At 34.0% G+C, this 144,179-nt stretch overlaps 4 protein-coding genes across 12 annotated transcripts; 3 read left to right on the forward strand and 1 right to left on the reverse strand.

Moving 5' to 3' along the window:
* The first annotated feature begins 972 nt into the window (after positions 1–972).
* On the forward strand, positions 973–36,559 carry LOC129265078 (nephrocystin-1-like). Of its 7 annotated transcripts, none has more exons than XM_064101783.1 (29): positions 973–1,033; positions 4,859–4,947; positions 5,292–5,352; positions 5,937–6,011; positions 6,393–6,454; positions 7,547–8,521; positions 11,697–11,743; positions 12,379–12,496; positions 13,289–13,499; positions 14,044–14,138; positions 15,931–16,000; positions 16,363–16,414; positions 16,965–16,992; positions 20,560–20,602; positions 20,950–21,034; positions 21,481–21,648; positions 22,975–23,027; positions 23,406–23,480; positions 23,910–23,982; positions 24,299–24,336; positions 24,859–24,944; positions 25,268–25,344; positions 26,299–26,319; positions 29,694–29,793; positions 31,615–31,727; positions 32,238–32,311; positions 32,706–32,750; positions 33,074–33,190; positions 33,759–36,559. In XM_064101783.1, the coding sequence occupies exons 2-29, from the start codon at positions 4,871–4,873 to the stop codon at positions 33,906–33,908; spliced, it is 3,189 nt and encodes a 1,062-aa protein (XP_063957853.1). In that variant the 5' UTR covers positions 973–1,033; positions 4,859–4,870; the 3' UTR covers positions 33,909–36,559. The 7 variants fall into 7 exon arrangements, with proteins under 7 accessions (XP_063957853.1, XP_063957852.1, XP_063957855.1 ...); XM_064101782.1 differs by lacking the exon at positions 16,965–16,992 and adding an exon at positions 17,847–17,877; XM_064101785.1 differs by lacking the exon at positions 26,299–26,319.
* A 1,342-nt stretch (positions 36,560–37,901) lies between these two features.
* LOC129265077 (uncharacterized) lies at positions 37,902–54,431 on the forward strand. 2 transcript variants are annotated; one of them, XM_064101791.1, is made up of 6 exons: positions 37,902–38,544; positions 40,455–40,524; positions 41,371–41,436; positions 42,709–42,833; positions 46,547–50,469; positions 51,579–54,431. In XM_064101791.1, the coding sequence occupies exons 1-5, from the start codon at positions 38,433–38,435 to the stop codon at positions 46,657–46,659; spliced, it is 486 nt and encodes a 161-aa protein (XP_063957861.1). In that variant the 5' UTR covers positions 37,902–38,432; the 3' UTR covers positions 46,660–50,469; positions 51,579–54,431. The 2 variants fall into 2 exon arrangements, with proteins under 2 accessions (XP_063957861.1, XP_063957862.1); XM_064101792.1 differs by having other exon boundaries at positions 46,547–50,452; positions 51,571–54,431.
* Positions 54,432–54,583: 152 nt separating this feature from the next.
* Positions 54,584–62,625, reverse strand: LOC129265094 (dynein regulatory complex subunit 5-like). Its single transcript, XM_054903079.2, has 5 exons — positions 62,285–62,625; positions 59,750–60,078; positions 58,230–59,087; positions 57,510–57,673; positions 54,584–56,719 (listed from the first exon to the last, which is right to left on the reverse strand). The coding sequence occupies exons 2-5, from the start codon at positions 60,039–60,041 to the stop codon at positions 56,522–56,524; spliced, it is 1,512 nt and encodes a 503-aa protein (XP_054759054.2). The 5' UTR covers positions 60,042–60,078; positions 62,285–62,625; the 3' UTR covers positions 54,584–56,521.
* Positions 62,342–92,001, forward strand: LOC129265075 (RNA polymerase II-associated protein 1-like). 2 transcript variants are annotated; one of them, XM_054903058.2, is made up of 29 exons: positions 62,342–62,434; positions 68,638–68,867; positions 69,655–69,749; positions 70,097–70,178; positions 71,556–71,596; positions 71,984–72,076; positions 72,291–72,444; positions 73,622–73,852; positions 74,134–74,249; positions 75,331–75,466; positions 75,720–75,922; positions 76,408–76,509; positions 77,154–77,321; positions 78,167–78,352; positions 78,791–78,998; positions 79,492–79,589; positions 79,981–80,138; positions 81,825–82,025; positions 82,593–82,812; positions 83,449–83,558; positions 83,896–84,247; positions 84,578–84,720; positions 85,254–85,448; positions 85,565–85,690; positions 86,099–86,262; positions 86,602–86,734; positions 87,556–87,721; positions 88,125–88,367; positions 88,953–92,001. In XM_054903058.2, the coding sequence occupies exons 2-29, from the start codon at positions 68,669–68,671 to the stop codon at positions 89,124–89,126; spliced, it is 4,497 nt and encodes a 1,498-aa protein (XP_054759033.2). In that variant the 5' UTR covers positions 62,342–62,434; positions 68,638–68,668; the 3' UTR covers positions 89,127–92,001. The 2 variants fall into 2 exon arrangements, with proteins under 2 accessions (XP_054759033.2, XP_063957860.1); XM_064101790.1 differs by having other exon boundaries at positions 62,345–62,430.
* The last annotated feature ends 52,178 nt before the right edge of the window (positions 92,002–144,179 follow it).

Raw genomic sequence — 144,179 nt, forward strand, 5'->3', positions numbered from 1 at the left:
TAAGAGAAAGTATTTTTTTCTTGAATAAATTATAGCCTACGCAATAAAAGTTTTTTTTTTATTTGTTCTTTCGTTTTGTTCTATTTTCAATTTGTCTCATTGGTTTCACAACCGAAAACAAAGTAATAAATAAAAAAAAAACATTCCTAATAGTTAGAATTCATTTTTGTCTCTATCTAATAGTACAGAGGCTGCGGAGTTGGTAGGAAGTTTCAGTCCTCACCCCTTTCAGCAAACATGTACAAAAAAAATCCGAAGTCTCTATAAATTTGTGATTTTTTGGCAAGTCCACTCCCTCCCACATTCAGCTCAACCCATCCATTATCAAAGCGCTCAGCGGCCCCTGTTTTTTATTTTAAAAATCAGATATTTTGGTTTATATGCTAACCAGGGTAAGCGCCCCAAATGTTTGCAGTAAAGGAAACAATTTTTTTCTATATGAAATCTTTTCTACCACGCAATTCGCCGGTAAAAAAAAGAAATTCGCGAAAAAGTAGGAAAATCAATAAAATTTGGGTCGGTATCAACCTTTTTTTTTGGGGGGGGGGTGTAGGTCACACATGAATAAAAGTTTGTAGGATTGAGCGGGTTCTGTCTGGTGACACGCCAGACAAACGCGTTTTCTTTATAGTGGGTGCCTTAACGTAATTTCTCATCATATATCATTCTATTTCCTCCATTTCAGGCGAGGGAACTTAGTTCATTGTTGGTTTTATAATTTGAAGTGATAATGTTTCCGTCAACTTTTCAATGCAAAAAAAATCATCTGGGAGAAAAAAGGAGAATAAGATAAAGAGCTTTTAGAACCTAACCTATTATAAATTCATTCTGTATATTGACATGAATTAAATAATATATTTTTATTAGCCGTCTCTGTCTCTCATTCTCTCTCGTTCACCGTGACATATAAACATTTTTTTTCTATAATTTCCCTAAATGATTCTTCTTTCATCCTCATATGCATCATCACCCAGGGGAAGCGCTTTTATGCAAAATGGATCACTGACCGATGTCATAAGCACCTGTTTTGTTGGTAATTGAGACAATTTTGTTTTCTTTTTTTTAGATAAAGTATGTTGGTCGGAAAAGTATTTATAAAAACTTGTTGTATTGCTAAGTACGAAGGGCATTCAATAGGTAATCTTGCCGATAAACGCTAATCTTCCTTTTGTTCGGGGCGTTGACCATCTGTATCCTGCTCTTTTCGGAAGGAATTTGTTTGAGTTGCCGCCCAGACATTCTTTTGTTTCGGTAGTGCCGATATCATGAACTACATGGACGTTTCCCTTTTGAAAAGAGCATAAGATAAATGGTGTGCTAAACTGCTTTCTTTTCTCTTCTTTTTTTAGAAAAGTAGAGAAAAATAATGAGGGATGATGGGGAGGGAAAAAGTTCAAAAGTGCACCGCGATCAGCTCAAAGTACTAAAAAGACATTACAAGCTTTTTGTTTTTCTGAAAATACAATCGATCGATGAAACCAAGGAGATATCATTCTATCTAGAGTGATATCGTCTTGATGAAACAAATAAGACGAAAATCGTGAATAAACGCGTAGGTTATTACGTGACGATCTTCCAGAAATGATTTTAGCTTATCTTTCAAAACAACGATATGGATCAAATCACGTGATCAAAACAAATCACGTGATCAGGCCTAGTGTGCGCGCGCGTACGTGCACGTCACAAAATTTATCCTCCCCGTCTGACTCCAAAGAAAAATTCGGGTAAAGTTGAAACGATTTCCTATTTTAGGGATTTTTCTCCACGTAGCTGTGTATTTTTTTCATTTGATTGTCGAAATAGGTTTATAAAGGAAATAGTGGGAAAGGTTTTAGTACATAACAATTACGAAAAAGCTGAAAAACTTCATCGAATTAAACCAAACAAATATCGGCTTCTGTAGAAGCCCGTCGTAGCTAAGTGAACGACTCGCTGGGCTTCTGTGGAAGCCCGTCGCACGCAAAGGGTTAAGAACATCAATTTGGGTGAACTTTGAAGCTCTACAGCAAAAAATCAAGCACGTGGACCTATGTTAATTTTTGCGTATTTCGAATATTAAGGTTCTAAGGTATTTATGTGCAAAGTTTGGTGAAAATGACATGGATTTCACTTTAACTGTGGAACGTCCTTAAGACATTATTTAGAGATATTTCACGATTATGTATTGTAAATTTCCTAAAGGAGATCAATCTTTTTATTAGATTTTAGGTGGGAAACTGTTCGAATCCCAATCACAACAGGTATACCCTTGGGCGAGGTATTTTATTCCAATTGTCTAGTCTTTCGGAGGAGACTCTAAGCCGTCGGTCCCGTGTAAAGGAGAGTCACACCATTTGCACGTTAAAAAACCTACTCCTCTTTTCGTAAAGAGTAGGGAAGTTATCCCGGGGAAGTAGTTAACGTATTAATTTATTACTGATAATTACTAATTTATAATCCTGTTCCTTTGTAAAGTTGCATTAGGGTAATTTGTACTGTATTATAGTAACCTTTCCAGATTAACTGTCTGACACTTATATGATATGCATGTGTTGATAGTGTCGTTAATTTTTTATCAATCAATCAATCAATCAAGCTGATATATTGATGTTTCTCAAATAAAATCTATTTGGATTTTACAGCCATTTTTGTCAAAAATGTTCCAACTAACCCCGGTCTCCCCTAACTTGGGAGTAATTTTTGTAATCACCAGAGCGCTCAAAAACTTGAATTTTGGGCATATTTTTGTGTATCGTGTACGCCCTCTATTAGTGGATAGTAATATGGCAAGACAATTGTCATTTTTCAATCTATATTTTTAATTAAGAAAAAATAATTTAAAGAATCAAATTTACTTGTGAGCCAAGTTATATGATGAATAGCTGTAATGGAAACTGACAGTGGGGCAGTTCCACGGTTACGGAGTGACGCAAAAATGGACATGTATATTTGAGGAGAAAACATATTGCTCAAACTTCTAGAATTTTCAATTGCTGTCATAATTTTGATTTATTGATTGGATTCTATGTTCTAGCTTTAATATGCTGTGCACATTACATTAAAAAATTTGTGTATTATTTCATTAATTACGACTTAAAACGTAAACCCATACCCAGTTACGGAGTGACATCAGAAATATCCACTCACGGGCAACGCAAAATGAACTTATAATTTTAAATGTTTGTTTGATACGATGTAAGATGATGACCTTTAGATTATCCAAAAGAAAATTTTACAAAACAAGCATAATTTTTTTTTTAATTGAAATTAAGTAAAAAACAATATATGAAGTCCCATGTATAGAAGTTCTTGTATGGTTTGGATTCTCCTATAAGGAGATGCGTAAGAAAAAAATTGTAGCTATTTATGTTCCCCTTTTGTATATTTATGAAATTCCATATGAGTTTTGATAGAAAGATTTGATCCAGATTTGAAATAGGGCCAATATAAATTTTTGGAAAATGTCCACTTTTGCTTGAAACTGCCCAGTGTAAAAAAATCAAGCATTTGTCCCAAAGAAAAAGAGAAAATATGCCAAACATTGCCAACCTTATTTCACCACACAGGGAGTAGTAACAGAGAACAAGGTTGTATCATAACCTTGTTCATAGAATGAGTGTGGGATGCTATGATTCTATGAATGTAAAAAAAAAATGTTTTTTAAATGCCTAATGTGTTTTCTAGGATGCTTCCCATGGTTGAAATGTGATGAAGTCTATTTTAATTCACTGAATCTATTTTTAGCACTCCCACGCTATATCTTGGTAATTGCCATCTATGTCCCGCAGGGGGAAAAAAAAACTGTCCCTATAAACAAGGACAATCTCAATTTATCAAGACATGATTCGTCTTGGTTTATGAGGATATCCTTTTTTTTCTGGGACAATCCCAATTTTTGGACCTCTGCCTATACTGATAAAGCTGTTGGTAAGTTAAAGGACAAGTCCACCCAAACAAACACTTGACTTGAATAAAAAGAGAAAAATCCAACAAGCATAACGATAAAATTTCATCAAAATCGGATTTAAACTAAGAAAGTTATGACATTTTAAAGTTTCGCTTCATTTCACAAAACAGTTATATGCACATCTTAGTTGGTATGCAAATGAGGGAACTGATGACATCACTCACTCACTATTTCTTTTGTTTTTTATTATATGAAATACAAAATATTATAATTTTCTCCCCATTGTCCTGTGAAACAAAGTTTTATTTCTCCCTGAACATGTGGAATTACCATTGTTTAACATTTTATGGTTCAGTCAAGTTCAGTTCAGTTTGTCCTCATTGTCAAACCTGTAAAACTTGAAATATTGTATAATTCAAACAATAAAAAACAAAAGAAATAGTGAGTGAGCGACATCATCGTCTCTCTCATTTGCATGTAACTGACTCGTTCATATAACTATTTTGTGAAAAATAAGCGAAACTTTAAAATGTCATAACTTTCTTATTTTACATCCGATTTTGATGAAATTTTCAGCATTATGCTTGCCTGATTTTTCTCTATTGATTCAAATCAACATTTTTCTGAGGTGGACTTGACCTTTAAGAGTGACTTTAAGAACGACTGGTGATCCTTTCTTGTGGTGAATGATATTCAACATCAAATGTTCGTTGGTGATTATTTAGCGCATAGGAAAGGTTCACCAGTCAGTCATCTTAAGTCACCCTTAACTTACGAACAACTTTGTGAAACCCCCACTAGGTCCAGGAAGGTCAGCTTTTGCATGCATGTTATTACTCTATATATTTTGTTAAATAGGCTTCATTCCTATTTTAGGATTGCTGGGTATATATTCAATGATATAACCAATTCTTTTTCATGGTTAACATTTTTTTCTATGAATTCCTTTTATGTGTGTTTATATTTGTATAGATTGATGCGTACATGGAAGAATGTGCATTAGTTTTGGATGATTCAACTCTTAAGGACAGAACTTCCAGAATGAAGAAATTATTTGAACGGTAGGTCTACATGTGGATTGTCCAAAATAGTTAGGTCATTGTCAAAATAAATGAATAAAATTCAATAGTGTTTGGCCTAACATACAGTTGTGTGTTATGCCTGTATTTCATCATAGAGCTCTATCACTTGCACGTTTTGATTAAAATCATAGTATCATTCATATTTGTAAAACATTGGGCCCTTTAGTTTTAAAGGGGGGGGGGGGTTAATATGATTTTCTATTGGTCTTCATTGTCAGGCATACAGTCAGTAATTTTTTGTCAAAAAAGTGAGTGTAGCATATTCTGTTCAGGAATGACAATTGATGTTCTATAAATTCTCACCCTTGTTTTTTTTTACGCAGATGTGGAACCTTGAGGAAAAAATGCAAAGCACTTGAAAAAAAGCTTTCAAATTTATCCAAGGTAAGCTTGAAAGGAGATACAAGAATTTGTGTAAGAATGGGGTACCTTACGTAAAGATGGGCACATTCTATCTCATAACATCTATCTGTATACATGTACATACATCATCGAGAATGAAAAAAGAGTTTGTAAAAACTAAAAACCAATAAAATAATGTTTTCAACTCATAAGTTTTACATGTAGTTTGTTTATATTTTTGTACAAAACCCCAAAGCATTAATTTAAAAATCAATCATTCAGGGCTTCATCATAAGACTAGATTATAATCTTTTTGATGCAGAGTGTCCCACTGTGGCCCATGCCCCCCCCCTTTCCCCTAAAAATAGATCTACCTCTACTGACACTATATGACTATTACAAATACTTTAATTAATGAAGATGGTGATAATGAACAGAAAATGTCTGAAATGTAGGGTACATGACATGAAAGACATTATGATTGTTATTTAAAGGTCGCATTATGGTTAGACCTATTATTTTCTTCATTATCATTGTTTATTAATGATTATTTATCTTCATCACTATATTCACCATCATAATCATTATTATTACTATTTATTACTGTGTATTTTTTATTTCTGAAGGGTAAAGAGCCAACAGTTATACCCAATTTTGATGAGGTTAGATGTGATGAGTCGGACCGTATGCATGCACTTGAGGTGAGATATATTTAAATATTTATTCATCATGAAACAATTATCAAGTGACTTCTGCTCAGTGAGCTTGATTCTGAATGAAATCAATGTTATAAATTGATGCACTTGTTTTCTCATGTTCTCTATTAAACTTAAGATATGACTCTCATCTTCCATGAAGCAATACAATACAATTTATATTGTAGTCAAACTTAGATTTTAAAAATATTTTGAACGAATGAATAAATGTGTAGAGCTCTATTTTGTTTAATATTCAATTCTGCTACAGATAACTCTAAAGAAGAGTTACAGTATATCACTTAATTGTTGGCAGATTATTAAGAAGAACTGTAATCTTACCTGATCATCTGTTTGGATGATGTGTATGTTTGTATTTGATATTAGGTGAGGTTGGGGAAAATAGGTAATAAACTGGAGCCTGATGAAGTGGAGCAATCTTATTTCAAGTAAGTGATGTGTTTGTAGTTTTTAAAATGTAATCAATATTTGTTATGAATAATCAACAAACAAGTTCAAATCTAACATATTGAAATGAGGCCATGAAAGTTTTTTTTTTATACATGTATATTAAATGATAGATGTAATGAGAATATCAGATTAGTAATACAAAGCTGACCTAATAAAACTGGTTTAAATCCTTCAAATGTAGGATACATGCATTGGTGAAAAAATGAAAGAAAAAAAACTAGGTAAATTATTTCAGATTTGTAAAATGTGTATGGCATATTGTGAAATGTTATTGATTGTATTAATGTAACATATAATGCAGCTTGTTTCGATATGCTGTATCACTAGAAGCTGAAAAACTTGCAGCAGATTTATTTTGAATACTTTTTCATTTCCAACATGACCAAGGTTTGTCTTACTGCACATGAAAGCAACACAAGAATCATAAAAGTGATTTCTGGTGAATTTTTACTGGAGGTGTAAGGTTATCTTAAGGTTTATTTTTTAAGTTGGTGATAGGATGATTTTGGAAATATTTGTTAAATATACTTGAATATCTTTAAACATTGATAAATAAAGGGGCAAGGACTTTCACATTCTAAAATGAAAGTATAAATCAATCATTTTGATTGATTTAGAAAGGAAGCCTTCCCATAGATTATAAGAACATGTGTTTTATAATTTGAAAATAAATTATTTGAAATCAGTATAAAATAGTGACATTTGTTCATATGGTTTATGGTGGTTATTACTGTTGATGTTAGTTTTTCTTGTGGGCTCAAATAATTTTCCTTTAGACTTTTAGGCTTTTATGTTTTGCTTGCTACATGATGTTTGTTGGAAATTTTTGAGTTTAAGGGTGTACAAGTCAGCCTGTACATACAATGACAAAATATAGGAAGTCCTCTATTCCAGCAGATGTAAAGTAATAAATTTTTGTGACCCGGTATGCGTTACCCTGTTTATGAAAGTTCATTTGCATTTAGCATTTTAGCGTTAACCTTTTAATTCCCTTCTAATTTCTTCTAGTTCTTTTCTCCCATGAATAATACACAACAAATAAACGTCAAAATTGATGTTTTCTGATGTAGCAATATGAAAGGTAAAGACGAAGCTAGTGAAAGACAGGGAAACAAGCCATCAACTGGATGGGCTGACAATGATAGCGATGATGACGATGATGATGATGATGACAATGACGAAGAAGATGAGGAAAATGATGGTGAAGGAGAAGAAGAAAGCAAGATGGAAACTAGCAATCCAGAGGAGGAAAATGATGAAGATGACGAAAAAGAAGATGATGCAAAGAAGACAAAGTTAAAACGATTAAGTGTATTCCGACGTTCCAAGACTGATAAAGGTGATGATGATCCAGAGAAAGACAAAAAAGACAAGAAAGACAAAGACAAAAAAGATAAAGATAAAAAAGACAAGAAAGACAAAGAAAAAAAGGGAAAAGAAAAGTCAGAAAAGGAAAAAGAAAAGGAAAAGGAAAGAGAACGTAAAGAACAAGAAAAGAAGGAGAAAAAAGAAAAGGAGAAATTAGAAAAGGAAAGAAAAGAAAAGGAAAAGAAAGAGCAGAAGGAAAAAGAACAGGAAGAGAAAAGAAAGAAGAAAGAAAAGGAAATAGCTGCAAAATCAGCAAAGAGCAAAAAAGGGGAAGATGGTGATGCTAAAAAGGAAAAAGATGAGGATAAACGACCTGACTCACCTACTAAAAGAGGCTTTGGAGCTAAATTATTCAGTCGAGACTCAAAGAAACCAAAAACAGATACGTCTAAGCAAGAAATTGTCGAAGATGGAAGTGATGATGATGGCGATGGTGACGATGATGAAGATGTGGTGGATGGAATGGATAGTGAAGAAGGAGAAAGATCAGAAGAGGACATGGAGGAGGAGGAGGAAGAAGATGAAGAGGAGGAAGAAGAGGGACTTGAAGATCTTGAGGAGGAAGGAGAGGAAGAGGAAGAGGAGGAGGATGAACAAGTCAAACAAAAGAAAGTTGAGCCTACACAGGACAAGAAGAAAGGATGGAGCTTATTCCGCAAAGACAAGTCACCTCAAAGGTTATTCATGTTTTCAATGTAGTTGATGTGCTGTTTTACGGTGATGGTGAATCAAAATCTTGATGTTGCCTATTTCTTCTAACATATATTCAACTCTTCCATCACATTTAATACAAACCACTGTCCGGTTGTAACAAGATGATCAAACATTTGCATACATTTTCATTTTCTAAAATTGCACCAACCTGAAAGTATTGTTAGTAATTTTTTATTGCAATCATTTTTGCTGTGCAACATATGCATACAAGACATAGAAAGGTCTTCTGGATAATTAATACTAATGAGTGCAGAATCAATTCACACATTATTTATTGCCTCTATTATTTTTTAACTGAAATACATGAAGTTGACATGTATATTTTTGTTGACATGATGATTACATGAAATTATAATCATAACAATTGTTTTAACATTATTATTACAACAATTGATAGCTGTATAATTATAGCAGTCGATATTGTGCTTATAAATACACCTGTTTGAAAGCAATGCAAATGCTTGATTAAATACCTTTCAGAGGTTGTATTTCTTTTAAGCATAATTTTCTACATGTATGATGTTTCCATTAATCTACTTATTGCACCTATTTTGTTTCCTTGTCAATATATATCTAATTAAATTTTAGTGGAGGTATCTGTTTCAATTGTGTGTGCTGTGTTTTAACCCAACTAATTTATGTAAATGGTGTTGGATGCACTTTACTATTATTTCACAACTCCCTGATGTCAGAAGCATAAGGGTTTCCAAATAACAATGTGTTCATGTATTGCAAACATATTTTGTGATGATAACTTATCTTTTCACAGTATTTTCATCATAGACTCAAACATCTTCTTCCCCCAAGAAAATCTTTCGTAAATTGTAAATCCCACTGAAAAGAAAATGTGTCATTTCTTTATGGAAGGGGTTTCAAAACTGATGCACAATAAAATCATCCTTTACAGTTGTTTTTTTAAAGAAAATATTTTGGCATATGGAGATTCAATATTTCAGCTGTAGTATGGTTAGTTATTGAGCTTCTTTTGAAACCAAGTTGATGTGCTGGTGTCCTTTGGTAAGGAATTAATCCTTACTACCATGTCCCTTGGATATTGTGTTGATATAAAGCAGTTGGTCCTTTGCTTACATGTATTCATGTTCTTTTAGCAGGTGATACAACTGTATAACAAAATGGGGAAAGTATTTTTGTCATTATCATCTATTGATTTATTTTTAATCTTTATTTTGGGAGAGGGGATAGATTATTCAATTTCTATTCCAAATACTTGTATTAAGCTGAGCAATATAAGTTGCAACTTGTCAACATTAATTTATACATTTGTTTGTCACTTGTCTTTTAAGTTTCAGCAAAATGGAAGTTAGAGAAGTTGACATGAGGTTGGAATTTAAATTATTATTCATTTCATTTCATATTGCCTTGCATAGGATGATATGTTGAAAAATAAAAAACAAGCTTAAAAGTCATTATATACTGCGTAAATTAGAATAAGTGATTTCATTTTTTTTGCAATATGATTGTATTACTAAATCTTTTCCAATCACAACATTTTCTTGCTTTCAGTCAGTGTTTCAATTGCTGTTCATTTGAATTCCATTTTCCCTTTATAATGTTCTTTCAGGCATTTGAATAATTTATGTAATGATTTTCTTTTTTTTCTTGGCAGACATGTTGCTTTCTTGAATCTGTTTCAAATGTTTGTTACCTATAGAGGCATTGTTTGATGATTCACTAGTCCTTCATAGTCTGTGATATTAACTTCTGTCTTTCTCTCTTTTTATTTTTCACTATTATTGGTGTTGAATTTTCTTTTCTGTGTTTTTTGTTAATGTATTGATGATTTGGATTGATATTTAATTTGTATCTACTCTGATCGTTAACTTCAATTATTTAGCATTATACAGCTGGTATCTGTATTCTGATAATGTTTCCAGGGACCAGTATCAGTAGTTACCTGAGTAGAAAGATCTGTTTGGATGTTATACATTTCTATCACACTAATTTGTAGATTCTGATCAGAAGTTACAAGTCATTTCTTATAATAATAATAATAAATGCAATTCACAAGGTGCCATGATATTATTATTATTATTATTTTATTCGGCATTTTAACAAAAACAGTTTACAATCAATTTACAAGAGAAGAGAATATACAATTACAAAGTGAAAAGGGATGTTTACAGAACAAGTCCAGGTTGCCTGGAAAAGGAAAAAGTTAAATTAATCTTGTTAGAGATGCTGATGGCGCACAAGCGAAGGAGGAGCAAAAAAACAAATAAAATGGGACACAAAAATATTTTACTCAAAATCATTGATAACAATTTTCATAAAGCACACTTAATACTGTAGTTTTAATATATCATTTCTTGTCTGTGTGAGTCTGATGCTTTTGAAGGTTTTTCACATTCCTAATTGTTTTTTTTTTCATTTTAACCTGATTTTATTAAGTTTGATGAATTTTAACATATTTTAGAATATTCTGGATAATTTGTTAATTATTTGTCATTTAGCAACTTTTACATATACGGAAAGATTCTTTTGCTTGTTCAATAGTCTTATATCCTATTAATTTATTACTTATTTATTTTAATGCTTATTATTAGTCTGCTTTCTTGATATATATACAGCAGGCAAATAGATTTTCTGTTTAGATTAGTAATTATTTATTTTTATTCATTGGATATAAATTCATTAAAAAAGTGCTTATGCTAGGCAATGATTTCCACATTTACTCTGCTTACCGATCTAGGACATTTTCTTGTGATGGTATGTCTATAACATAAATCATTCATTACAAAGCACAAACAAATATTTATACCAATTCATTTTGTATCTGCATATACTTTTTATATCTTCAGTAATCAATATTATGATTTCATTGAAAAATGAAATCATGATTAATTAAAGCAAGTGAACTTTAAATCTTAAATTGCATTGAATCAGTATACTCTGGTAGAAAATTGTTTAAGTACCGGTATATAATATTTTAACTCTTACAACTATCACTTGGTATTTAAAATATTAATGTCAATTAAGTGTAAAGTTTTCAAAAAGGATGTGAAGTGTCATTCATCCTTGTCCAAAACCTAATTTTTAATGATAATGTTTTGATGAAATCCTTACACCTGAATAAGCAGTACATGATGTAATTATTTGATTCTTCTATCAATATTACAGGCAAATCAAGAAGGATAATGAAAAGGATAATAAGATAAAGAAGAAAGGTTTGTAGTACAATTCATTTAATTATTACATCTCATTTTGCAGGCTGGAATTGAACTTGACTTATATTTATCATTTCCAAAAGCAATTTGGAAATGTTTATAATGTGGTACCTAACAATTAATCACAAAGATGCAAGGAATCATCTAAATGATATGAAATAAACTTGATTTTACCTAATCATACTCATCCACATAGAAATAATTATTTGTGAATATGCACAAATATAAGTCAGAACAGCTCAGATTATTTTTTCTTCATATTTTTAACATAAAGTTATATAAGGAGCTTTCCTTGGCAGTAGATCTTCCACTATATTATTAAAGGAATGCAAAATTTGAAAATATTTGTTTTAAACTTGTAGTGCAGTGAAAAGTGTAGATTATTTATCTTTTTTACTTAAGTGCATAGTATGTAACTTTTAAATTTCAATATTTACTTTGTAAACCCAAGATACAATGAGTGCATTCCTTGACATTATATCAAATTATCATCTACAAAAATAGTATATCAGTACTGCAATCCACTAATTTGAATTAATTTGTCTAAGCAAAACTAGAAAATATTGAGCTTTTATTAACGGTTTGAATTTATACTTTGCATAAAATGTGTTATTTTATTATTTGTTTTTAAACAGAAGACAAAAAGCAAGTAAGAGTACAGGAAGAGGAAGAAGAAGAGGAATATGAAGAGGAGGGTGAAGAAGAAGATGAGTATGAAGATGAGGAAGAGGAGGAGGAGGAGGAGGAAGAAGAGTAAGTCTCCTTATAAAGTGTTTTTACTTAATGAGGATAAGATAATTCAGTCCAATGAATGGAAGTTTGAGACTATAAGTGTATTCTTATCAAAGTTGTGTTTATAAATAAGATTAAAAGTCACAAGATACGTTTTTGATGTTCGCCTTAGTCAAAAATTGTTATACGTCTTTTTAGTCAAGTTTTTAATAAGTCTTACAGATTTCTGGGGTCCTACGAGATAGAGGCAAATTTATCTGTACTTTGAAATAAATAGATACACTAAATATTCTATCAGTATCTGACATCGAGCATATGACCTATTAGATTATTGAAGACTCAGTTCAGAACTCCACTATGATCACAAAATTATTCACGTAATTCCCATTTCATGTACTTTAATTTTGAGGATGTTTAGACAGCTGAACTTGGTAAAATGTGTAAATGCAATGGAATTTGCACTTTTCTGTACTCCATTAGATACAGCTTTGAATTTATGCAAGCATTTGACCCATTGAGTTTAATAATGAACACCATACCGATTGTAAAGGAATCTTGGAAAGGAGAAACAGAAACCATCTCTTCTTTGTTTCTCATAAAATTTCTCTCTTGTACTTTGATAATGACTTACCTTTTGAAGTATGTGTTGACCTTATTAGATGACTATCACAATTGACTAAGTCCTTATCTATGAAGGTGTGTCTATATCATTCAAATATTTCCATAACCAAATATCTATCAACTGGCTGCAGGAATTAGGGATATTTTTAAGTTAATCAAATGTTATTTTAAGTTGATGCTTTCCCCCTACAGGGAAGAATCAGAAGAGGAAGAAGTGGTGGTGAAGGGCAAGAAACCTAAAAAAGTTGAAAGTGAAGAGGAAGAAGATAGTGAAGAAGTTGAAGAAGAAGAAGATGAGGAGGAGGAAGAGGAGGAAGAAGAACTAGATGATGATGAAGAAGAGGAAGAAGAATTATTTGATGAAGAATCTGAAGAGGAGAGTTTCAAACCTCCTGATGAAGGGGTGAGTCTGATGATAAAAATCCCATTCTTTCTTTTTTTAAATTCATTTCTGTATGATAAATTAAGTCAATATTTTGATGCTCAGCTGTACAAATTAAGTGGTGGCAAATCTAGCCTGAGTTAGATAGAAGACCATCTTGCAGGCCGTGTTGTTGTGTACTATTCTGGGCCTGTCCAAAATGTTGTGTGTAATCTGGCTGGATCCACCTCTGGAATCAAGTTCGTCAATACATGTATTCGGATATCCATTTCACTCACGATTACATTTCAAACATGAAATATCATTTATCTACTGTAAATGTGTATCCTATTGAAATAAATGTGATAAATCAATCAACCAATTCTAATTCTATAGGTTAATATATTATACTGAGCTTGTAGTGGATGGATCTACATGTAAGTGGTTCAAAGATGTCTTGAGGATTGCAGTCACATCTCTGGCAAATATTCTGAAAGATTATTCCCTGAGGTTGAGACAGTAATATAAACAAACACTGATGGTGTAAATGTAATGATCAATATTTATGTTGTTTTTTTAATTGCAGATGGATTTATTTGAAGCTGTTTGTGATTTTGATGGTGAAGAGGATGATGATCTTAACTTTAAGAGAGGTGCTATTCTTACTATCCTCAATGTTAGGTAAGGAAACTAGAAGTTTGTATTTTATAAAGGATATTTCCATCTAGTATTTTGCCTTGTAGTAATGTCAATCTAGGCACTACTTGATGAAAGTTGTCTCCATTAAGTTAACAGCACTGATAATATCGGCAATCTGAATCATCGGCAATCGCTTTATTTGTAGATACTGAACTCCATTTAGGGTAGCCTATGATACAGTCACATATAAGATGAGTAGATGACTATGGGGGGATTTATCCAAGAAAAAAAATAATAAGTTCGAAAATTCCAGAAATTTAAAGTCAGTGAGGTAACAGGGAAAAATACAGACTGTGTCTAATTATTTTGCAATGCACGCTGGATGAATAAACCGTGTGAACAATATAGGAGTCCTGGCTTTCAGTTCAAGCGCTAATCCTGCTTAAAAATAAATAGAGAGCTGCGACAAAAGGTTGGAAGTCTCTATTGTTGTTTGCTTCATCAGCGAAAGGTCGAGCTTTCCCTCTTCATTGAGACATGCATCAGTAGTTGAGCTGTCAATAAAAGGATTACGTCTTGACAGGGAGTGGCTCCAATATTCATTGGCGTACTTCGGGCCAATTGAAATGCTTTCCTCGAACACAAGAGGAGGGGCATGATTCCATAATAGAGCAGTTCTGTACGGCTCAGCTTAGGGTTAATACACAAAACTTGGTCTTTCTTATGAGATTAATTGAGAATAAGGAATTCAATGGACAAGATTGGGTCTTTCTTATAAGAAACATCAAATCAATGGTGAAGAATTCAAGGTTTTCTCAATTTCTGCAAGTCGCTTTCCTTTGTAATGGTGACTCGCTTTTTCGTGTGCTTGGATATGGCAAGTATGCGGCCATCTTGGGTCCATATCGCCTCCGTACAGTCCTTGTAATGGGTTTTCACCTTCCAGAACAGATCAGTTCGTTTCCTTGTGAGACTGTCATGAATATAGATTGCCTCATCCTGTAGATTACGCAATTTTCTCAAATTTTTGTAGATTTTGTCTCGTACATGATAGTTTGTGAACTTCACAATTATTCCCCTCTCTGTTTTCTTTACTCTGACCCAATCTATGGCTTCTATCTATTTCACTTGATTCTAGCACAACATTAAGCTTATCTGCACAGAGTTTGACGATGGTTTCATCAGTGTTTTCGTTCTCTTTCTCCTTTAATCCGTTGAAAATCAGACAATTTCTGCGCGAGTACTGTTCAGACTCATCATGTTGGTCTAACAACGATTGTATCTTTGATTCCAAGGCAATGATGCGAGTGTCTCTTGCCTCCGTTTCAAATTCAATGTACTCACATAGACTATCTGTAACTTTCTCAGTGATCAAGGGTGTAATCTCATTAATCAAAGTTGTTTTAAGTTCACTCACCAATTTTCTCATGAAAGTATCACTCCCCAGGGCTTTGTTCAGTTCCTCTTTGATACTATTCGAGAGTTCTTCGGCTTGTAGCTTCGAACTACGAGTCGTCATCGCGGGGTAGTGGTATTATATCCAATATAGTAACTCATATAAATAATTAACAAAAAAAGCAAGTCGACGAGCAACAGATTGGTCGATTGGTGGTGATAGTTCAAATAGGCAAAGGCATGGATTTGAAACAGTTTATACACCAAACATGCACGGTATTTCGAACAAAATTCACGATCTTGTCGGCCGTTAAGAGCTCCTCAGTGAACACGTCCGCTCATGACGAAATCGTCGCTTGTTTGAATTTTGTGAAACATCAGCTCTATGTTTTATGTTTAGCTGTCACTCTGAATGTTTGCTTTGTTTGTTTATGATCAGAGAGGATGGTTGGTGGATGGCTGAAGATGAAGAGGGTAATAAAGGTCTGGTACCAAGTACATACCTCAAGGTAAGATGGCAATGTCAAATAGACATCTCTCTTAGATTTGTTCTCACTGTTGTAATCTCTGTAAACTGCAACTCCTTCTTCCATCCTTCTAACTATTTTGTAAAACTGAAAATGGTTTTATTGATCTGCCTAAACATTAAAAAAAAGTTTTCCCTTTGAATTGTGATTGATTCTTATTCAGTGGGGTTTTATTCAAATCATAATGTTTTTAGTCAGAAGCATGAGTTCTTTTGTGAATTGCTCCAATTATATGAATACAATACATCCAATGAATGCCTTGAGATTACGTTCATTTGTGTACTGTGTAATCTCTTCTTCATAAGACCAATGCTCCCTATTTGTTTTATATGATTTGTTTTTAGCTGAAGAAAGAGCACAATGACTACAGAGACGTGCAATCACCTGAGGTTGATGGTATGTTATTCATTTCCCTATCCCAGTGCTATTTGATTTTTATACTATGACCATGTTATCTTCCAACCCTCATTCAGGGATGAACAATTGAACATTTCACAATCCTTGTGCATGTGTGCCCTTATTGTGAGATTCTATTTCCTATGTTTTAAACATCCAAGTTCACCCTGTAGGTTGATATAATTACAGTGCACTTGCTAAAGCTTTGCTTTCAAATTTGTCACCTCCATTGTATTATATCATTTATAAATGTCTTAATGTTGATAATGCTTAGCCTTCGGAGAGAAATGTTATTTTTGAATATTAAGTTGAATATGAATTGATTAGGATACAAATTGTATATGGTTGTATTAAGATGTGAATGAAACAACATTATAAGAAGTATGATAGATGTTTAATGGTTGTAGATTTTGATGAGAGGCAACATATATTTTGGTGTGTGTTTAATTAGTATTTCTTGCAAATGATTTTAATTGTACCATTAATAGTATCAGGAATATTTTCATTATATTTGTTATTTTATAACTTTGTACAATTTTTGGTTTTACAGAACCATCAGAGACTGTCTCACCAAGGAGGTATATGATAGATTTCAATCATGAAATACATAATGTTACAGTATTTCACTGATTGATTTTGATAAAAGACACATTACACTTGTTATACACAACTCTCATTATGCCAGAGCCCATTTGATCCACCCATTATTTTTCAACCGTTTATTCCCAAGGAATTTGTATATGTGTGGATTACATTTGCAATACACATTGATATTAATGTTTACTGATTCTTTTTGTCTAAAGACAAAAAAAAATGAATAAATAAAGATGCATTTTCTTAGAGCAAATTATTGCTAGAAATGAGCACACCATTGTGTAGATTTTATTGAGGAAATTAAAAGAATAATGGGTAAATGATATTCGAAAGTAGTCTTTTACCATGCTCATGGTATTGTGAGAGTTGTTAGATAAGAACACCTTGTTTGCATTTAAATGAATAGTGTTCTCAATGCTGCGATCATCACAAATTAATAGGAAAAGTATTTTCTACATAAGACCCATTTGCACAAAAGGATGCATTTGAATGCTACTCCAAAATCAAAGACAACTTGATTTTCAACCAATCAGGAGCATGCATTTTGGATCGTCTTTTGTTAATTTGAATCATATTTAAAAGCATCTCCCTTTTCTTGCAAAGTGCCCTTAGTCACAGAAATTGGATTTTACAATCCAGTAAACAATAAATTAATTAATACTACTGGTTTGATTCGCAATCATTTATGCCTTAGTTTGTTTTTAAGAGAAACTATGATGAACACTGATTCATACAAATGCTATACTAGGTGTAATCTCCTGTTATTATTAACCTTTATTGATATTTTCCCATATTGTTGCATTAATATTTTATAAAATATAATTAACATTTTCTTCAGAGAGTGGACAGCAGGATGAATTGAATGAGAGGTATAAAAGTTTGATCTTTCTTGGAATGATGCATCATGTCTGTTGGGTAGATTACAGCTTTTCATGCTGCTTGTACCCCCATTGCTATCCTGTCATCACTAACACATATTGCTATGTATGGGAATGTGTGTACAACATACACATCTCAATCCTTTCTCACTCTGTGAAAGATGGATAGAAATTTTTATAATTCTCCTTTATTCTCATAAGATTATACTTTGTGATGCTGCAAAACAACTAATATGATGACCAAGGTCTTTTGTAATTATTAATGACATATTCTGTAAATTCTGCTCTCAGTGATAATCTTGGTAACAATTTTCAACAGATATTCAAAATCAAGATTTTCATTAAGGTAATGGTATTGATTGTGAGAAATTCTACATGCTTATATGTTTTAAAATATAAGGTTTATCCCCCACACTTGAAAATAAAATTCATGCATCAAAGTAAAAATGAAATTTCCCCAAGAAAAATAATTCTTAATTTTAGAAGATCATGCATGCTTTTTTTGTCTACATGCATGAGGCATAGCTCATGTTACCAAAAAAGCTATTTAACTTTATTATAGCTAGAGGATAGAATTGTGGTAGGTCTAACATAAGGTGGTTGATTGACGTTGGTTTTTGTCTCACCTGCATAGCAGAGTGAGACTATAGGCGCCGCTTTTCCGACGGCGACGGCGGCGGCGACGGCGGCGGCGGCGTCAACACCAAATCTTAACCTGAGGTTAAGTTTTTGAAATGACAGCATAACTTAGAAAGTATATGGACCTAGTTCATGAAACTTGGCCATAAGGTTAATCAAGTATTACTGAACATCCTGCCTGAGTTTCATGTCACATGACCAAGGTCAAAGGTCATTTAGGGTCAATGAACTTAGACCATGTTGGGGGAATCAACATCAAAATCTTAACCTAAGGTTAAGTTTTTGAAATGTCATCATAACTTAGAAAATATATGGACCTAGTTCATGAAACTTATACATAAGGTTAATCAAGTGTCACTGAACATCCTGCTTTAGTTTCACATCACATGACCAAGGTCAAAGGTCATTTAGGGTCAATGAACTTTGGCCGAATTGGGGGTATCTGTTGAATTACCATCATAACTTTGAAAGTTTATGGATCTGATTCATGAAACTTGGACATAATAGTAATCAAGTATTACTGAACATCCTGTGCAAGTTTCAGGTCACATGATCAAGGTCAAAGGTCATTTAGGGTCAATGAACTTTGGCCAAATTGGGGTATTTGTTGAATTACAGCCATAAATTTGAAAGTGTGTTGGTCTAGTTCATAAAACTTGGACATACTGTAATAGTAATCAAGTATCACTGAACATCCTGTGCGAGTTTCAGGTCACATGATCAAGGTCAAAGGTCATGTAAGGTCAAAGATCTTTGGCCACGTTGGGGGTATTTGTTGAATTGCCATCATATCTCTATAAGTGTATTGGTCTAGTTCATAAAACGTGGAAATAAGAGTAACCAAGTATCACTGAACATCTTGTGCGAGTTATAGTAGTTTTCAAAATCAGCACTGCTGCTATATTGAATCGCGTGATGCAGGTGAGACGGCCAGAGGCATTCCACTTGTTTATTTAGGAGACGGAGGTCTAATTTTGTTTAGATAACTGGTGCATGTTTTGGATTAGCTTTGATTAATTTATTTGAAGAAAAAAAATATAATAGGCAAAGGAAGGTGAGAATCAAGTTTGGTCATTTTAAGAATCTACATATCATTCAGTCCCACCCCCACCTTCCCTCGTTTTTTTTTGTCCTACAAAATTTTTGTGTTTATTTCATACACATTGATTAGAAATACATAGCATGAAAATATACCCACACCCACAAGCAAACCCCCCCCCCCAATCCCCCATCCCTTTACCAAAGTCACTTGCTTTGCTATTATTGAAGGTCCACTGCATAAGTATCAATTTTCATTATTTGTCAGATCAGGCTACTCATTTGAGATCCTTTTTATATCAAATCATGGAGTATTTATCAGATTCAAGATTTTCAAAAATTTTGTCACCTTTTTCACCTCCTACTAGTTGGCATGTAAAGGGTATTCAATTTCTCTTATAATGCAATATGTTTTTCATCACAGTGTATGGCACCACTTAAAGTGTGCACTCCGGAGAAAGGAATGTGATTTTGTCTTTATTTTACCTCTTTATTTGGTTCAAAACGTGCACTTATATTGTGTGGCTTTGCACATGTTGCTTTGCTGCACACCATTCATGGAGCTTTTTGCCTTTGTTATATGTAGAATAATTACATGTACTTGTAGATTATGCATTGAGGGTCAAGAGCAAATCAAATCCTCTACCTATTATTGGTACTCAGATATTCTGCCTATCCATTGATAGGGGTTTAAAATTTACTCATATGGAGGCTTATTTTCAGATTTAAAAGATATTAACACTGAGTTACTTGTTAAGTTAATATCTAAAAAAATAAACACCATATCATTTTCATTTTATGTGTTTTTTTCATCATGAAAAGTGGTCTTTTAAGAGAAACTGGAAAAATGATTCAATATATTACGAGATCAGAGCGGTGCAGGAAACCCTGAATGAACATTTAATTCAATATTTAGCATTCTTGCTTCTAATAGTATTGGGTATATTATCATTATTATTGTGGGTAAATCATAGTATTTGCTTTTTTGTGATACAGTGGTAAAGAGCTATGGAGAGGTCTTAGAAAGTCAGTTACTGAGGTATGTGAACATTTATATATTATGTAAACTAAAAAACAGTGAGATAAATCTGTGAATATATGCGATTAGTTTTCAGCCTATAACAAATTTAGAGCTATTCTTTTCTGTAATAGGTGTTGCAGAATAGCTGGAATGAATTCATAAATAAGATTCAAGGAAATGATTACACTTCTGAAATTTATTCATTTAAATTATTTTGGGGGTTGTTGTTGCTTTCAATCAATTTGATAATGTCAATGATGAATTATGTACTGCAAATGGTTTCTTGTGAAAGTTTGCTGTCTTTAGAGTATCCTATGCATAATTTAGACCAATATGATAGTGTATTGAATTTTGTCATTCAACAGACTGGAGTTACTGATGTATTAGCAGCAATGGGTGCTATACCAGCTGGATTCAGACCTTCTACTACTGCTAGACATCTGAAGTCAGGTTTGTTTGTCTTGCATAAAAGGCCCTGGTTTCATCAAACCTATTTTCAATAACAAATACTCAAAATTGATAACAAATTATATTATTTAGTCCATCTGAGCACTTTAATCCTGTATATGGTTCCCAGAAATAATTGTTATGATGGTAAGTGTAAGGAGGTTGTTTTCTTGAAACTCAGAAAAGAATAACAGATGACAGTTTTTTTTTTAATCTTCAGATGTTTTTAAATGGCCATTATGTAATTCCTAAGTTTACTTTTTGGTAACTTCTGTGTAGCTTTGTCAGATGGCCATTTTTATCCAATGTACAATTTCTGATTTTAGATATGTTCTGTCAGGTTAGCCTTATCTTAGTTTATTAGTTTTGAGTATGACTGATTATTTCACTTTTTCTTTATTATGATCTGATTGATAAAAATCAATGGTGTGTTAATCTTTATCCTGCAGATGCCTACACTCTGTGCAACTTCCTAAAGCCTCGCTTCACAGAGTCTTGTCTAGGGTTCCAGGACCTGAACTGGTCTCCCCATGAGAACCAGATACGAGCTAAGACAGTCCGTCTTCAGAAGATCCTGACCATCCTCATGGTCCGTAATATGCCTGCTTGTGGTGTAGGTCAGTCAGTCATCTTTAATTCTGATATAATCTCATTAAAGGAGAATGAAACCCTTGAAACCAGCTGAATCCATATCAAAGAGAAAAATCAAAGAAACGTATTGTTGAAAGTTTGAGGAAGATTGAATGAATAATAAGAAAGTTATGAGCATTTGAATATTGAGATCACTAATGCCATGTAGATCCTCCAATTGGCAATGCGACCAAGATCTGTGATGTCACACACGTACAACTCCCTCATTACTTTAGTACTTATTTCACTTATATTCTCACTTTTATAGATTCTATCACAAGGTGAGGTGTTCTCTTTATGAGAGGACAAGTACAGAGGTTTCACAACATTATATCATTGATGATTCGTTTGTCATATGATTAGAATGAGCAAAAAGAGATGTTTTGGGGTATATTTTCAGTGTCCAAAAGGGGAGAGTTGTTCATCTGTGACATCATAGATCTTGGTCGCATTGCCAATGGGAGGATCTCCATAGCATTAGTGATCTCGACATTCAAATGCTCATAACTCTTCTATTGCTAGTCCTATTTTACTCAAACTGTTGTTGATCTTATTCTTTGATTTTTCTGCTTTCACAAAAGCTAACTTGCTCCAAGAGTTTCATTCTCCTTTAAGGGATTGATGTGGTGATGTTTTTAGTACGGTAAATTAAATTAGACCACACTTTTACAAGTATTTGTTGCCAACCCAGTCATCAGGGACAGATTCTGCAGTGAAGAGTTATCTAAAATAGCCATGAAAATGGGATGAAAAAGAAAATAACAAGAATTATTTAAAAAATAATAATACCAAGATGTGATAAGGCAGATGAAAGATAGCATTTCATAGGAGTACCGGTATGGGTTAAAACTTAAAAAAAAATTAGTTTGGACTTACCATGTAAGTCATGAGAGTATCACTCATTGTATATTACTTTTCCAGTATATCTCTCTTATAACAGAGACCATGAGTTTGGCTCATAAAGCATTGCGATGAAGTCAAATCATACTCAAACTGAGATTAATCCAAATTGTGTCGATAATAGATAGGAATTGATTGGCTTATGATCCATGTTGCCATGATAACTGTTATTTGGGGATCTTATTGATGATGACATCCTTTTTGAAAAATTCGTTTGAATTCGGGCAAAGTGCTGACCTTTTTTTGTCTGTAGATTAGTGGTTAAAGTCAGATGAATTTATATTGCTTTCATTTTTTTCATTCTGTAATACTAATTATCATTAAAATTTCATGGTACTGCTTCTCCTAAAAATATGAGATTCTTGATTGATGTGATAATGTGTCCTGGCATCATTTTTTTTTTCTTATTTCAGGAATTGAAATCCGAAGTCGGCATGTCAGAATCTGTTTCTTTAATGGGGACAAGGTAATGTAAATTAAAATATTATTTCTGTTGAGATGAAAAATAAATTGAATACATCAAATACAACACGATTCACTAACAAACTTTTTAAATTAATTGAGAAATGACATCAACAAAGCCATTAAAATGTATTAGGCTTTGTGCATGCATCATATCATAATATATATGAATCAGTACGCATTTCACTATTGTCACATATATTCTTGTTTTGTAATTTGGATATTTAAATTATTATGCATATTTTTTACATTCTGCTCTATATTAGTGTATTATTTGAGATTAAGAAGATTAAATGCATCAAGACACTGGCAGTGATTGCTTTAAATTTATATAAGTCTTGTGTTTATTCTGTTCTCGTTCAATGCTTGTATTTCTTTATAGATTCTCAGTAACATCCACACCATACAAGCCACATGGAACAAAAATGATCCTAAGACATGGAGGTTCTCACCAAAGGTAATTAATGAAATGAATCATCCTTATATTTGGAGTGGGAAGATTATATTTACAGATTTTGTACATGTTCTAATAGTATATTGACTGTATTTTTGTAAGTGTATCATTTGTAGAACTGATTGATTTGAGATTGAATTGGATGGTTAGTGTCCATATCTTCTACCAAGTTATGTTCAATATTCAGTGGAGTGCAATCATTTTGATTGAATGTATCAAAATGTGTGAAAATCCATTACATTCCCATCCATCTTCCATAAATTTAATAAAAAGTTTTAAGTGATCATTGAAGACATCACACATAAGCTACATTTTTTTCGTCAGTCCACTAGTAAAGTTGATCATCTAAGACAGTTTTATCTTAATATTCTTTCTTGTTTTGTTGATACATTAGTTCTATCTTTTTACCATCTTTTCATTACTTAACTGCAGGTTACATCCCTACTACCTAGTATATTAGATGGAGATTGTTTCATAAGGTCATCTCATACTGAAGAAAATATAGGTAAATAGAGTGATATTTTCTATTACGCTTAAATGTAAGATATTATACACATGTGTGAGTATGATTGAGATACTATCCAGTTCTCTTGAAGAAAAAAAATTAATGAAAGTGAAATATTCAATCATAGCTTGTATAACAAATCTTCATTTATATCATTCAACGATATTGTATTCCAATTGTAATAGACGGTGTAGAATCTACAGAGTCTAGTTGTCTGCCATTGTGTACTCTTCTAAAAATTTGTAAAACCATTGTTGCTTTACTCTGTAATGTTTAAACCTTATATATATTTTTTTTCTCCATTTTCAATTTGCAGGTCTTCTATTTGAACTGTGTCTTTCGTATGTCAGACCGGTAAGTCCGTAAAACACAGAGAGCCTTAATACATAATATTTAGATGTGAACTCGGTTCAATGTGTGATGCTTTCTAGAAAATGAATTGTGTAATAGTTAAGTTGCAATATAGTTCAGGAACTGTGAGCTATGTTTAATATGGTAGATAACTTAGATACTATGGTCCATATTGTGAAGTCAGGTTTAACTTAAACCATGGTCTAAGTCTGGTCTAAAATTATGGGGAGCCAAAAACTAAACAATTCTGCTTATATTGTATATTTCTTATATTTACTATTTTGATTCCCTTTGCTTTCATAATAAAGAAAATATTTCAGGTATCATTCTAGAAAAGTTGTAAATGATTTTAGTGTCAGAAGAGTTAATAAATTGAAAATAAACTAAGAGAGATTTGTGCCCTAATTGGATCTCCATAGTTAAACTACAACTTTAATCAGGGTTTAATTTAAACCTGAGTTCAGAATATGGGCCTATATGTGATGATTTGATATTCATTTTGCATTACATTGTCTCTCAATGTAGAAAACTGGAGAGAAAGGAGAATTGAGCTGTGGATGGGTCAATGTACCACTCTATGATACATCAACTGGAGCACCAATAGTTAATAAGTAAGTCAGATTATATCTTATCCTAGAGGTGTTTCATTAAGACTGGAGTGTGGAATGCCACAGTTTAATCATATTATATATAGTCTTTTTTTTGGTTTTAATAAAGCTAGACATTTATTTGAATACTTTTTAAATCCAGTCAACCCTGTTCTTGATGTCAAAACCAGATTAAATACTTTATTATTCATTTTGAGTTAAATCATTCTTATATTTGGCCCTTTCCTTGTCCATATAACACCTTGAAGAAATACTTTGAATAGATATTATCAAGAATATGTTTTATGTGACTGAGGATTGATGCATGCATATTTTTACAATTTCAGAATGTATGACCTTCAAGTGCAAGGTGGGACACCCTATGAACAGGAAGTAGAAGTTGACCCCTCCATCAGTAGGAGAAGTAAGTCACTATTCAGTGTCTTTAATTGAAAATACATTAAAATGGGAATAAAGTGTGTAACTTTTTCCTCATTTCTTTCTAATGATTTTTAAAATAAATTAGAAGGAATTTATCAAAATGTGTTAAGATGAAAATATTAACATCAGCAAGTTATTTCTCATTTGAAATATATTCTTGCGTCAAAATATGAAATTAGGTTAAAAAAGAAGAATCAGTTTAGATCCTGGGTACTAATCATAACAGAGCAGTAAAACACCCCTACATTCTCTTAATGGAACTAAAGATTACCGGTAAGTCAGCAGTTCATGAAAGTCTGAAGCTAAGATTAGATATTTATCAGCAAAGTGTCCAATAAAACTGTGGTATTAATAACTTCTATGTTTAATTAAAATACCAGTGCTATGTTACATGAGAGATACAATTAATCTTATGGTAGACATGATTAGGTCTGGCAAATCTCATTGATCAATTACAATTGATAATACGATTACTTGTCTCTCTTTGTTACATGACCCAGACTTGTTTCATTGATTTTTAAGGATCATGGTTTGTATTATTTTTACTAGAACCTTACAAGATTCACTGTTGATTAATTTGAGATTATACCATTTTAGTTTTTAGTTTAAGATGTGGAAAGCCTGTGAAAAGCAACATGTATATCTATGAACTAATTAGTGCTTTCCACAAATCAAGTAAATAAAATTATAAAATTTCACAGGTTAATTTTTGCCGGGTTAGTTATGACATTTATTATTTATTTTTTTAATGTGATGACTGATCAGTTTTGAAATTTCTATCTACGTTTTTCATTGTTTACATTTGTTTCTGTGAAGAGGCTGAAGGTAAGGATTGTTCAGAGAAAAAAGACAGATCATCCTTATTTTTTGATTCAATCTAACATTGCTTTCTTTAAAATTATTAATTAAACATATTATCTACATTCCAAACAATTAGAAGATTCAACAAGTTCAACAGGTATTTAGAGATTGTTTATCAATGTGATCAAAATACCCTGTGTTGGGCCTTGGTTTCTGATCTTCAATCCTTTTTAATGTTTTGGAATAAACAGGTATCTATTTGGTTGGTTTTTAATTTTCTGGGTTTGAAATTAAAGAAGAACACATTGTAATTGTTGTTTTGTTTGATGAAATTCAAGTGAGATTGAACAATAGCTTGGGAGACAAAACTAAAAGTACCTATAGAGAAAGAACGTAAAGTTGGAACATATAAGATTTCTTTTGGAGAAAGATCTTGAGCATTGTTAAATCACAAAGTTAATGTTTGAATTGAATCGAGTGAAATCTAAATGTCATGTTTTATGTCAGTTGGTTTTATATTTCATTGATTTTTTCAGGTCCAGTATCTTGCTATTTTCACACTTTCAAGTTTAGTTAACACCTGTTTTTGTCTTGCCTGCATAGCAGAGCGAGACTATAGGCGCCGCTTTTCTGATAGCGGCGGTGTCATCAACATTGAAATCTTAACCAAGGTTAAAGGTCAAGTCCACCCCAGCAAAATGTTGATTTAAATAAATAGAGAAAAATCAAATGAGCATAACACTGGAAATTTCATCAAAATCGGATGTAAAATAAGAAAGTTATGGCATTTTAAAGTTTTGCTTATTTTTCACAAAACAGTGATATGCACAACTCAGTGACATGCAAATGAGTCAGTCGATGATGTCCATCACTCAATATATATTTTTTTTTTTATTATTTGAATTATACAATATTTCATTTTTTACAGATTTGACCATAGGGACCGACTTGACTGAATTATATAGTATTAAACAATGCTAATTCCATATGTTGAGGGAGGAATTAATCACTGTTTCACTTGACAATGAGGAGAAACTAAGAATATTTAATATTTCATGTAATAAAATACAAAAGAAAAAATGAGTGGATGACGTCATCAGTCTCCTCATTTGCATATCAACTAGTATGTGCATATAACTGTTTTGTGAATTTAAGGGAAACTTTAAAATGTCATAACTTTCTTATTTTACATCCGATTTTGACGAAATTTTCAGTGTTATGCTTGTTCGATTTTTATTTTTTAATTCAAATCAATTTTTTGTTGGGGTGGACTTGTCCTTTAAGTTTTTGAAATTTCATCATAACTTAAAAGTATATGGACTTAGTTCATGAAACTTGGAGATAAGGGTAATATTGTATTACTGAAGATCTTGCCTGAGTTTCAGGTCATATGACCAAGGTCAAAGGTCACTTTAGGTCAACGAACTTTGACCATGTTGAGGGTATTTGTGTAATTGTAATTGTAACTTTGAAATTTTATGGATCTAGTTCTTGAAACTGAGACATAAGAGCAATTAAGTATTCCTGAACAACCTGTGCGAGTTTCAGGTCACATGACCAAGGTTAAAGGTCATTTAGGGTCAACAAACTTCGATAATGTTGGGGGTATTTGTGGAATTGTCATCATAACTTAAAAATTTTATGGATCTATTTCATGAAACTTGGACATAGGAGTAACCATGTATTAAGCCTGAGTCATATCGATTATTATGAAAACCGTTGTTCGACAGCTTTAATTCGATCGAACATCGATGCATCAAATTTTGAAGGCGCGGTGGGGAGAATCAAGTCAATTCTTTTTTGCTCCGGCAGTCGCGTCGATGCGCTATGCACGCATTGCATGCACTGGCCGGGTGAGTGTTGCACAAGCAGATGACAGAGCAAAGTTCGTTTGTATTTTCCATGATCACAAAACAAAAAAAGCCGGGGACCAATGCAGAATTCTTCCAAAAATATCATCAACAATATTTGCAGATGACAACATCTAAGTTTAAAATGAAACAATATCAAAGACATGAATCACGCAGAGTCGATCCGAACGATTTTCGGTCAACTAGCATTCGCGGTCCAGACTCGCACACACCAGCCCCGCCCACAGCCCCGTACACTCACTCTCCCGAAACGACAGGCGTGCTTGATGCCAGCGCCAGCAAACAAGTGCAACCAGCGGGAGCACTGTAACTTGCCTGAGATTGTGTAGTTGGATCCAAAATGAGCTCCAAATTGATGGGAATAAATACATGTACGTAATTTTCTCTGGATGGTCATTTGAATTGGTATTCAATGCTGATATAACAATTGTGAGGAAAGATTGTGGAATATGAGTTATGACGATGTTCGAGAATTAATCCTGGTATGATAATCCACTTTTTTATATTTTAAACACAAGACAAGAGCATGCGATCAAAATAAATATGAATGTAGTTCATGAAACATAAACATTAGTGTTTTGAAGTATGTTTTGCACATGTCTTAGGTCACATGATTGTCAAAGGTCATGTTGGGTCAATGGACATAGTATTTTATTATCATATGAGTGTTTTCTTTTGTGAATAATTATTCAATAGCTGTTTTCAAAGTCAGCACTGTTGCTATATTGAATCGCGCAATGCAGGCGAGACTGCCATAGGCATTCCACTTGTTTACATGTCACGTTCCATTTTGAAAAACAAACTTCCATTGCATTTTGCAGTCTTTCATTTTCATCATGCCATTTCTTTACAAGCCTAAAGAGTAATTAAGGCAGTTGAGTGACTTAATCCAAAGAAATCCAGTTATTGTTAATCTTTTTTTATTCCTTTTTTATAGACTTATTAATTTTTTAAAGGGAGACAAAAAATTAATGCTAAAAAAGTAATTCTTTTTTTTAATGTGTGTTCAGTTTCTGACACCTTTTGCACTAGATTGCACATATCACCTCTTCAAATTTTATGTTTCAGCTTTCATGGTTATTTGAATATTTCAAACTTGGAAGAAACGTAAATGTGACATATGGTATTTTTGTAACAGTTCTTGAATTTCCATGGGATATTCTGTTAAATTCACTTAGATACTTTTCACTAAAATTTAACTTAACTTCTTTGCTGTGTTCTGTTAATTTAATATTCCATTTGTGCAATCCCTTCAAATCTTAATTATCAAACTCTTAGTTTAAATTAAAAGTCTTTTAAGCGCCTGAATGTACTTAATAAGGCGGGGGGATGAGTTGAAATTAATTTGGCTGAAAAAGAAATTGAATATCATTAATTTTTAATATAACTCATTTTTGTATTTTTTAAATAAAATACAGTCCTTGACTATGATATAAGTAATTTGTATCTCTAAAAAGAAAGATAACATTTATTCAACAAAGATTAAAAAGCATTATAGCATTGAATTGATTTGTGAAAAATAAGCAATAAAAAGGTATATCATCAATCAGATTTAATCAGATTAAACAAGACCTAGTTAAGTTACAGTAACCAAGGTTGGGTTTCAAGTTAAGCAAGATTTTATTTACATCAAATTAAATCTCTTTCTTAAAATCTTTAGGCAGCTCAAGTAAATTCCGTTCAATGATGTCTGCAAACAAGCAACCAAGACTTCAGATTAAATTCATCACACCAACCAAAGAACAGAAGCCTCTATTAGAGTGAGTTCAGTAACATATTATTTTTATTCTTCTCTTTGTTCATTTGAAGGTATGCAGGAATATTTTTCTATTTTATTTTATTTTAATGGAAGATTGTAGCTGTGTTGTAATATTCAGTCAGCTTTGTGAAATTTGTGAAACATAAATTTTTAAGTAGCAGGATATGATCAAGGAACTCTTGTGAATCTATTGTAGTTGAAACTAAGTGATTTAAATCCTTTTGGGTGTCAACTCAAGAATGTGTAACCATTATCATTCTTATTTTTTTGCTATATTTTTTAAAGATGTTAACCCTGAAAGTGCCGGGTTATTAAAGGAGAATGAAACCCTTGAAACCAGCTGAATCCATATCAAAGAGAAAAATCAAAGAAACATATTGTTGAAAGTTTGAGGAAGATTGAATGAATAATAAGAAAGTTATGAGCATTCGAATATTGAGATCACTAGTGCCATGTAGATCCTCCCAACGGCAATGTGACCAAGATCTGTGATATCACACACGTACAACTCCCTCATTACTTTAGTACTTATTTCACTTATATTCTCACTTTTATAGAGTCTCTATCACAAGGTGAGGTGTTCTCTTTATGAGATGACAAGTACAGAGGTTTCACAACATTATATCATTGATGAATCGTTTGTCATATGATTAGAATGAGCAAAAAGAGATGTTTTGGGGTATATTTTCGGTGTCCAAATGGGATAGTTGTACGTGTGTGACATCACAGATCTTGGTCGCATTGCCAATGGGAGGATCTCCATAGCATTAGTGATCTCGACATTCAAATGCTCATAACTCTTTTATTGCTAGTCCTATTTTACTCAAAGTTTTGTTGATCTTATTCTTTGATTTTTCTGCTTTCACAAAAGCTAACTTGCTCCAAGAGTTTCATTCTCCTTTAAGACCCATCTCACAGCCGAGGAAGGCGGATTCCGCCCCCCCTGAGATCTTGGCCTTTGATCGCGCGAGTGCTGCAAAAATTTGCATGGTGGTAGTGTGCAATAAAATCTACAAGGCTATATGGTTAATTTTTTTGAAATAATAAGATTTTTAATTTCATGAATTAATTATGCTAATTTATGCATGAAATAAAACATTTGCTCTAATCAACTATCATACCGCCCCAAAACTGCTAATTTTTTATTCACAGACTTTGTAGGATCCCGGTCAAATGTAATTTTTAAAAAATTTGGTATCGCAAATTTTTTCTTATGTGTTTTATTGTGTTTTTTTATTTCTTATGTATTTCTTTGTTTTTTTACTGTTTATTGTTTTTTCGAAGGAAATTGTTGCAGACTTAACTCTGATCATAAACAAGACAAATTTAATTAAGTTTAATCAGTAAAAGTTGAAATAATGATACATTTATGAATTTTGGCTAAATACACAATTTGCATTGGATTTGTACACGAATTCACGTTTTTGAGCAGTTTTGGGGTCTGACATGCACTTAAATAATGTTGCGTAATTTGTAACCACGTACCCGGGCATCGCAAATTTGGTCTCAAAAGTTGTGCGAGATTTGAAAGCAAAGTCAGTGAGTGGCGCGGTTGAAAATTTTCGCGCGGCGGATTTATCGCGAAAAATGACGAGGGGGCGGATTCCCCCCCCCCCCCCCCCCCCCGGGCATTTTAGGGTTAAACTAAGGTGTTCTAAAAGATCATAATTAAAGATGAATAAATTTGATTTGTTTAAAACTCTTGTGATACTTCATTCAAATTTTTTTTACTTGCGTTATATTACATGCAATCTAATATTCAGCATGTTATGGTTGTAATCTACCGTGTAATATGATGATAAAATGGATCTTTCGTTTACAGCATGTTACCAGAAACGATTGTCAGCTCTCTCAGCTACCTTCCATTTCTCAGTATATTCCGTAATCTTCAAGCTGTAGAGGTCCTTCGGGATAGGATAGATCTCCAGAATGCAGGTACAGTTCTTCATCAGAACATTGATTTTTAGTTTGTTTACCTTAATCCATCTCCTTTGAACTATTTTGTGTTATTATGGAGTCATATAAGCTCACTGAATGCACATTACAAGCTGTATACAAAGTGATTTCAAACTGGCATATTGCATTTAATACAAATTCTCTTCTTCAGAATGAAGGTTCAGAATGAATATTAGAAGACTTACATTGAAATATTGCTTCACTGTGAACCTAAGTTTGGAGTGACTTCAATTCATAGCAGATTAGAAGACTGTTATCACTTTCACTTTTATACCATCAAGTGGGGTTTTCTATAACTTTTGATGTCATTTATCATATAGTATTTAGAAATTGGTTTGTTTGATTTGTCATGAAATTTTTTTTATATCACTTTCTGCATCTACTATATCCAAAGTCAGGTCACAGACTTATCGTGTAGTGTTGGATGAGCTTTAAGTATCAGACTCGGGATATTTTTTCTTTATATTCAACTTTTTTTTAAATATTCAGATCTGATTCATGACCCAGTGCTGGCGAATTTTCCTGAAGCCACAAAATATCCTGACATCATGGATGCATTAAGGGTAAGTCATCAATTTATTTATGCAAAATAATAAACAGTTCTTTTAATTACAAAATAACAAAAATAGGCATTCTTTACTCTTTCAGAAAGAATCCCTCCCTGCAAAATCCTCAGTAGCAGGACTCAATTTGAATACAGCTCCACAGATCACAAGTCTCCCCTATGACTCATTATCTGAATGAAATTTCTCCTGGAAAAATATAATGCAAAATGATGATGAAAAAAGGAGAAAAAGAAATTAAAGAAGTGTAACATTGATATATCTTATGTTTGTAGTACTGAAATAGATCTGTGACAATTTTTTTATATTATTGAGCAAGTTATGAATGGAGTGAAATGATGATGGCTACTTCACACATTATATATTTCACATATTCTGATATGTTTTCTGGCAGAGTTGCTGGGCAGACAAGAAACTAAAGAACAAGAAGATTGACAAGGTAAAACATTTCCTCTGATTACATCTATACCTATCACTATCTAGCTGTATTTCACTTTATTGTTTATGCATCCACAACAGAATATGCTGTGAGTGTCTACATGCATAGATGATTCTGAATGGAGTTTTCAAACAGCTGCATGGAATGGAGGCTATTGTAACAATATATATATATTACATTTTTAAACCACTATTTAGCATATCAACAGAATTAGTAAGCGATTGTGTGAGTAAACTTTAGAAATGACTTAGATATGGATGAAATAATGCCAAAAGTCTTCCTAACACAACTGAAACTAAATATGATTTTGTTTGTTGTTACAGAAGAATCCAGAGCAGATGAAGGAGCTATTCATGACAACCTTCATGGATTCAGTGTATCCTATTATGAGACTACCATCATTACCTCCTTATAAATGGGCTGATGAAGAAAGAGACATCGTAAGTAATTTGATTACTCTAAACAGAATATACAGTGTTTTTTTGGGGGGGGTGAAATAATATATTTTCTGAATAGGAGCTGCTTTGTATATTTCTATTTGTCCCAAATTAAACCTTGCCGTATTGAACCTAATATCAATTTGCTTTTTTTTGTTGCAATTTTCAAGGGCTATTTAGAACATTGTGAGAGTGTTCTACTCCTTATTACCCCCTGGACTCTCTTATCTGTTCTGTACATGATGTTTTAAGAAATTGATGTAGACTATATAATTTGAAAAGTTGGGATTTATGCTGTATATGCTTCTTTGTCATACATTAGATAGGAACCATCACCACTGCCCCCTATGCCACAATCTAAATGTGTGTTAACATCCTATGAAACGTAGGTTAATTCTATACAACATATTCCAGTTGCCAATGAGGTAGAACTGGTACTGTTTTGAATCATCGAGTAACTCTCCTGATGTTCGAGGTATGTATTCTGTATTTTTTGTAATATAATACATTTTTAAACTAAGTTCATCCCAATATATTTAATTAGTTGTTTTCACTCTTTTTAAACTTGCAGGAGAGATGGCAGGTGATCTCAGAGTTTCTTCAGTCAAACAAACAGAAAGGGATCCTTGCCTCCTTCTTGGCTCCTGGTGGAGAACATAGTCCTTTTGACATGACAGAGGTAGCCTTCAATCTATTTGACTCCTTTCAAGAACTCAAGTGATTGTTCTCATCCAAGAGATCAATCATTGCCTTGTTCCAAGCTCAAGATAGAGAACAGTCACCCAATGAAGGTCCATTCCATTCAATCTTATGCATGCTTTTTACAAACTGAAGTGGTTGTTCTCATCCAAGGGACCAAGCCTTGCCTCACGTTTAGCTCAAGATAGAGAACAGTCACCCAATGAAGGTCCATTCCATTCAATCTTATGCATGCTTTTTACAAACTGAAGTGGTTGTTCTCATCCAAGGGACCAAGCCTTGCCTCACGTTTAGCTCAAGATGGAGATTAGTCATATTGACATAACTATGGTTCATGGATGCCTTTAGATAACTGAAGTGATTGTTCTAATCCAAATCCTTTCATCTTTTATGGCATAGAGTGCAAATTTTTTGACCAAACAGATATTACCTCCAATCAATTGAAGTGATGGGCCTCATTACTATTGCCCATTGTCGTCAATCTCCTGGAGTAAACACAAGGACTATCTGTGCACTTCCATTGCCTTGGATCTTCTGGACACCTCATTCCAAGAACTGGATTGATTTGACCTCATTAGTTCCTGATAGAGGAATAGTCATGTTGATGGGATGAAAGACATAGTGGACATTTGTACAAGTTAATGACTTGAATCAAATTAGAATACCAAGAAAGAATGTTATGAACATGTAACTGAAAACCCTTATTTCTTTTATTTTGAGATCAGTACTTTGGATTTGTCTCATGGACCCTATAGTCTTTATGGACATTATTGTGGTTTAAGCTGAAGAAAAACGCATAAAGGGTGTAAAAAAGAAAGCAAAGGACCAAATAAATTCTTATCAGAGATGCGAACTTGTAAATTTATTTTATTGCCAACATTTTTCAATGTTTGTTTGTTGTTGTTGTTGTTTTTTTTTTTTTTGGGGGGGGGGGAATTGACAAAGTACAAGTATTTCCAAATTTTCATTGAGTTTCAGATATCCGTACACTCATATTTAAGGGATTCATATCAATTGAGAGTATTCTTTGATGCTCTTTGACAGAATAAAAAAATTGAGCAATAATATCTTAAATAAACATTAAAATGTCAAAATAATACATCAGGATTTTCTTCAATGAATACTCATCTGTTTAAGGATTATAGTGGTTTTTTTCTGCTGTGGGATAAGAAAAATGGGTGTCAGCTGTGTGTAATTTGCGTTTGTAAGGGATAATTAAAGATGGATCTGTAATCTGCCATGTACTTAAAATGAGAATATGTATATATATATATTTTCACCTTGCTCTCTGCATTCTGCACTGAATTTTGTATTGTAAACTATTACACTCTGGGAAAGATGCCCAAAAAAAATGTGCTTCTAAATATTAACATGTTTTGGACCTGCTATTTAATACTGATATATGTTGGTTTTAATTAAAACAAAAATTTCAGGAAACAAGATTATTTCAAAATCAAAGTACATGAGTATTAAAAAAAACACATTATTTACTTATTCTCTGTGACTGACTATGAGGTATTAAAATGTGTGATGAGTATGTTCTTGTCAGCAATTTGAAGAAAATATAAATGATCTACTTTGTATTTTAGATATTTCACATTTCCAATTTAGAAATAAGGCAAAGAGTACACTTTCATGTTTTCTAATTAATACACATACTTTTTCATTCGAATTGTATTAGATTTGTTAATATATATGCAATGTGAAGTATCCTTAGTTTGAATATTTCCCTAATGTTGATAACATTGCCCAAATTTTATTGAATATTACAGAGAATCTTAAATGGATTTAAACAACAGTGTGTTCACTGACTTCATTCCATTTTTAATTTGCTCTTTCTCAGAATTATGTATGTTATGTTTGTTATTTTTCTTTAAGTAAACAGAGAAACAATTTCAGACACAAACATCCAAGGTTTACTACTTGATTTATAGGATTTTAATGTTGGCCTGTGTATTTTGGTTTCTATAACACTGTGTAGTTGGTTTCACCCCACTGCATATGTCTATCATGAAGACTACATGTAGAGCCTCTCTGTGGTAGGTTTGTTGTCATTTTGATTCAGCAGTATATTGATTTTTATTACCCTGTTCTCATTAATTACAGGATGAATTCCTTTGAATACACTGAGAGCTGGAAGCATCAGCTCAATATTTAGCTGTGGTAATAATTTTATAGTGCTCCTCTGAATAGATTATATCTAAATAGATGGCGCAATATAAATATTATTTATTATCTCTCCCTCTCTCTCAATATTTTGATTTGAAATTTGATTTTGGTGATCATTTTGTTTGTGAATGAATTTAGAATGATTATGGGATGATGTGCAATATGTTCTCACAGTTGAATGAAATATAAGAGTTATTTCTACTGTACTGCCAATTACTATTTTTGTCTTTTTTACATACCACCAATTGTTGAAGTGATGAAATTTGTGACCAAATAAGAAATGGTCAGCAAAGAAACTTTAGAAAATTTCGTCAACAAATTTGATCAGAAGCACAACACCTTGAAAGTTTATTGACCAAAGTCATGAAAACATAACCTTGATTCTGAATTGTTGCAATCCAAAGATTGTAAACCTGTAATTTTTGTGATGCTATTTGATGACCTAATTGAAATAGGGATATCTAGTAAATTAACAATAAAATTTTTGCTGAAACTGTAATGGAATTTACTTGTGTAATGTTATTCATTATTATTTGTTTGTCAAATAGTATAGATATATTATAGGGTGCAAAGTCATTTACAAGAAGGGAGGGGGCCTTCTTGCTCCCTCCTTTTAGAAATTATAAAACCTACCTTATGGTGCAAAAATTCATATAAATATGCAACAGATTTCCAGTTTCAAAATGAAAAATAAATGCCCTCGGGGCCAGCTTGGTAACTTCTCTTAAGATATTTTACATACACTTGCCCCCCCCCTTTCCTCCCTCCCCCCAAAAAAAAATATCTTATAAATGGCTGCTAGAGGGCGGAATAAGATAAAAGGGAATGTCAGAAATTAAAACTTCTTGATAACAGTCATAACAATAAATGAAATGCTTTACATACATTAGGTGTTCTTTAAAGGTCAAGTCCACCCCAGAAAAATGTTGATTTGAATGAATAGAGAAAAATCGAACTAGCATGATGCTGAAACTTTCATCAAAATCAGTTGTAAAATAGAAAGTTATGACATTTTAAAGTTTTGCTTATTTTTCACAAAACAGTTAACTGCACAACTCAGTGACATGCAATGAGACAGTCGATGTTCTTCACTCTTTTTTTTTTTTTTTGGTTTTTATTGTTCAAATATAAATAATTCAAATTTGTACAGATTTGATAATAACTGCCAACTTGACTGAACCATATAGTATTAAAATAATACTAATTCCACATATTCAGGCAGGAATTAATCTTTGTTTCACGAGACAATGAGGAGAATGTTAAAATATTTCAGATGATAAAATACAAAAGAAAGAGTGGATGATGTCATCAGTCCTCATTTGCATACTGACCACTCGACCAGGATGTGCATAAAACATATCCTACTCCCTATATCCTATACTCACACACTCAGAATTAACATAATTTAAAAAATGTAAGACCTGAATTAATGTGGAAAGTGTTTCTTAACGTTGTATTCATTGTTCAAATAAATTAAATAAATGACAAGTACATTTGATACAATTGGTTATACAGTATTTCATTCAGGTAAAAAAATCCTTGATAATTAAAAAAAAAACATTGAGGAAAAGGGATGTTCTACACAGACTACTTAATTATTGAGGAAGCCTCACTGCAGCTGCATTTTCATATTGCTGTCACAAGCCAGAAGTAAACTAATTAGCCTACATTAGCAGAGTACACAGTTGGTATATAACAATATTTATTTGTTGTCCGTCATGATTTAATGAATGGACTGACTTTTGGAGAGTCAACAGAGATATTTCAGTACATATGCTCAGTCATGAAGTTTGAAAAAAAAAATCCTACGCCCCGATGTATATTTCAAAATGAAACAATTAGACTTACAACATTCAGATTTAGTCTTCATTGAGATTGTTGTGTAATATTGGTTCCGTTTGAAGGTCAATGATTTTGTTTTGCTATGTTTCATTTTGTTCCCGATCCTTTGTCATGTGATGTAAACAAATAAAAGGAGCAACACACCACTTCGACTGGCCACACCCTTGCCCCGCCCCCTTTAGGCTGTTATAATCCCCTTGGCACGCTTGGAAATGCCGTTGACCCTGCTTTTGTCATTAATGACTCACATACAACAAACAATACAAGGAACAGTTCCAAGGCCGGAAAATAAGGTTCGTTTTGGGTCGAGTTGTCGTTGCCTTCATGTAATAGCTGTACATGTCACATGATAGCCCCAAAGTTTATTATGATTGAAAGAGCACGCACACGTCATTGGGCTCATTAACAAACGAGACGGGATAGTTCAGCGAGGTGAACATCGTACGGTTCCGCTCGCTCAATTCAAGTTCCCTGCATTGCATGTGTTGAGATCAAGAGTGTAGTGAGCGACTTGTGGAAGAAACAAGAGCAAAAGATGGCGGATGATCACAGAATAACGGTTAGAACGAGTCGATCTGTAAGATCTCAACTGTTTGGTTGCCATCCAGCATGTGCTTCTAATGTTTGGGCATTAATGACTGCAATTGGTGAGTATTTAGATCTGTGATTTCTTTGTAACAAGACAAAGTCAAAACATGTTTATTTCTACCTCTATGATGAAGTCCATGGTCAATAAACGATGAATGCAAAATTGATTGTGTTGTTGAATGATCGATTCTGGTTCTGATGTTGTGTGTGGCTGTGTGATTCGAGTTAAAATTGCCAGCAGTGATATTGAAATTGTAAATGTAATTCAATTTGTATTATATCAGGAAATATTTTGAAATGGTTTCTCTTAAAGGTACTAATAGGCCTGCTGCTTATGAGTGAAGCCCTTGTCTCAGAGTCATAAAGGACAATGGCTTAAATTAAAATTTATGATGGGGGACCTAAAGCTACCCACTTTGTTTACAAACGATAAAAACTATGCCAATTTTAATATTAACCATGAAGAAATATCACAAAAGTCACTAATACGAAAATTTCCAAACACCTCTTGATTTCGCTTCGCCGCCCGATTAGCCAGGCGGCTTCTAGAGAGTAAAAATCATTTACTAACGTAAGGTTACTCTCATCATACGAAGCCAGGCCTTCTATCTCATAGACCCACATAGAGCCAGCCAAAACCTGAAACTTTCACCCCCGAGATTTCTAGTTCTACTTTCCTTCTAAAAGATCTAGCTCTAAATCATGTACATGGGATAAAACTTAATTTCCGACATTTCTACGCTCTCGTTGTTATTTTTAAAACAAGAATTCATCAAAAAAATGAAAAAATATTGTGAAAAGACGGAAGAGACTTGCTCGATGTTTACGCCGCCATCTTGTTTCTTATTGTACTTCCCCAATGTTACGGACGTGAGCGTCGCGTAACAACGAGAGCGTAGAAATGTCGGAAATCAAGTTTTATCCCATGTACATGATTTAGAGCTAGATCTTTTAGAAGGAAAGTAGAAATCTCGGGGGTGAAAGTTTCAGGTTTTGGCTGGCTCTGGGTGGGTCTATGAGATAGAAGGCCTGGCTTCGTATGAGAGTAACCTTACGTTAGTAAATGATTTTTACTCTCTAGAAGCCGCCTGGCTACGCCCGATATAGAAGGGGTCCTAAAAAGCTACACACTCAATTTATAATCATGCAAAGAATAAGTATTTCCTGAGCCTAAATTTTTTCTAAATAATGTTCATATATTCTTATAGGGGAATATGAAATCAAAGTGAATATAACTCCAAAATTCCAAATAGTTGCTGGTTTTCTCTGTACCGGTATTTAGTGATTTATTGCAGCCTCTGTAGAAAAAAAAAACAACTACATGTAGGAATCATTCATCACACTGCAGTCACAGGTGCACACAGGAGAGTGCACATTTTGCAATTGAAATTGCATGCGCATTGGAGTGGTGCGTAGCTTTAGGACCCGCGTAGCTTTAGGACCCCCTACCATATAATTTGGCCTTTTGCTTTGCAGTGAATAAAGCCAAGGTTAGAAATATTGTCTTTTCTTTCCATTGACATCCCTAAATCGCCCCAATTATTGTACTTATAATGGCAGTTGAAGATTGAAGTTCCTTCTGAGTATACTGCCAGGACTTTTCATGTCAAATCGTAATATATACATCCACTTGTCATATTACACAGCAGATGGATCTAAGATATACAATAGATCTATGTGCAAAGTAGTTGATTAAAGAAAAAGTAGACCCTAATTTTTTTATGCACTAGATCTTCATTCTACATGCAGTCATGTGCATTTGAATTAAGAAAAAAAAACCACCAAGATTATGTCAGTTTAACATTGAATTCACGAACACTGTACCAGGATTGTGCAATTATGGAATGAGTTTAATAGTAAAAGATTTTTATATTAATTTTTCACAGAGATATACAATTGCATGCATTCTGATGATTAAACTTGAATAGAAGATGAAACCCAAGAAATTTTGTTTCTTTTATAACTACAGCGCTCCTTGGAGTAGGAATTTATTTTGTGGTCAACTCTGCTGCCAAATTTTGGATTTGGGTCTATCTCCTGTAAGTATAAGCTCTATTAGAAATTGAAAATAAAAACAAACTATGTCAATTTATTTTCATTTTCAATTTCATTTTCAAATGTCAATTTGAGATGATTATTTGTAACTTTAGGTACCTAAAATTAAAGTGAACTTTAGGTAACTAAAAAGTGAACAATTGCATGGGACAAAAGCAAAAAGTCCCAGGTATGTAAAGAGCTAGGATGAGGCCGGGGTGCCGTTTCATAAAGCTGTTTAAGTTAAGAGTGACTTTAAGAACGACTGGTGATCCTTTCTTATGAGCTAAACCATCGCCAATGCAATATACCATTTACCACAAGAAAGGATCACCAGTCGTACTTAAAGTCGCTCTTAACTTACGAACAGCTTTATGAAACACCCACCTGTGCTGTCAACTTTTTTCTGTGAAGTGGGGTTATCTTAATTTTGCTAGTATGCTGGGTCATATTTCATTATACTTAAAATGTCTTTAGTTTATGATGAAAAGAAAATAAAGAAGACCCTTCAATTTACCTTAGTCTCTTGTCAATACCTTGCATAATCTTAAGTCCTTTATGAAAGTCCATTTATGGTAAATCCAACTGTAATTCAGTGAACCAGGGACATTACCAACCATATACTCTTAAAGAAAAATATTTGTTTAATGATTAATAATGCAATGATTTATTGATTTATGGACTACATGTATGGTTGAGTTGTTCCCCAAGAGTTAGAGGTTGACCAATTGAATGAATGCATCCAGCAAATCAATTTTGAAATAGGTTTTTGGAACTTGAAATGATAAACTCATAAAGGGAAGAATACCTGTGTCATGTTTATATTGTATTTTACCTTTTATTTTATCTAGGGTTGCAGGTGGCATTGTTCTGCTATTGGAAATAATGACTCTTTTCACTTACACTACTTGTTGCAGGTATGTAACCTTTTTACAAATCATTACTAACGTTTTTAAACAAGTTACAAAATCAAAGTAACTTTAAAGTTTTAAAGGAAAACTAAAGACAATATCTTATTTATTTTTTATTCAAATGAAGTTATTTATATTAATTTAATTAATGATGCATTGGTTTCAGTCAAAACATTTCACTGTAGGTATTAGCAGACTGGATAAATGGTACAAGAATAGTACACATTTTTTCCAATATTATGCAAGGAAAGAAGAAAGTTATACAATGCATCATTATTTCAAAACTAACAATGATATGTGTGTTCAAAATCTTACATTATCTTAGAGTCCTAAAATTTGTTTTGAATTAGTCAGGGGTGGTATTCTGAAAATGTCTTAAATTTTCTTGTAACATTTCTTATAACTCAGCAAGATAACAGCTTACTAAAACTGTCTTAAATTGGTGTTATGAAAATTGTCTTATCTCTGTTTGGACATCCCCTATTTTATCTCTGACATGCCCAATATGTTATCATCAACCAATAATTTAAGTTGTTATATGCTTCAGCCAACCGATAGAAGCATCTCCTAGAGCTGTAAACACATCTAGTGCATTATTGACATGAGGTGTAATTTGCCTTGCACCTCTTGACGCTTGTGCTAAAAATACATGTGGCTGTTCTCACAGGCATATTTTCTTTGAAATCATTTATCATTTCAAAATTATGAGATTATTAAATTGCTGAAAAGTCTGCAAATCCATCTCTGTAATATCTTTGGGATGTCTCCTTTTGTAAAACAAAATGTTCTTGCAGGATGTAGCAGGAAATTATTATTGTTGACCGAGAAATATCGCATGCATCATTAGGTTACAATAGCCTCCTGCCTCTTGTAAATTTTATTTTATATTCCAAGGAAGTTGACAATGAAAAGAAAAGATTTTCAGAATACCTTCTATCTTTATATGTTATCTTGAATACAAAGAGAGATTTATGTGCCATTTTTAGTTTTACACTTATTTTGCTCTGAAATCATGCATGCTCAGTGAAAGTCACAAGAAAAGTTACAAGAAAAGATACAAGAATTTTCGGAATACTGATTTTATTCTAACTCTGGAAGATACAAGAATATTTGTCTTCAGACAATTTCCAGATTACGACCCCAGAGGGCAGGCAAATTGCCTAAAAATTTAGAAGTAGGAAGGAATACCAATTAAATTCTGATCTGTACTAATCTCTTTAATTTTATTGTTCGTAGATTAATTGATTTTAATAATGTGTCTTATTATTGCCTTGACAGACAACGATGTGGTAAATGTATCAAAGCCATATGGTTTATTGACACCTGGAAAAGAGGATTGGTTTATGTCGTTGGAGGAATCTTCTGTTTCATACCTTTTGGTGTTGACCTTCGTTTGCTTTGTGGTAAGAATAACATTTTTTTTTCTACTTTAATCCCAAATGCTATTTTATGAACGATTGATTCAATCAATGTGTGTGATTGAATTTTTCAATCGAACATGTTTATTTACGTCAGGAATTGACCTTCAACGTGACCAAGGCTTGAACCTCAAATGTCTGAATAAATTTGTAACTTCCCCAATGTAGCTTGGATTATAGGTGCACGCCATAACGCCCAGTTCAAAATACAAAAAGATTTGTAATGTCGGTTATTTGCAGTGAATAAAGTACTGGTACATATGTATGTCATGAATATCAAGCTGAAACGCTTGCTTATTAATAGAGTAGAAACCCAAGTATGAGTTTATACAATGACATACCAGCACAAATTAAGAGCTACATGTATAGATAGTAATTGTTTTGATGTCTTTATAAATGTGGAATAGATGCATACAATGATACATTCTTAAGTATTAATATATTTATGTAATTAGTGTGCTAAATGTCTCTGCAAAATTAGATCATACCCCATTAATTATTTTTTTAATATGGAAGTATGTGCAGACTTTAAATAGGGTATCATGCGTAACATAATGATACAAATCATCCTGCTATAAAAAGAAGAAGAAGAAAAATGGCACAAAAATATAACATTTGGATTCTTAGACATTTTATGTTTGAAAACATACCTCTTGGATATCAGTTAGCATTGATCTGAAAGAGAGAAAAAAAAATAATAATAAGACAGAGAGAAAGAGAGATAGAGTGGGGGGGGGGGCAGTAGAGACACTACCACACAAAGGGATACCAGTACACACATGACCATTACCACAAAGTAAAATAACCCTCACTTGTGGTCATATTCAAGAAAATTAATAAAGAGGAAGAGGAGGATGGGAATGGGACAAAAAAAAGATCTTCTATTTCAATTTCCTCTGCTACTTCTTTATTTTAACTTTGTGATCTAGGGGACTAATGACCAAGACATACTAATTTCCTGACCCAGTTTCTAGTCATTATCACTGACCCATCTGAACTAAGGTTGGGTGTAAGAAAACACACTGCAGATGCACATATTATATACCAATCAACCTACCAACAATACAAACTGGCAACAAAAATGCATACAACTGCTATTCTATAAAAAGTGAATAAATTATCATTTTGTGAATGTGATGTGTAAATGTATTTTAGGTTCTAAGTCTCTGTAAAGCAATGAAGTCGTTTGTTTCAATTGAACTACTTTCTATATTATTGTTAAGGAATAAGGAATACTGTCCACCCCTTTTTATCAAGTTTTCTCGGTCACACCCACCATCTTGAAGTGCTAAATTTTTTAATGAATATCATTAGTGAGTATATTATGGTAATTGTATACATTTCATATAGATCTTTTGTCCGTTTATTAATTCTAATTTATTTCCTTATACATTAATTTCTATTTATGTTTGAATAATTCATAAAAATATAATTCCATATATTTGTTGTGTATTATATCAATGTTGGGTTTTTTCTTATTTCTTTTGGCAAATGCTTGGACCTTTGATATGTTAAGAAGCTACATGTAACATAAACACTGAAGCCAAGCATTATGTACTTGATATTCATGTACTGGTGTGATGGACTACGAGTCTTGTTGTAATATAATTTATTCAACCTTTACAAAGCAGCCACATGATGTGTATCATGTGTTTTGCACCACTATCATAACATTATTAAGAAAAATACCAGCAAATAATATGCAGATCTATAAATACAGCCAGCATGCTCTTTAGTCTTTTATAATTGCAATTCTGAGGATTATTAATCTATCGAAATAAAATAGACGTCTATCACAATAGTTGTAAAAATTTGTACATGTATATGTTATCATGAAAAGTGTTTTCAAGTTTTTTTCAATTTTAATTGAAGTATGTTTCAATTTTTTTCCAGTGGCATGTGTAGTTCATGATATAGTCAAAAGGATTATTGCTTGTCCAAATTTTGCAATTGTCATTATTTACTCATGTTACTCATATATTGGAATCATTTGATTGTTTTTATACTAATAAACCATATCTCGTTTGTTTTTTTCAGAGATGTGAAAATATATGAATTTGAATTCATATATAACTGGGGTGTATCTCCTCCATCCACCCCTTCAAATAAGAATGGAAATTCAATAATTTTTTTTAATAATAATTATATTACAACTGTATGAAGGAAAAATACATTGGCTACATGTAGGAGTAGAGTTGGTTGAAGAGAATATTTTTTTCTTTAACATCATGCAGCTGAAAGGACATCTGGGACAAGTTGATGTAGGTGTTTCACAATGATGTTTGTAATGTTACACATGAATCATTGATTTGGAATATTGCCAGCCAACAGTAAATTGAAATAGCACACAATTAAATCACACTACTTTATTCTACAATAAGAGAAAGAAAAAAAGATTTTCATTGTCATTTCATAAAATATTTTCTGGCAACAGTTAAATGTTATTTAATAATTAATAAAAAAACACTTTTGGCTTGGCAAATTGTTATTGTCACTTCCTGGAAAGATTCACTTGCAACAAGAAAAGGTTAAGATAATTGGTAAAAATAATATACAAAACAGAGTAAATTAGAAGTTAACACATATGACCAGGAAATCAGAAAACAAAATATTCATCATAATCTGGAAAAAATATATTGGAAACAAATGATACTCATAAAGAATCAGGAGGCAGCTAGAAAGGCAAAACAAGCCAGCCTGCCACCCTAACAAAACTAGAACCAGAAGTTGATGAATTGCAGCTTTGTTGATGTTGTTTGACTGTTTATTTTCAGTATATAACTTCATGATCTTGGAGGCTAAGGAGACTTGTGCTATTTTTTATAAAGTGGAAAAAGTACATACATGTACATGTATGCAATGTATTTGTATAATACTGTTTAAAGAAGTAAATTGCAGGATTTGCAGTATATCAGAGTAAAGTAGGTTTTCTGTATATCAAATTTGGGTTACTGCAAGTTCTTCAACAGGCTAAATATAAATTCCAGTTGCTGTAATGCTCATAGATATATGCAAAATGATTCTGACAGAAAATTTACGCATTTAGTCATTTTCAATAAACTTAGTTTTCAGTTTATTTTTCATTATTCCTAAGATTTGGTCAAATGTTCAATTATTAACATTAAATGCACAGTAAAGTGGAGGAGGGGGTGTTGACATGATAGATCATGTATCTACACCAGTATACCTTGATGTCGAATAAGTGTTTTTTTAGAAAGAAAAGATCCACTGCAAAGAATTATGCACTCACATGAAAACATTCATGCTATATATATGTAAAGCCATAACAGTTTAAATATTTTAATCATTTAAACTGTTTTAGGCCAAACATTTGTATGCAATTCCATTCTCGCATGTGCAATGTGCAGTGTGAGGCTTGGTAGAGCAGCCTTTTATTGTCTTTTTGGTGATTACATAATATGCACTAAAACATGAACATATTCACTAAAACATGTCCAAACTGTAGTTTACATTGAAAAGCCCAGTTATCTACTAGATCATATATGGAGTACACATACAATACATTGCAACCATCTGACTGATTACAACAATCTAGATAAAACTATGTATGGAACCTTAGAAATACTTCATGTAGTACACTTCAGACAGCTGTCGAAGCCCATTAAGTGCCTACATTAACTGAGCAATTCTTTATTTGATATGACCCTTTTTTTTGTTTTATGTCTTGAAATATGCAGGTATTATGCTATTCATCGCAGGATTCCTTTATATTGCCAAGACGTGTAAGTCAACACGGAACCCAGAAGATCGTAAAGAGCTGGTTGAGGAAGAGCAGCAGAATCAAGCTTAAATACCCTTCTTTTGATCCAACATCTTGATTTTAAAGGCCTCCTCCTGTTCCTTTGTAAGGTCTATGTCTAGTGAGAGGTCCCGAGATGAAGTGAAAGGGCCGTCTCACTCGTTGCCATGTCAGATATAGCTTAAAACTAATTGCCATGCAGTGTTACTATTGCCAGTACATCTTGTGTGAGAGTTGTGAACAGATCGTTTATTGTGCACTGCTTCATCATACATGTGTTCCAATGCACATCTCCCATCACCTAGCTAGTTTGTGCAGAGTTTATGAAGCTGCATGGTGGCTGAGTAATTTAACAGATTTTTGTTTAGCATACATAACAACTGATGTATACATGCTCTATTGTTTTATGGTTTGTATCAAATTGTGTGAATTCTGATTTTTTAAAAATATTTATTTAAAAAGTGTTTAACAGGGGTTCTGTCTCATATTACCAGTGCTCAAGATAATTACAAGTATGCCCATCTGCTCAACTAAACAGGATGTAACTGTAGGAATATCCCGAGGGGCCACTTCCACTGTTGAGTGGATACTATGCGCGACCATGGGGTCTCGAAAAGCACCCTAAACACGTATTTTCTATATTCTGAAAATGCACCCCTTAACAAGTATTGGCGTGTGAAACCCTACCCTTAACAAATAACAAGTATTAGAAACAAAACGATACTCTTGGCAAGAATTCCCTGAATTGAACCCCTAAACAAGTAATTGTTATGTCACGGACATTGGTTGTCGGTTTTACCTTTACCTACATCATTGGGTTTAGTATAGTACTAATACTAGTACGGCCCCACCTCCCACACCTCGCGCAAATCGTACTCTAAACACGTAGTGTTGACTGTTGGGGCAAAAAGTACATCCTTTATAAAGCATTTTAGTCTTAATTTTTTATACCCTCGCAAATCTGACCCTAAACACGTCGCTTTCCTAGCGAAATAGATAGGCCTACCCTTTTTTCATTATTTTAGTGTTTTTGACACCCTTATTACGTTACGTACGTAACGTGCCCTATCTTGAAAAAGACATCCTTTTTACATGTTTTTTTGGTCGTGCATGGTATCCACTCGTCAATGTAAGTGCCCCCCCCCCCCCCCCCCCCGAGGAATATATGACTTTTTCAGTTGAATGAGATTGATATGATTTTAGAGGTCAAGTCCATCTCAACAGCAAGTTGATTTGAATAAATAGAAAAAAAATTGAATAAAAAGCTGAAAAGATCAAATTGGATTGTAAAATAAGAAAGTTATTATATTGTAGAGTTAAGCTTAATTTCCCAAAGCAGTCATATGTGCAACACAATGTGGTATGTAAATAAAGGAAATGATTGTGTCACCCACTCACTATTATTGTGTTATTTTATTTTATTTTCCTCCTTATAATTGTAAAAAATGAATTTATTCATCTCTAAACAATCAAGATGTATACTTACTGCACGGCTGTGTTGTAAACCTATGGTGATTCAATCAAGAGGATTTTAATTGTAAATCTACATCACAATGTTTAATAGAAGAAGTCGTGAGAGTGTGGTATCATTTGCCCTCTCATTGGCATATCACTAATGTTTTGGTTACCATTATTTTTTTTTAAATAAGCAAAACTCTAAATTTCATAACTTTTTAACTATGCATTTGATTTTGATGAATTTTCACTCTTCATTTTCTTTATTTCTTGGGTAGGACTTGATCTTTAGTGATGTACCAACATTCATTCATTTTATATTGTCAGTGTAGGGGCTTAATGACCCTATAGAAAAAAAATGCTTGGGAGTTTGGGTCTAAAAAAAAGTACTGGTAATTAGTTAACCACAGAATGTCAGTTGTTGAATAGTACTGGTCGGTGAGTTTGCAGCTCTAGTATGTATACTGGTAGAACTGCTGTAGAATTACAGTATCAATGTATTTCGACCCTTAGTGCAATTAAACCCTTTTCTATGCAATCTATTTGTCTATGTGCTAAAGGGAAAATGTGTAGAGTATTGGAGAAGTATAAACTGTTCAACCAATCATGATTTTTCAATTTGTATGTTTACTAGCACTTTTACATTATATTTCCTATAAAAAGAATATTTTGTGTGCAACTTTCTGTTAACACATGTTTATATTATACATGTAACTTATTCTGCCTTAATATTGCTAGAATTCAGATATTGTCCTATCAGCTATTGTAGGAGTCATTCAAAATGCATTTGTGAAACCAGTGGCGTAACTATGGGGGGCACATGCCCCCCCCAATCGGCTGGCCCCCTCAAAAAAAAAAAAACGGGGAAAGGAGAAAAAGAGGGAGAAGGAAGAGAAACGTAGTGGGGAAAGAAGAAATTATTGTTCATTATAATGTTATATTATATTTTGTTATATTACATAAGAAGCATTTTTCATAACTTTATGAAACATTAATTGCTCAGGGCCTATGTCTTTATTGTCCCTGGTGCTCGCATAGACTGTTTAACGAGATATATAACAGGGTTGTGAGAGTTCAGATTTTTATCTGATTTCAATTTTTTTTTTTTTTTATTGTCAGCTTAATTTTAGCTTATTTTTGGCTTTCCTCTGTGCAAAAAGTATGGGAGCTCTTTCTTTTTCAGACTTTTTCAACACTCTTCAGCTTTTTTCAGATCTTTTTATTTGTGACCACTCACACCCCTGATATAATCCTGTTGTACTAAAACCTCCCGTTTTCAAATCAATATACTGTACACCAAATATATTTCCTCACAATTCGAGTTATTATTGTTTCATTTTTCATGCCTACTTAAAGTGATTGCCCTATTTTAAGGTCTTAATATAAAACATTTCCTGTCTGTGCTAACATTCGCATTCGTTGATTGGTGAGATGTCTGCTCTTCATGAATTCCTAAAATCAGTTCTTAAAATGTCAATTTTTCTAATCTCAATATCAAAAATTTTCAGCCTGTGCTTCGCGCTCGCATCATTTGGCTAGTGAAATGTGTACGGTCTTAGTGAATTCCTGCAAACAAGCCTTAGAATGCCCCTCTTCAGGTCTGAATTTCCTAATTTTTCAGCTCGCGCTTCGCGCTCGTAGTATCTGATTAGTGAGATGCATATGATAATCATAATTACAATGACTACAAAAAGTGCTAAATGTGTTTAGATGTAATTCTAACAAAATCAGCAAAGGATGGCACTTGCATTAGATGACTATGCTGAGATATGTATACTCTTAATGGATTCCTAAACTATAGTCCTTAAAATGTCAGTTTGGGGTCAATATATACAAAAATTTCAACTCTCGCTTCATGCTCGCATTGTTTGTTTAGCGAGACAGGTACGTATCATGATTACACAAAATTTGCTTATGTCCCTTTTTAGGTCTGAATATCAAAACTTTTCAGCTCGCGCTTCGCGCGCGCATTATTTAATCAGTGAGATACATATCCGTTTAATGGCACTGCATGTCCTTAAAATGTCTCTATTAGGTCAGTATACCTGGCAACTGAGCGCGCTTTGCGCGCTCCCTAAGTGACTCGAAATTTTTGCTGGTGCCCCCACAATACTGTGACCCATTGCACGCCACTGTGTGAAACTGAATGCAGTTTATGACCAACCACCCCTTCTATGGAAGAGATAATTAAGTCATTGCATAAAAAATTGCTCTCAATTTCCTTGAATCAATTTGAATGAAAATGGGAAATTGCTGGAAACATATTTTTGCCAGGGTTAGATGGCACAATTGATGTCAAAGAAAACATTTTATTATTTTCATGCTCTGTGTGACTACTATTGTTGAAATCATAAGATATATCCTGACCATGATCCCTTTTTTTTTCTTTGCATGACGAAAACCTCTGTTTGATAACACTATACCCCAGATTTTCTCAATGAATTCTCTTCTCCAAGTACGAAAACCCTACTGCCCCAGGCATGCAATGTAAGAATCAAAACACCTGTTTCTTGACCTCGGTCCGAAAATAACACAACAGCCCGAGTGCGGTCCGGGAAAACATGTCGCCATTTTTCATTCACTTACTTTCCTTATTTCGAGGTTGATTTTCTTCGTTCGAAATTGAAAATGGGCTAGCATTGAATTTCTGAATACAATATGCCTTTGAAAACGTGATTAAATATCGAATACAATAATTTAATTCCGAAGGTCCTTCTACAGGCAGAGAAGACTTACGTAATAGCACAGCTGTTGTTTATCATTTCGTCCTTGGCTCAACGCTCATAATCTGGCCTGTGGGGATTACCTGGCCAAGCGGGGTTGATCAGGCGGGTGTTTCATAAAGCTGTTCGTAAGTTAAGATCGAGCGACTGGTGATTATGTCTTGCGGTAAATGGTACAAACCATTGGTGATGATCACCAGTCGTTGTTAAAGTCGCTCTTAACTTACGAACAGCTTTATAAAACGACCCCCAGGGCTTGGAAATGATGTTTTAGATTTTCAAATGCAAAATGGGGTGAAATACCGCAGTTTGCAATTTGAACTGCGGTCCGTTCCCAAACGGGGGTAAGACGTAATGGTAGTTTTAATAATGTACATACTTGTCTTTGTCTTTCCGTTAATGCCCACAATCATTACAATGATTATTATGGCATATGAACGTCAAGATTGACTTGACCTGAATTTTTCCGGGATCGGCAGGTGCAATACACCGGGTGAACACCCTACTCTTTGACGAATAGTGTATTGGTTTTAACGTGCATAGGTTGTGACTCTCCTATACACGGGACCAACATTTGCGTCCTTTCCGATGGACGGAGTGTTTTCCAACTGCATTCACACCTGCACTGAATACAGTGGTGAGGCACGCTAACACACAAAGTTATAGCATCAGATTTTTTTGTCAGACACGTTTCGGCATGAGCGGGACTCGAACCCCTCACGTTGAGATCTACGATCTTATCCGAAACATGCGCTCTAACCGACTGAGCTACGCTGCCTCCCAGTGTCTCAGGCCTACTGTAGAAGTTATTGTGATGATTTCGCATAACAGAACACTTATGATTTCAAATTATTTTCATTCATGATGTCACCTGATGTGTGGTAAATATAAATTCTTCATAAAGATGCAGAAATTCAGGAAAAAATGGTTGCCTGCCATGAAAAAAAATGAACAAAGTAGATTTGTTTGGGGCATTAAAGTAAACTCACATGTACATATATACTTGGTTAGAGCACCAACATCATTCATCATCGTAATACAGGACATCATAGTATTTTAATGTGGATCGTCAAATTAATATTGTTTTCATGACTGCCATTGTATTTATTTTCATATTTGTTTCACAGTGCAAATTCTAATATTTGTTATTTACATGATTATGTGAATTTGATTATTTCCAAGCTCTCATGTGATCTTGACTCAACATGATTGGGAATTATAATGTATGAAATCCCTCTCTCGCAGTATTGCAATATCTTAACTTTGTCTTTAAAGAATGGACAAATGTGTCTTTGTATCTAAATAACCTGATCATTTCAATCCTATACATGTTTGTAGGTTCCTAAGTCCTAACCAAACTATTTGTACTTGGATAGTATTTTTTTTTTAACTTTCAATTTAAATAGCTAACTGCATAAATTATTGTTAAAACAATTGATTTTAGAGCAAGGTTGATGAATCACACCTTATAGAAGGAGGAGGTGATCTCCTTAGTTAGATGCTAATTTGATGGTAATGATAAAATTATTTTAGAGACCTTGTACAAGAACGATTCATTGTAGAACCTGTGGGATAACATCAAGAAAGATCCTGACCTCAGACTAACCTATTATCAGACAGACTTTGTTTTGCTTTATCTCCTGCACCTAACCAGGGGATCATCAAATTCACATCTGAGCCAAGAACCCCCCCCCCTTCCCCTTCTCCTCATTGACATTGCTCTTCAGATTGATAGATCAGCTGTTTTATCAATGTTTTTATACATGAGTTGAGTAGAAATAGATAGTAGGCAATATTTACACCCCTTCAGTTTAAAAAGCTTTATGATTCAGTTTAGGCAAAACATCACTTTTAACAAATAGTCTTTTTTCTTTCAAAGACAAACTTTACTATATTGCAATACTTTTGACTTGGGAAGGTATGTGTAGTTTACAATATTATAAAATGTTGCCAAATATTCATTACTATATAGCAGCGTATCAATGCTAAATATGGTGCTGTTCTGCCCAGCTTCCTTGTTACTTTCAGGATCAGTCTGTAAATCTTCTATTTATTTGTAACAAAGTTTATTTTGTTTTCTCAGTATTAATGACTTCAAAAATGGGCATGAATTATTTATTTTGTATCTACATGTATACTTCTCATTACTGTAGTTGCGACAAGTTACCCATTGTAAAATTCATGATTAGATGTTTGATCAGGTCACTTAACCATTGTTTGTTACATACATGTATTTGAAAGGAACTTCCATTTATGTTACTGATGACAAACCAGCAGTATTTCAGATGACTGTAGTTATTTCTTTATATTTGATATGTAATTGAAAAGATATGTCATTGAAAAGAGTTTTGGAATTTATCAATATAACTCATTTCATTTTTGGAACTTAAAAAATGTTTGGAGCATGTATCATCCAAGTAAATTATTACAGGGGGCCCAATCTAAAGTTTATATTGGTATTTAAAACCAAATAATAAATCTCTTATTGTAATGGTGTGAATTTCATTAATTGCTAACATTCATGAATTGTGTTCTTCACATGAGCAGTATAAACTCATTGAATCAATTTGCCCAATATATACTTTCATACAGAATTAATGCTCATGTGGTTCTCAATAGAAATTATTATATTTTCTTTACATACTGTATGGATATTGTCACCAAATCTTTATGAAAAGATTTGATAATAAAATAATAATTTGAAGAAAAAAAAAGAGTACTAATATTGTTAAATAAGTATTGCCAAGTTTCTAATCATGCCTTTTGTATTTATTTTAAAAAACAATTCATTGAAGGTTTATTTTTACAAAGTAATTAAGTATTGCAAAAAGTATTTAATCTCATTTCAGATGATTTGGGGTTTATTGAATAAAAGAAACTTAAATGATACCCCTTCCCAAACAAATTCTATGTTGGGTCAAAATAATGATTGAATAATTTTCACATAATTTAATTTTCATGTTTACTCTTTCCTTAAACAGTACTTTACCAAGTGTTGTCTTTTTATCCATCTTGTTGAGTTGATTTGGCCTAAATTTTGTATGAACAACTTGAATTTTCAATTACATGTATTGTAATAACATGAAATATTTCAGATAAAATCCATAAAGAAATATAACGAAACAAAAGAATTGCTTTTATTTGAAATTTGATGTAAAAGGAAAGTTTTTTAAAGTAATGTTATACATGATTTAATGGATTGTATTAATGATTGCTATGTGTTAAATATAGCTGCACATTTCTTGTAATGTAAGGTCAAGCCTGAAATAGCAAATTGCAATAATGTGGTGAAGTAGCCTATGTATTTATGATGTTATAAGCTATCCATCCAAATATAAAGATTAACCTAAGTGGTACGAATTTTCATACAAAAATTATCAAATAGCATTTTGATTACATTGATAGAAAACCAAACATAAAAGTGGTATGTAACGCATTAATGTTATATTAATGACAGTAAATGATTAAAAGGAGTGTTCACGTTTGTGTAGCTGCTATCTAATGATAAACATTTCTTTTGTCCATTGATGTCTACAGCGATGTGTAATATCTATAATATCACTGATATATATTGAATGGGATTTTGGTCAGTATCATGCTTCGAGCACTCTTGAAAATAAATGTAAAATTGTGCTGGAAAAGAAACTGTCAGTTGTACTGTTTGTGTACAAAATAATATGCATACTTTATGCATTATGTGAAATGAGAATTTGAATCTAGCACTTAAAGAGATAAGCCTTAAATGTATAAATAAATGTAAAAACACATCCAAACAGAAGGTCACATACAAAAATATATACATGTCTTTAAGTTTCATATCTTTATTTAAAAAGAAATAGAATCAGATATCTATTTACAATTCACATATACGCAAAAGAGTATGTGTAGGCACCTTGGCAAAGTCAATGCCATGTCTTTCCTTTTTATTTTCACAGCTACTGTATAAGACTATACAAACATTTGCTAGAAAATGCGGCAAAGACTTTTAAGGTTCCTCAAAAAAGATGGTAAAATACATCAGATACCTCACCAGATACTGAGTTTTGATAAGCTATGACTGAAATCATTTTTTAATGAGGGCTTGACTTTAAACATTTGTATTGGGGGCATGCTCTCTGAATTTTTTCCCAAAATAGTACACAAATCCTTGACCCCACTCACTTTTTTTTGGAGAGAGATAGAGAGACAGAGAAGGGGAGTCATTACACTGATGGTCTAGGGACTTGTAACGCACACATTCATATTAACAATTGTAACTTTTCGTACATGTGTTGTCATGGACTGAAAATTACACTTACATGAACAATTCAATTAATAATTATAATAGTTAATTTATATAGCGCATAATACATAATGTTTCCAAGCACTTTACATTATTATTACTTGGTCATCAGATCCTGGCATGCCTGCACACAATGTATGCACTTTCGCTGGGGAGCATTCCAACAAGAGTTCCGAGATTTATTTGCTAAGCATACTACATAGGTTTCCAAATCATACCAGGCACTCATTTATCACCTGGGTGGAGAGTGGCAAAGTGTGGATTGATGCCTTGCCAGAAGACCCTAGGCCACAGTGGGATTTGAACACATGGCCCTCTTGATTACAAGGCTAGAGTCAGAACCACTGCACCATGACTCTTCCAAAATTAACACTTTATATTACAGGGCCCAATTGATTCACTTTAAATATAAATAATACCACATGAGTATTACTTTAAATCTCAATTAAACTTCTCAATCTCATCAAATGAACAAGAATCTTCTGTTATCAGTCCATGAATTTTTTCAAAGTTAATTTCTTTTTCTTTTTTTATTTAAATAAGAATTTTACTTGGAATATTGTAACATAATGAAATAATGGGTATGATAAAACTAAAGTACTTGTAATGGTTTTGCTTTTATCTTATATATCTACCATATCATGATGTAACAAGAATTTTTTTTACCTATTTATACCTCTTTTCCTCTTGAAAATAAATTTGTCATCCATTTTGACCTTTTTGTGATTGAGCTTTCAAAAAAAAAAGTTTAATAGAAATAATCCTTATTTGCTAACTGACAAGACTTAGTCACTAGTCAATACCACAGTTAGCACTATTTCACTACTCTTTTCCTTCTTGAATGTGGAATGAAATTTAAAAACAAAACAGTAAAGGACTTGGAATAAAAGTCAATCAAAGATCGAAGAACCAGGAAAAATTCACCTTTTGCCTCCTAGACACAGATCAACCCAGTACTAAAAGACTGGACAAAAAAATATTTCACAGGATCTTGTCTGGAGAACACTAGTATATATTTTCTATGAGGATACATTTACACATTTATCATTAGCATAGTAGCATGGCTTTGTATTCCACTTCTATAAAAACAGAGACTGTCATGGGGGTTGTTAATAGCATTAACAGAGCTTTATAACAAATTGAATGTGGAGTAGTCTATCTAGGTACTTCATTGTAATTCATTACACTATTTCACTGTGCCAAAATGTAATTTCAATTATATAAATTTTGAAAAACGTTTTTGAAAAAAGTTCACAATCTTATTTCTTACAACTCAGGACATATTTGGTGACAGAAGATACCTTTTTATGAAGCAGAAAAGGATAATTAGTTTACAAAACAAAAATATTAACTTTAATAATGAAACCTTAGTATGTTATTAATACATTGGGATCTAATCTTACAACGGGAAAATAATTTTGATAAGGTGTGCAATCAATGCTCTACAATGAATTCATCTATCTACAGAAGCTTTATCTTGTTTCTCCTTTTCTTTGATCTTAAGTTGTTGCATGCGGAATGTCTCTTGGTTCTTCTTGAGTATCTGATTAATACAGTATTCACTCTCCTGACCAACTTCAGTCAATCTAAGATCAAGGTCTCTCACTATAGCATTCTCCTCCATTCCTTCCTGAACTTGCTTTCCTCCATCCTAAAATAGGAATGTAACAAGAAGATAGAAGTTTTTAATGAATTAAAATGAATAATGATGAAATAATGACAAAGAAATTCAAGTACCAATATCTAATATACATTGGAATAGAACACTCATTGTAATTGTAATCTTCAGCAAGAGATTTATCAAAATGATTGTTTTGCTCAGTATATTCTACACTAGGAGTTAGCATATCAATTGGCAACAATTTATTTTTCTTGACTTGACTTTTCCTTTTAGAGCGCACAAAGGAAAAATTCGGCATTGATATGCGTTTTGTAAGCTCAGTGGTATTATAATCATTATTATACATGTCCTTCATCCAAAACATAACGGCCAATATTCACAAAGGTGGTTTTCAAAACCATCGGTTGAACCCATGGTTTATGCAGATTTTCTGTACAAAGTGTACTTATTTACTACATATATTAAAAAAAATGTCCAATGCTGATGCGCTCTTTTGTCACAGTGCGCCATATTGACGCCTTTGTGAATTTGGGCCAAGTTTTGATATTCGGTATGCTAAACTTTGTCCACAACATGCTTTCTAACAATCTGATAAAAATGGAAATCAATAGCATTTTCACACATGTCGAGAAGGGGATTTTTTTTTTCAATATAAAACTTTAAGGCATATATTGCATATACATTGTGGCAAACCCAAATCTATTTAAAATAAATGTAGTAAAACAATATATCTTGATGTATTGGTTATCTAGACATTTCTCAACTGATCAAAAAGTTAGACCTTGAAATAAAAAAAAATGGATATAGCACAAAGACTAACCTGACCAAGTCTATTACAGGATACATTGATATTGACAAGAGTATCATTATTGATGAGAACTTGAGCCAATGAAGCAGCTGTTGGTTCACTCAATTCATTACTACCAATGTTGATAGTTTCAAGAGTGGTATTCTTCATCACAGCTCTGCAGATTGCTTGTCCACCTATCATACAAAATTATGATACAACAATTATTACATTTACAGGTGATTAAAATCTTGATTTACACTTTGTATGGATCTGTAAATCAGTTTTAATATATCAAGGTAACAGACTTGCATGTCTTAATTTGATGTTAATATTTACTAGTTCATAGTAGTGCTGCACAACATTGCTTAAATACTTAATCTTTTAAACAAGTGCAGTATTCGATATCAGGCTTTACCATTATTTGATATGTTACCTTAAAAATATATTGAAGATATCACTGATTTTGAGGCGTGAATTTTAGGGGAATTAAGGCTGGGAAATATTGAAACAAATGCCGTGGGAGCATAATGGGAGAGTGTTATATTGTGCAGCATTACTCATCAATTTCACCTTGTCATTCCCAAGACATTGGTTTCAAATGAAAATCAATGCTTATCTTATTTTAAATTGTTCTACTACTCTCGAAACTTAAATTTTCTTCTCTTGTCATTCCATTTCATTTTTACATAAATCCAATATAAGCTTGTTTCCCTGAACCAAAAACGGATTAAGACAGTATTATGGTCATACCTTCATCTCCCATCCTGTTTAGCCTTAGGTCCAGCTCCTTCAATGTTTCATTCTTTCCAAGAGCATGCCCAATAGCACCTGCCCCTGAAGACCTTATCCGATTGTTTGATAGATCCAGCTTGGTCAATTTGCAGTGTCCATTCAAGAATTTACCTATGGCCCTGGCTCCATGATCACTGATGATATTGTGTGAGAGGTCAAGCTCTTGTAATGATGGATGGTCTAGGATGTGGGCAATGAGAACCCTAGCTTTGTCATCATCTACCTTGCTTCTATGGAGCTGGAACTTCTTGAGCTGACTGCATTTCTTGATGCACTTGGAGAGGAGCATGCAATCCCTTGCAGTAAACTGGAAGAGATTCCACTCAAAGTTCATCCCACAATCCCTTACTCCGTACGTCACACTAAACTCTTCAAGGTGAGGAAGCTTTGCAAGAGTGGTAGAAAACTCAAAGTGATCCATGACAGGTCCATCAAGACCAGCATCACTTCCAGTCTCAGAGATGTCATCCATGATCTTAGTTGGTTCTTCTTTGACCGGAGGCAGCAGCTGCTTGATATGGAGTCTCTTCACATAAGGAGCGCAGAGAGGCAATGTATTATCTACTAATGCCATGTCAGATGTCTCTGGCACAAAGTGTTCAATGATGTTCTCCAAGTGTGTTTCAAAGAACATGCGTTTCCAGCTGTCACCATACTTTGATACATCACAGACTTCCTTACCAGCTTTGCATCTTCTCTGCCAATAGCCTTCATCTGATACAAGATGAGCTACTACTTTGAGTGGAAGATCCACAGAAATCTTTTCAAGGACTTTGGATTTGTACTTGGGGAGTAGTTCATCCAGCTTCGGGTGTTCTGTGAGAGCACAATGTAAAAAAAAAAGAAGTGTAAATCACAAACAAACATCAAAGCATAAGAGTGGTTCCATATTACATTTAAAAAGACATCATAACCGAAGCTAACTTCAACACTGGGGTACTGAAATTTGCCTTTCATTATAGGAATTTGTAGAATGGTCAGTGAAAAGTTCCAAAATAAAGAACAGAAAGTTAAATACATGTATGGGGTATGTACAAAACAAACAATTGAAAGCAATACTACTATACGATATTACTACTCAAGATGGATCAGGTGGGATAGTGGGTACATGCTTCTCCCTTTTGCCTCAAATTGGCATTGTGCCTTCCTTTTTCATGAGAATTGTCAGCCATTTTTAATGTGATGACCTACACTGTACATGTATACTTATTATTTTTAATTGTCAGCGTTTTCAGGGAGCAACTGCATAAACACCTTTTTTCTTTGCTTGACATATATTTTAATTCAACTCGATAATGTCCTCTTTTGAAGTGAGAACTCCTTGCTTGTCAGAAAATTCTAACTAATTCTGTGCTCCCTCAATAATTCAACCCTGGATCCAGCCCAGCTATACTGCTACAATGAATACTAAAATTTGTTTTACATACAAGGTGCTTGAGAGCAAAAGTAAGCGATGCAATGTTGACTTGCGTAAGTACCTGCAAAATTAGTAACAATATGTGTTACACAAAGCTCTGTCAGGAGAGGTACAGTGGCCAGTGACCAATCAGGATCCTCTGCAATAATGCGTCTCATATTACGATTGTCAGCTGCCGGATTAGTCTTAGCACTAGTAATGGGTGATGGTATAGACCGCTTTGCACTCCTCCCTCCCCTCTTTGCACTATTAGCATTGTTATTGACATTGCTTGTAGCATTATTATTTGCATTTGCATCTCCTTTCCCCCCTGCTGAGGACGGCTGATCTGAGAGAGGTGGTTCTGTTGTCATTATGACAATGTTGTTGTTGTCGTCATATAAAAACAATCTGAAATGAAGAAATAAAAAAAGAAAACAAAGGATTAAAAATTATAGCCTGGGCTTGTTTTATCTGAAGTCCTCTTTTAAAGACCTAGACTTGACCCAAATAGTGAAATTTCCTAATCATATTCCAATCAAAAGCTGAAAAGCTACTGAACACAGCAATGAAAGATCTATCCTTACCAGCTGCTTATTTAGGTTAAGAAAAACCCCATATACTGGGCTTCAAAAAATAAGCTTCTTTGTGTCTTTCACTGGCGGGAAATTTCATAAAATATGTACGTCCGACCCCCGAGACCTTAATTAAATTGTCTGTCTCTGATTTCTTGATCTTTTGACAGTCTGTAAAGTTCTCAAAGGACCATAACTTGGTCAGCTTATGAAGTGAAGTAAGACTTGAGAAAAATGGGGGTGGGATGTACAAAAAGGTTGATCATTTTATGGAATTGCCCTGGCCTAAAACACGTGACATCATGTGATAGTAGCGATGTGATTCCATAAGTTTGTAATAGAAAAAAAAAGGAGTGATTTTCCCACTTAACAGATTACGCATTCTATTTTCTACACTTCCATCAGCCACCCTTATCATTTACAGCATGGTACCCCAAGTCTGACAGTGCCCCTTGTTTATGTTTGTCTGTCCATATGCATATCTGCGTAAATTACATAGTCAAAGTCAAAGACACACAACGTCCACAAAGTTTAGATCTATACCTGCAAAACATAATCAGATATTCATTAAAAATAGGTCAAAATTGTGAAATAATATTGAATCTTAGCTATTTCATGTTATTATTGTTATTTTTTTAAACAAGTGCACACCTAGACCAAAAGCTTCGGTCTCTGTTATGTTGGTTGTTCCGCTGAACTCCGTTGGCTCCACTCACCAAATACAGAGACTGAAGTTCTAGCGCGATCTGTACAGGGGACTCAATGGTCATATGTTTATGTATTAAGTTCGGATAAAACAGGGAAGTGAAGTTGCGCGACAGCCGAAGTAAGTCACTGTTTTTTCCCCTTTTAAGTTTATTTTTCCCCATGTTGGTGCATTTCAGGCCAAAATGGAATAATAATCTTTATTTTGGTACAGTTCTTTTTGTATATTTTTATGAAATAAAGACAAAAATCGATGTGCCCCGTCGGGGGGATTTTGCATTGTTAATCATCTAATGGTGGCTGCACGATAGCGAGCGGTCTGTGTACAAGGAGAAATTTAAACAAAATAATGTTAAAAAACGCCTCGAAACAGACGGCTGCCAGCTGTCTAGTGCACACCTAGTTAATGCTTAAATAATTTTTATCTAACATTTATTTGAATGCAGGATAAAATTAAAAGAGCACTAGTGCATGCTGTGGCAGGGCCAGGGGATTGAACTCCAGACTTTCCTGCGCCAGGTGCCTTAGACCACGGCATCTCATGGCCTCATGCAACCTCCCCCCCCCCCCCCAAGTGAAAATGGGTGCGCAGATAGCCTAGGCTAGTATATATGCCATGGCCGGAGCCGGCCCAGAGGAACCTTTTTTTTTCAATCTGAAAATGAAAAGGAGAGACACTTTGGAGGAAAGAAGATTAGAATAAACATTATAAAGGTAGTTTGGGGGGTCGGGTGTCCGGACACTTTATATTTTTGAAGCCTTCTTTTTTTTCTTTGGATTACACTAAAAATACGAATTCAATCGTTGTAATCATCTTCTATTTTGTTCTCTATTAATATTTCCTAACATTTTGTACTAAAAATTGATGAAACTTCGCTTGTAAATTTTTCCAAATGACTTTCTAAAATTGATCGTCCGGACACACAACAACTGGGTATACAATATCAACTTCAATTTTTGTAGAATTTTAAAGAAATCGATGTTTAATCTTCAGTTCAAGTTTTAGTTAGGTGCGTAGACCCCCCCCCCCCCCCCTTCGGCTTTTTCAGTTTCATAGTCATACCACCACCAGCCCGAGGTGGACAGAGCGCACAACGACACTCAAGCCCCCCAGCGCAGCGGCGGCGGAGTTTTTGATTGTGTGGAGGTTCATCCAGTACCGTATCCGCATTTCGTCCGAAGCAGACAAATACTACGGTCCACTTTTATGTTCTTTTTCTTCCTGCTCACACAATATTATGACTGGAGATGAACACACATCGCTCTTAAATAATAATGAAATCTAGTTGATAATAAGAATGGACGTCTCATATTTTAACAATATTTCTGTTACTTACCTGCCAAAAAATTACGTTGTTGATACAGGTTGCTGTGACAACTAATTGGAAATGCGCATGCGCAAGATGAAAATTTGAATATTCATATGGCCGATCTAAAACGAAAGAAAATCCACTCTGACTCTGCCGCCGGTCATTTTGAAAAAGCAAGTAAGATTTACCTTTACATGGATTCTTAACATTCAATTTGGTTTGTGGTGGGCCGTGGTGCTTAATTTAAGCCAAGTTTAAAATAATAAGTTTCGAAGTTTGTTTGAACTTGTTTTATCCGTGCAGTAAACTAAGAAGTTTGGTCATTCATTTTCTTGCATTGTCCCACACCTTTCTATCCATGTACCGTAAGGGCACTAGTATTCAACCCGTTTGGAGAGTTTCCTCAAATATATAGAAATATAGAATTTACCTGAATTTCAGACCCGTTTTATTTCCAAGAGCAAATGCTGGTTATTCTTTTTCCGTTATTTTTTTCTTCAACCAGTTGACTATGTGCGCGGGCGATCGAATTATACGGCGACGGTTTTTGGTACTAATATTCAACCCGTCGGTACTAGTATTCAACCTAGCGATGAAAGATGGCCCTGTCTCTCAATCTGCCCTTGTCCCATCCGACTATGGACTAGACCATTTGAGATGAGACCAAACAGGGAATTAATCAAAGCCAGAGACTTACATAGATCTAGATCTAATTTAGCAATCTAAACCCTTTTGAGATTTGCTATCAATCCTCACTAGGTTGAATACTAGTACCATTCAGTGCAAAAGGCCATCGCCGCATAATTCGATCCTCCGCGCGCACAGTCGACAGCTTGACAAAGAAAATATCGACAACAGATTACCCTGGAAATAACAAAGGTATGAAATTAAGATAAATTCCCTATTTCTAAATATTTTGGGGAATATGTCAAAATCTTCGAATTATGCCGGGTTGAATACTAGTACCCATACGGTACTGTATGTAAATACATGTACGCACAGCTTTCGTAGCGCGCCGTAGTTAGCGGCCGAAGTTAGCTAGCGTAGCCGTAGGCTAGCTGGCGCGGCCGGCCGGCATAGCCATAGGCCGTAGGTAGGGTAGGCAACGCCCGGCACCAGGGGCCCGTTTCTCAACAACATAAGTCTAACTTCTTGACTAAATCGGAGATAGTGAGCTACTTGTCCGCTAACCGTTTCACGAAGCCCTCTTTACCAAGATCGGGTACAACAACCTCACTAAATATTTATGACACCTCCGAACCTGTCATAACTTCTTTCTTAATGACGTAGTGGCATCACGTGGGTAGACTATGACATGCAAAATTGCCTCGAAATTTGAAAATTGTAATCTTACGTAATCATTCATAGAAGTTGAAATTACATTGCAAAACAGGTGTGATAGATCATTCAATAGTAATTGTTATGCACAGAAACTATCAAAACTGTTGGTAAAACGCAACAAAACCACTCATTTTAAAATAGTAAAGTAATTGAATCGATAAAGATTCTACCACGGCAGGTCATCCATAACTGGACTCGTATTCGTCGTTTTCAAACACTTATCAACATTTTTGATAAATTCTATCTCTAATTTATGCAAAGAATTTGTCAAATCGTGTGTTTCGGTATGTAAAAAAATTTAAAAAAATTAATTTAAACTATATTTTGATGATGTTTGGAACCATAAATAAACGTATAATTATCATTATTTTACAAACATAACAATTGTGGTTTACTTTCGTAAACTATCAAAATTTACTATCCCGGGGATACCCATCTCATTGTCCCCATGTGATTTTTTAGTCATGAAATGATATATTCATAATTTGATTTTCTCAGCAATTAGATGCTCAAGTCTTCATGGTTTAAGTATGCATGGTTCATATTTTGCCTCTGCTATTATTTTTATTAGATGTATTTCCAAATTAATCACAATAATTGCAGTTTTATCACATTTTTGCTTTTCAAAAATTATGCTATTTTGTGACTAAGGCTACGTCTCGTCTGCTCTTTTTAACGATAATATCGATATCAAGGTATGCTAAGTTAGGAAGCCTTTCGAGAAACAGGTTTAGTAAGATTGGAATTAACTCCGTGGTTGGTGGATAAAGATAAGACTAACTTGTCCATGTGTTGAGAAACGGGCCCCAGGGGCCCGTTTCTCAACACATGGACAAGTTACTAGTTAGTCATATCTTTATCCACCAACCACCTGACCACGGAGTTAGTTCCAATCTTACTATATAAACCTGTTTCTCGAAAGGCTTCCTAACTAGAGAAGTAGAATACCTTCTTGATATCGATACTATCGGTAAAAAGAGCAGACGAGACGTAGCCTTAGCTTAGTTTTTAGTCGCAAAATAGCATAATTTTCAAAAAGAAAAATTATGAAAAAATTGCAAATATTATGATGAATTGGGAAATAAATATGTTCAAAATAATAGCACAGGTGAATTATGCATCATGCATACTTAGACCATGAAGACTGGAGCATACAATTGCAGAGAAAATCAAATTATGAATAATTCATTTCATGACTAAAATTAAAAAATCACTTGTGGACGTTGAGATGGGTACCCCCTGGAGACCCAATTTTAATAGTTTGCGAAAGTAAACCATAACGGTTTTCTTTGTAAAATGATGATAATTATACGGACTTTTACGATTCCAAAACGTCATCAAAATATAGTTTAACGAAACATTTTTAATCATTGATACTGAAAGATACGATATTGGACAAATTATATGCATAAATTAGAGATAGAATTCATCCAACTGTTAATAGGGTCTGAAAACAACAAATACGAGTTCAGTTATGGATGGCCTGACGTGGTAGAATCTTTATCGATTAAATCATTTTACTATTTCTAAATGAATGGTTTTGTGGCGTTTACCAACAGTTTTTATAGTTTCTTTGTATTACCATTAAGCCCGAGTCGAATCGATTTTAAAATTGGTGTTCGATCGATGTCATCGAGCGCCGGTGCAGATTTTGCAAAATCGGTGCATCGAAAAAATAAAAAATAAAATACGTCGGCCGGCCGATTCATTTGGTTCACACAATCAATCATCAAAAATCAAAATAACAGTAATGTCCAACTTGACTACTACTTACTTGATTTATATTGCCCTCAAAATGAAACCCATTGTGTAATTATGATGCCTATTCACCATTAATTTGAAGTTTATTTCGATCATAGTTCGAGTCTTACTCGTCTGCTCGTGCCGAGATAATTTATGCACGATGAATTCATGAATGAAAGTCATCGCCATCGATCGTGCATGCGCAGTACTGTGCTTTAATCAAACCAGAAAATGGCTGGAAAATTGGCGCGATCAACGTAAAATAAATCTTGCTTTCATGAACAATATTAATATCATGACCTTAGAACACGATTTAATCGTAATAATTAACAATAATTCGCATATGATAATCATTAATATGAATTTAGAGCTTGATGTGAAACGTTTGTATTTCGTATCAATTTTCAATTCACGGACGTCACATGACTATCGACTTGAGTGAGTGCACTTGTCTAAAAAAATAATTATCACGTCAGGATTGATTCTCGAACATTGTCAACATGCAGAAACTCTTTTCAAGATCGTAATATCACCATATAATAACATTTTACATGACAAAACAGAGAAAATTGTGTTTGATATTTTTACCCATCAATTTGAAGCTAGTTTGTGCCCAACTTTGGGCTCTGATTTCATGAATGGAAAATATGTCATACGTCATCGAACGCGCATGCGCATTGTGCTTCTTTTCTCGGAGCTCGGAGACGTCGTCCAGAGATGGAATAAAAATAAAGATACTGCCAGTATAATACTATTAATTCTTCCATATGAACATAACATACTTTGCTGACATTGTCATTATTTTTAGTATGGCCATAAAATCTTATTAAATCGTAATTATTTAACATCCAAAGACCAACAATAATTTATATGAATTTAGAGCTCGATCCGAGACATTCGTATTTATTTCGATCGCATGCTATTGTGTCTGACTCTAAAATAAATGGATTATCAGGATTAATTCTCGAACATTGTCATAACTCATATTCCACAATATTTCCTCACAATCGTTATATCAGCATTGAATACCAATTCAAATGACCATCCACAGAAAATTACGTATTTATTACCATCAATTTATTTGGAGCTCATTTTGGATCTCAGGCAAGTTACAGCGCTCTCCGCTGGTCGCACTTGTTTGCTGGCGCTGGCAAGCACGCCTGTCGTTTCGGGAGAGTGAGTGTATGGGGCCGGGCTTGGGACGGGGCTGGTGTGTGCGAGTCTGGACTGCGAGTGCTAGTTGACCGAAAATCATTCGGATCGACTCTGCGTGATTCATGTCTTTAATATTGTTTCATTTTAAACTTATATGTTGTCATCTGCAAATATCATTGTTAGAGATATTTTGGGAAGAATTCTGCATTGGTACCCGGCCTTTTTTGTGTTTTGTGATGATGGAAAATACAAACGAAATTTGCTCCATCATCTGCTTGTGCAACGCTCACCCGGCCAGCGCATACCGTCTGTGCATGCGGTGCGTGCATAGCGCATCGGCGCGACGGCCGGAGCAAACAAAAAATGACTCGGTTAGCGGACAAGTAGCTCACTATCTCCGATTTAGTCAAGAAGTTAGACTTATGACGGTGTTGAGAAACGGGCCCCTGATTAGTGCTGTAGATATTTGTCCAAAAAGTCAATAGGTGAATTTGGGAAAGAGTTCCATATCATATGCGCCCCCCCCCCCCCACCAAAAATAAAAGATTGTTGAGACTCCCGGTCCGTTCACTTCAGATTTTTCTATGATTTTTTCTAGTCTTGATCTGACTTGGTTGAGGACTCCATGAAAAGGCATGATGATGTTTTTTTTTTTTAATCCTTTGATCGAGTTTGACAACAAATATACTTCTTCATCATTGGAGTCATGAATCCCCTCCCATATATGTATAAGAGACACATGTAAACAAAGATGGATTTCCCTAGGAAATCCATCTCTTTTATTAAAAGTCACGTAAATGGTTGTGATTTTATTAATCTCTACACCTTCCTACGCATTAGGCGTAGGAAGGTTTGAAAAATTGTCAATTAAAATGTTAAAAAATAAAGGTTTCTTACCAGACCGATGTCGTGTAGATCCCTCGATCCAAATGTACACAAAGCAAATACTTTTAGGGTCAACCCTTGATCCGCTTAATACGTATGACGTACATGTGGTTAGCGATGCCGTTTTGAAGAACAATTTATAGATAAAAATTATTATTTCACAAATACTAAAATTTAATACGTGATTATAAATAATTAGTATATTAGTATATACTACTAATTATTTATAATCACGTATTAAATTTTAGTATTACTTGCGGAAATAGACGCAATACTATTTGAAGTTATTTACGATAATTGTCCTCTTCTCTATGACATCGTAGTGATTCCGGAAGCATTCTCTTCAAGGGTGCATTACTTGCAGAAATAGACGCAATACTATTTGAAGCTATTTACGGTAATTGTTCTCTTCTCTACGACATCTACGTAGCGATTCCGGAAGCATTTGTGAACTCTTCAAGGGCGCATTACTTGCGGAAATAGACGCAATACTATTTGAAGTTTTTTAAGAGAAGAGGACAATTATCGTAAATTGCGTCTATTTTTCATTTTCATCCAATATTTGGGCACTTTACCCTAGGGATTTAACAGAGTAGAAAAATAATGCCGGTCTTGTACATTGCCCGGCCATGAACTCACAACCCTGTATACTGTATGTGCATTACGTGAATTGTGAACTGATATATCTCCAATCATGGATTATGCCAATGTCAACCAAGAAAAACAGTATTCATTTTGACTCATTAGAAATTTATAAATGTATTTACAATCTGCAGTTTGCAATCTAGTATAGTATTGCACTATATCTTTGTCTTTATCCAATAAAATGATTGGCCAGCATGATTATGTTCTATAATGAAGACGATCATAGTTATCTTATTTGTCTGCTTTAGGAACCTTGTCAGAATCCAGACTGCGTCTTTCCCGCAAAATTCCTGCTAGCAGCTTTTCATTTCAAAATTTATATCATCACAGTCACCATGGACAAAACAAAAGGCATTGAAGACTGCAGGAAAGCTGCATAATTGATAGCGGGATAGATGCGGCCTTATCACCTGTATTTCACAATTGTTGTGGCCCTTGATGAAAAATAATAGAGTTTAGATGTTGTTTGTAGTTGGTCGTTTTCACACCCAAATGATGTCCTAGATCTAAGTCTACATCCCCTTTATATACAAATATTATTTGATGATAAGAAAATACTATTCAGTATAAGATGCTTTACAGATCAACAATTCTCTTATTTGTTCATCAAGAAAACAAATTGAACAAGAGATATCTTCAAAGATGAGTCATAGGCCAAGCGCAGGAGAAACTGAGGAAGATCTTCTACGCCTTCAAGCCCAATTTGTTAAAGAGAAAACAAAGCCATCAGTGACCATCAAGAAAGCAGATAAGCGCAAGGCACCGGGTTCTGGATCAAACACTGGTTCCTCTGCATCTACTGTTGGATCAACTGTCAAAAAAGATGTTGTCACTTTACCAGGTATGACTAAACCTGAAACCAATTGTGTCCAGCAAGTCCACAGTAAAATAACAATTGTTCACCCTAGTCATGTTCCTTGAAAGAAATTACTGGTACATAAAATAGCCCTGTCAACTGTCCATATTTTATTTGCGTAATCCTATTTTTTTATCTTTTTTTTTTTTATTTGAGCTTGGGTGATATGATGATTGATGATCTCAAAATATTGTATTAAAATTTATAAGATATCACCTCTTACAAATTACAATATAGTGAAAAAATAATTTGTTTGAGACGTGAAAGCAAGGTCAAATAACAGTTCAGCAGCCCATTAATTATTAAGACTTCTCTAATCTAACTCACATATCATCACCAGAGTGTATTAAAAGTGAAGCATCATAAAATCAAATGTCATGTATTACCAACTCCCCCTAACATTCCAGTGAATTTTAAATCTATACTTTTTAAAATTTTGCCTTTGACTGATATTTAAAAAAAAGTGATAATTGTTGCAATATCATGCAATACATGCAGCTCTATTATTTCTCTAAGCATTCATTTTTGTTGTTTATTCATTTGTTTTGTGTAATTAATTGTTTATGTATTTATCTTTTCTTATTTCATATTTATTCATATTTATTTCCAGTTTTCTGCCTTGATTTAATCTTATGCCCTATTCACTATTGTAGATTTTTTTTTTTCTTTTTTTCAGGTATGCCAGGTATAACTTTTAAGTTGCAATTCTAATTTTTATTGCAAACATTCTCTCACCTTAGCCATAATTCTTATTATTATTGTTATTCCCAAGGGTTACCAACAAACCTCCTTGAAGCAGAGCAAGCACTATCTTCACGTCCACAGAAGAGGTCAAAGTTCAAAACCAGACAGGACCCATCTTCACATGTGAGCGAGAATTAAAAACATTTAACTGTCTTCAAAATTGATGCATTGCAATTACATCAGTACATATTCTAATTCAAGAAACTATTTTTTCAGTTTCTGTTTAGAAACTTTCTCATGTAAATACTTTAAATATGAAATGTATTTCTTTTTTCATTCTGTGAAATAAATTTTTATTGAACTGCCAAATTATAGATATACATCATGATTTAGATCATAAACTTATCACATTGAGTTCCATTAAGTATTAAGTTTCTCTTATGTTTTTGTTCTTTTTGACAAATTTTGATTTATGTTATACACTCTAGATTGATAATATTCTGTGCAATTTGTAATAATTATTATTGCAGGCTGCAGCCCAAAGCCACCTACCTGGACAGAGAGTGACATTTGACCTTGATAATGATGATGATCCAGAAGCTGCAATGGACAGTTAGTAGTTTTTTTTATATGAATTTGTGTTTATAGAATTTTGATAATGAGAAGAGGAGAGGCATTGTGAAAGATGGAGATTTAAGGTCAGTCTGAATGATAGTCTCATTCAGCCATGGTTAGACAAATCACTCTTCTTAATGTTTAAAAAAAAAAAAAAAAAAAACCATGAATTGTGCATTATGCCTTGAGTTGAAAACAGTCAACTACATTTGAAGAATGTCAAAACAAATATAAAAAAGGGAATAAAAGTATTTTGTGCACTTCTGTGCCAAAGGTATGCGGTTATACATCAAGATGCCAAAATTCCACTTGCCTAACCAACACTAAACCCTCCCCATACATCTGAATGGTGTACACTTTGCTGAGGCTCAGGGTTTGAAAATTATTTTTCATATACAGAAACATTTGCATTTGATAAGTTTATTTGTAAGGAATACATCTGTTCCCATTTTTGTCTCGCCCACCAGAGGTGAAGGCGAGACTTAGGGATCCAAATGTCGTCTGTCGTCCGTCGTCTGTCCGTCACAAACCTAATGACACATAACTCCACAACCGTAAGTCGCTTTTCAACCAAACTTGGATGGTAGATGGACTTGGGGGACCTGCATGTTATGCTTCAGTCGGAGGTCACATGGTAAGGTCAAAGGTCATTTTCAGGTCAACGTTAAAGTTTACATGCAAGACTCTCTTATGACACCTAACTCCGCAACCGTAAGTCACTTTTCAACCAAACTTGGATGGTAGATGGACTTTGGGGACCTGCATGTGATGCTGCAGTCGGAGGTCACATGGTTAGGTCAAAGGTCATTTTCAGGTCAATGTTAAAGTTTACATGCAAGACTCTTATGACACCTAACTCCGCAACCGTAAGTCACTTTTCAACAAAACTTGGATGGTAGATGTACTTAGGCGACCTGCATGTTTTGCTGCAGTGGGAGGTCACATGGTAAGGTCAAAGGTCATTTTCAGGTCAACGTTAAAGTTTAGGTGCAAGGCTCTTATGACAGTGTTATTCTATCCCAGTCATTTCACAATGAAGTTTTGATACAATTCTGTTGTGTGCCCTCGCATATCATGATATTTCTGGTTATTTTCATAAGTGGGCGAGACACAAAATCGCTTTTGCCTTGTTGTTAAAGAAATAAAAAGTGTCAGAATTTATTCTCTACTCCTGGAGTGTTCATTTGGATTTTACTTCAAACATGGGTGACAATTGTATAAAATTACATTGGTTTGTCATGTGTAGAAAAAAAGGGGAAAAAATTATGGCCTTTGGTTATTCATAAATTATATTTAGAAAGTAAGTATTCTGTGAACTTTAATGTCAGTGCTAATCATTATTCTATCCCTATTGTGTTTTATGGGTTTATCTAGGGCATGATACTCACATAACAGCAGTATTATCCAAGATACGGGTAAGTTATCTAAAGCATTTTAATCTGTGTGTGCTATTTTCTTTGTTGAATAGAGGTGATAAGAACATTCTATATAAAGTTGGAAATTTCTATAGATTAAACTTGTACTGTTTAGTCTACACACACAAAAACATCTTTATGATTAATATTTACTCTTGCATTGATTCCTTATTTTGTAACAGAAAATTTATACTATGTGAGTGATAATGGTATTACTACAATTAACTAGATTTGAACTTCGCTTTGTAACCTATTAATCATTTAATTTAAAAACAAATCATGAAGAAAATTAGAACAGGATTTCTAATTCAAATCAAGTGCTGTAAAATCATCACTAATTATATAGCATTGATTTATGATGGTGTCACTATATTTGATCTTACTCAGGAACAAGATATTAGAGAAAAACCAGTATTTCTTCCTCAGCCAACAAACAAAGCCTTTCCAACAGCTCTTCATAGATCACAAGCACCAATACAGGTAAATCAATTTACTACCAATTTAAATCTGATCTATCCCTCTTATGCTCTTAGAAACTGATTCATTTATTTTCTATTGCTTTGTATTGGTAGGATGAAAATTTGATGTTTAAACTTGTATATTATCACTTTCCTTCCAAATCCTGTCATTCCTGGAGTAAATGGAGCAGATTTAGGGTTTAAATGAGGTTTCAATGTGATTTTTTTTTCTTCAGGCAAGTGGACTAAAGACGGGTAAGAAGCGAAGTCTCTTTGCACAACAATTTGATTCTACACCTCCTGTAGACTTTGGTGTTACATTAGGACCACCTCCTAAAGCTGTGACTCATCAACTACAAAGAGATGTACATGATGCAATGGAAATAGATGGTAAGTATGCCTTTGAAAGTGTTATTTGTCAAACTCATTCAGACAAACTCTGAAAACAAGTTCAAAATTATTTCTTGATATTACTAACATATTAAAGGGATGGTCCGGGCTGAAAGTATTTAAAGCTTAATAAATAGAGTAGAATTCACTGAGCAAAATGCTGAAAATTTCATTGAAATTGGATAACAAATAACAAAGTTATTGAATTTTAAAGTTTAGCAATATTTTCTGAAAACAGTCATCATGAATATTCATTAGGTGGGCCGATGATGTCACATCTCCACTTGTTCTTTTGTATTTTATTATATGAAATTAGGTTTATTCAAATTTTTTCCTCCAAAAAATAGAAAAATTTGATTGACAACTGATTTAGTGCATTAGATATTTAGTGCTGCAACTTATTTCATTATAAGGGAAACATATTAATCACACAAGTATGGAATAATAAACAAATTATGATTGTATGTAATAACATAAGAAAACAGAAAGTGGAGATGTGACATCATCAGCCCACCTAATGAATATTCATGACGACTGTTCTCGCAAAATATTGCTAAACTTTAAACTTCAATAACTTTATTACTTGTTATCCGATTTTGATGAAATTTTCGGCATTTTGCTCAGTGAAATCTACTCTATGTATTAAGATATAAATATTTTAAGCCCGGACCATCCCTTTAAGATACTGATGCATCTACAGTTCAAACCATGTGTGAATCAGTCTTCTAATTTGGCACTTAATTTCATTTTCCTTACAGCAAAAAAAACCCAACAACTATAACTACATATACCAGAAGATGGCATTCATATCAGCTGATAAAATTGAATTGTAAAGAAACCCTGAAAGTGATTAATATTAGCTGTGTACTTAGCTACTTCATTGAGTACTGGTGGGTGTTCCATAAAGCTGTTCGTAAGTTAAGAGCGTCTTTAAAAACGACTGGTAAACCTTTCTTATGAGCTAAATAATCACCAATGAACATTTAATGGTGAATATCATTTACCAAAAGAAAGGATCACCAGTTGTTCTTAAAGTCGCTCTTAACTTACGAACAGCTTTATGAAACGGCCCCCAGATATTATTCCCATAGACTTGAGTTGGGTTCCCCTGATTCCTGTAGGCAATGGTTTAAAACTAAGTTAACTTTCAAGGTCTGTTTTCATTCATATCCTTCAGAGTCATCACAATCATCGCAATCAATAGGGAAATCATTATCTGGGACAGGACCATTATCATCAGGGTCATATAGTGGAATATTAGAAGGTAGTGGTCTGATGGGTGAGAATGTTCCGCAGGATGTTGCCATGCAAACCACTCAGGATATCCAGAGTGAAAACCAATCCAAGATGGCTGCCATGTCAGAGGAAGAAATTCTACAGGAGCAAGCAAAACTAAAAGCAATGTTAGGTTAGAAAGACAGAAATTATGGTTTATGGAGTCATATTGCATTATTTTGTTAAAAGAGTTCATCATAATTTTTAAAGGAAATTCTGGTGGATTATGTTCATGCCACATTGTTTTAATATCAGTTATTTGTAATATAAAGATCTAATTAATTTTAGAAATTGAAAAAGGCATTTGTGTGTTGAGTTATTGGTATGGTTCTTCAAATATATAATTAATTGTAAAATCTATCAGGTGATGAGTATGGACTGTGAAGATATCTGAATGTATTCCCCTTTCCATAGATCCAAGTCTAGTGGCCTTCTTACAAGCAAGAAAAACTGGAACTGTTCAACATAAAAATGGTAGCCATCACGGTTTTCCACCAGTTAGCAAACCTGTCATGTCTTTATCAACACAGGTAATTTTTACTCTATTATTTTTGTAAATTTGCTCTGTGTGTGGGCAATTGATTTCATATCCTGGAATTCATCCTGCATTAGAAAGCATACAATATCATTAAAGTGATAATTTCACTTTGTTCTGGTTTAAAAAATTATCCTTTTGGTTTCTGAAAATGGGCTAAACATTAGGCTTATAGTGTAAAAATACCATCCTAAAAGTTTGAAAGTATTATATTTACAGGATCAATTTTAAAACCTTGGAGATGTAAACCAAAGTTTGAAAATAATTGGGAGTTGGTTTCAATGACTATGTGTATACAGGGAATCTGTGCACCACAACACATTAATTCTAGATGAACACAGCATGACCTACATACGGTGTGTACAAGGTATATACTGAATGTACAGTGCAGCTAATAGTGTGTGTATAGGAGATACACACAACAGAAGGCAGTCAAAATAGCCAACGGACTTTTTGAATTTGAGAAAACTGGTCATAAGCTGAACCCGTCTACTAAACGGTTCTCAAAATCAGGCTAATAAATTGCTACTTGTATCTAAATTAGAGTTTTTCATCCTATATTGTGGTCTGTTTCAGGGTTTTTGAGGACAAATACAGGCACTCATACGCACGTTTCAACTCAGTTTGAGAATTTTTTTAATCAGCTGCTCACAAAGTTAAACGATCCCTTTAAGTTGCATAAACTGTATCTCTGATATCACATTGGTCTGATGCATTTGTTGCTAAATTTTGAATAAGAAGGTATATAAAGGAAATGACATAGCTGACATGGGGTGGAGTAAAAAGGACAGAGATGGAAATGAAACCGTTACCAGTTACCAGACAGATTAAAGCTATTACTTCATTTTGAATAACAGACTATCGATTGGTATGGATTCAATTTCATTTGTGTGAATGTGATATTGTAGGTTGTTAGAGTGAGTCCATCTTGTTTAATCGATTGCACTGCACCCCCCTAAAAAAGCCCAACTAATTTAAATGACAGTATGTAATGCTATTGCATTAGTTTTGATTTTGCCATTTATATTTTTTTTAATGTGTTGCATGAAATTCTTACTGCATCTTACTGAATATAGCACAGCATCGGAGCAGGTGAAGAGATGGATACAGATATGAAGAAAGGTGATGCAGAAGATTTGTCAGAAAATAAAAATGGCTTTGAGAAAGGATCTGTTGAAATCTCTTCAACTACAGAAGATAGAAATATGAAAGGTGAGTGAAAAATCAATTTAAGTGATATTTTTTTGTATTTCTCATGAATTTACATTATCTCATATTAACTTAATAATTATTTCATGCTTTTAATTTTATTAGGATTAAATGAGAATAAAAAAAAAGAGATTTGCAAGCATTGTTTCATAGTTGTTTCAGATAAATGTGCTGGCTGCCTCTCACGTCTGTTTATCAATCATCTGTCATATCTAATCTCACTTAGAAATAAATCCATCTTATTCATCATATACAGTACCAATAGATGTGAAGAGTGAATGGATGAACATGAAGAAAAGAGAGGATGATAAATTACAATGGATGGATGATTTACCCAAACCATCTGCCAAGTCTAAGACTGGTTCACAAGCTAGATTTGATTTCAATGGTCATTTAGTGGCTAGAGATGCTCCTGTGTTGGTCAGAGAAGGTCTGTTTCACCATGGAGAAGAACAAGAGGTAGATTGGACTTTAATTCTGTCATAAACTTTTCATTATATACAGGTTTTCAATTTGTTGCATTGTGCAGTGCTATTGAGTGACATCTGACCTTGGTCAATTTGCTTTATGTAATTTAGGAAAATAGAAACATGTCTGCTAGCTTTTCATATTTAAATGAAATATATTAATAATCAATCACTATTTCATAGTAGTAGCCTGTGTTGTGTGTCAATAACTTCCCACTGAATGTCTCCTTTACATTTTCTTTATTGTCAGTTTCTGCCATACCCCCCTAAATTAAGTGATATTAAGTTAAATATATGATTTTGTGTGTGTTTTTTGTTAAATTAGGGTCTTTTGTATAAAACTTGTGTTTGAACACCTTGCGAAAATTCATCTGATTTTCAATCAGTTAGCAGTGTGCATCAAGGAACTTTATTTGAATTTTAGGAGTTGAATCAAAATGCAAGTTTCATGCAACTGACCCTTGACTTTCTTTGTAGGTACCTGGTTATACACTAGAGGAGTTATTCACATTGTCTAGAAGTGCAGTCACACAGCAGAGAGTACTAGCATTACAAACACTTGCAAGACTCATCTACAATGTAAGTTTTAACTGAGGATGGATATTGTAGAAAGTAGTCACTTTAAGTTGATTCAGATTGTATTCATTACAAAGCTAAGTATTTCACAAAATGACACAAAATTCATTAGAAGTATGATTACAGGCTGAACCCAGTTTGGTTTTATTACTATTACCGTATGTAAATATGTTCATTTAATCTGATTGTATAAATGAAAAGAAAGAAAAAATATGACTCTTTTTACCTATGAAACCCTGTGATGGTAAAACAAATGAAAGTAAGGGTAAGATTATTATGACTATGGTGACTGTCTCAGTGGTCAGTTAAAAAGCCCTTTGATCTCACAAATATTAAACAGTTGTGTTTGGTTAGTAGAACTGTCATTAGATCAATGGTCATCTTCATATTCATGTTATACAGTGGGGGCATCGTGGTCTAGTGGTTACTACTCTTGTCTCCCAATCATGGGTTCAAATCCCATCTGTGGCATGTTTTCCTTCAGCAAAAAAATTGAGGTGAATGGGTACCTGGCAGGATTAATTCCTTGAATGCACTAAGCGCCTTTTGCAGCTGGAGCTACAGCCGGGGTAATATATAGTGCGCCATTGAATAGGCAACTAGATAATCTGCGCCTCATAAATGCTATTATAAATTTATTATTACAGTATAGAGCAGACTGTCTCAATGGTCAGTTAAGAAGTCCTCTGATCTCTAGACTCCTGAAAGCTGGTGTTCTCTTCCTATTGAGATGGTCCTTAGATGATTCTAATGAAGGCGTTCACTCAGCAGGGATTGAGGCTCTGGCTGCTCTTCTTATACAACCTGGTGATGAGGTTAGTAAACAGGATGAATGATATCACAATTTCTGGTTATGAGGTTGATAATCTAAACAGGATGAATAATATCACAATTTCTGGTTATGAGGTTGATAATCTAAACAGGATGAATGATAAAATGCAATTCCTGGTTTAAGAGGTTATTTTTCCATGCTACATTGACATGAAAACGTATCATGAACAATATTGTACATCACAGGCAGAAGGTTGTAATGGAGTGTATTATGGATTTTTTCAGTCTACAATGAGTTCTGTAGTTTTGTAGTTGAATTTTGTCATTGGATGTGTAGATCAGGTATTTGGTAAATCTTACAAATGATTGCATTAAAACTAGAACAAACATTCTGATGTTCCTCATTTTCATCTGTTGTATGCTAGATCTGTTTTATGTTCATTTTGATGATATGATAGGAAAGGTCTGCAATATTCTCTTTTCAGATATGAGAATTGTCTGTAAAGGCATTTCAGAATGATAGTGTGAGTAGTGTCATAAGTCTATGAGTAGTGCTCATCTTATAATTATTTCTTTTGTATCTTTGGCCTCTTTTGTAAATAGGATGATAAGAGTAAGCGCAGTTTTGGTAGCTTCCATAGCAACAGAGTTCATCGACAATAAAAATTCAGGTTTTCATGAAAGTTACTTATGGAAACGTTACAATTATTGTAATTTCGAGCAGTTACTCTTTAATTTTGATTAGTTCCTAACCTAAATACCATGGGGCTGTATTCTGAGGTCATTTTATCTTTAAAATATATATATTTTAAAATATTTTATTTTATCTGAGATAAAATGGACCTCAGAATACCATGCCTGATTCATGAATATAATTCTTTGATTGCAGGAGGCCCTTGATAAAACCTTCTCATGGCATCTAGGATACAGTGTACCTCCAATGTTACCAAGAAAAGATGCACCAGATGATGAGGAGGAGGAGGAGGATATGGATGATGATGAAGAGGAAGAAGAGGAGGAAGAGCAAAAACAGAACAAACCAGATGAACACATTGCAAGTCAAGATGCTATTAAGGTAAGTTTTATCTCTGAATTTACTTAAACTATAAATTGATGAAATGTATTGTCCAGGCATGTAAAATCTGATATACAGTATTGCACTAAAACATCAATAAATAATTATATTGGGTTTGTAATAATATAATTCTTATGTTAAAGTAGAGAAATCTCAAGTGTTAATAAGTTTTGGAAATAATAAAACTCCTTCAAATTATCTCAAATCAGTGTGGGAAATCCATTAAACCCAGACATTTTCTTTGCTCTTGAAAGGAAGAAAGGAAGAGCTCATAAATGTTTACTTCATCCATTCTTGATACTTTACTTTTTTTCCTTGCATGTAACTGTTATGCACACTTGAGCATTTTTTCATGTAAAATTGGTTAAAATTGAGCATTCAAATATACAATACATTGTGTATCCCTATTAATGTCAAGCCTATTGATTTCATTTGTAGGGTCTATTGAAGATGTCTGTGTTACCTCGTTTGCGTTACATCTTAGAGGTGGTCAAGCCTACACCACCTGTCATCTTAAATATTCTAGCTTTCCTGATCAGAGTTGCAAGGCACTCCACTGAATCGGCTCTAGAAATCATCAAATGCCCTCGTCTGATGAACACAATCTTTAGAGAATTCTTACCCACTAGTTCATGGCAGAAACAAGGTCAGTTCTCTTTGTGGTAAAGTCATTTTCAATACACCCTTGCTTAACCTCATATATCTGTAAACTGCTTATAGCACTTCAAGACATCCTGATGTATCATGCACTATGTCAAAGCAGAATAGCATAATCATTATCTTTATTGCTATACTCATGCTTCTCCTTATGATATAAATGTGATCTCACTACAAAATATGAAAGCTAATGATCCTTTACTTTGAGTAGCAAAACGTGTCGTATAAAAAAAACCTATTTTCATGAATACATGTTGGATAAGGTAACTCTCCCAAAGTTGAATTTCTTGAAACACAGAAATTTGTTCTATTTTGGAGAAATAGTACTGAATTGAGGTAAATAAAAAAATGTTTTGCATAGTATGGTCTGAAAAATGTCTTAGAATTAGCCAATTATTCAATAAATTAAAGTTGACAGATGCAATCTGACCTGTCATGGTTACCACAAACTGACTCTGATGTTTGTATGATTTTGGCGACAGAGGATCCAGTATCAGATTTATATGGTCACCCTACGATGCTTGCCATGAAACTCATCAGAGTGTTGTGCCTCAGTAGTAGAAACATTGCAGCAATGCTGGTGAGTGTATCAATTTAATTGCTGTACACTTGTTTGTAATATATTAGGTATTATCATAAATAATTGACATGTAATGGGTATATTTTTTCTACTTGTGATTACCATAGAATTAAATTGATGTAAATGTAAAAGGTAAAAAAAAAAGACAATTGTCTGTTTTATATTTTATTCATCAATCATTCAAACTAGAATGTTTTAACCTTTTAAAGAATTGTTAAAACCTATGCACTCATCCTCGTCTCTTTACTCTATATTTGTTTATTTCCAAATTTATCTTGTATCTCTATTCAAATTGATATTAAAAATTTCCTCATTCTGTATTATTTGATGCACATGTTTTGTACAATCTCAGTGTGAATTTTCATTATTATCCTTTATTCTCATTATCTAGCTATCCAAGTACCCACTGTTGACGATTATCACCCGATATTTCTCCATGGAGCCTACCGATATGAATCTCAATGTAGGAGAGGCGTATCATCTAAGTATTGAGAGCTTAAGAGCATGGTCAGCTTGCATCAGATATGGTTTTGGATGTGATGCTTACAGGTAGGAGCATTGGATAATGACCTTGGTTTCATTTGATTGTATCCCCCGAACAGAGTTCGGAGGATACTATGGATTTAGCCTCGTAGCGCCGCTGCCGCCACGTCCGCCGTGGGCGGAGACATCGTTGCCATGGTAACAAGAGTTTTTGTGGAAATAGCAGAGATTTCCTTGTGAGTGCTTTACCAGCTGCATTTCTTCTCCGATCATCTTCAAAATGTGGCATGAAGGTCCATTAAGCAAAGCCGCCTATTGATTTTGGTGTGGGCGGAGACATCATTGCCATGGTAACGAGTTTTTGTGGAAATAGCAGATTTCCTTGTGAGTCCTCTACTGGCTGCTTTCTTTTCCAATTATCTTCAAATTTGTCATGAAGGTCCATTATGGTAAAGCAAAGCCGCCTAATGATTTTGGAGTGGGTGGAAACATGGTTGCCATGGTAACCATATTTTTGTGGAAAATTTGGTAAAACCTGTAACTTCTGCATTTTTCCCGTTTTCCAGTCATAACAGTTGGCACACAGAAGCAATATTAGAAGGTGAAGCGAAGATGCCTATCATTTTTGGTGGGGGTCTTAGGGTTAGGTTTACAAAATATATGTTTTAAAAGTTTTTCAAATTAATCACCAACAAGTTGCCATATTTATGTATTCTTATTTCAAAGGTATACTGCCTATGAGTTTTAATGATCTTTTTACTAAGAATAGTGCAATACATTCATATAGTACTATGGCAACAGGGGATTTACGTTTACTGATCTTAAAACTTAATTTTTCAAAAACTACCATTGCTTTCATTGGTTCTAAATGCTGGAATAATATTCCAGATGAACTTAAATTATGTCCGACTTTGTTAACATTTAAACGTAAATACAAGGCTTATATACTGCGTGTAGATATTTAATATACTTAGCATGTTTATCTTTTCTTCATAATCTTCTTTTTTTTTCATATCAATTCTCTATTCTCATCTTTTTTCCTATCTCTCTCCCTTTTCTTTCCAATCCCCCTCTCTCAAATTTCTGCCTGTCTCGCACTCCCTGTATCTCATGATATAAATGTATTTTTTTACTCTTATTCTGGGATTGCCCCCGATAAGCGTGTTTGGCTTTTTGGCAATTCCTCCGTATTCAGATTACATATTATGTTCTGCTTCTTTGGTTGTTTTTTTGTATTTTTTGTAGCTTTTGGTACTGGTATTTTTTGTATTTTGTCATTTTTAATTAATTCTTGTTTTTATTTTTTATCATGTTTTTATATTGTACAATTTGAATATGGAAATAAATGAATTGAATTATTTAAATGGAATATTCTACCTCTAGAATATGGTTTAATGTTGTTTTTTTATCCATGAAAAGACATTTTTTGTGATACAGCCGAATGATTTGTGTATTTAATTAATTTCTGAAAACATTGATCTCATACATCCAATCAAAAGAAATGCAGGAGTAAACCCCTGAACCAGTAGAATTTGAACTTGCTGTATGTAACACTTGATGGGCACTCTACCACCGGGCCAATATTTCTTCATGGCATACAAGGAAATGAATACCTCTGCTCTCATGAAAAGATTTCTTTAACAATTTAACTTTTTCCAGAAAGCATAGTATTTAATAAGAATGTTTCATGTATGTGATAAAAGAGAAATTAGAAAAAAATACCCAGAATTATTTGTTGTACTTCCTTTCTAGAGAGTTGTATCCTCTACTGATGCATCAGCTTCAACTCTTCCAAAGACTATCAGTCCTCCCTCTGCCATCCACTGTAGAGAAGACTACATGTATGGTACACAGGTTGCAGCTTATTAGAGCAACTGCATTGATCTCACTGCTGGAGGGAGTGGTGCGGGTTGCAGGAACAGCAACAGAGCTTCAGGGAAAATTTGCAATGAGGTGAGATGTATGTTGTTTTGAAATTAAATCATTTTGAATGGGCTGTTGATGATCTGGAGGCAAAATTAATTGAAAGTTTGATGTTTTGGTGATAGATTTCATGGTTTTAAATAACAATTCCTGACTTTTCTCAAATTCCTGTGTGATTTTATATCTGTAAAACAACTTTCATTTAATATGTTATTATTTCATTTTTGTCTTTCACAACAATATCCCTCATGAACTCCTGTTTCAAAGGAAGGGTTATCTAAATGTTCTCTTCTTACAAGTATTGAATTTTCTCTTATGATCCAAAATCATTCTCCAACCAGGATTATTTTATAGGGAGGGGGGATCATTATTTGAAAGAGAACATATATGAGAAATAATTGGCAGCCCCATATCTTTCCACCTCTATATCCATATCTATAGGAACATAAATTTCACAAAGTAAATAAGTAATGAGGAGATAAGTCATGAGTGTTTTATGTGCTAACATCTAAAATAGAGGTTTATGGTGTACATCAAACCAAACCGTACTTATTATCTACATTTCATGTCTTAGATACTTATTCTTGTAATATTCAGAAATGATGGCACAAATACAGAGGCGTCTAGCGAAGCAATCAGCCCACCACCCATTGATTGGAGTCATGTGACTGGATTGGCCACACCCCTCGAGACATGTATTCATCGTTGGTTAGTTGAGATGACTGGATGTACTGAGGTGTTATATCCAGAAGCATGTTCATTGGCTGGTAGTGCCATGGACTTCTTAGCAACATTCTACTCAAACTACACTCAACAGGTAGGCAAATGTTTTATCAATTATAATGCATGACTTGTCAGTAACATAAACTGAGTCTCCCAGACAAAGTGAATGGTAGAATTTTATTATGATTTTACATCAAATTGAGTACTTGATATTTGATTTTTTTTCTTCATAATTTATGTTCATTTCATTTCAGATCATTACAATTGAAAAGAATTGCATACAATTAGATACAGATTAATACACGTAAAATGTATCTAAAGAAGTTAAAGAATGTCACTACAATGCCTTTCAATTTAAAAAAGGATAATAAATACCAAATTACCTAGTTGAAAATAAACCCATGAAAACTAAAATAAGGCCATGTGGCCCCTAAAAATATGTTCCCTAATTTATGCAATACAGTATAATATTTTATTACAGATAATAAGTTACTGAAAAACATTACAAAAAAAATTCTCATGATTAATAATTTTTTTTCCTCTGAAAATGTCTCATTTGTTGTGTATGTATGCTGTTACCACAGGCCTTGTATGTTACCACAGACTTCCATCAATTCCGAGAACTCGTTGAATCACATTGTAACATATGTTGAAAGCATGCTCTTTCTATACTTCAAGTCCTTTCTCTCACAATCCATTTGTGTTCTTTATATGTATATATTTACCACAGGCTTCCTACAATCCAGTGAGCTCATTAAGTCAGATTGAATCATTTGTTGATAGTTTGCTGCTTCCATACATGGAGTCTACCTCTTTTTACTCAGCAGTTCACAATCTACAGTAAGTTCAAATCAATTTTTCAGCTATCTTATTAAAATTACTTTGGAAACAAACAAGTGATAGAAATCTATCAGAAATGTAATCTTGACCAATCGAATAGTAGTATATCAGTAGATTTGTGAGACTAGAACAACATTAGCATATGAAGGTTAGTGACATGATCATAGCAGAAAAACAGGTAATTACCTATGAAAATGCTAAGTCTTATTTCTTTTACTTGTGCATTGCATACACGCAGGCACACTTGCACTGTCACTATTACTTCCACTGTAGAAAGCTTTTGTAATAACATTTTAGGTGCAACAATTTCAATATTACTTTGCATTTACCTGCACAGAACACACTCTTCACTGAGGTATGAACCTACACACCTCAAGAGATGCTCAACGCGTGCTCTACCCAGCTTCTCATGCCAAAGAGATGATTCCAGTGATGACACACCTCCTTGTGTGCGAAAGACATCAACGTTAGGCTATGGTACAGCCCTCTTTAGATTCACATACCAGATGATCAAAATACACAAAGGTGTTGCATCCAAGTTTGAACCTATTGTACTGAGTTGCTATGTCTTGCCCTACTTAGAGAACTTTTGTGGAGATGTTGTGTGTGGTAGCCTTGGTCTTGCTGAACATTTTGCTATTCATGAACATACAGCTGTGTACTTTCTCATCAAAATATTCCAGTGTGTGGTAAGTGTTAGATGCCCAGTCTGTTCAAATCTCCTTGATTTCTTTCTATGATTAGAATTAAACTTGAAATTGAACAATGTTTAACATGGGTAAAAAATCCTGAGGTTGGAACGGGGGGAGAGAGAGATAGCTTATTAAAAAAACAGATTGTAGTAAAAATGTAATACAACAAATATACAAACAGATGATGACAGAAAGTCTTTGTCAATAACTAAAATAGACATTCAAGTAATATCTTTAATTTTGTAAGAATATGAAACCTATCAGTGTGATGGCATGATTCTTTGCTCAGTATTTAGTAATATTTATATGCTTGCTATCATTTTCAAGGTTCAGCAAGTCGATTCCTGTAAGCATCATAGTCAGTTGTACCACAGTGCTGCTATGAAGCTATTAGCAAGACTCCATCCTGGTTATGAACACTTTGCACATGATCTCTTATCAATTAGTCTCTTCAGTACAGAGTTCCTTGCGTAAGTCATTTCATAGTTTCTCTATCAATGCCATTATTGTAAGTGTGTTGGCCAGTCCTGCATTAATTTCATTATTTAAATTGACATATAATGTGATCATGCCGTACTATTGGCCAAATGTTCTTTATGAAAATGAAAGTTTGTCAAAATATAATTTGAGCAGAAAGGCTAGTGCAAAATGTACTCTCCTGGATGAAAGTGAGTTGATTTTATCTTCAGCAATATTACCTTTGAATATACATGTATATTTCTTTTAGTATACTGTTTCTAAGTGACTCATCTTATTTTTTTTAATATCACTTTCTGTCATACTTTTAGAAAAAAAAGGAAATACAATGGGGGCATAAATGTTTCCTTTTTACAAGTGCATTTTAAAACTATATAAGAAGTTCATCATCCAATTTCCCTTCAATGTTTCTTTGAAGCATGGCTTTTATTTGCAATGAAATATAGATTGAATTAATGATCATATTAGCTTTTTGGTATGAAAAACAGTTGGATTTTGATTTGGTTGTGGTGATAATTTTTTTCAGAGAGGGAAATGTAGGAGATCCCATGGCGTCTGATCTTGCTGAATTCCTGACATTTTCAGACAAGGAACCGCCTCTCAAGGAGCGTGATAAGAGTAAAGGAGAGCTTCTACAGGAGGCCTATCAGAGGTTAAGCAGTATCAGGAACCTCTACATGGTCTACTTTGGCAAAGAACAGCCATCCTTGGCTAAATCAAGGTAAGATATTACTTGACAGGTTTTAATCTCTGGTGACTAATATCAATCTACTTTCTTCTTGTACAAGTTCTAACAATAACTGTGACTTTCTTACCTTTGTTTTTTATCTTGTATAGAGCTAGGTGTTCAGGTAGACCTCAGGAAGTGACTAGTCTCACTCTACCTCCCCTACTTGGACCTGTTCTACCAATCGACTGGCCTTTCTTACCTCTGGTTCAGCTCTTCTCAGAAGCACAAAAAGCGTAAGTTTCATCATCATTGATAGTCACAATGATAGAATTAATTGTTTTGTGTCAAAGGTCTCTTGTGTTTAGAGTGTATGTCAGAATCTTAAGCTCTGGATCAGTATTACACATATAGAAACATTAAGTTGTGAGAGTGAATACCAAATGTAATAATAAGGCTTGCATTTCATCAAACATCCAATAAGTCTTTTCATGAAACGCTCCCCTGGAATTTAAAATTGTCTCACTGGTTGTATGAGTTGAGATTGTTTGATGTTTTATAGTTCATTTTAATTGCATGTTTGTTTTGAAATCATCAAACTGTCTTTTCTACTCAAATATATTATAACAATACTTACCAAATTTCATTCTCGGTGGACATTGAAAATGAATAATGACTTGATAACACATTCTCTCACCTTATAGTGAGATGAAAGGAAAGTCTGTGAAGTCACTACCTCCCTACATCATGGCTGCTTTAACTGATACACTAGGATGGGTTTTCATACTGGAGACATGGCGACCTTTGACCTTGAGGTCAATCCCACTGGCAGCCAAGATTGCAAGACTCTACTGCATCTTCCTCACTGGTAAGAAGTACAAGACATTGCTTGAACTTTATGGTGGAAATATATATGTATTTATCACTGTGGCATTTTCTTTTTTAGTTTTGTTCCCTCAGAAAATGTATTCCAATTCTGTCTTTGGGAAACCTTATGTGATATTGATAGGTTAAAATAGCATCATAGTTTGTTTGTAAATGTTGCTAGTTCAATAATTAGGAAAGAGAATCTTGTAAAGAATAGAAGAACATAGAAAATAGAATCATAAGAACACTTTTTTTTAGAAATAATAAATGTAGCAAATAAAGAAAATAGGGAATACAAAAACTTATTACTTTAGGAAGAAAATGTTCTTTGTCTTTTCAGCCAGTGACTTGTTCATGGAACCATCAGTCCACCATTACTTGACCGCTCTTCTGAAGATCTACACAAACCAAGATTATATAAAGGACATGGACTTCGATCAAAAGATTCCTGGTCTAGCATCTTTCAATGATCTGTAAGTCATGTCCTTATGTGATTCCCTTCAGTCATGCCTTATCAAAGTTGTGTTTGAAACAAAGCTTGCATATGGTCATGTCTTCAAAACACATGAGAAAAAAATACAATTTAAAGCTTGATTCCAATTGTAATTATGTAATGATTATATAGTAATAGCTGGATTTGTATAGATTATTTTCCAGAGGATACAAAGTGCAACTAGTATTTTCCCAGCTTTAGCTAAAGCTACCATCTCAATGTGTTCGGTGCATTTAAAAAATTAATCCTGCTAGGTACCTCACTTGGTGGCCATTTCATAAAGCTGTTCGTAAGTTAAGAGCGACTTTAAGAACGACTGGTGAACCCTTCTTACGCGCTAAACCATCGCCAATTCAATATGCTATTTATCACAAGAAAGGATCACCAGTCGTTCTTAAAGTCGCTCTTAACTTACGAACAGCTTTATGAAACACCCACCAGGGTTGAGTGCAGCACAATGTGTACTGTATGAATTAATAGCTTGTATATTTCCAATGCATTTTTGACGATTGATGCAGATCATTTGTTTTTCTGTAGGGTATTGGCCAAGATTCAATTACAATCCCATTCAACCTTGCATCTTGACCTTTGGGTAGTAGAGTCCTTAAATTATTTGGAGCAAATTTGTTGACTGGGTTATGTAAAACATGTGGTATTTCCCTCTTATAATTCAAATTTCTCCTAAGTTGAATATATTTCTGTGGTCATAAAAAATTTGACTCATGTTAAGAATATCATCTACGTAAAAATTGAATCTGGAAAAAGCTAAATAATATATTTTTAAATTTCTTTATTCTCAAGATTCAATGCCGTACTTGCCCAATATGAAGCTGTATCCTTTGGTGATGATCTCTTTGCTCAGTATGTTCTGCTACCACTACAGCAGAAGTTTAGTATTCACTTCCGCAAGACACTCTGGTTTGATCACATTGATCTACTACGCACCTTACCAATCCAACCATCAAAGGTAATTTACTTGCACTCAGTTTATATTCTTTTTCTGGTATGAAATAATTTTTGATGATTTATATCAGCTGTTCTGTTTGTTTTATCCATTGTCTCCTAAGTTTTCACATAATAATGAACATTTGGTAATGTTTTGATGCATGGAATAAATGCATATAGAATATAAGTTGACTGTACAACATTTCATCATGGAATTAGCAGAAAATGAAATGTGTATGATAAGTTGTCTTTCGCTTTTTTATTTTGTGGTTAATTAGTATAATTGTAGGAAGCTGTGAATGTTAGGTATAATACAAGCTATACTGACCGTATGATTACATAGTATTTGTTCACATTCTACACAAGTATTGCTTAGTAGACTTGATATGCATTTGATTTCTGTCCATTCATTTCTTCTCAAACAGTGTCTCATTCCAATCCGCCACTTTCTTGATCCACCCGAGCGAGACCCAGCTCTGATCAATATGTACTTCCAGAGCTTGGTCCAGGGCAAGGTTCGACAATCCTGGTCTCCCATGATGCACCTGGTTGCAGTCCACCATGTTGCCAATTTCATGTTCACCAACGGACAGGGAGACGGTGAAACAATACGAGAAACAACAGCTAAACTGAAGCTGATCAAGAGCACAGTTGGCCTTCGAAATGAAGTATGTTGTTTGTAAGACTTGGAAGCATGTATTTTAATGTACTCAAATAGATTTAAGAACAGTGATGATATTCATCATGCAATTACCTACTGGTATTGTGAAATTCATGTCACAAATTTGTCATATTAATCAGAATACATATGTGATATTTAAAAAAATCCCATGAGATAATAGAAATAGTGTTTTGTAGGCTTAATTCAACTGTTGAATTCTGAAGAAACTTTTTCACCCTTAGGATATTCATTGAGATGATAAAGTGACTTTGTCATCACATTTGCTGTTGGCAACTTGTCCCATATGGAACAAAATGGTTCCTGGCAATTGCACTTCCATGGGGCACCCCAATTTAGCGATTGTAAAGCTGCATAGTATACGATGCATAATACATAATGTATATTTAAAAAAAAGCAAAAGCCTAATGTTTTCTATAATTTTTAAACAACAACCTGGAATGCTGTAACTGACTTTAATCAATCAATTGTTGACTTCTTTGAAGTTGCAATGGTTATCAAAGTTAGAGTTGATTTCAGATATAATGTAAAAAATTTTGTGTTTTGATTAATTATTTTGAATGTATTCCCGCAGGATCTGAAGAAGTTATTACTGCTCTACAGATGTCCAGATACTACCAACTCAAGTGGTTATACGACATATGATGCCTTGCCAGAGGATAGGTCAGTAATCCTACAAGCAGCAGAGAGGGCTATACTAGAGCAAAGAAACAAGAAGATGGATACAGAGAGAGATGGGATGTCATGACGTAGTGGTAAGGAGTAGGGATATAAGCAGTTTATTTATTTTACTTCATTTTTTTATGTTTTGATAATGCATGCATTCCCTTGGCAATTATTTTTTTGGGATGTAATGTAATAGTACCTTATGAACTTAGTTTTGAAACATTTGTAAGTTATAGTAAATATTTATCTATATAGTGTTTGTCTCGCCTGTATAGCAGAGCGAGACAATAGACGCCGCTTTTCCGACGGTGGCGGCGGTGTCAACATCAAATCTTAACCAAAGGCTAAGTTTTTTAAATGACATCATAACTTAGAAAGTATATGGTCCTAGTTCATGAAACTTAGACATAAGGTTAATCAGGTATTGCTGAACATCCTGCCTGAGTTTCAGGTCACAAAACCAAGGACAAAGGTCATATAGGGTCAATGAACTTAGGCCAAGTTGGGGGTATTTGTTGAATTACAAATATAACTTTAAAATTTTATGGATCTAGTTCATAAAACTTGGACATAAAGAGTAATCAAGTATCACTGAACATCTTGTGTGAGTTTCAGGTTACATGCCAAGGTCAAATGTCATTTAAGGTTGATGAACTTTGACCATGTTGGGGGTATTTGTTGAATTACCATCATAATTCTGAAAGTTTATGGACCTTGTTCATGAAACTTGGACATAAGAGTAATCAAGTATCACTGAACATCCTGTGCGGGTTTCAGGTCAAATGACCAAAGTCATAGGTCATTTATGGTCAATGAATTTTGGCCATGTTAGGGGTAATTGTTGAATTGCCATCATAACTGAAATTTTATGGATGTACATTATGAAATATGGACATAGGGGTAATCAAGTATCACTTACAAGTCTTAGGTCACATGATCAAGGTCAAATGTCATTTAGGGTCTATGAACATAGTATTATATCATTATATGAATGTTTTTTTGTGAATACTTATTTTATAGTAGTTTTCAAAGTCAGCACTGTTGCTATATTGAATTGTGTAATGCAGGTGAGACTGCCAGAGGTGCTCCACTTGATATAATGTTTGTAATCACAAGCTATGAACTCTTGTTTGGAGTTCAGATCAGGACAGAGTTATTAGTAAACCAATGCAAACCGTGGCATGATATGCCATTGATAATTGAAGCTAGTATGTTGTAATTAACTTTATTACAGTTACCCTTATTATTTTTGTTAATGTTTGTTATTGTTCTTGTTGCAGTAATCATTTTTGTTGTAATTTTCATTGTTGATTTTATTGTGATTGTGGTATTTGTTTTGAAAAATTGTATTTCTCATTTTTGTCAGTTTACAATAACAAACAATGATACAGTCACAATCGTTGAAATGAGTGATTAAAAGCAAGATGGAAAGATGACAATATTCATTATTAATTCCGTAACAACGCAGTTAATATGATGATACATTCACAATAATTTAAACAAGTGATTAAAAGCAAGATGGAAAGATGTCAATACTTATTATTAATGCCATACATGTAGCAATGCAGTTAATATGAGGGGTCTCTAAAGGCATCTATAATTACAAATGATTGCAGGAAAAAAATGACAAAAACAAGCTGCATTAATGTAAGGACTTATTTTCTTTCTTCATGCAGTGTGAAATATTCAGTCATAATACATTTTTGATAAGACACTATCTATAATAGACAAAGAGGCTTTGTTTAATGAAGGAAATATGACTAAGGACATGATTCATCTCAAGATGTCAATGTGAAGATCATCTAGGATGATACTTGATTTATTTTGTTCAATATAAGGTTTGATTATGTTTGATTATTATTTTTTTGTCTTGTATCATGTGACATTAAGCCTTTCCCTTGCAATATACCCAAGTAGAGTATCAGAAGAGTAAATTACCATAAACTGGTTTATTAATGCGAGCTTGTAGGTACTGTACCATAAAATAGACCAGTGTTTAATAAGTTTGCTCTGAAGCAATATATATATTAGGTCTAGAGTGTAATGCATTACTTTATTGAACTCTAAACAAACTTATTATTCTATAAACATGCAAACCAAATATTATTTTTTTTTTAAATAAGGCTTTGGGTTAAAGAAATTTGTTAATAACTTTGAAGTATGCCCTTCAACTATGGCTCATAAAAGACCACTAGATTTCCAGATGTAATAACAATAATATTTTAGAATGTGTACCAGTTTGAATATAAATCCATTGGATTTATAAACTAGAAATAAATTAATATGTATGACTTTCTAACTGAATAAAAGCATCACATACCACAAAGTTCCCTAAAAAAGCATTTCTTTCACTGGATCATACAAAATAAATTATTGAAATAAATAATACAGAACAAAACCATGTGTGCTATTTTCAAACAGGAATGGAGATCACCTTATTAGACTCTTCTCTTTAGTATGTATATTAATATACAATTCAATTTTTTATTTTACATTCCACCTTTGTCTTTACATAAAAAACTTTTACAGCAATGTTATTGTATTACATGTACTTGGTACTTGATTTAATTTATGGTAAAATTAAGATACTTACAAATACAAGATCAATAATATTTGGTACATCTACCCAATATCCGGCATATGAATATTTCTAAACTAACAATATTTATCTGATCTGATCATGAGAGAAAAAATAGAACTAAAATAAATATTGACACTGTTTCAAACACATTTTGATATATTAATCAACTTATTTTCTTCAATGAATATGGCTAGTTAATTTGAAATTTGTACAAAAAGTATAAGGATATGAATATGTGTGTGAAAATTATGTATTTTTTGGATTATCTCAATAAATGTAGATGATACAACATATCACATGGTAAAACACATTACATATGCAATCTTATAATATGTACAGATGTAAATAATAAATTCTTTTTTATCTTTATTTGAAATCGATTATTTTATTTTCATTCACATTCCATTGATTGAATTTGTGTTTTTTTTTTTTTTTTTTTTCATATAAGATATTTCAGGGCCCTGTCTTACGAAGAGTTACGATTGATCTGATCAACCTCAACTATATGGAAATCCAACAATGTCATAATTTTTTCTACAGGAAATTTGCACAATGTCCTTTGTAAACAAAGAGAAGCATACAGAACATTCAAGAAAATATATAACATCTCTACACAATATTTTGAATGAATATGCATTTTATATGTTGACGTTGCTGGCTTTCCATAGTTGTGGTTGATTGGATCAATTGCAACTCTTTGTAAAACGAGGTCCAGAATTAACTAAATCATAACCAATGGGAGAGTAGTGTAAAGGGAAAGGGTCATGATTACCTTTATTGAAAAATAAATTATTTAAGCTTGCAAGGGCAGCTATTTAGTTAAAAGGGGGATAGAGAAAAGAGTTGTAAAAGAAAGGAGGCAAAACTATATGATGATGATGCACAGCATTTGTATAGTGCCATATATCTGTCAAAGACATTCAAAGGCGCATTGGAGGAGCAAGCCAATCTGGGTCGCCTAAAAGGGCGCGCACACAGAACTGTGACCCGCAGGTCTCTCCCGATAACTGGTTGGGGGAATGCAGGTGGACCACTACACCGGGGTTTCCCCCTACTCTTATTCGAATAGTGCAGTGGGTTTTTAACGTGCAAAGATGATGATTCTCCTCTACATGGGGCCTCCATTTAACATCCTATCCAAGGGACAGAGTGTTTTCCACTGTAACATAGCCTGCATCTATGAAACAGGGGAGAGACGTTTACACACAACGCACTGGCTTCAGTCATCCGCCCGGGGTGGACTCGAACCCACGATCTTTGGCAGACGCTTTACTGACTGAGCCAAATACGCTCTCTCGCTCTATATGAGAAAATAAAAAGTTTAAAGAATAGATATAAATAAATTAGAAATATTGTATTGACTATCATATTTAACAGGCTAAGAACTTACCGAAGGAGGAATTTAGAGACAATCCTAAATTTATACAATAGAAAGAAAAGGGACATATTATTTTCAAGTCTTTTAAATGGAAAAACACGTACAATGCAATATCTTATTATAAGATCTTCTCAGAATTGATTTGCTATTTTATAGTTAGGCTTCTCTATGTGAGAATACTTGTCTCTCACTCTTGCGATGGTAATCTAAGATTTGATACGAAGGTTCTAAATCAAGCCTTTGTAAGAATTTCTGAAGCCATTTTGAAGTGAGTGCTCTGGGATTCCCTCCATTCTTAGACAAAGAATCAAGGATAAGGGCAAGGGGTGCTCAGGGGAGCAAGAGAAGTGTGTTGATGTTAAAGGTGCAGTGCCATACAGGCTTTCACAGACCTCGCTTTGCCTTATGGGGATCCATGCATATTTCGATTTGTCTAAGATTGATTGATGATGATGATGATGGCAATCGTTGTGATAGTGATGGTGATTATAACAATGATGATGATGATGGTGGTGGTGTTGGTAGTTCTGATGACCACTGCCTAGATAACAACGGTGATGATGATTATAGTGATGATGATGAGGCTGATATTGATTGTGAAGGTCATGATTATAAAGATGATAGTGATGAAATTCACATTGTGATTGATGATAAACATAATCATGTTGATCCAGAATGATCATATCAATGAACGTTGGAGAAGGAAGAAAAGGAGGGGGAATACAAGAGATTTTTATTTTTAATAGAATTAGGAACATTGTCATTGTGTGCGAAGATATTGATAATGATAATGATAAAGACATTAGACAAATGTAGGCTACTGCTAATGATGATTAAGAGGGAGGGGGATGGTGATTTGAGGAAACTGATGACGGTAATATACAAATAGCGAATAGGCATGAGTGCGATGGTGCGAGATTTCGCATGAGGTGAAAGAAAGATGCTCTATTCAACGAGGCGTTAGCCGAGTTGAATAGAGTGTTTCTTTCTTTCACCGAATGCGAAATCTCGCACCATTGCACGAATAAGAATATTCGCTATTTGTGTTGTACAACGCCTCGGAGTTTAGCGAATTTATGAAAAAACAAAGAGTTTTTCCTGTAGTAATCTATGAAAAGGGAGCAAAAATATGAAAAGCGAAAAGCAAAATCCCACAAGCGAACACCTCGGACATGCATTGCGCATTTAGCCAGCAGGCTATACGCGTATTGCACCTGCATTTTTACTGAGCGCAATTAATTGAATCGTATTGTGACGTCACCTCCTAAAGCCGTGCAACGGTACATTTTGGACGGTACATTTTGGATGGTACGTCTTTTGTGCAACGGTACGAATGTTTGACATTCAGCCTCCCATTTGCTCGCGTACAACAAGCTAAGTAGGCGTTGTACAATAGCAATTGTTTTAATCTATTTAGGATTGAACCTGTGGAGAGGAGAAGGGAGAAAAGGAAGCTGAAAGAAATGTTAAATGGATTGGTGATATACCGTTAAATAAGCCAACTTCAGATAGCTAAAAGTAGGAAAGTTACATAAGGACAGAAATCATATAGTAAGTAATAAATCAGCAGAGTTCTCGTCCATCAGCATTTAATAAAAATCTGAAAGGTTTTGCTAAGTTCATAGCAACAACCCTTAATTTTAGAATATAAAAACTAGCATACAATATTGACAATTGACTTCTCAGTAGTTGTGTCTTTAAAAAAGCAGCAATTTCCACTTTAATATTTCCCCAAGCATGCTTGGGCATATTTGACTATTGTCTTACATATTTGATCAAAGTAAGCCTGAGGGAGAAATTTACTTTCCACTGACCTGCATCGTTTGTGATGACAGTACCTCAATGGGCTGACTCATTAGTTTCAGTAAGGCAGCGCCAACTATGAAATTTTTGGAGAGAAAATCCATTTAATGGCTCGCTTGGCTTATAATCGACTTATATCCACATGCATTAGTATCAGAAGTAGTTTGAGATTTTAGAAAGCGTGCATTATTGAGAATACTTTGTTTCAAATAATACTATAAACTCCTGAGATGAGGCAAAATTGTACATGATTATTTGCATTTTACTTGTACAATTCTACATATTAAGCAATGTATCCATGTATGCAGTGGATATTCAATATAATGATGTCCTTGAGAACCTCTAATTTATCCTGTAAAAGTATAAATATTGTGTTCATTTTGGATGATTTATAGAATGTAAACATTATTACATAAATACCTTTTTTATATTGCTGTATTTCTTATACTGATTTTTATAACCATGAATATAATTACCAAGAAAGTACATTTTGTCAAATAGACTTGTTTTATATACTATTTTTACAGTTTACTTTATGATAAAGACATTATAAATCCAGTCTGTTTCAAAAGTGAAAATATTTGTCAAAGAAAAAGATTATAAAGTGTCAGGAAGGTTTTCATAATTTGAATCTTTATGTAGGTATCAGTGTATATTATATCTTGGATGGTTTGAATAATTTCTTTGGGAAATGTATATTCAATGTTCATGAACAATGTGTGTCAGAAATTAGAATGAAAGAGAGATTGAATAGAAAGAAAGAGAGAGAGAGAGAGATGGACACACAGAAGCAGCGCGAATGAACAACCAGTAGTTAAAACAAATATGAAGGAGAAAAGATGTGAGGTTTTTACCTTTAAAATATCAAAAGAAAGGGGAAAAATACATTTTGTAGATAGGTGGCTCACCGCAATAAACCATCCAATCTATTTCCAGGCTCTAAAAAAGAGACATATTGTACAAATTCTACGTCGCTTGATGGTCTGAAACTCAAGAAGACAGGCAAAGCTCTTTCGATACTCTCCATGACAACCGTGTGAGATGTAGTTAAGAAGCTTCATGCATGATGGAATAATTTCCTTTCAAATGTGTGGGAAATTTGATGTGAGGATTGGACTAACCCTAGATTTGCCTCCTGAAGAATGAATCACTGTGATTAGTAACTCTAGAAATCAAAATTTCTTTTTAGCAGACTGTAAAGTCACATCTGCTGTTAATATGTACATATGGACAACTGACTCTGTACCAGACAGACTGTTATGGGTGTTAGGAGATGATGATGGAGGATGATTGACATCTTGCATGATGAGGTTGTATTTATTTGTAAAATGAGATTTAGCAGTTGTATTGAGAGTTGAAATGTGATAAAACGTTTGTTTTATATCCTGGATTTCAGAATATTTTCATCTGTCAGTCATTGAATGTCAGCTATTGTTTGGTAAGTGTGCAATATAGTGATTATTTTTTTATGATTATGAAAAGAAATTGCTAGGATAAACACCCCCACATGCACACACACTCTCCCACACATGCAGACATGCACCTCAGACCGTAACTTCATATTTTTAAAAGTTATTGTTATAGTCCCTTTTCCATCAATGGTAGTCACCATGGCAACAATGCCCAACAACCAATTAAAATCATGATTTTCATCGCAGATATCATAATTAGAAGCTTGATATAATGGGGCTCCAAGATCAATTCAAGGAGGAAAAATATAATTGTGGTAGAATATTCAGATTTTCACATAATTATTTTAAAGAAGCAGTCCTGTAAGAACATTGCTGAAGCACGACCTAATCTGATGGATACATTCTCTGTTATGTAAAATTCTCCATGCTAATTCCATAAGTCCACCACATTCCCTATTTCATCAATAATTGCATCAATTATGATTTAATCTTTACCTACATGCTTGATTAAAAGCAGGCCAATCAGATTGTGTCAAGAAAAATATGTAAGATCATAGCTGTAAACCAGGTTTAGTCATATGGAGTGATGCAAGAAACTTACAATTGATTGCAATCAATTTTAGGTCTGAACATCAATCATAAGTCATGCAATTAATTGCAAATTGATCTCAGGTCTACTCCTGGTATTTACAAGTTTAAATTGATTTGCTTTAGTTAAAATTGATCCATCACTTGTAAAATTGCAACTGAAGTTTGCGATTGATTGCAGATATTTTCTTGCAACACCACCTTAGATATTTCTTATTAGCATAACCTACCATTCAAAATTCTTCTTCCTCCAGGCTGTTGACAAGTTTGGCATACTTGAATTTCTGTTTCATGAGCAGAAGAGAAGTACTATGTTCTATGAGGAAAGAGACTTTCATTCTTTGACATCGTTTTTGAATACAATTGGATTGCATCTCAAGGGAGAGAGAGTCATGATGCATTTGGTAATTGGTAGATTGCTTTCAGTGCCCCAGGGTATGGGGTATGGAGATCATGGATGGCTTATTAAAGATGTCAACTCAGAATGTACATTTATTCTTTCTCTCTTGATTGGAGAGCAAGAGCTTTGTTTCGGGAAGAAGGGGACGGGGGTGAAATATGGTTTGCGCTTGTTGCTTTAAATAACTTCCTGCTTGCTTTATACCAGGAATGTATCAGCTTACTGGACAACCAGCAGATTTTGCTATTAAATCTTTTTTTCCTCTTGCTTTGTGGAGACAACATCTAAATTTTGTATATGCTTGTAGCTCTAAATAAAACTGAGGAGATAGATCACAATTTCAAAGTAGGTTTCACACGCCTTGCTGGCTGGAATCCAGTCGGCTTAGATAGTAATTTTTTGGAGGGGGCAGACTATTGTTCACAAACAATGCCGGCCCTGACATGGGATTGTATCCGATCCAGCTGAATCCGCCACTGCTTTGATTAGGAATGGCAAGTGGGTGATTTGATAGGTAAAGATGCACTGATTACAAGAAGCACCAGAGGGTGAAATTGTTGTGAAATTGGAGATGACCAAAGTGATATTTCTTTTTATTTTTGCCTCCTGTCAGTTTCATTTCCTAAGAGCTCTGATCTTACACCTACTCACGCACTCTCTCTCTCTCTCTCTGCATATTCCTCCCTCTCTCCCTTACTTTTTATCTTTTTCCTTTTTTCTTTTTTTCATTTTACTGCCTGTCTTGTAACAGAAACACACACACCATCATTTCCCTTTTCTCTGTTTCTATCTTTCTCACAACATTTCTGTCTTTTTTCTCTCTACCTCTTCTCTGATTAATTACAAAATGCTCAGGTTGCTATGAACATGATTTGTTGACCCCCCACTCTTTCTCTCAGCGAGTGCTTCTTTTTCCATTTCCAAGTCTATTCTACTGGATTTGCTTTGCCTGAAATTGTAATCAATTTCAATTTGATTATCATTTTCTATAATAGTGTATACATGTAGTATTTAATATTTCCCATCATTTCTCACTTCAATTCCTCAACTATCCCTAGCTCATTATGAAACATTTAGAAGTACACTCGTAATAATTTGAACTTTGACAGGATTCTCCAAGGGGGGGGGGCACATTTATCTGAGGAAAAATTTGACAAGCAAAAAAAAGAAAAGGTTTTCAACAAAAAAATTAGGACATTTCGTCCAAGAAAAAAATTGACAACCTCCCCCCCAAAAAAAAGGTCCTCACTTTGAAAAGGGGGAGGGGCACACTTCTGTTTTAACAGCATTTTTACATTTGCCCCCCCCCCCCCTGTATCCGCCAGTGATCTTTGAGCATTTTAGAACTGTTTTTAAAAGACACAACACAGTCTGCAGCCAGGGTGCTTTCATATCTACTACTGATAGCAGTCAGTTCATCAGTGACAACTGTTATAAGCTACTAAATATTGAATCAGATTGGCTTGAAAACGACAATAATCACCTTCAGCTGATATAAGCTACTGTAATCATTGCATCTGATTGGCTTGAAAATGACAATAATCACCTTCAGCTGCTATAAGTTACTGTAATCATTGCATCTGATTGGCTTGAAAACAACAATAATCACCTTCAGCTGCTATAAGCTACTAAATATTGCATCTGATTGGCTTGAAAACAACAATAATCACCTTCAGCTGATATAAGCTACTGTAATCATTGCATATGATTGACTAGGGATAATTCTGAGAGTGAAAGTCACTGACAATTCCCATGACCTCGTGTCATCCTTGCATTTTAATGGCTGCTTGCATGTACATCAGAAAATTAAAGCTTTAAATCACCATTTGATGGATTTTTCCCTTACCATTGTAGGTATGTTTCTCTCCTTTTTATACTTTCATTTTATGCCAAGATGGGCTTCCCACTTGAACTTTTCCTCTCAAGGTGAAAATGATAGTCTTTGCCATATAAAATGTTGCGATGTCAAATAGCCTTTAGTGCATAAATTGCCGTCACATGGTATCTAGTGGGTTAAGTTCAAACCATGTTGATTCCTTAATCAGTTGCTGGTGCTCCTCAGTCCACTGCACTGTGTTGTAGAAATCACCAAGTAGTAAACTTACATGCTCTTGAGATGAAGAAGTTGTAGGCAGTGGAATAAACAAGTTGGGCCCCCAGCAGCATTAGGGGATGACAACTTTACCCTAGCTACGAAGGCTAGCATCATCTTTAATGCAATCACTTGATGCATGGTATATCATATTACACTTTTCAACTCTCCTTGGGAGTTGAGATAAGTTCATTATGTAAGCACTTCAGAGAAAACTCTATTGGGAACCTGCGAATTGAGAGAAATATGCTTTTCTAAAACATCATTGCAAGAAATTGTTTTATACATACAGTATGTCTTTTTAAATGAACAAAAAATTATCAAAGTAATCTATTATTTGTATTATCTGTTGATTTTATGAATGAAGCATAAAGTTATATTGTTACATTTAAAGTTATTCTAAAAAACTGTTTATTAATATTTTTATAACAAAATGTCATAATACTGTCAGTGTAGAGAGTGCCCTGTAGTTCATAATGTAACAGTAGATGTCAGGCCAATTACCCTATCATAACTCTCAAGTGGTGTACTCCAAAGTGACAGATTTTTTTTAAACAGCAGTCCACTATAAAGTTCCAAGGAATATAAGTTCTTTCATTGCCCACTTTTGCCAAGTTCAATGTTGCTATTTTACACAAATTCACCTTTGAAATTGGAATCTTTTGGTATACACCTCCATTTGGCTATTGTTTGCACTGCCTTGTCAAAGTTTTCATACACTTGTTTTTCATATAAGGTTTTAACAATTTTCCACATTTAATCAATGATATGAGCAAATATTTGGGTTTATTTAAGAATGGATGTATAGACTTATGAAATCAGAATAATTTTGAGGTGTCTTTTAAAATGATAAAATCAGTAGAAAAAGTTTGTGGAGAGCATTTGAATTATAAGAAAAAAATAAAGTTGTAGAAGAGTTAAACATGTGAAGACATTTATAGGCAAAGAGAGAGCTTCATGATCGTATTCCTTATCAAGTATTAATGCTTGCATGAATGAAAGTAGTCTCTACTCAATTTACCCTGATCACTAGGGAAATAAACTCAGAATCCAATTCCATCTGTATTAATGTTAGAAACCACAGTCTACCCAACGGACGAAGCTAATAACTGTCCGGAATAGGTATAAGATGGAGGGGAATTAGTTATTGAGATGAGAGGCTACAACAGGCAGCACCTAAGGTACAATTCAAGGGCTAACCCATCAGTAATGGAGCTCAAAGACTCTAATTAAAGTGCATTTTATTCTAAGAACTAGTGAGTCAACATTATTTGGTTAAGTGTATGGAATCATTACTCATTTATAGTGGGAATTCAAGTATTTTATCACTCTAATCCTCTTATTTGGATTAGTTAAGCAACTATCCATTAAGTCTGAATGAATGTAATATTAAATTTTCAATCAAAGGAAACCAAATAGAAATACTGTAAGTAGAAAATATAAAATTTTAACTATTAGATTCGATCTTCTTCTTACATCTGGAGTTTAATCCTTTGTAATTCTTTAATTCCTGCTATAGTAGATACATATGAGATATGATATCTTAGGGTTTCAAATATATCATAATTACATATAAGATTTATTGTTAGATTCTTAATAGCTACAATTATAAAAATCCAGGGCAAGATAGAGTAAGTGGAGATGCACATTAACCTGTTAATATTTGTTAGTAATATATATCATTTTGGGGAATAGAAGGGGACTTGGAGTTTTTTTCTTTAACCCAAAGTTTACACCACAAATTGCACCATGTCATAATGAAAAATTGGTTACCCTTCACCCTCTACTGCATGATGGGGATGTCGTCATATAGAATGACCCCCCTCTTCCTGGTCAGTTTGCCTCCTTACATAGGCCTCACATTCTTCACTCTTGATCTAGATCTTAATACTAATGTATCACCTGATTTACACATCATCCATAATGTGCATATACAATGATATGAGTCATCCACAGAAGGTAGTCTACCACCTGATGCTGTGATAACAATACTCAGGTCATGTTACATCTGTACAATTTACCAACACTTCCAAGTTTATTCATTACTGATCAACATAGAATAATTATATCTTGCTTCATAGTTAGAAGAAACATCAGTTGATTAATTGCCCTCTCCATAATCTTCATATATGATTTTTTTTTTTCAAAGTAACTCAGAAGAGGCAACAGAAGCTTTAAAACCTTGATATATTGCTTTGTATTTTAGTAATGATTGTCATCTTGATGTATTTATCAATTCAATTCCTTTTTTAATGATGTTTACATCTTGGACAATGAACCTGAATGATATGTGTCATATCAAGATGTTAAAATGTCCATGAGGTTGTGTACAGGGTCTCATTATCTAGCCCACACCGACCCAATTTTTAAAGAGCTTGGATTACTAAAAGTTGCGGATATAAATACCATCCAGACAGCACTTTTCATGTTTAGATTGAAAAATAAGATATTGCCTTCCCAATTCAATTCTATGTTCATATGTAATTACCAAATTCATTCGTATAACACAAGAGGCTCAGAAAATTACCATTTAATAAATCCGCGAACTTTGTTAACATCTAAATCAATAAGACACAGGGGCCCCGACGTCTGGCATTCACTTCCCACCGAGATCAAGCAATACTCGTTTTTATCGGCATTCAAAAGAAAATTAAAATACCACATTTTATCTACATATTAGTTGGAAGATAGGTCGATTTTGTTCATGTAAGGGGGGGGGGGGTGTTTAGGAGTTATCTGGGCAAGTTACAGTTAAGTTTATTTATGCTTTATTTGTATGTTATATTATCAAGTTATGTATATGTATTTCTGCAATCGTATTCTTTAATTGGGAATAACCCCTTTCAAGCTCCTTGTAGCTTTTTGGTTTTTCCCATATTTCTCCTATAAGTTTTTTATAATCTCAAATTCATGTACCTGATTTCTATATATGTAATTCAATTATTAACGTTTTATATTTTGAATGTATATATTTTGTATTGTTTTTTATCATGAGAAATAAAATCAATCAATCAATCAATCAATGATTGTAAGGGAAATGGGTTTGGAAGTGTAAACTATAGACTCTTGGCAGATTATTCACTCTTATCTTAAGATGTGACATGAATTACAAATCAAAAGGTGAAATTCAGTTTACATTCAGTGATTTCAGCTGTTGCATGATCATACATGTAGTCAAGAATATGATAAGAAGTGAATGAATCAAGTGTGTAAGCACTTAATAAGTTAAGTAGAATGTGAGAACAAATGATCTGGGCAAATGGCAAAGACTGTTATGTTTATGTAAAATTCTTTTCCTGTAACATTGATTTTCATAATGTTAAATTGGGGATTTGATATCTAGAGATGTTAGATATTTACCATAGATAATTCAAAATTATAAGTTTGATTGCAGGCTTAAGAATAATACTGGCCATTTAGGTAAGTCTTGTATGAAGCGTGAACTTTAAAATGCATCTCACATTTATACTAGCTTTTTGTTTTATAGTTTGAACAAAGATCATGTTTTACACATGTTGTTCAATTGATTTGTTTAGGCTTTAAGCAATGCAACACCGCAGAAATCAACTTTGATTTATGCATGTGAAAACGAAATGATATACGAGTGTAATTTTTTTAAATCATTTTTCTGATCTTAAAATGGAATTATGTGCCAGAAAATTTGTACATTAATTGACAGGATGGTAGATGGGATGAAAGGTTGACTTTCAGGTCAGGATAAAGCTTATATGAGCAGCAAATGGTATCCTGGATATGATCAAATAATGAACTCAAAATTGATAGTCTAAATAATAATTGTTTATCTAGGATATCTTGGAAACACTCTAAAATAATTATGATAATTTGATATCTTGTTAAAGAAAATAATTAAAGTGTATTATGCTCGTTTCACATCAGATGAAGATAGGAAGATATTGCTTACATATTTTTTTTGCTTTAAAGTTTGGGAGTTCATGATATTTCTATTATTTTCCTGCATGCTGATATATAATTTTTCAAATAAATTGTTCAAAAACATCAGACAAAAGAGATTGTGTTATGTGTAATGACTCTCAAAGAAGCATTTATTATGAGAATATTTCTCGAGGTGCTTTTTGTGCTCAAAATATAATTTGGTCCCCAAAAAGACAATATCGGAATAAATCCATGCAAAGTACAGCTTACAGGCTTTATACTATCAAGTCTTTCTTTGGTTTCTTTGAGGTGGTGTCTTTTTTTAAGTGGGGGGGGGGGGTATATCACAATACCCTGGGAACGCATCGCTTACTTCATCGAACCAAGAAGATTCCTAGGAAGAATCATTATTGGATAAAAAGGACATTTCCCTTTCTCATTTTCTCTCTTCAATTCTCTGTTTCACAAGTTTATAGGAGATGAGTGGGAACAAATTGAGGCTCTCTTTTTACTTTCTAACAATCCAATTTCCCATGTGTCAAGCCTGGCACTCAGTAGAGAGCTAAATGTAGCGACAGACTTCACGATGCTTATATATTCAATTTGGAGAGAAATTGCCAGTAAATTTGCTAGTTGCCTTGCAGTCAGTGAATGTGCAATTTTGTTCTCACAGTCACCAACCATGTTATAGGTTTTAGGGGTTTTATCTAAGCCCAGTAAACCCTACTAGGAAATGTGGAATTGTAATTTGATTACTCTCAATCTGGATAGTTGTCATTAAATTTCACAAAAAAATGCAAGGCAATTTATTGGAATTTTTAAATATTGATTACTGTAGGACTACATGTACTTTGCATATTGTTGTTCACCAGAAATTAATATTAGTGATGTTTTAAAGGGGTTTCACATAATCATGCTTTCTATGAGTGAAGGGGGGGAATGTGTCCCCTTTTGACCAAAGATGAGACCAATGAGGCATCAGGAAAAATAAATAATGAAAAAGTTTTTTTTTTTTCAAACTGACAAATTTTACCAGACCACAATAACATTTGCCATCTTCTTGTATATGGTTTATCATATTAGTTAATGTCTCTATGTACTTCCAAAGCATCCTTTGAATCAGTAAACTTTCTCAGATTACCAATTAATCATACAACTGATTTTTTATTTTTTATTTACATAAATAATCAAAATAATCCATTCTAAAAAAATCAGCTCTATCATCTGAGATTTTTGTTACTGAGGCAGATGTGTCTCACCCCTCTCTGTCCTGTAATCCTGCATCTGCCCCTGGATATGCAGAGAAGCAGAGGGGAAGTGTGATATGAAGCAGCTGAACTTGAAGTATGGCAGTAAATTAGAGGTGTAATATGAGGAGTATCTCTCCCTCAAACAGTTTTCCTTAGCTTGGGTAGGATATCAAGATGTTTGGGATGGAACCTCTGAAGGAAATGATATGAGTTTGACCTTATAGCTTGTACTTTAGCTGGATGTTTGCTGAAGAAGATTCCATGATGTGATGAAGTGTTTCATATCCTCAAGGAATATCATGTTTATATTGTAACATGAAACCAGTGTCTCTGTCTATGCTAGACAGTCTATGTTATCAGTTGTCTTTTCCATAAATTCATACCTTGCACTCGCATTGATTCATTATCAAATTATTATGGTACATGAGATTATAATTAAACCTGCTTAATTGACCAGCTATCAATTATATATACATGTAGCTTGTCTTTTGACAGAGAAACTATGATTTTGAACTCGTTTAAAATGGGATACAGTTTAATTTGTTTATGGAATTAGTTGACAGTCAGGTGGTTGTTCGGTTGCAAATTATTCTACTTCCTCAATTTTTTCCCCAAAGCTCGTGAGACTTTGAAAAACACATTGGTCTTGCAGTGAAGATGTGCTGCAAGTTGTATCATTTTCTGTTGTTAGTAATTAATTATCATGGTAACACTAAGGGTATTGTTTTCAGTGATGCATGTATTTCTATTTTCTATTCAGATTTGATTGCACTAAAATTGAAAATATAATTCAGAATATCACAGGAATAAACTTTAAGACTTTTATCAACCAATAGAATATTAACATAAATCAAAGAACAAAATGAATAGAAATCGATGACTAAGGTGGGAGGGGGTACTTCTAAATACCATGATAAGACCATGTGTGGTTGTTTTAGCCCGCTGTTTTCATAAGTGTGTGGAACAGATGTGAATTAAATTGATATTAAGAATTCCTTAATGTTGGCATGTTTTGGATTGAAAATTTGTCTAAATTGGCCCATTAGGAAATGAAAATAAACAGCTTCTTGGGCCCATGCTGAGTTTGAAAGTCAAGGATAATCTGAGTGCTCACGATACAAAGCAAAGTTTGCATGGGACATAGATGATAAGAAATTAAAAGGAAAAACGCTAAAATTGATTAACGAACACAAAAGAAGAAATGTTTATACAAAAAAAGAAAAGAAGCGTTATTGCAAGGAAGGGAGAAGGATACAGACTAAAAGAGACAGAAGGTGGTTTCAGACCGCCTCGAAGTTCGCCAGTTCCAGGTATTCTCTGATCGGGAAATTTACCCCGATCAGAAAATACCAGGTATTTTGGCGGTGTGAAAGCAAACTACGCGTAATATCCCCGAAAGAAAATACCCGATAAATAGTAGGTACTTGGCGAAATTACGCGGGGATTTTTCCAAGGTCGTGGGTATTTTGGCGGTCTGAAAGCAAATTACGGGAACTTTTAGCCCAGCGTGTCGTTGGGTGCGGCGCCGTGCATGGGTTGCTGCTGGGCTAGTGATTTTGAATTTCGCGCCTTGCTGCTTATCAGACCATAATGCGCATGCTCTTAACTTCAGGAACTTATCCCGAAGGGTATGTTTCAGGGCGGTGTGAATGCAGGAATAATTAATGGGTATTTTTCAGCCTAAAAAAGTTCTCGTAATTTAACGGGGATTCTTGTGATCGAGGCGGTTTGAAACCACCTAGAGGCAGACAGAGAGAAGGAGAGGGGGATGAGACAGACATGGACAGATAGAGAGATACAGAGAGAGAGAGAGAGAGAGAGATCTAGAAATAGACAAAATGTAACTAAAAAGTGAAATTGGTACCTATAAATTGGTGAAAGAATAAGTTTTTAGTCTGTCATTCTGTTTGTTTTTCCTAGACAAATAAGAAAACCCAATCAATGTCAGACTGCTGTCACTCAAGAGCCTGTTGAACTTGAACTGAGGTCAATCACCATGGAAACAGCTACCTTTCTCATTTTTCTTTCATCACTGTGGCACATCTATCAACAAATCAAATTTGACTACAAGCTTCCTTAAAGGGAATTTAAACATTTCTAGAAAATTAAAAGTCCCTTCACACAGAGAGTCATGATTGGTTAAGATCAGTTGCAACTTTGAGTTTAATTGTAATTCTTACAAAGTTGTTAATTCTAATCTCCCTCTTTCTTTTACCATGCCTAGCTTTACTTAGGCCTACTTGCCATGTGATTGTCAACAATTTTGGTTGGATGTGTTTTAATTGAAATTTAATTAATTGTAGAGACCGGTTATGTGCAACATTTTCTCAATCTCTGAGGGATTGCATGCCTCTGAGTGAGCATTAGTACTGAATTTTACTTTTGCAAGCCCTTGCCCATAGAAAACAATTTTTTACTCTCTTCTTTTCTTTCATTTTTTTTACTTATTTGTATGTTATTACATGTATTCAAATTGTATTTTTGTATTTACATTGTAAACTTTGTATGTTTTTATGGCCAAATGAATAATGATAACAATAACATTTTCAAAGTTTAGATTGAGTGTGATATTTTGTAAGAATGTGTATGTTTATGACAATTCTTAACCCTGAATTGTTACCAAGTTTGGGTTGTTATCTCATTTTTAGTCATCAATATTTTCAGTAGTGAGTTTCTCAGAACATAATCTATGTAATTATCTGTATACTCTTACTCATTTTTTTTTTGAGGGGGGGGGGTAAAAGTTGAATAATATAATCTTAATTGAATATTTTTTTTCATTATAGATCACTGCGTAGAAGAGGAGATCCCCGTGGGTAAGTACATGTACATGTATGTCCTGTTACGTTCATAGTTACTTTTATACAAATGAGATATGTGTGTCACTAATAATGATACATGTATTATATTTCAAAATTTGTTGCATCTTAATTTGGACCGTATGTGTCATTTTTTGAAAATACGGGAAATATGAGCTTGCACACATTCAAACAACACCTTCCCCCCCACACACACACACACACACACACACACTTCCTCTCTTGCATTTTAAAGTTTGTGATGTTTTAATAATTTTTAGATGATATTGTCCATGCTTTATGCAAGCAATCAGTGTAGGTAACAGCAATCTGATGAGGAGTGTCAATCGAACTGCACAATCTAGGGTGGAATACTTGATATGTATGCCATTAATGTTTTATAAACCACTTATAAATGTTATTCCAGGGTCTGAATATTAAATGGGCCTTTATAGCAGCATAACTAGGCTGTGATATGCTTAAATTGACTGCCCTACTTTCACAGGTCTCTGGACCATCTTTGATCCAAGCTTCATATTTTATTCATGTGTACCTCCTGGTAAAGGATTTGCATTTTGATATAAGATTAAAGCCCTGTTAGTAGCCAGTGTAGCCTCAAGCAGACCACACACTATACTGCATGGAACCCTGAAAGAAGAGAGTATCAGACTAGCGTACGAATGTGATCAGAAATAGTTGATGAATTGTATCAGAGATTAGTGCAATAAATTTTGTTATGCATCTACCGTAAACATCTGACATTGTTGTTAGCTGTTATCCTGTTAGCTTGTTTTTGATAAGAAATCCAGTCTTCATAAATAGCCTTGTTGGGCAAGGCTCTCATAAATTTGCATTTTGCCAAAAGCTATTTAAAGTATGTTATTTAGACTTTTTTTACTTAAAGTAATTTGTAGAATCTTGAGAAGAAGAAATTTTGAAGGATGATAACAAATAAAGGGCATCATTACTGAAATTATGATTGGTGAATGATCAGCGAATTGATCTCCCTTTTTTGTTGATCTACTTTTGCAAGTTTTGAGATATTTACTTGGCATCACTCCACAAGTGAGCCAAAGATCTTTATTCACACTTTATAATGTACCGACTATGATTCTTTATGCCAATAGGTGGTGCTGCACCATCCCGAGTTTGCTCAATCTCGAGATCTTAGCCTGATCGGCCCTCTTCGCGATTAATCTCGAGATTAAAAAAAACCTGTCTCCACCATCCCAAGAAGAGCGATTCTTGCTCGAGCGAGGCATCGATGCATTATGTTCTGACGCCGTGAATAAATAATCCCGAGTGCGTCTGCACCTACGAATCAGCGCGATAATTCGTGAAATAGCGCGCTATTTTGCAAATAATCCCAAGTTGACTTGGGATTGCAATCTCGAGATTAATCCTACGAACTAGCGCGATAATTGCGTCTCCATTGCAAATAATCTCGAGATTGTTCAGATCGGGATATTTTGCCAGATCAGAAATAGCGCGCTAATTTGAAAACTCGGGATGGTGCAGACGGCCCTAATGATGTGATTTGTACTATGTGACTCCTTGCTTTCGACCAAACATCCGTCCATCATCCATCGAAACCAAAGCCAAAACATCCGGTAGGGTCTACCAAGAGGATGGTTCCGTGATTCTATGGCTAAAGCCCACCTGCAGCTGTAAGCACAGCTGTAGACTCACTCACTTTCATCATCACTACTAGTCTTATACACCAGCCTAGTATGTTATCAAATCTCATATACTGGTTAGGTGATGCAGTTGCATTTCTTTTTGGGAGAACTAGAAAGTATAATTACAACTTTTTAAATCCCTCCATTGCTTAAAAAGTGTACAATTTGGGGTTTAAATTGTTTTACAGTGGAGGGCCTTGATTTCTATATTCACATGAGATCTTGTATGTCTCACTTTTGTTCAAAACCAAGGCACAGTTTTGCGGCTCTGCCAACAACTAAAATCTATGGTCATGTGATCATGGAGCTTACTATGGTCGTATAGTTGAGAAACACTGGTCACCAGCATGCTCAATTTTATGTTTGAATTACTCTTATATCAAGTATTTGTAGTTCCAACTATCTCCATTGCTGTCTCTTTTTTGTTGTTATTTTTATTATGTTCTCTGGCACCATTAAACGGTTTCTGACAATTCTTTCTTTTATTTCTTAGAGTAAAGAAGACTGCATTGGTATTCACACCTCAAGCAGTGTCTGAAGCATGTGTGTATTCAGCTTCCAACTTGTTGACATGTACCGGAAACAAGGGCTAAAAAAGGCATCTCTCAATCTAGATTCTCATGTTTGCTATAAAAAGTGGGATATTTGCACTCCATGGCAGAAGGGTGTATTAAAGAATAAGTTATGCCCTTGGAGTTCTTCTTCTGTTTTCAACTCTCTTTCTCTTTCTTTTTTCTTTTTGAGTCAGTCTCTATTCCTCCCTCTCCCTTTCTATCTCTTCTATTTCTGTCTCCTCATTATTTCTTTCTCTTTGTCTATCTGTGTATGTTTCTCTCTCTCTGTTCCATTCTATCTTTCCTCAGAACATCGGTAGCACTCGAAAGTACAGGATAAAGGGTCAAGAAGTTGTTTGACATAGCCTGTTTGAGGGGGTCATTTTTGTGGTCGAGAGCACTTTTACCTTTCCTTTGGAATTCAAGAGAGAATATCAGAACAAATAATGCTTCAGATTCTCTGTTGGTTTTGTTCTTCATAGTGGTAATGAAAACATTGAGACTTCTGTGGGTACTGAAATTAAAAAAATAATATTCAAAATGAATATCTTAAAAAAAATAGTTTTTTAAAACAATTGTGATATTAATTGATCTGAAAATACCTGAAAATTATTTTCCTAGATACTATTAAAGAGTGAGTAAGATTCATATAATTTGATTTTTATTCACTTCAATTCAGTTTGTGTACATGATGGATATTGTGATCATTTCTAATAGCAGGTCCCTGAAACATGAATTGTAATAGGAGTACACATTGATTATAGAGATATCATTTTAAAGTAACTCATGAAATGGGCAATTGTATGCAGTTTTATTTCCAAAAGTCATTATATAACAAATAAAGGAAAATGTTACCACAAAATTAGAATGGTAAATCGGTTTGATTGGGTATTTAAGAGCAGTTAACAGAATCACTCAGTTCTTTCATGATGTGTTCATTTGGGAATATGTAGCCCAGAAACATTATGAGCCAAAAATTTTGAAGGGGCCAGATGTGGCATATCAGGCAAAATTTATCAAAAAGTTGCGAGCGAGCAAGCGCAAAGTTTGACATTTTTTATTACAAAAATCCCCCCAAAAAATTGGAAAATTGAATATCTATAAATCTTCAGAAGACAGTATCTTCCATGCCTATTTTTCCTTAGTTATGATGGACAAATCAAGAACCATAACTGAAGACCTGTCCCTTGATATCAAGTTTGAACTGGTATCTAAAAGAAAACAAATATGCATATATTATTTTGATACAGCATCAGATGAAAATAGTTGTTTAATCCAATGAAGAAAGCTTTTTTTATATCCTCCTCATCATAACCCTTTTATGTCATACACATTCAATCTAGTAATCAATTTTGATAGAAGCACACACTTTTAAGGGATTTACTAAAACTTGAAATAGGATTTAAGATTTCAGTTTCGTTAGTTTGGTATGTAGATTACTGGAAGAGTCTAGCATTCTCTCTCCCTTGCACATTACCCCTCTTTAGAGAAATCCACCTTTTTTCTTGTGTTGTTTCTTTAATGTCCATATTTCATCCAATCTTCTGTTAAACCCTGACTCTGATAAACGTGCTTCCGACTCCATTCACAACTCTCTGATTCTTCACGCACCATTGTCACCTTTTGTGTACCAGTCGTGCTTTGCCCTGAGCCGCTTTTCAAACTAAATACATGGCGCCATTTCAGTGTCAAGTTTATCTCCTATTTGTGTTCCAAATGGACCTTGTGAATTGCGTCTAGTTGGAAAACAGCCTTGACATTTAGATTGGTCAAAATTTGATTAAATGAAAGGGATTGAGTCTAAAAGAGATAATACTTGATACAGTCAAGGAAAAAAGTAAGATTGTGGCCTCCCCCATGACACAATTCCTTTCTTCACAACTCAACCACAACAACAACATGAATTTGTATAAATATGGATTTAGCAATGTTTGTTTATATATACATGCATTGTTTATTCCTTTTATGGATGTGACATAAGAAAGATTTAAAAAGATTTTGTTGGATTTTTGTTCCTATGAAAGATAAAAAATAGGAGTAGTGGTGGTGGTGGTGGTCGAGTAGGAGAGGAAGAAGTGCTTGTAGGCCCATCATGCAATCATCAAGAGTATTTTAATGATAATCATACTTTGTACATTGCACTTCACAATCTCCTTCAGTTCAAGTTGCCCCTACCTTCCCATTCAAAGATCCTGTGTATGATTACTTTTTGAACTCAAAAGAGTTTGATTTTCTTGGACTTTGGTATTGTCTGAATGATTGTTTGCTCTATTTCTTCAGATTTGAAAATGAAAAGTCAACATATTTGTTTTCAAGGCCCCATTGTCTGTTTTCACAGATCACATGTTCATAGCTTTAGTTTGCTTGTCCATAAAAAAGTATATTATCAATAATATCCTTACTTGATATATTTCACTTCAGCATAGAAATCAACTTTATAGGAAGAAGGAAACACATGTCTTTGATAACGTATTCAAGTAAAAACTTACTATACAAAAGGAAACTCTGGTATACTATACATGACAGAAACTTTAGTAGCATTTTCCAGCCATATAGGTTTTTTTATTACTCACAAGTAAGTGAAAATGCACATTTTCCCCATTTCTCTTCAGACTTTTCTAAAATCCCTCATCAAAGTCTGAATGTATATTCTATTTTAAAGAGAGCGAGAGGAAGTGAGCGAGTGATTGAGAGAGAGTGAGAGAGAGAAAGAGAAAAGGAGTACCAATTACCTCTCATTCTTTTATAAACCACTTTTTTAATTACTTCTAATGATTGAGTGTAACAGAAATTCTGATACGAAACAAAACTTGGTTTCTCACCTTTAAATCTCAATTCACTCCCTATCATATTTTATTGTAAAGAGATGAGAAGTGTGAAGATACACTTAAGGTGTGGTTTAAACCAGCCTCATGTTTATCTTGATAGATGGGATGATATACTGTGTAAATTGACATTGGTTATATTGAAGAATAAAATTAATAAGATTTAAAGTAGAATCAGGTGTTAGTCACATGGTAGTCATTAAAGACCTATCTTGACGAGTTAAATTATTTAAATTTGTGTCAAGAGTTGTAGATTTGCACAGTTTGCATATTTATTATGTATAATATAACGGTATGCTTGATGTAATGTTTCCTTCATGATGATCCTACAGTTCTCTTGATTTTTTTAGTCACCTAAGTTTGAGTTGATTTGAATATGGATATCTACATGGTTTGAATCAATGAAATCAAGGAAATTGCTGTCCACTTTACACTGAAATATCTGTATAAAAACAGATACTTTGACATCATGACTCTTGATGGTTTGTCTGGATTGTTACCTGTGATTCTAACTAATCTTGAACATTTTCTGGTTTGCTGAATAGGTAAGAAATTCTCTTGTTATAGGAATGCAAGTGTTGATGCAATGATTTAGTAACTTGATTGGTTCAAGTGTGAAATAAATCTTTCACTTGGTAGCTTTTGAGCCCCTGACTCCTTTAAATCAATTTCAAACATGACCAGAATATCAACGCTTTAATCCAACCTACTTGATTTATTTTGCATTGCGACTTTAACTGGCAAACCCAGACAATGCTATAAAACTCCCACAACCATATTTCATCATTTGTTTTGATCTTAACCTCCACGATAGCATGGATGGATCGGAAGTTTATTTTCAAATGTTTGCTCACTCCCTTCTTCTTGGCCAATCAGAATGCATACATGCTATGGTGCTATGTTTGTTGCTATGGTTACCAGGTTCATTGTACATGAAGAGATATGGAATCGTTTAGGGTTGAACGTGAGGTCCTCTTCTAAAACTGTTTATTTTCCTCAGATTGTGGGCCGTATGGGGGAGTGTTCAAGTAAAATGGATTATTCAGTGCTCTGAAACTCTCTCAGGAAATTTTGACAATTGGATGGGATTATTCAATAAACTCCAGAAGATGGCAAGAACATTCATGCTTAATTATCAAGTTTGGGTGGTCTTAATTTCCAGAACCAAACACATTCCCAATAAATATCACATGCCTCTGATTTGTTATTTCATGTTATGACAGGCTCTTTTCTTAAGGATAGATTATGAAAGCCATTATTAAACTAGTTGGCCTAAATATTTCATTTTTTCCCCCTTATCTATGTCCATCAATAACTGTGCAAATAATAGGCATATATTAAAGGCCGTGTAGAATTGTCATATGGTTGTTGCATGGAAGTGTATTTGTTCTCTGGTTGTTGTATTTGTTTACCTCACGATCTCTTTTTGCTTTAATATGCAGCAATATTTATGTATAAATGAGATATTACTTGATATCACCCTTTAAGACCAGACCTACCAGCAGCCCGTCCAGTCAGCCACTGTGTTTCCCTCAATCCATGGCAAACAAGTCCAAGGTCAGATAGGGGTCACTACCAGACACTCGGTATCTTGATATGTCCATGGAGACACTTCATGCGTGGTTCCGTTTCATTCTACTTACCTCTCATTTCATCCATTGTCCTCAATGATTATTGTCCTGTATATTCGTTAACGCACCAAATCCACTTTACCTCTACCCGAAGTTCAATCAAAGATGAAGAATGAAAAACCCATCTAACAAGTTCAATTCATCTTTTTATCAATTCTGTTTCCCAACCAGGTGATCATGCTTCCCTGCTCCCATTTTATGGACCTTTTAGGCCGGGGCATGTAGGTATGGGGGCACGCAAACAGTCGTAATATGCGATTCAAAAGGATTATTCACAAATCATTGCACTAGATTGTGTGTGATTGAATCTTATCAATCTAATCACCGAAGGGTATTGTTTGCAGGGTCTGTGTGCATCAAACTGATTGTTCACTCAGGAAATGGAGGTAGAATAAACCAAGATACAAGGTTTTGTGTCTTCCAAATCAATATTTTGGAAGTGATTTCCTGCCAGTGAATATGAGAATTATTGACTTTTCAACCTCCCTTAAAGTTCAAACAATTTAAAATCAATTCTTGGGAATTAGTAATGAATGATTACAATGCACTCAAACTGTATCATATTTTTTCTTTTCATTTGATCTAAGTAGGGCTTCGCAAAAAGTGAAAGATTAAATGGCTTTCAAACCATGAATTCCATCAAACTGGAAATTAATGACAACATTTTTAAATGTGTTTTTACACCTATTTGACTTATTTGGGGCTTCTGAAAGGTCTGTTTTGGAGTGTATAAATGTCTCTAAGTCAAACTATTGTCTCATAATTTAAAGAACAGCTGGTTTCAGACAAAAGAAAGTGTGATTTAGATTGTTGAGCAAGTTGCAATTCTGCACATTTCTATTCTAAAGGAAAAACAATAAGAGGGATAAGAAGAAGCATGCCTCCTACATGGCAGCAATTGTCCATTTTATTTTGACGTCATAAGATACGTGCTCGATCTCACTTTTCTCATACCCACATGAATTCCAAACCAGTAATATTCAAGTTCACCAAGATCAATGCTAACTAAAACCTGAAGAGAGCATTCATGCTGAGTTTACTTTGGGATTCGTCCTTTTGAATCATCTTTCTGTTTGGTTCGTTACCAGAGTTCAAAATAGAAAGTAGATCATGTTTTCATGCTGAGGAATATAGTGCTTGTTATGGGATCCAGATGATTTTCATATAGATTAAACATCCTTATGAATCTAAATTGATAAGTTTCTTTGGAATTGATTTTAGAACACAGGGAACCAAAATAAGGAAGGGATTCTGGGCATGATTTGTTGTTACTGTCTCTCTGCTGTACCATAGATCATTTTGAAGTACTAATCGTAGTTAGAGAAATGGAAGATTTGCATGGGAATGAACAATGTTTTTAATGATTTGGGAACTAGATGAAAGAGTACAAAAGAGTGAGAGAATTGAAAGACAATGGGAGCAAGGTCAAGAAAGAGAAGAAGACCTGGAGCTTGAAAGAGATGGAGAGGGGATTGGGGAGATAGGGTAAGGGATTATTTTTTTTACTGCAAGTATATATGTGCACCCCCTTATACTATAGTATCACAGACTACATCACAGGAGAAGCAATTGTCTATTAAAAATCCTTTTGATGTTTTCCTCAAGATTTTTTGATTTCATGAATTCTTTAAATCAATAATTTAGTTATTCGAAATAAATGTATCTGAAACAGAAATACTCCGAAAATTTGTTTTGCCCAATTGATCGTAGGCCCGGCAGCCACTGTGCAGTGCAGATCAACGTAGCTCTATCCTTTGAATCGTTGAGCGCCAAAAAGGGTAGCAGCAACTCCCATCTTTTAACGTCTTTTTAGTTTGACGCGGCTGGGGTTTGAACTCCCGACCTCCCAGTTGTGAGGTGGACGCTCTACCAACTGAGCCAACACACTGGTAGTAAGTTAGTAACTACCTCAAGCGATGTTCGTGCAGGCTCCACTCCACTTCACTACCGCTAAACCATGCTCCACCTACCCGAACATCGAGCCTGTGAACTCGCTCTGATATTCCAAGTGACAAAGGTGGGATTTTATGGGGGGAAGATATAAAATTCATGCAATATCACGATCTTTAAAAACAATTAAAACTAATATTCTTACTTTACACAAAGTTTCACTTCTTTTCCATGCTTCTATCAGTCTGAAAATAGGTGATTTAGAGCCAACATAGAGTTCCTCACACGTACCGTATTAATTATTCGCGCTTTCGTTGCCGATTTCAGAACATCGCATTTTGAAATCGGCAGCGAATTATTTATACGTGTGAGGAACTTTATGTTGGCTTTAAATCACCAATTTTGAGACTGATAGAAGCATGTTAAGGAGGGGAAACTTTGTGTAAAGGAAGAATATTAGTTTTAATTTTTTTTTGAAAGATCGTGATGTTGCATGAATTTTATATTTTCCCCCCATAAAATCCCACCTTTTTCACTCGGAATATCAGAGCGAGTTCACGGGCTTGATGTTCGGGTAGGTGGAGCGTAGTGTAGCGGTAGTGAAGTGGAGTGGAGCCTGCACGAACATCAGAACATTGCTTGAGGTAAGTAGTAACAGGAAATGTTGATGTACAGTATATTCAGAATATTACTGATGTGGCATCACAATCTGAAAAACATTGGTGATAGAAACAAGTTCATGCACGAGTTACCTTGTGTTGGTATTTAGCATCAATAAGAGAAATAGGTCAACCAACCATGGCTTGAGAATCTTTAGGTGGTTTCAGACCGCCTCGAAGTTCGTCAGTTCCAGGTATTCTCTGATCGGGAAATTTACCCCGATCAGAAAATACCAGGTATTTTGGTAATGTGAAAGCAAACTACGCGTAATTTCCCCGAAAGAAAATACCCGCTAAATAGTAGGTACTTGGCGAAATTACGAGAACTTTCGCGGGGATTTTCCAAGGTCGCAGGTATTTTGGCAATGTGAAAGCAATTTACGGGAACTTTAAGCCCAGCGTGTTGTTGGGCGCAGGCACCGTGGGTGGCTGCTGGGCTAGTGGTTTTGAATCTCGCGCCTTGCCTGCTTATTAGACCATACTGCGCATGCTCCTAACTTCAGGAATTTATCCCGAAGGGTATGTTTTGGGGCGGTGTGAATGCAGGAATAATTAATGGGTATTTTTTAGCCTAAAAATGTTCTCGTAATTTAACGGGGATTCTTGTGATCGAGGCGGTTTGAAACCGCCTATAGTAACATGAACAGGTTATTTTTATGTGAGGTAATTCAAGCTGGTGTCAGGTTCATTTTGCAGTTGGTAACAACAATTTTCCATGCTCAGTGTGAAAGAATGTAGGGTCTGTGCAATTGGCTCACATATGATAAATGTTGGTTCACTTACATCTTTTTGTATGCATGAAAACATCTATAGGACTACGTATAAGTTAACATGAAAAGGTGATAATCACTTTTAAAAAGGGAACAGATTAATGACTAATTGCAGAGTTGTTACAAGTGGTTTAAATGGCTATTTTTGTAACAGATTAAGCCAGTGATTTCATTGGGGTTATACTTCTTGAATAAGCATCAGAGGTAGTATGTTTCCAAACTTTTATTACTGTTAGATTTACAGGTGGAATAACTATTTTCTTTTCAATCTTTCCCAAGTGCATCTTCTGATGACATAATAAAATCATTTTTGTTTTTTAATTAATCCATAGAAAGATCTTTCAGAATATATTGCACATTCACCCATTAATACACATTATATCAGTGCAATTTATTTTTCTTAAAGCTCTTTTCATTTACATCAAACCAAAATCTTGAGGGAAAAAATCTGGAAAAGTAATTCCAAGGAGAACTTTTGTTCTTGACCTGCTAACATACGTATATTCAATCATCTATCTGATAATGACATTACCATAGAACTTGAATTCGATCCTTCCTCACTGGTTTTCAGCGATTACTTGATTACTTCCGAGTTTGTTGAAATGACGACCTTTGTGATCATGAAATACTATCCATCCAAACTTCTCAAGATGGTCGTCTTTATTTGATTATCATCTGTAAAATTATATGTCCTTAAACCTTGTGTGTGTGCTTCTATTTGATGTAAAAGCATCCTTAAAGTTTTATATCACTTTTTATTAATGATGTTTTAGTAATGATGATTCTGGCTCCATTGTAGTTCAACAAATTTTCTGCATGTGATTTTAGATGTTCAGGTTTCCCCAGGAGAATTGGTGTTACAATTTTTTTTTTGCATTTTACATTTATAACTTACTGAAGAGTTTAGGCCTATAGAGACTGCATTTTAATCAAAATGTAGATCTCAATTAAGTTTTTTCATCCAAAAATGTGTTTAAGTGTACTTAGAATAAAATTTGATCAAAATACGAGTCTAGATTTTATCTTGACCTGATGTATAAAGTTGTGTTTTGTGATAGTGACTTGAGATCAAATATTTAGGCACACTTTACCTCATGATCTATTATACACAATGTACAATGACCTTAGTATATGGGTCATTGCTAAGTTGAAGTCAGAGTGAGCTAAATTGCTGGTCTCTGGTGAGCTATGAATTATAATAATACCTACTCTCTGGAGAAGACTCTATCTAGGTCTAGCTTTCAAGAGCCCATAAATTGGTACAAACTGATCCCTGGGTTGAGTTCCATATTTCTCATTTTCTCAGCTTTTAGTAATCTGTCATTGTTTTTCTTTTTCTTCATCTGTTTTAGTATTTCAGCTGTGAATTATGCATCTTTCATACCATTCTGATTTAACTCTTAAAACACTTTACTTTTGAAAAGTTAATACTAATAAGCTGTGAATTCTTTAGGGGGTGGGGGTGATATAACATTTTGTTAATTGCTGTACATTTTTAAGTTAAGGGATGAAATGAGGACTATCACCTTCATTCTTCCCATTTTTCCTTGAGGATTTTATTTTGGTAAAAAATGTTTCCAATCCTCTCAGTAATTCTTTGAGCTTGCTTCAGACCAGCTCAGGGTATTGCCTCCAAAGGTTGAAGTCCTGGCAAAAATATTTGAGACAAAGGTGTCAGAAACTTCTTATCAGGTCAACACACATGGTTTTATACAAGAGTTTCCTTCCTTTCTTTTCAATTGTCATTTGATGTCTCATCCATCAAATATGTTTGGGGTGATACCCCAGATGGGTTCCTTTCCATAAGAGAAAAGGGATTTGGAACAAGATGAATGATTGGAGGGGTCACCATGGAGATGCTCTCCTGCAGTGGGTATTTAGATAAAACTCCTCAAAAGAATTATCAAAACCATTGTTCTTTTTGCTGCTTTTACTGCAATTAATTACTTTTTATTGTTTCTATTTTATTGATGATTGAATTTCAATCATTTATTTACCAAATGGTTACACTGATGTAGTTTTCTACTTTTTGTTTTGAAAACTGACTTCCAATGCAGCTCCTTGGCTTGGAGTCATAGCACCCTCTGGTTGTATTTTGTAGCGTTTTACTTTTCTTTTTTAGATAGCCCTTCTCTCTTGAATAAAGTATAGTCCTGGAATCCTTAGAGAATATACCCCCCCCCCCTCCAGTAAAAAAAGGTCAAATTCAAAGTAAAGCTGAACAGACTAGGTATCTGACAGCTGTTTTTATGGAGGGCGGTCACCCATTCTTTGTCAATGCAAACAGGCCATCCATCAGATAAAACCCTGATAGGTTTCCACTTTTCCCTAGATGATATATAAAATGGTTATGACCCTGCCAAATAGACATCAATTTTGCAACTGTTGATGTCCTCACAACTATAAAACCCCTTGTTACAAACTATATATGCCTTAATGATTGAAGCCGTAGTTTTTATTCGGATGAGCCCCCAGATTCATATATTTTTTTTATTAAAGTTAGGGTCAGGGTAAATGTTTTTTTCTCACCATCCCGACAAATATTTCATATAACCAGAATAACCAGAATATTACATTGTGACAAGTTTATTGGGATAAATACTGTAAGCTGTTGTTTGTTAAAAATCAGGATGGTTCTGAGTCATAGTTTTTATTATTGATTTGACCAAATTGCTCACAATATTACTACCAGAAGAATAACAGAGAAAAATGACATTTGAAATTTGAACGAAAAGCCTATATTAGAGAAATTGTAGCAGTTAACTGTGAAACTAGAGTCTTTGTTTATTAATAGTTGAAAAGTATCATAATGTTGACTATGTACACGATGGTAGACATATTATACCTTAATACCTCAGTGTTTACCACTTGAATTCAGCAACTTTTGTATTTTTGTTCAAGAATTAAAGAATATAATAATTGCCTGAATGTTAGAAGGTTATACCAAAGCATCCAACCAACCAGAGGACTGGAGGACCTGGCATAAAGCCACAAATGCATAGCACGCCAAGTGAGAATTGAACACAAGTTACCAAATTTCAATAGCACCACATTACCACTGAGATAATAATTGATTTGTGAGAATATGCAATATCAAAGATGACAGGGGAAGTGGATCCACAAAATTGATATTTGAATGTATGCAATAATTGTGATGCATTGGGAGTAAATTATCAGGATTAAGATCATTCGGTTGACCATGATTATCAATAATCATATTCAAATTCTTTTTTATTATAGAAGCCATGGAAAACTATTCCCGTTAACTTCCCTAGTCATTTTGACTCTACTGTATGGGAAGTTCTCATAATTGTTTCCCATATGGAGGGAATAGATGTGAAATCCGTTGTGAGAGTCTTTGATCCATGTCCGCTTATAATCTCATTTACCATAGATTATCAACCATTGTAGCAAATATAGAGATTATCAACAAGTGTTAGTCTGAATTTCATACTTTCATAGGTTCATGCACCTTGTGACAGACATAAGGTAGTATGTCCAGTCATTGAACTTGAAAGGAAAAAAAAATAGTATAGACCATACATTTTGTGTTCATTTCCAGCCTGTGTCTGCCTTCCAATAATAGGATTATAGATTTTTATATTTTGAAAGAGAGTGATGACCTCAATGTTGGTCTGCATTAATCATATTTGATTATCTTTCTAAATTGTATAATATTAATATTATAGGAGATAAGACCATTGAGCTCTTGGTCACTCTTTGCCCTCCCAGCAACCTTTTGTTTTATCCCTCAAAGGGCACCGACCAAAACAGGGAACTCAAGATTTACAAGTTAAGGTGTCTGTGAAAGGTCAATCACAATGCAGTAATCTTCATGGAAAAAAGGTTTGGAAATTATCGCATTTTTTTTTCTTATCAGTTTGAACTTTCACCTGTTAATATTCAGGATTTTTTATGTAAACTTGTTCACTTGCTATGTCATGTCATGGTCATTGGATTTATTGGACTACATGTGAAGGTTGTAGGCTTACACAGTTAGGAGTCAAATGATTTTAAGAGGATGGGGTTCCTTTTTGTATTCTCATAACACACATTCACAGACATATATACACACAAAAAAAAGTTGATATAGGCCTTTATAGAGTGAAAAAGCAGTTCCTCAACCCCCCCCCCCCCTGAAGAGAAAGTTACAGAGCCATTTCAAGACCCCTACACACATCCTGACTCATCTCCAATACAAATTCTCATAGCAGCTAGTGGACATGAAGCAATTTGAATTATAGTGCTACTCATAAAAAAAAACAATTAGGCCTACTCCGGGATATTTATCATTACATTTGCCAACATATTAAATAGTTCTGGTAGGTCCTTTTTCATGATTTTTAAAATAAATTTCTCATGTCTTTCTGAATTGTGATATTACTTTGAAAAAGAGTTATTTATTACTGATTATATCATGAAAAGGGAATTGAAAGAAGGATGAAGTTTCGTTGTAAACTTTTTTAAATAATTGTACATATTGAAGATAAGAATAAAATGTTTTTTTTAAGGAGAAGGTTTGAATAATTTATTGCACATGATGCTGTCTTCACACATGTCATCCAATGAAAAAGTCTTTTATAAAGAGATATGAGGAAATCAATAAAAGCTGTCAGAAGTACCCATGAATGATGATCAGATGCTTGATTTATAAGGTGTGGACAGTTCATGGTCACCCCACCCTCATTCCCCATGTGACTTGAAGTTCAAAGGTCGCTCATAACATTGTCATGGAAGAGTGACAGAGAGTCAAGGTTTTGGGGAGGGTATAGAGACAGCTGAATAAGTGCCTTCAAGATGGCACCATTCATATGGACCTGTTTCACATCCTTGATTTGTGATGTCAGCATTTTACTTGGTTGTCACCATATTATGCACTCAATGATTGAAGTTGTATGTTAGAACTTGTTATTTTTGGTAACTTAAGGTATTGTATCAAATATGTAGGCATATTATTCATTTAAAAGTTGTTTTTTCTGAATAAACATTGAAGTAATTTTTTTCATTATACATGCATTGGATCATTGTGACATTTTGTTTATTAACATTTTATGTAATCTTCATTAGATGTTAAGCAATTAACAATCCAATTTTCAAAGATATTTTTTTGTTTCATTTGCAGTGAAGTCGTTTATACTTCATGCTTGGTTATTATCCCTTGCAGTTCAGATTGTTGATGTTTATTATTTTTGTAAAATTCATATTGCTTTTGATGTGACTTTGACATCAAAGTGGTTTGAAATTGATTCAAAATACCAACATAGAAGATGATTGGTGTGAGATATTACTTCTTTATTAACCTGACTACAGTATCTGAGAAGATGTAATGTGCTCATTTGTAGCCGAGAGGGGAATATCATGTTATATATATGCACTTGATGTTTCATGGTCTGTTCTATATATTTCTTCTTTGTAAACAGGATCTTACAAACATCCAGACTGGATCTCATCTCAGATCCCTAGGGCCTGGTACTTGAGTGCTCTTTTAGGAGCAATTAGAATATTTGATGTGGTGTCCTTTCTATATATCACCGCTATTAAGGAGATAGATTTCACCCCTCATGGGGCAGGTTTGATCAAAGTATTTGAAAATTGGATGCGAATGAAGAGGAGTTTTTAAGTTCACATCATAATGTGACTGCAATTCTTAGGAAGAATATATTTCTTTGAAGAGAGACATAGATGTATTTCTCATGAACTTTGGGGATGTCATTTGATATCATTGATCAGATATAAGTTTTCTGAGTCTCTTCCAAAAAGCCGGCAAAATGAAATTCATAAATTAAATGCTAGCCATTAGGACTAGCCATTGCTTAAAAAATACCCAAAGAAAAAGAGATACAACTTGAATTTCAGATTCTGTAATGGTTTTTCAGAGGCAAGAGGGAAATCATTTTAATTTCATGAGAGACCGGAGGCCTGCACTCTGCTATTTAAACAGTCACATTGATCAATATTTGATATAGAGGTACTACAGGGAATGTAAAGATTGGACTGTTGTGTCATGTGAAGTGGGTGTTCTTGACTTTAAAGCTACAATTTCCCTCTCAGTTTTTTTATTTCATGTTTCATTTATGTCCAAATCATCAACAATTCATGTTATCCTTCCTTTTCTAAATATGTTTATTGAACTTCTTGAAAGTTATATTTTCATTTAAGACCCATTATTTCTTCTTGTTCTTGAGTATATTTGAGGCTGCACCCAGTTTGATTTTGGTATTTCACCCTTCCTATTCAAAATAAATTTTGTCCTTTTTTATGCTGTTGGTTTGATTGCATAAAAGAGCTTGTTCATAAGAGAACAAGCAATTTAAACTGTATGTTTATTTTTATTTCATGTGACAGACTGACAAATAGAATTGTACCTTTTAGTTGGTAAAAAGGAAACTTCCATCCCTAGATGGCATAATGCCAAGAAAAACCTTGAAATATTTTATTTCTAATTTTGAAAGATGCAATATACATGCTGCTCTGGTTTCATATTCACCTTGATTTCAAAATCACACACAGTGTTAAAAGGTGTGTTTAATGCCTGCCCTCAACTCTTCCAATTTTCATTTACATATCTGAAATATATTGATGTGGCTTCGATCCCTGCTTCCAAACTAAATTCATTCATTGAGAGTTGGAATAAATCAACAATATACCCAAAGGAAAATAAGATAAAACATAATCAATATTGTTAATGGTATAGGTAAGAAACACCCCCCTGAAAAAAAAAAGAATGATATTTGGTTGGTAGACATCGATCACATTGTGTTATTTAAGTGTAATATGACACCTTGGATTGTTTAAAATGCTTTTGATAATGCTCATCAACAAATTTCTGTTTCTCTCAACAGTGCCTTAAAACATTTTTTTTTGAGGGGGAAGTGGTAAGCCATAGAAATTTTGACCAAAATAAATATATTATGTTAAGTGAATCTTCAGTGTTTATTCAGCCTCATAATTCTCATCATATCTGGTGGTAGATTCATGATTGAATCCAGTAACTACTACTACAAATTACTCTGACTATTTCAAAAGAATTTGTAAACATTTTGCCAAAAGGTATTGGCAGCTTAACTTCATTGAAATCAAGAACAAATCATGTTTATACATTCAAGGTTGAATAAATCAGATTTCATCAAGTCTTGGATAGAGAAATTTCCCAGACAAAATTGACAATACAAGGGGATTTTCTATTAGTTGCAGATTTTCAAATTTGGCCCAGATCCAAGCTGTCATGTGGGTACCTGTATATATATGACTATTGTAATTTGATTCTTGCCATCGAGAAGTCTGCAGTCTGAGATTGAATAACTTGTTTTTAGATCAGAACTAAATACATTAGTGAACATTTTCTTTTCACATAATAATAACAAGTTTTAAAAAGTCGGATGGCAGTGTGACAGAAATATTCATCTTATTTAATCCATGTGCTTTGAAGAATGCATTAAAGAAGTAATTAAATACACATTTATCTCAAATTTGAGTGTTTTTTGTGGGTTTTTTTACTTAGACTGTAAATGGGAAAACATCTCTGTCTGTGCATGCTTATTAATATATTTGTTATGATAGTCGTATGAAAATTTAAACAAAAAATCTTGATTTTCACAGTTGCTATGGATATTTCATTGTTTTAAAAGTGAAGGATGTAGAGGAGATATTGATATGTTTACATGTACATTTATAGAGAATCCTATTTTAACCACGATAACTCTATGGGAATGAGATTGGATCTCCAAGTAATCTTTTACAGTGGATAGGTAAAATTATGAAGTATAAAAATGAGATTTCTCATTTAGGCTTTACAATCAATGCATTTAATATTTTTTTGATTACATCAAAGTAGATAATTGATAAGAGCTTATAAACCATCCATTAAAAACAGAAAAATAGTTTGAAAATCAACAATATTACAAAAATGTGTATTTGTTTCCACATTTTGCATTTTTATAGATTGAAACATTTATCATTTTAATAAAAACAAAGATGTGAGTTAAATTTTTATATTTTGAATTCTTTTTGTTTTACTCCTTATTTTATGGACTTTGATAAGTCATTTTATGGTTCATTGCAAGGCTTACATAATTGTTATTTGGAATGCACCATCATTTTTAAAATATTATTTGATAGCAACAAATGCTTCTGATGAAAAGTATTCAGGAATGTTTTAAAAATACCTACTTTATCTAATTTATTAATCCCAATATAAGTCTACCATTATGATTTCTAATAATCAGTTTTAAAATTGAATACAAAACACATAGGATGTCTAATGCTCTTGAGTATGAAAATCCGCCTGCTGCGACATAATCAAAATGTTTGTGCTCCTTAATTTCACCAATAATCCAGAACTTGACGATTTAAATTTCAATTTGTGTTTCATTCAAAACCTCCCTTATTTTATATGTGTCAACATCGCCTCAATAAGCTAAACTTAAAGGACAAGTCCACCCCAACAAAAACTTGATTTGAATAAAAAGAGAAAAATTCAACAAGTATAACACTGAAAATTTCATCAAAATCGGATGTAAAATAAGAAAGTTATGGCATATTAAAGTTTCGCTTCATTTCACAAAAGAGTTATATTCACAGCTCGGTCGGTACGCAAATGAGGAACTGATGACATCACTCACTCACTATTTCTTTTGTATTTTATTATATGAAATATGAAATATTTCTATTTTCTCGTCATTGTCATGTGAAATGAAGTTTCATTCCTCCCTGAACACATGGAATGCCATTATTTTAACATTTTGTGCTTCAGGCAAGGAGGTCCTAATCATCACATTCGTAAAAATTGAAATATTGTATAATTCAAACAATAAAAAACAAAAGAAATAGTGAGTGAGTGACATCATCGACTCTCTCATCTGGATGCAACTGGCTCGTTCATATAACTATTTTGTTAGAAATAAGCGAAATTTTCAAATGTCATAAATTTCTTATTTTACATCCGATTTTGATGAAATTTTCAGCATTGTGCTTGTCTGATTTTTCTCTATTGATTCAAATCAACATTTTTCTGAGGTGGACTTGACCTTTAATAATCCCTCTGTCTCTCTTGATGTTAATATGTTTGATACCTCATAAATGAAGCAGATGAAGGTCTTTAAACTGTAAACCCGAACAGTGCATTTTTAAATCACTGAGATAAGCATTCTTATTCATGTGATAGTTTGAAATATGTTTTTAATCCCATTTAAAGAACAATAATGAAGTGCTCAGCCATGTTTGGTACTTAAATTTGGTAATGGGTCAAATGATAGCCAATTAGGTTAATTAAAGAAGACAATGTAATAGAAGCTTTCCCAATCGTAAATTGGTGTAACCTACACCTATATAGTAATATAAAGTGGTTCCTTTTAATATCGCAGATTGATATACCAGGCAAGCTTACATTATATCTTTTAAACAATTAACAATTAATTGAGTACCTATACAATCAAAATAATAAGGCCAAACACTATAGGGTATTGCATTGTTCTAATAAAAACTTATTTAAAAATTTACTAATTGTATAAATGTCTACAAACATTTCCATGGTACACATATAAACTTGTGTTCTATTTGAAATGAACATTGAATTGAAAATATATTCCTCATAAGTTGTTGAAACTTTAGTTTAATAATTTATTGAAATTGGGTATGTTGATTTAGTATATCTTGTATCACTGTATCAAGATATTGACACACTTTGTCTGAAGAGTTGGGGTTAGAGTTGATTGATATCAATCAATCATTCACTAGAAATGAATTCATTAAATTATTATTTTTCCCCTTTTATCTCATCCATCCATTGTTTGCATAAATAATGCATATATCTTTTTCACACCATTGTTCTGCATGATGATACATTAGAATCAGGAGTGAGTACAATATAGAAATCCCTCCCACATCGCCTTCATATGTTAACACCCTAGATATATGTATTGGCCATATATTGATTGTGCATGACTTCAATCTCTTTAAATGTTATGCTCATGTGTTTGCCATGTGAATATGATATGTTTACTGTCAATGAGTCATGGCCCAGGGACTTTGCATGTTTGGTATTGTGCAATGAAAAGGGATTTTTTTTTCTTTGCATTACTTTCTCATGTCTAATTTTGGGTAGACTTATTTTGTAATAATTATGACTAGAGTTGTCATCAACCTTGATATCACTATTATGAAAATACATATATTTCACCTTCAGTAAATGTATATTATTATTATTATTAAGCTATTTCAAACCAATTTTCTCCCAGATAATGTCACCTGCCTGTGTTTGAAATTCATGATCTTGCATCAATTGTGGTAATTTTCATTATAGCTGTCAAAGTACACTTGTTGAATATGAACTGCCTACTCTCCCACTACAATAACTTCCATGAATTGTTCTGTTTTATGAGGAAATCACAGAATATTGTTTATTCCACTGAAAATTCCATGGAAATGACACATTTTATTTATTTACTTTTATAATTATCTTTTGTTTGTTTTATTGAAGAGGCTCTCTTTTCTGTAAATGAGGGGGGGGGGGGATGGGGAAGGCAAAATAACAAAAAATAGAATGAATTTGATCAATGTTCTTTAGTACAACATATGATAATAATTTTGAAAATATTTGTCTTTGTGATATAAATGATTCGATCAACTTCCAATGTCAGCTGCTAATTATACAAGGTGCTAAAAGGATCTGATATTATTCCCAAGTATGATTTCTTTGCAAAAGCCTCAGACAGCATGATTCCTTTATCATCATCCACTTCCATGTAGGTCTCTTTGTAGTGCAGTATATTTTGGTGATTGATTACATATCTGTCACTTAAGTCTTTTTTTTACAAGTCCAACCACATGATTAATTGCATTCTTTGTATCTTAGTTGATGTGTTGAAGTCACTGTCGGACAATCCATCATTTCAACTGATTCATATCACTTGGTACTTACTGTGGTCAAGATGAATCATGGATATGACATGGGGAATAAAGAAATATATACATGTATATAAAGAGTTACCTCTGGTGTTTGGAAGATAAAATATGATTTGTTTTAGACTTACTGCTTTAGGTGAAGTATTGAGGGATCTATTACCTTTTCCCCTCTCATTGTGATTGTTAATCATTTTTACACCTAGACAATTTTTATTAAAGGATTCCATATATGTGTACATGTATGACCTGTATGTTTTTTCGGACTTGAACTATATTGAAGTTCATTTAATAATGATGAAGGTATATTTTATTTCTCTTAAAATGAATTAATTCAAGCCCTATAAATTGTTTTATTGTTCAGGGAGAAATGGGTTAAAGTGGAAGGTATAGCTTTAGACATACTCATTCATGCATGAATTGATGGTAAAAAAAGATCATATAGAAATTGGTCAATTAGTGTAGGAACAGTCCTAAATTATTTTGCTAATACCACTTTTATAACAAAGTTATGGCAATTTGGAATAGGGGAGGAGATACTCTTTTTGTGTGTTTTAGTTTGTGCGCTAATCCCCCTTTTTAAACCAGGCTTATGCAGAATATCATTGGAAGTGGTAATATTTTTCTTGCTCTTTGAGTTGACAGTCAATCAATAAGACTGAACCTGTGTGTGGTATTTCAATGACCTCATCAGAGGTCAGACATAGATGAAAGGTCAGAGGTCATTATCAATAAACACATAAATCCAGATTGACCCCCTCCCCCTATACCCCTTGAGGTTGGATGCTAATGGTCCATGTAATTATTTGAGTTTCAGTGATGGTGTTATCATCTTCCTCCATGCTTCGTTACTTTCTGGATCCTGACTAATGGTGTTTGGCTACTTTGACTACCTGCTCATTTTCTCCCTCTATTTATGTCTTTGACTTGGAAATGGGGGCAAAGGAAAGCCCAAACAAAAGATGACTCATCCTAACTTATCTATATCAGGGTGGTCCAGTGGTTTATAAGTCAGATGATAAAGATGTATTACCTTGTTATTGTGGGGAATCTGTATGCTTCTCTGAGTATGCCTCAATTTGCAACTGCTTGAGACATTCCAATATACCAGTATACTCCCCTTTTCTTTGTATCATATGGTTTTCACCTTTATGGTTATAGTTTGAAGGATAGTGGCTACCCAATAATCTCCAGTTCCACTAACCCACTTTCTTTTTTCCAACAGTTTTTACCCTTTTGTTTGTCTTTCTTTCCATTTCTGTCCCTATACATCCCCTCTTTCTTTATTTTTTCTCCACCTTTCTCTCTCTCTCTTTCGTATAATATACTCTCTCTCTCTCTCTCTATTTCTCTATCACACTATTTCTTTGTCTTTCTAATTCTATCCCTGCCTTACCCCTATCTCATCTCAGCTTTGTCTTTATATTCATGTATCCATATACTATAGCCTATAGCTTTATATATAGCTATACTCACTGTACTGGTTACCATTGCCCTGTTACGGTGTAGACAAAGAAGGAAGAACGATTCTTAGAAAAACTTTTTAGTTTTAATGTATTTCTTACTTCTCATATCTTTTCTCCACATATTATGTAGGCCTATATACTTGTAGGTCTATGTATCATGAATATTCAGAGAATTAGATAAAGAGGAACACTTGAGAGCAAATATTACATCATACACTGATAGAAACCCCAAACCAACCTAACCAGCATCGAATCCCACCCATGTTATTGTTTGACTCATCACAAGTAGGATTATTAAACCACATAAGAGCACAGAAGCTGTTAATTCTTGACCACTTTTATCCTCTAATTATCTCTGCTGTAATCCCCTTCCTATTCGATTTCTTAAGAAGGAGATGCGTTTTTTTTAAATGATAAGAAATAATACAGTTTCTTCTTAAAACACACTGTCTACTAGAATGGCTAATTTCACCAAATAATTCTGGATTACTGGTGCATCCGCCCACTATTGTTGAAAAACACCCCTTTTGAATGTAATTGTATTCTGAGGAAAACCCCAAACATACATGAGGTCACCCATGAAAAGATGAAGTAAGCAGACAACTATTTACATGGATGTATGATACATAACCACAATCTACTGACAGTATTTACCACCAATCCTCAAAATGATGGATTCAAAAACAATTTGTCCAAATTTGGTCATTTTATTATCTGTCAATTCAGAGCGTTCTAGTTTTATGACTTCACAGAAATCTGTTACTTTTTTCGGATGGCATTGTTCTCTATTGTCTTGCTTTGTAAATTATACAACTGTAATGTTTAAAACTATTATATATCGTGAAAATTACTGATATTTTTAGAAATTCATTAAATCCTTTCTCCTTGATGAAATACATGGACAATGATAATAATGTTGTTGCTTATTAATCTGCATTTGTTTCTTCATTTCTTTATTTTAGAGTGCAGATTGTGTGTGATGGAGATGGGGGGGGGGGGGGTGGGCAAAGATTTTAATGAATGGACATTCCTGGTTTATATCTATTTCCTCAATATTTGATTTGTTTACCAACTTGTGTTACAGTAACTGCTGAATGATTCCATCACTTTCTTTGAAATCGCATAAAAGATTCATAATTTCTATGGACTGAAGGTTTATCATGACACACACAAAAACAAACAATGGCTTTCAAAACACAGTTATATGAATTCATTTTAATTATGATTCCGATCACTAGCTGATTACAAAGTTTTTGATGGCCCACCAACCTCAGTTTTTCTGTAGTATACACATTACCAGAAACCATCAGTCATCCATAACCTTGTGTTCTGCACAGCAGACTTTTCATTATTTCCAGCCCCCAAACTGTTTCCATCTGCCAATAAAGATTGAATCATCATCGTCTATTCAGAGCTAATCCATACAAACCACTGGGCCACCACAAGAGGCTTTTGTGGTATACCATCTTACTACAAGGTGCTTCAGATTACACCTTTGTTAATATTATTCCTTTATCAATGAAGCTTTCCAAAACCAGTGGCTTCAGCTTCTATAAGATGTGTCATTTTATTCCCTTTTTTACCAGAAATTATTATGACTATGTACTCTGCAAAGAGAAGAAGAAGGGGAAACAGAACCATTGCTATTATCCCAATGTTGTGGAATTCACCCAATATTTGAAAAAGATACATAGGATCAGACAATTGACTATAATGATTATTTTCAACATTGTTTATTTACCTGAGAACAGTTATCAGATTCTTTAATTTCAGAGACAATTTAGCCAAAGATTGATATCAGATATCTCTGCTTGCATTATGCAGCTTTAATTTAACCCATGTGTTTAAACTAAAAATACAGATATAATTTGACTCTTACAGACTCCTAGGTGTGTATTATATACTAGTATACAGAAATGATTTTAAAAGTTGTTTCTTTGATATACCAAATAATAACAGATAAAGTTATATTTTCTCATAGGTCTATTACTAGATGTAAGATTACAACACATGAGATGTAGGTATTTCTTTTACACTCTTTGTTTGCCGAAAGTATTTTGGAAAAAAACACTCTTGATCAAAGTTTAGTCAGAAATTGAATTAGTATTCCCTTGTGCTTTCCTTTTCAATGAAAAGAAAGAAAGAGTGACTTGTGTTTCCGTCTTGTCCTTTTAGAAACCTTACAACTTGAGCCGCTGCTTTTGATATGTCAATTATCTCAAATTTGTGGTCTATTTCATCAATTTGTAATGCATAATTCCTATTCACACAATTCTCATTATGATAGGTACTTGTATTGTAAGGATATTTCCATTTATCAGTGTATTGTGACTGTTTTTGCATTTTATGCATCACTTGAAATGTAGTACAAAATTAATGTTGTATACCTCCCAGTCCATGTGGGCCAGAAAATGTTATAATATAAAAGAATGAAACTTCCTGAACTTAGTAGGGTGGAATTATTTGCAGATCTAATATAAAGTGAGTAATTATTACAGGATATGTTGATATATGGAATTGTGAAACAGTAATTGGAATATAAATAGAAGATTAGAAAGGGGATAATATATGAATTTCTTTCCTGGTAATTAGCCCCCACATGTTGCTGAAACTGCTCAACCTTGTAACCACCATTTGATATCCTTTATAAAAACAGAGAGGGTCAGTACACCATTTTGATGTGGTGTGCCATGCAAATATCCCTTTGTTGGTTTAAAATTAACCATAGAATTCAGTGAAAATTGTCCCATTCTGGAAATTATGCAATTAGAATTGTATGAATTAAATTGTGTGGCTTCTTTGTCGGTATAAATCAGAGGCAACTCTTATTCTTGACTTGTGTTGATGTTATTTGACCAGATCCGGTTCTTTTATTTTTTTTTCATTCACGCTATTCAATGAAATGGAAATTAACTATAATTTGTTTACATGTTGGGAATTGTGCCTCATAACCTTGAATTTGATATGGATATTGAATTTATAATCAATAATATGACCATGACTGTCTGTGTGAGATTTTGTACTAGGGGGTGTGAGGAGAGAAGATTGGGGATGGAAAGATTATAGAGATATTCAACAGTAAGAAGATGGTTAAAAGTTAGCTGTGTTGAACATGTGGGGGCACTCACCCTGTTACCACATAGTCTTACAAAGCCACTTATGGAAGAACCCCCTCCCACACACACACACACACACCTGAAAAAATAATTTAGAGATATAAACAGGTACAGGTATGAATGCAAGCCTGGTAGCAAAAGATATGTTGGAGTAATCTCTAATTTTCTGCAAAACAACAAAATTTATGTCATTGATATTCCTAATATTCAGTGTTGAAGCTTTTCCTTTATTTTTATTTTTTGACCATTGATGTATATTTTTATATCCTTTTTTATGTGTGTCATCTTACTGCTACATCTATCTTAATTTTCCCCTATATCCTTTTGTTATGGTTCTCTTCCCGTTTCCATTTTTTCTTCAAATCTTTACAGAAAGAAAATATCAGATGTCTGTTTATATTCTAACTTTATATCTAATGTTTTTCATGTAGTCTTCCCCCCCCCCTCTCTCTCTCTCTTTCTCTCTTTCTGTGTATCTCTGTCTGTCTCACTCTCTTCCTCTTTCATCTCCCCCTATATGTCGTTCTGTGTTTGACTCCTCTCTCCCTTTACCTCCTCAGTTTATCTGTCTCTCTCAGTCCTCCCTCTCTCCTCAGACCCATTCAAATCTTCAGTGAAAGTTGATGCCTTAAAGGTAACTCGACCCAGAATCATATTTTTAGCTCAGTTAGAGAGTATGAAATGACCAACAATAATATTGACAGTTGTGCTTTCAGCTCTTAATCACTATGCAACAACATTACACCAGGGACATGACCCTATCTGAACCCCGATACACCCAAACACAGCTGTATGGGAGGCTGTACAGTAAATCTTTCCATGTGCCCCCCGCCCCCCCCCCCCTCTTTCATTATCATCATCATCCATTCTTGACCCCCTTTTACTCCTTGAAGTTTAAGGGGAGATTTTTCTATTTTTCTTTTTTTTTACCAGGAGGAGGTATTTCAATTTTTTTATTCAAATCGAAGTTTTAGTTTAATATAGGCATACATTTTTACCATCAATATTATTACATGGTAACTTAGAAACCAAATTTCATCATAATATAGTTTAATTGTTAATGATATTTTTTAACATAATATTTTCAAAGTGATTTCTTGATAATCTCATTTGTGCATTGTGGCTAAATTTTTACTATAAAGACTACCATTGCTAAAAATAAGATATCAAAATAACAAGTATGATTATCTGTGTGCAAATATTGCCTTCATTGCAGTAATACAAAGGAAAAAAATAATTTGTTCATGCATTTGAAAGCAAGAAATCTTGAGTGTGAATGTCATCTTTCAACAATGCCTGGTGCATGATTCCATCGTTCAGCTATTTTAGCATTCCTACTTGTGATCGAATTTATATCTGCAACAAGTTGGACATGTATTCTACCAGGGGCGGTATTCTGAAAACGTTCTTATCTTAATTTTGTTCTTATCTACGTCACGTTCTCAAATTGGTATTCTGAAAACGTTCTTATCTTTTTCTTATCTTTTGTTCTTATCTTTTTCTTATCTTGCTTTCCATCGATGCTGAGCGCGTAAATTTATAATTCGCGCATATGATACAAAGGCGCGCTAAAAGATAAGAACAAAATAAAGATAAGTGGTATTCTGAAAACGTTCTTATCTTTTATATTTCGTATCTTTTTACGATATTTATGATAATATTTAAGATAGCTAGAGGGTTATCACATCTTACGATGTCCGCATTCTTTCTTGCTAAAAATCGATGGCCACTGGAAGTAACAAGTATTCCTCCCACCCTTTCTTTCATTCACCCTTTATTTTGCCCGTCTCTTTTTTCTATCCCTTTTTTCTTTCTTTCTTTTTTGTCTTTCTTTCTTTCTTTGTTTCTTTCTTTCTTTCTTCATTCTTCCTTTCGTTCTGTCTTTCTTTATTTCATTTATTTATTTTCTCTTTTTCTTTATTTTTTCTGTTTGTCTTTCTTCCTTTCTCTCATTCTTCATTTAAATCTTTTAACTTCTTCCTTAGTTTTTGCGTTATTTTATTTATTCTTTACTTTTCTTCCTTTTTTCTTTCCCCTTTTCTCTCTTTCTTTCTTTTCCTTTTCTCTCTTTCTTTCTTTTCCTTTCTCCCTTCACTTTATTTTTTGCAATCTTTTTATTTCTTCATTCTTTTTCTTTCTTTCCTTCATTCTTATATCAATTTTTTTTTTATTTTACCCTCATTCTTATCTGTTTTCTTTCTCTTCTAATTTCTTTCATTTTATTTTTTGGTTCTTTTTATTCGCTCGTTCGTTTGCTCTTTCTTTCATTTTTTGTTATTTCTGCTTTATCACACTAAATGTGTGCCTCATTTAGGCCTACTATCTTTTTTCTTTATTTATTTCTTTCTTTAGTCTATTTTTTCGCTCATTCTTATTTCGTTTGTTCTTTACTCTTTTTTATATTAAGTTTTAAAAATCTTTTTCTTTATTCTTCAAGTTTCTTTCCTTTTCCTTCTTTATTTTCCTTCAATTTTTTATTCCTCTTTTTATCACTGATTATCATTCTATTCATTCCTCCTTCTTCTTTCTTGTATTCTTTCCTTTTTTATTTCTTTAGATTTTTAAATTTTCTTTTAAGTTTTTTTTTTTTGCTTGCTTTCTTTCGTTTACCTTTTCTTTCTTTCATTGTTTTCCGCTCTGTTCCTTTTATTTTTTTAATTTCTGCTTCATTCTGACCCTTCTCTGTCTTCTTACTTACCTACCTACTTACTGTCTTTCTTCCTGTTTTATTATTTATTCGTAATTGCTTTCTTTACCTTTTTCTTTACTTTCTTTCTTTATTTTGTGCACGTGTCTCGAAATAATAATCAGTCGTTGTTGCGTATAAAATGCCTATTTCGCGCAATGCGCCAGAAAAAGTGTACGCGCAGTGCCCATGATATTCTCTTGACATAAGGAACGCTTCTATTGGTTAAACTGCCAATATAAAGCGCATTTTGATTGGTAATATCTTAAAAATTGGCGTGTTGAAGATAAGAAGGAGGCAGTCCTTACAGAGATAAGAACGCGTTAAGAAGATTTTCAGAATACCGATTTGCAATGATTTTAGCGTCTTCTTATCTCAATGAGATAAGAACAAAGATAAGAACAAAGATAAGAACGTTTTCAGAATACCACCCCAGGAGTCCAAATAGAAAATGTTCCAATGACAGACAATATATGACAAACAGTATCTTTTAATATTTTGCTCAGAAGTGATCAATTTGAATTAAAAACAAATAATTCATTTCCCATTCAAAAATCACTTTGAATTATAATTGTCTTTTTTTTAATTAGTCTACACCCCATGTCAGAGGCGGCGGAACATCGGGCTCATACAATGAAAGTGGAGGGGCACCTATTGTTTGGCAGACAAAAGGTGCCCCTCCACTTTGTCCGAGCCTTATGTTCCGCTGCCTCTGCCCCATGTATTTTCAATGACCTGATGTTACCCTTATATATCTAACCTTCATTGATAATCATCTTGTGCTAATAATATTCAGCACATAGCCCTGTCTGGTAGGTCAAGATGCAAAGTTGACCAGACAACAGAAGGAAGGTGACCTGAAGTGACCCCCTTCAGATGGGGGAAGCTTTCAATAGGAAGGTTGCCTTCAGGGCTTCCAAGTACACACATCTTTGATTATTATTGCATTGACCTCATTCTCTGCCTCCTCCCCCCTCTCTTGTCTACCCTCTTCTCTTCCTCTCTCTCTCTCACTCTTCTCTCCATCTCTCTCTCTCTCTCTATTTCTGTCTCTCTCGCTCTCCTTTCTTTCTCAAACTGTATTCACACTATTATCAGAGGGGAAGAGAATATCCCTCAAATCATATGATCTAAACTGCAGAGAACGTTCTCTTCTCTCAATCTCTCAGAGGAAAGAGTGATCCTTGGGTGAATAAGTAATGGGACACAGCTGTTTTAATTGAATATTTGCATGCACAGAGTATGTTACATGTTTTAGTGGGGCATGACCGTATGCATATTTTTCTGCAGATGGAGTTTACGGCCACGCCCTGCATGGAAATAGTTCCAAATCAAGCAAATGGTCAGCCCATAAGGATGATAATAAAGGGATACTGTCTCTTCCCCTTGAATACTAATGTAAATCCCTTGTATGTTTTTGCTTGTCCGTTTGTCTCTCTCTCTCTTTCTCTCTAGCCATCACTGTTAAATCACCTGTTTCTCTCCTCCATCTGTCTTCCCTGGGAACATGTCTGCTCACTATCCATCCTCCATCTACTTCAGATTCAGTGAACTTGTTTTCATTGGTCAGAATGTAGGTCAGTTGTGGTCAGTGCCTGGAGATTGTTACACTTGCAAGAAGAGGATGGGGCATCAGTAGCTTTGCAAGTGATGGAGATTTGTATGATATAAAGGACTGGACAATTATAGTAGAGAATGGGGAAAATATTTTTGCTTATGTTATGTTTAACTGAAAAGCAATTAGAGTTTTAGTGTCAATAGATTTGAAATCAAATGCGTCAAGGGATTTCATTTTTTACTTCATTTGTGATTTTGCATAGGGTATTTGGAAAATAATGAAGAAAAATTATTATGAATGAAAAGAGCGAAAGGTCCAATATTGAAAATAAACTATGCTCCGGAGGAGAAGGAAATATATAGACCACATTCACAACCACCACCAACACTATCACCACTCAATGCCACAAACAAAAATCCAGATATTTCTGACCAAAAGGCCTCTGGTATGGTTATGGTCACTTCTCAAATATGTTTTGTGGTCAGCTGGTCAGCAGGGGCACTTCCTGATAGTTGACAATAAAACCAGATCTAGATCAAGATGAAAACCATATTTGATCAGTAACCTAGGGGTGAACAATGTGCTAATAATCAGTCAAAGTCTCAAAAGATACCTCTCTTGAATGCAATCAAGACCTCTAAATGGCACAGACCTTGAGTCAACACAAGACAATTCCTTTGTGGCTGCCCTCAGTAAAGCAATTTTTCGGACTATTTGTATAGACCAAGTAACAATTTATGCCCGAAGAAACTAGGATGAAAATTTCTCAAAGAATGCCTACATTCAGTATTATAACTGATTATACAGTTTATGCCTATACTATGATATCCCAGGTCATGCTTTACAATTTAACCTTTCTTAATCAGACACCCCCCCCCCTTAAAAATTGTTAAAAAATAGGGGCATTTCATGTTTGATAGCTTTTGTAGAATGGGTATTGGAGTAGGGTGATAGTTTTGCAGGAGGAACCCTTTGAAGTCTACCTCTGATCCGATTAGCATCATATTTTCATACCTCATGGTGGATAGGTTCAAGGGAGTTCATATATCGGCCAGTAGTACTGACCAGACTTGAAAGGTTTCTTCTTTTGTGTATCAATACCACAGTATGTATTAGTGAGATGGGTGAACCAGAAAGAGCTATTAGACAGTCTACAGCCAACAATGCTTGATTTCAGGTTATTTTTGTTTTATTTTGTCTGGAATCTTTTGGCAGTAATTGATCAAGGAGGAAGTAGAATTGAATAGGCCCTGATCTTTATCAGACCCAAATCACAGTTGATATAATGTCTGCTTTATTAATAGTTTATATCGTAGTTTTTTTTTTCATATTTAGGCTGTTACATGGTAATTCAGCTTTCAGATTTGCTTAGCCACCATGCTGTATCAACCATGTTGATAAATACAATTAAATAAGCTTTTCATTCAAAGAATATAAGTTCAGTTTACTCCAAATCATTCTATTTTAATTTTAAGATAATTTATCTCCCTTGTCTTTTCTTATTCTGGGATGTTCTTTTAAAGCCTTTGAATGCAAATAGCTGACATTTTAACAGAATTAATTTTTGAAAGTTCAGAATATTTTTGTGTGTTTAATTTGGTACTGATGAATGCAATGATTGATCACTGACTGGTCATTGAGCAGTGAGCAGAAGAAGTTATGAATGGATATAGTCATTCATAATCAATTAAGTTGATTCAGATATGGGTCCTTAAGCCTTTGTCAGGTATGATTAAGAAGTCAGATATCAGCCCCAAGCATTATAGCATAAGCTCTCTTTGGATGTCATGTGCTGGCAGCAATTTCTTTCACCACTGATGATGCATTATAGATTGCCTTCTATGGTTTTCCATCAAATTGAAAAGTAGCCATGATAATTTGCAATTTCAAGGGGGAGGGGCTGATATACTAAAAGCATACAGTTTAGATTGCCCATAAATGCAATGAAACTAAAAATTAATCATCATAAACATCATTGTTTCACTAGCATCTTTCTGTTTCAAATGTTATCACCTATCCTTTCTTGCTCTCTATTTCTATGTACTTGTAGATAATACTCCTTCATGATGTTACCAGTCTCACCCATTTTTATTAGCCCATCCTAGACGGGATGTATTATGGTATCACGCTCGGTGTCCATCCGTCTGTCCGTCCATCTGTCCGTCTTAACTTTTCCTTGTAAATGCGATAACTTCAGTTTGACTTAACCTAGGCTCTTATAATTTGTTGTGTATGATACTAGCATGAATCCCAGGAAGTTTTTTTTATTTTGAGGTCAAAAGGTCAAAGGTCAAGGTCACAGTGACATGCTTTCATCTTACCCTTCTGCAGTCCTTGTAAACGCGATAACTTCAGTCTAACTTAACCTAGACTCATATAATTTGGTGTGTATGATACTACTAGCATGGATCCCAGGAAGCCTATTGATTTTGAGGTCAAAAGGTCAGAGGCCAAGATCACAGGGACATGTTTTCATCTTACCCTTCTGAAGTCCTTGTTAACGCGATAACTTTAGTTTAACTTAACCTAGGCTCATATATTTTGGTGTGTATGATACTAGCATAGATCCCAGGAATTCTATTGATTTTGAGGTCAGAAGGTCAAAGGTACAGTCGCCACCTTCCACTTCTTGCTTGACCAATAACTACATTCTCCGTGTTAGAGTTGGGCGTATTATGTGCTCGCCTTTATGTGCTCGCCTTAGCGACACTCTTGTTTAAATTCTTGCAATATAATCCTGACTACAAAGGGTCATCGTTTATAGAAATTCGTTTATAGAAATTCATATATGGCTGGCCCAATCATTTTTCCTTTCTTGCCTTGCCTCGATGGTTCGATGATGTTGACATATCGAACCCCCCCCCCCCCCTCCCTCCCCCCCCTCTCTCTCTCTCTCTCTCTCTCCTGTAGATATGGACAGTTAAGCAGTCAACAGGTCCTTCTACTCTGTTACATGACCATGACCCAAGGGAGAATCAACTTATACTAGTTTAGGTCAAGAATATTATTCCACACTTCTCAATATCACCATGGATCCTACTCCATGATATCACTTACTTGAGTTTCTGAAGTTTGTCACTATATGCCTGCATCATTTCATCCTGGGGTAAGAGAGCGTGTGGTCTGAGAAACAGAAACAAAAGCAATTTTGCCCTCAACTCATGCTGCTGAGTGTGCTGGTAAATGAAATACAGAAAGAAGTAGGCCTACAAGAGCAAGAGAGTGAGGAGAGATGGTATGAGAACAAACAAGGGAAAATGAGTAGGAGGCAACAGAGAGGACAAATTAGAGTTTGGACACAATATTCCTTTATAAGGGAGAGGGGTGGAATTTTTAGAAGATTTGCAAAAATAAAAATTGATTATCTGACATAACTTCAAAGAAAAAAACACATTTAATCTTATGTAATTCTCATCGTGTTTGGAACTGCAAATCTCAAGAAAAGGAAATTGAATTTGAATCGTCTTGAAAAAAACAAACTTTAACTTCTGTATTTCCTACTAGTCTGTAGAACTCATATACTCTTTGACATTAAACAATACATAAACCTCAATATGGTATCCTTCATTCCAACCTCCCATAATTCCTAGAATCTGTCTGGCAAGGGTTCCATAACCATCCTTGATTATACGCAGTAAAGGGATGCATTTCTCTGTATCATTATTGGTGATGCCAGTTGTTGTGAGCAATCTATCATCATCTCAAATCAAGCTGAGATGCTTTACAGCCAAAAGGGCAACCTTGAATTAGGAAGAAGATGCATCATTAGACTTGCTGGTGTCTGGAGTCTGACACTTGGCCATCACCCCTATTATGAAAGGATAGCCGTATCGGTAGTAAGGGTATGGCACCCCTCTCTAGCAGGGGTGTATCCAGAGTTTCAGACACCCCATCATCCCGAATATAGGGAATAGGGATGTAGCGTGAATGGAAATAGAGTGTGAATCCCTTTACCCCTAATATTGAGGATTTTACCAGACTTGGAGAACAATCGTTTGACTGGTAGTAGACTAGAGTATGATACCTGTCATTCTGACCATAGTTTGTAGCTAAAACTGGTAGTAAAAGAGGACACTTTTCATCCATTTGTAGTTTACCTAGATTGGTAGTAGTGTTAAAATAAGCTATCGTCCCTACATTTGGGGTGTATAACCAGAATTAGAGTGAAGTGTGACACCATTCATCCTTGACAGGTGTGTAGCCCAACTTTATAATGGAATATGACACTTCATCGTTGAGTTTAGCCACTCCCTCATTTTTAACCATAGGGTTTAAAACTGTTATAACACTGGTCTTTGATACATCCTCATCCTCTAATGATTAAAGATAAATTCCAGTTTTGGTAACGATCTAAAAATGACTTTTTACAGAATCTAATATAATGACCACCTAAGTGTCTGTTTGTATGAATAAAAAATATGTGCCAAAGGATTCTGGAAGAAATTGTGTAATTGCTGAGAAATAAGCAAAATAAGCGCGGATTCGGTCACTTCCGTCGGGTCTTTATTTTAGCAATAATAATACACTGTCCCACGTGTGCCTATCTGTGTTGGTGATCTTCAGTGTGAACATTTTTCAGCGTAGATTTCAAGATTTCACAAAGTTCAGTTTATGTAACTGTACCAGATCTAGATCCTCGATGATATACTGACAATTAAGCCTTGTTTTACAGACTTTCTCATGAAATCAGTGTTTACTGCAAATACTGGAATTTCTCTTTAAAAGTAGAAAGTCAAAAAGGGGCCTAAGCTTTCGATCCTAGCAGAATCTTCGTCGGAGTACTCAGGTCAGTCATAGAGTACATTAGGAAAATGCAAATGAATTTGGCCAAAGAGTCATGCAATAAATCCATGGTATTCCTTCACCTTGAATTATGAGGCTAGTACAGTTCCCAGAACTTGCCAAGAAAGAAGGAATTACCATTGTCTGATAATTGTCATTTCTTGCCCAATGTCTTCTAACTGGATGTTGATGCTGGTATATCTGTTGAAGCAACTTATATATTTGACAAAGATATTTGCCTTGTCCTGCGCACCCCCCCCCCCCTTCTCACATATTTTTTGCCATCTTGTACTCCTCCCTCCTTTCAGTTCTGTTGTTTGAAGTTCACTTACCTCATCTATCCACCTGTATATGATTATAATATACATCTCATCAATCCCTTTCAATGTTCCAAGGGATACCTACCATCAAGCACCTCTGGTATGTTTCTTCTATTTATCTTGACAACATCCTTGAGTATGTAGCACATTCCAAGAACACTTCACCCCACACATAACCCTCCTGACAAGTGCATGGGTCCTCTTGTATATCAACAGAGACTCTCTGGTCGTCCTCATCATTGGAAAGCCCCCCCCCCCCCCTCTTAGGTGTTATGCTCTTTCATTCATGGAATCTTACCAATGTTGATATTGATATGTAATGGATGTGTTTGTTCTGTCTTGTATCAAGTTCTTGTTCCCACGGATATGTATGATGCTGTCATTGCTATTGACCATGGTTGTAACCATGGACAGGTTGTAACTATCTGCTCATATGTCTCTTCCATTTTATATTGTAACAAAACTAATAGGCTGTGCATCATGTTCTGAAAATAATCTGTGAAATAAGGTGAAATAATGTCAAAAGTCATCCTAAGATGTGAACTTTATTTTTTCATTAGAAAGGTTTCACTATTTATTGTGATTGTTATAAACGCAACTACTATAAAGTTTACAGTATTGAAGTAATGTTAATAATGTTTTGCATATGCTGACTGATTGGTTTTTCTGAACTAAGTGCCAAGGCTATAGGCCCTATATGAAATTAGTTTGAATTTAGTTCAAAAAGATAAATTAACCTGTAACAGCAAGCATTACACTTTTTTCTATAGGAATAGCATGGTTCATTTTGTATTCAGGTCATTTTGTTTTCTGGGATGTTTTCATCTTCATATTTTCTAACATAGATTGTATATTCTTTCACAAAACATTAATTAAGATGCTGGTATTATAAACATATAGGGCCTATCATATTTCACGGTGTAACCATTCATAAAGGATTCCATGAGGTTAGTGACAGCCATACGAGTAGCATGTCCTCTTTTCAGGGAATAGTTGAAGGTCTGGAAGTCTTGGGGATCCAGGCATATTTCATTCATTTTTAAGATGAAAATCATGTTATTGTTATGATTGATAAACATTACTCATAAACATGGAATGATGAGTATTTCTCTGAGGCTTGATTCATGTTTTCTTCATTCCCTGGAGGAAAGTCCCACCTACCTTCATATTTTGTCGCTGACCTAATATGGTTTCTCCACATCCTTGTTCAGATAACTAACAATACCCTTTTCAAACATTGCAGTTAAATTTCAAAAAAGTTTTAGTTCTTTTCAGTTTTCATATTGACGTCCTACAAAGAAGTAAATTATGAAAGTGATATTGGTTTTCATTATTCCACATGATATCTGACATAAAGAAAAACAATTTCTCAGTTTTAAACTTGTGTGCTGACTCAGACCCTAATTGCATTCTAATCAACAAATGAGTATTAGAAGAGCTCCACATTCAGCTTGCGGGGCTATTTTCACCAAGCTATGAAACACATTCCTATTTAGCAACAAAAGGCTGAAAATTCAGATCTTTATAAGTGTGTTCAATAAACTTTGTGTAGGTGTTTGCGAATGGTATGTCATCCATGGCTCAGACATATTGAAAACGATAATTTTTTTACTCAACATTTAGATAGTTATTTAGATATAGAAATAGAAATCAAATTATCAAACTGATCGGAAAGTATACTCATTAGAGTGTAAATTTTTAAACTGTTTTTTTTATAATATTAGTAACATTATTATTAAATTGCTCTTGGGATTCATACAAATAATCTATACCTCTCTTCTGTCTTTTTTCTTAAAAACAAAGTATGATTCTATCACAGTTAAAATGAAATAAATGTGATATGTGTGGTGTGGGAAAGATTTACTGTTCAAGAGTTTTTCTGTAGTGAATAAACTTGACCTGTTGGGGATAAGGGGTCATAGGAGTGACAGATCATATCTTTCTTGGAAAAGTTTCATTTTCAATGAAAACCGTGGAATGGTGCTAATGTAATCTGTCAAAATCATAAGTAATGTCCTTTTCCTCTTTTCAATTGCAGGGCTTTTTTTAGCAACTTTCTTTTGTTGTGATTGTATTGTTGGCACGAAAATGTATAAGCTTTCAT

Source organism: Lytechinus pictus, chromosome 7 (assembly GCF_037042905.1).
Source record: "Lytechinus pictus isolate F3 Inbred chromosome 7, Lp3.0, whole genome shotgun sequence".
NCBI classification, from domain to species: domain Eukaryota; kingdom Metazoa; phylum Echinodermata; class Echinoidea; order Temnopleuroida; family Toxopneustidae; genus Lytechinus; species Lytechinus pictus.

Coding starts and splice junctions, on each gene's coding strand:
- LOC129265094 (XM_054903079.2), bottom strand. CDS start 60,041: ATGACAACAGAACCACCTCTCTCAGATCAGCCGTCCTCAGCAGGGGGG. Junction 59,088..59,749: donor TATTGTTACTAATTTTGCAG/GTACTTACGCAA, acceptor GTGCTCTCACAG/AACACCCGAAGCTGGATGAA. Junction 56,720..57,509: donor CCTGTAATAGACTTGGTCAG/GTTAGTCTTTGT, acceptor TTCCTATTTTAG/GATGGAGGAAAGCAAGTTCA.
- LOC129265077 (XM_064101791.1), top strand. CDS start 38,433: ATGGCGGATGATCACAGAATAACGGTTAGAACGAGTCGATCTGTAAGA. Junction 38,545..40,454: donor GGCATTAATGACTGCAATTG/GTGAGTATTTAG, acceptor TTATAACTACAG/CGCTCCTTGGAGTAGGAATT. Junction 40,525..41,370: donor TGGATTTGGGTCTATCTCCT/GTAAGTATAAGC, acceptor TATTTTATCTAG/GGTTGCAGGTGGCATTGTTC.
- LOC129265075 (XM_054903058.2), top strand. CDS start 68,669: ATGAGTCATAGGCCAAGCGCAGGAGAAACTGAGGAAGATCTTCTACGC. Junction 68,868..69,654: donor AGATGTTGTCACTTTACCAG/GTATGACTAAAC, acceptor GTTATTCCCAAG/GGTTACCAACAAACCTCCTT. Junction 75,923..76,407: donor ACCATGGAGAAGAACAAGAG/GTAGATTGGACT, acceptor CTTTCTTTGTAG/GTACCTGGTTATACACTAGA.
- LOC129265078 (XM_064101782.1), top strand. CDS start 4,871: ATGGAAGAATGTGCATTAGTTTTGGATGATTCAACTCTTAAGGACAGA. Junction 20,603..20,949: donor TTAGAAAGTCAGTTACTGAG/GTATGTGAACAT, acceptor GTCATTCAACAG/ACTGGAGTTACTGATGTATT. Junction 26,320..29,693: donor AGATTCAACAAGTTCAACAG/GTATTTAGAGAT, acceptor TAAAATCTTTAG/GCAGCTCAAGTAAATTCCGT.